Below are 141,333 nucleotides of genomic sequence, written 5' to 3'. Positions count from 1 at the left end.
AAGCTTTAACCCTAGCAGTAAGTCTTCGTCAGTGAAGTGAATTGCATTATGGGCAGCACATCATATGGAATATTCATATGGCCGAAACTTCAAGCCTTCGTCCTCGCTTACTTACACCTCATGGTCATCGGGACTTTCCAAGACCGCTACTAGTGTTTTTTGCATCTTCTTGGGCAATTGTAGTGCTTCCTTGATGCTAAAGTGTGCTAATAAGTTTTCTTTGGCCGTGAGGTCTTCTCTTCCTTGATGGCGATATCTTTGCCCTTTGAGGGCTCTTCTATCTCCACTTCAACCATGTAATAGGAAACAGTAATGCACTGTTGGAAAAATTCATTTGGGAAGTACTCGTGCAAGGAGACAGGAATGCGCAACTCTTGCTCCATAAGTTCCTCTATGTACGTTGGCTTAGTAGCTCTTACGCTCTTGTTAGGCTTCCTATTTTTGAAGCGGCGGTGCTTCCACCTTTGGCCGTGTGGCTTGTGGTCTTAACTTCATTTTCTTTTTATCTGTCACCAGTGTCCACCTTTCTTTATCGTCAGTAGGTGTATTTTGGTCACTTGTCCCCAACGATGGTTATGCAGAAGGTGTCGTGTAGCTTGAGCATGGACTGGAATGGTCAGGCGTCACTTGGAGAGGCACGGGTTGGAAAGATCCAAATGCAATTGTAGTAGTATGTGTTGTGATCATGTCTTCAAGGTCAAACTTGATTTGTCCTTGTTGTGCTAGCTTCTTGATGAGCTTCTTGAGGATGAAGCACTTATCGACAGGATGACGTATGATACGATGGTATTTGCAGTACCTAGGATCATTAATACATCTCTTCGGGGCGCTTGCATTCAGGTAACTTAATCACTTTCTTTTCCAGCAAGTTATCTAGCATTACAGCTACATCAGAGTTAGGAAAGGGGTACGTCTTCTACTCTAGTTCCTTCAAGGTTTTTTGTACCTGTCTTGGGTGCGAGAAGGCTTACCTCTCTTCATCTGCTTCATTTTATTTTTGGTGGAGATCTTGACGAAAGAGGAGGAAGTCTTGATGGGGGTAATATGGATGTCAAAAGCTTCATTGGCAGGCTTTTTCCCAGTCTTGTCTACCTTTGGGGCAAACATCTTATCCTTTTTTAAGTTGAGTTGCCAATTCTTCAAATGTTCTGGGTTTTATGCCTTGGAGGATGTAATGTAACCCTCAGTGCATGCCTTGAACAGACATCTCAATGGCAGAGGTTTTAGAAAGTTGATCTTTGTAATCCGGACTTAATAAACGCCATCTATTGATGTAGTTGATGACAGGTTCATCCTTCCACTTTTTCGAACTCGTTAGCTCCAGCATGTTTACGGTGCGACAAATGATGTAGAAGCAGTTGAGGAATTCCCTTTCAAGCTAGTCCCAGCTGTTGATAAACTCGGGTTCGAGGTCAGTGTACCAGTCAAAGGCTCCAAGTTCACTACCCCTCACTCTTATGGATGGCCTTGATGGGTTTATTGGACTTTCAAGCCCTTTGTGTTTTCAAGTTGTCATACAACTTGAGTTATTGGACTTGACATTCAAATCCCATTGTACCTTGAGCAATGGTGGCTATTTTTACGTTCAGCAACCCCATTTTGTTGTGGGGTATGCGGACATGTTGTTTCATGGAGAATTCCTTGATCACAAAGAAACTCCTACAACTCAAAATTAATATATTCCCCTCCATTATCAGAACATAGAACTTTAATAATCGAAGAATATTACGTCTGAATCATCTTTACAAAGGACCGAAATACTGCACCAACATCACTTTTATTTTTCAACACATGGAGCCATGTCATACGAGTGCAATTGTCAACAAACCTAACAATTTAATTCCAGAAGTGGTAACAACTGGAGAAGGCCCCCAAACATCTGAATGCACAAGATCAAACGGAAAAGGTCTTTTATTCATACTAGGAGGAAACGAAGCACGATGGCTTTTAGCAAGAATACATACTTCACAATGTAAGTCTGATTCATTTATTCCACTAAATAACTAGGCAACATACGCCTTAAATATCCAAAAATGCAGGACCTAATCGGCAATATAATAACCATACTTTTTGTAAATTACTATTATGGAACACTCGAACTGTATTAGCTCTGCTAGGAATGACGTTATCCACGTAGTATAACCCCTCTCTCTTAGTGCTACGCCTAATTATCTCCTTAGTCTGAATATCCTGAAGTAGACAAAAGGACGGATACATTAGAACAACACAATCCAATTTTTCAGTAACATGTGGTATTGATAGTAAATGATGTGATAAAGACGGAACAAGTAAACATCGGTGTAAAGGGAGAGATGTCATGGGATACACAGTGCCAGCACCAACAAGTACACAAGTACCATTGGCAGTCACAATATATTCCCTATGAGACGTCATATATTGAAACACATTCTTATCATATGTCATATGATCCGTTATACCAGAGTCCAGAATCTAACATGTATGATGCTCAGTATCGGAGGCCAAAAGAACATGCCCCACAGTACATGTGTTGGAGGATGAGTCAACAGAGTTTGACTCAGGTCATTGGAGGTAGGCTCGGCCTCCTTAGCTTTTGGTGGAGCAGCAATAAGGGAGGCACGGCTCCATTATTTTCAACACTCCTACACTCCTTGGCACGCAGTTTTTTCTTCAATTCTGGAAACCAATCAGGCACCCCATGCTTAGCAAAACATGTAACTTCAATATGACAGGTTTGACCGCAGAAAGTACACTTCAAATCGTCTTTATTTTCTCGGGTAAAGGGACAAGAATTCAAAGATTGATTTGAAGCAATATTAGGATGGGGAATGCAGATGGCCGAGAGATCATAGCCATGGACGACATCCCTCCTTGATTGTTACTCTCACTCATCATAGTGGCATGTCGTTTTGCTTCCTGCCTAACAACAGAAAAAACCACCTTGACAGATGGTAAGGGTTAAATACGTAAAAGATCACTACACACTTTATCAAAGATGTCATCCAAACCCACTAAAAAAGCATACACACGATCAAGTTGAATTTCTTCACGAAGTGTCTTGAGATCCGTAGCACATTCCATCTTGATTGATCTCCGTTGATCTAACTCTTGCCAAACAGATTTGAGGTTTGCATAATAACAAGATGACCTTCTTGACAAAGTCAAAACGATTTTACTTTCAATTCATAAATTTGAGAAATATCTGAACCATCGTAATACGTTTGAGCCACCTCTTCCCAAACTTCTTTTGCAGTACGCAGGTGAATAAAAAATCTCATGATAGCAGGTTCCATGAATTGATCAGCCATCCTTTTGTTATTGCATTCCATGTCTCCCATGTCTCATACTCAACACTATCCTCAGTAGGTTCCTTGGTGCTCCCTGTCACAAAACCCTTTCTACCACGTCTAGCGATGTGCATCTCTAATACCTTGGACCAAAGAGGATAATTTGATCCATTCAGCATTGGAGGATGCATCATTCTGAATAACGACAGGATTCGACACTGGATTGTTGGTTGCTATACAAGAACCACCCTCCAATTTCAACATTGAGTCATCTCCCACGGAAGTCATTCTGACTTACGCGCACGGCTCTTGATGCAGCAATCCACTTTGCATAGCAAAGTGCACGACACAACACGATCACACACACGGTGCAGCCTAACTTATTGCTGCAAGAAGATGCAAAAATAAGTCGGTCGACCAAGCACAACAGCATAAGGTTACGGTAAACCTAGGCTCAGATGCCAAATAGAATTTTACGGCTTAATTCTCATTGTATTACATTACTAAAATATATACAAAATACAATCCTTATTCCATAAGGAAACAATAATCAATAGAGGACACAAACATATATCCTTCCTAATAAAGGACTCCTAATATTCACTATATATTTACATACCCATTCTAATACTAACTCACGTTTACAGTCATTTGTTATAAAGTATAAGATGAAATACAGTTTAAATTTCAACAACCAATATTGTACTGCTTTATTATGGTATCCTCATTAAGTGAAAATGGAAAAGAACAATGCACAATCTTTGATTATAATCAATGCCTGGTCAAGTTACGGCATGACTACCATTTGTCATATTAGCAGCGCGATTTAAAATGTTCACCATGCCAAGAACACGGTAAGGTCTTTTAGGCATGTTAGTCATTTGGAATCACTAGAAAAGTAAAAGATGAAATCTAGTTTAAATTTCTCCGAAATCTATATGTCAATATATTATGGTATATTAAGTGAAAAGTGAGATTATAATCAACGCATGGTCAAGTTATGGGATGACTATGATTTGTCATCTAGGCAATGTATTTTAAAATGTCCACCATGCCGACACGGCGAAGTCTTTTATGCATGTTAGCCATTTGGAATCATTAGAACAGTAAAAGATGTAATCCAGTTTAAATTTCACTAAAATCAATGCGTCATTAGGTTGCGTTATCTTCATGGAGCTAAAAGTTAGAGGTTGACACAAATTTTGATTATTATCAATCAATGCGTCATTAGGTTAGCGATTTAAATGACCACGATGCCGAGAACACGGAAAATCATTTCGGCATGTTAGTCATTTGCTATCACTACACAAGTAAGAGATGAAACCCAGCTGAAATTTCAACAAAATCAACGTGTCATTAGGTTATCCTAGTTAAGTTGAAAGTGAAAATTTGAGACCATAAGCCTTGATTATAGTCAATGCATGCATGGTTAAGTTGCGGCATGACTACTATTTGTCATATGGGCAGTGCGATTTAAAAAGGAATATAATAAGGAGTTTCATGTATGTTAGTTATTTGTTATCAAAGTAAATGATGAAATTCAATTTAAATTTCAACAAACCCAATGTGTTTCTACTTTATGGTATCCTCATTAAGTGAAAAGTGAAGTAATTAATGACATCAGAAGCTTTATTAGTGGCATGGATAAGTTATGACATAACTATCGTTTGTCATTTGAGTTGCGTAGTGTGATTTTAAAATGCCCACCGTGTCCCTGCAAAGAACATGGAAATGTGAAAGACCATCGTTAGTCATTTGTTATCACTAGAAAAGTAGAAGATGAAATCCAATTCAAATTTTAACAAAATTTATGGATCATTAGGTTTTGGTATCCTTATTAAGTAAAAGTGAAAGACCAATGCCACAATCTTTGATTATAATCAATGCCTAGTCAAGTTACGACATGATTAACATTTGTCATATAAAAACAGTCTGATTTTGCTCACCATGCCAAGAACATGGTAAGGCCTTTAGGCATGCTAGCCATTAGGAATCACTAGAAAAGTGAAAGATGAAGAGTTTAAATTTCCCAAAATTAATGTTTGATTAGATTATAGTAAATTTAGTGAAAAATGATATTATAATAAATGTAACATGACTACCATTTATCATCTAGGCAGTGTATTTTAAAATATTCATCACACGTAAGAATTGAATCTAAAATCTCTTATTATAAATAAAAACAAATATCAATAGATAATAAATGGTAGTGTTAGTTATTTCTCATGTATTAGTAACGAATACGATAGAGTTTGGTCGACAAAAATATATTCTTTGGTTTATGATAATTAAAAATATGAATTTAGTGAAGCCAAAACTCAAAAGTAACCAGCTATAAAACATAAGAATTAAGTCAAGGGGACGAGCTTCATCCACACAAATTCTTTCTCCGTGTATATTTAGGAAAAATCAAGAGAGACAAATTTCAATTAATCTGAGGTGGCTGTTCATTATTGGGTTACATCACCCAGACCCACGTGAGACTCCACAAACCCTAAGTCGCATAGAACAAATCCGGAGTGACTGTGATGTACGGAAACAAGAAAGCCTAATAGCAAGCAGCCAGCTACGAAACTGAAAAGGGTCCCGCACCACAGGAAATGATTCGGCCGTCAGGAATTGTGGAGCTGTGTAGGTGTGAATCTAACTGTCGCTTGTACAGTGGCGTCAGCTATCGGGAAAAGATGGAGTGAGTTGAAACGGAAAGAAATTTTTCAATATGATCGGCATACCAGATGATATATCAGTGTTATTATACAAATAATGAAATATATGTATTAAAATAGGAAATTATTATTAACACTCTAAAAATTTCATTCTACATTTCATAAAAGTGTAGTTTTCTTACTAATTATAAAAAATTTGAAGTGCAAAATGAAAATTTTAAAGTGTAATAACAATTCTCTTAAAATATTAATAATTTAAAAAATAAAATTTCTCATCACTTTACATAAAAATACATATACTAGGGTTTAGGAGCTATGTACTATTAATGTTCTAGTCATAATTAAAAATTTCTTGAACGCAGTTATTAGCAGGTGCAAGAACAGAGAGAGAGAGAGAGAGAGAGAGAGAGAAGGGGTTACGTCAGAAGTGCATGGACGCGTAGCAGCAAATGGTGATTCCCGCCGCTTCACCCAGGAATCCAGACAAGGCTTGTTAGGTCAATTATGGAACCTTCATATTTTATTTTCTTTGTTTTTAGAAAATATTTTGGACTTTTTGTAGTTGAGTTAATTACAATCTAACCAATAGAAATTACAAAAACCTAGTCGGTCCATTCTCTCTCTCTCTCTCTCTCTCTCTACAAATTCTGGAGAAAACAGAGAAAAAAAAAAATCAAAGATAATAACCGTTGCATCTAACATTTATTTCGTAAATTTAGTTGGTTTACACTGTTTTTGCTCGTTTAACGGTGGCATTTTTGCAAACTGAATGCATTTACATGCATCATGCGATTCCTTTCGTAATTAGGGTTTGTTTGCATGCTTTATTTTTGTTCATTTATTGGTATAACCATGGCATAAATATGTAAGAGAAATTAACCCTTTTGAACTGAAAAGAAATGACCTTGCACAACGGTGTGAATTCAAACTTATCCATTGACCTCCTAATCTAACTTCTAATCTAACAAATTTATCGTTTGAATAAATAAAAAAATGGCAATAGTTCTTTAGAGAATTTTAACAATTTTTGCATTAACATTTGTATTTAGATATTTTCACTTTAATAAATATCACGTGTAACCTTTTTGCACCAAAAAACAAACTTTTTAATGTTGGTTAAAATTAGAAATGGAAAATAAAAAATATAATTCTGACTTAATATGTCTTTATTTTTTAGTAAAAAATAATACATGACATTTGTCCGAGTAAATTTTTTTTAAAAATTAGTGCAAATTACTAACATTCTTCTAACTCTTAGTACCAATGGTTAATGTAAGATGGTATGCGTTAATGATGATGAGGGTGAGCAGATGATTAGGTGTGTGATGAGTGTATACCGTAGTTATAGTGATGAGCAAAAATATTCTCTAATAATAATAGTAAGAGAAATACTAAAATGACTTTTCAAAAGTGAAACTTTCTATAAACTCTCCAGTCACCTCATGTTGATGGTGGAGAGTCCATAAAAAAAGTCACTTTAAGAAAACCTCTTTAATTAGCATTCTCTTTCTGTAATGGTAAAAGGCTGAGGCACCGCACTGTGGCACCATTCAGGTGGGAACGTAAGGCGGGTGTCACAATATCCGGAGTCAGGGCTGAGAAAGTAGAGGCACGAGGTTTTGTTTTCTTGTTTCTATAATCCTTCGTCTCTTTACTCTCTCTCTCTCTCTCTCTCTCTCTCTAAAACTGCCTATTCTTCTCTCTCTCTCTCTCTCTAAAACTGCCTACTCTCTCTTACTTAATGCGTCATGTATGTACGTGAATGGATAGTGGGATGAAATTCAGATCAGAACCCCGGGAAAAAACCAATTGAACTTTATCTCCGCAAAACAAAACAAAAAACAAAAACAAAAAATATCAGAAAAGTTGGTGGTGCAAATACATTGAAACTCCCCAGAACATACCAGAACACACATGGGGGTTGTTGAGAGCTTTTCCTGTTCCCCCTCCGTTTAACCATGCGCCTTCTCTCTCTACACAACTGAAGAAGATCGATCACTTCTCACCCCCACTATTCTACTCTCTGTCCACCGCGGCTCCGCCGGGTTCCAGCCGTGCCCGTGAAGAACTAGGGTTTATTGGAGTTGTTTTTCTGTTAATCTGCACAGAATTAGTGTTTGGTGAGTTTTGTGATAATGACGGGATTAAATATGAATAGATTCACGGATTAGAGAGTGGTGACGTCGCTTTCTGCGACTAAAATAGGTTTATATTATTTTAAATAATATTATTTTGTGTGGTTTAGATGTCTTTGCTGTTGTTGATAGACCAGATGCTTTATGTTGCTTCTGTGTAAGGGTTTGATACCAAAAGCGGGCCCTTTCATTCTCTTGCTTCCTTAATCCAATACGGTCTTTCTTCCTCCCCGCTTGCACTTATCCGTACACAGAAGAAGAAGAACAATTAATTCACTCTCCCTTACATCAAAATATCTGATACCAACAGAAAGAAAAAAAATACCCAATATAAACCCCAAAAAGTGTTGATTTTGTTCATTGAGAATCAAAAGTTTCAAGAGATATGAAGGGCGAGCAAGTTCAAGTTCAAGTTCAAGTTCCGATTCATCACCAACATCAAGATCTGCATGCAGGAGATCTGGATACTCTTTGAGTGGACCCCAGAAAGATGTGGCTTGACGATTACCAAGAAACCGCTCTCGATGTGAATGACCCTTCCATCTTCTACAACGACAAGTTCCCTCCTCTCCCAGACTTCCCATGCATGTCCTCCTCTTCCTCTTCATCCTCCACTCCTGCACCGGTCAAGACAGTCACGTGCTCCTCATCCTTGTCCTCGGTTTCCTCGTCCTCCTCCGCGGCCTCTTGGGCCGTTCTCAAGTCGGACGCGAAGCCCGAAGAAGGGGAGAGAAAGCAGCAGCAGCAGCACAACAGTTACCACCACCAGTACTCGCAGATTGATGATCAGACGGTTGATGCGCATGCCTTGTCCTCCACCGCCTCGATGGAGATCTCTCAGCCGTTGGATCTAAGTGGCGGAATAGATTGCATGGATGAGATGGGGACTTTTGGTTACATGGATCTGTTTGAATCCAACGAGTTTTTTGACCCTTCTTCCATTTTCCAAAGTGATAGCCTTTTCATGGAGCAGTTTCAACAAGATCAAGATAATCAGCATTTAGCCATGGCCCACCAATTACAAGACCATCATGAAACCGCTACTACTATTCAGTCTAATCCCCAACAACAAAAACAAGTAGTTGGACAGGATGAGGAGAATACTAATAAGGATCAGAGTAATGATAACAAGGATCCGGATGACATGGCCATGGTGTTCTTGGAGTGGCTGAGGTCCAACAGAGAGACGGTCTCCGCCGAAGACTTGAGAAGTGTGAAGATCAAGAAGTCGACGATCGAGTGCGCCGCCAGGCGCTTGGGCGGAGGAAAAGAGGCCATGAAGCAGTTGCTTAAACTTGTCCTTGAGTGGGTTCAGACCAACCATCTCCAAAAGAGGCGCAGCAATAGCATCACCACCAAAGACTCCAACCTAGTCGCCCAACGACAATACCAAAACCCTTATCAAAACCCTAACCCTAACTCTATCCCTAGAGTACTTGAATCAAACCCTTCTTGTAATTTCACCCAGACACCATGGATGGCGCCTCCACCACATGCAGCCGCCTATGATCCGGCGGCGGGGGGACTACTTGTCCCCATTCCGCCTCCAGCTTCTCCTCCGCCGACGGCTTATCCTTCCATGATGGGGTATATGACGGCTGACCCTTTTGGGAATGGGCCAAGCTCATACCAACCATCTCCAGAGTATCATCATCACATGATTGACTCCGGTCAGCCATCATGGACGTCGTCTCCGTTTGGTATGGTAACGGCCCCTTACGGGTCCTTCCCGGATAATAACATTCACCTAGCCCCTCCCCAACACCATCCCCAGGCTTTTGCCGGGTACAGCAGTCAGTACCAGCCTTATCAATATTTTCCGGGGAATGGTGAGCGTCAATTGATGATGTTAGGGCCTTCGGCTACCAAAGAGGCGAGGAAGAAGCGGATGGCAAGGCAGCGAAGGCTTGTGTCTCACCATAGGCACCACGGCCATCAACAGAATTCTCAGCAACTTAATAATCAAATGCCAGATCATAACCATCTTCAGCAGACAAGTTTTGTTGGGAACACTACTGATCTTAATTGCACTGGTGCTGCGCCGCTGCAGCCAAATCCGGGCAACTGGTTTTACTGGCCCACCGCCACAGCAGCCCTGTCCCCTTCTGCCGTGGCCATGATGCCTAGCATTACGCCAGAAGCCGCACCACTTCCTCCAGTGCAGCAAATGGATCGGCCGGCTAGTACTCAAGCACAGATTTACAATCAGGGCCGTAGTGCTGCACAGGAAAGGCAAGAAAGACAGGAGAGGCGCCAGGTTGGTGCAGTTTTGCTACATTTCTAATTGATTCGGATTATATAAATGTTGAAAATAATGAGTTCCTTGATTTAAGGAATGTTTTATTCCTTGTTTTATTCCATGTTTTACTCCTTGTTTTATTCCTTGTTTTAAGGGGAATGTTTTTTTTTGTTTTTCTTAGTCTTCTTCCTCATATATACCCTAACCATTGTACATTGCAAGGATGAAATAATACATCACAAATTAAAGCTATAATTTCTATATGGTATCAGAGCAGGTTCATTTGTAACCTGTCTCTGCCATTCTTGCTGCTGCGAATTTTTCTTTCTTTCAAGGTCTAAGTCATGACTGAAGAAAGTTCTGTCAACCATGATAAGGAAACCCGGCACAATCTCTCTCCAAACTCCTCAGACGTTGAGGTTAACACCAATCAACGTTTATGTTCAGTTCTCTTGAACGAGTTCAATTATCTTCCTTGGTCTCGAGCTGTTTCCCTAGCTCTCGGAGGCAAAGGGAAGCTAGGGTTTGTAAATGGAAGCGTGGAAGCTCCAGATCGTTCTTCCTCTACATACAATGCATGGCTCTGCAAAGATCAACTTGTCATGTCCTTGCTGCTCAACACCATGGAGAAACATGTTGCTGAAATTTTTAGCTACTCCAATTCCGCCCATGATCTTTGGAAAGCTTTGCAGGATATGTATGGAAATCAAAACAACTATGCACGGGTCTTCCAATTAAAGAAGGACATTGCCAGTGCTCAACAAGAAGGGAAAGCATTTGTTCAACACCTTGGGAGTCTCAAAGCCATGTGGAATGAGTTGGATGTATATCTCCCTCATACCACAGATCCTACCATTCTCCTAAAACGAGCTGAGGAAGACAAAATTTATCAGCTGTTAGGGAGTATGAGTTCTGAGTACGAGGACCTAAGGAGTCACATCTTGATGAGTCAAGACCTGCCTACCTTCAACAATGTTTGTGCAACTATCCAACGAGAAGAAGCAAGGAAGAAGGTTATGAATGTTGATCCCAATCCTAGATTAACGGAGACTCGGGCATATGCATCAAATTACAAGAACTCAGAAGCCAAGGTATACAAGGGAAAAAACACACATCTAAAATGCAAATATTGCAATGGTGTTGGTCATGAGGAAGACAAGTGTTGGGAACTTCATCCTGAACTCAAGCCTAAGTTCAGCAAAGATGGAAGGATGATACCAAGGTCTTCACAACAATTTCAACCTCATTTCAAGGCAAAACTTGCTAATGCTCACGCTCCTACTATTTCACAAGGATCCATGGAGTTCACTGCCAATCCATTGTCATTGATCAATGAATTTGCAGCTTACCTACAAAGTAAGGGACACGGAGGAGGCACACATGGTCAAGGCAATGAAGAGGGTAGTCACACAGCTATGTTGGGACAATTTGCCGGATTTCTTGCTGGAAATGAGAAAGTTCCAAAGGGAGAAGCATCAGGTATACTCAAAGCCTTTACTACTGCCCTATTAACTAGTACTGAAACTGATTGTTGGATAATTGATTCAGGCGCCACAGATCATATGACAAACAAAGTTACAAATTTACATCATTTTAAAAAATTTTCAAGCCCCTCACATGTGTCTGTTGCAAATGGAAAAAATGTCTTAGTTTTGGGAAAAGGAGAAATAAACTTACTCTCTCAAAAAACACCTTCTACTGCCCTCTATGTACCAACTTTTCCCTTCCAACTTTTGTCAATTGGAAAGATCACCAACACCCTAAACTGCCGTGCTATTTTCTCACCAAATAAAGTGATGTTTCAGGATGTTCTCACCATGAAGATGATTGGTGAAGGGATCTTCATAAATGGACTTTACTACCTGTGCAAGAATGCATGTTTCACTCAGGCTCTTCAAGCTCAATCAAAGTCCATAGATGAAAACCAACTTTGGCATAGGAGATTAGCTCACCCCTCTGACCTTGTCTTGTCGAAACTGTTTCCAATTTTTTGTAACCCTTATCCTACTTGTGATACTTGTCAATTTTCTAAGTTTACTAGGCTACCTTTTGGTAATTCAATGTCTAGGACAAGTAAACCTTTTGAAATGGTACACACCGATGTATGGGGACCTGCAACTGAATCAATGGAAGGTTTTAAATATTTTGTTCTATTTGTTGATGATTTCTCTCGAACAAGTTTTCTATATCTTATGAAATCAAAAAGTGAAGTCCCTACCATTTTCAAAGATTTTCACATGCATGTTAAAACGCAATTTCAATCAAACATTAAGGTTTTAAGGTCAGATAATGGCACTGAATTCCTATCCAACAACATGCTTCAATACATAAGTTCTCAGGGTATCATACATCAAACCAGCTGTGTGGGGACTCCCCAACAAAATGGAGTAGCCGAGAGGAAAAATAGAGATCTCTTGGAAAAAACTCGTGCTCTCATGATTCACATGCACGTTCCAAAGAAATTTTGGTCGTTTGCCATCCTTACTGCCACTTATCTCATCAATCGACTTCCAAGTCGTGTGCTAGGGTTTAAATCTCCATATGAAGTTCTTAAGGGGAGGAAAATAGATTTGACACATCTCAAGGTGTTTGGTTGTGTATGTTTTGTTCACATCCAAACCTTGAACCGTGACAAACTAGATGCCAGGGCAACCAAGTGTGTGTTTATGGGATACTCGACTACTCAAAAGGGATACAAGTGCTTCAATCCAGTCACTAAGAAGTGCACAGTTTCAAGAGATGTGAAGTTCGAAGAAGACTATCCCTATTTTACAAGTCAGGGGGAGGATTTAGTTGACATGTTCCCACTCCCTCAAAACTTTAATTATCCGATGTTGGAAAATAGATCAGTCATTGTAAGTCCAGATTGTGAAGAAGTTCAAACTGACCAAATTACTGCCAGTGAGAGTGAAGACGAGTTCTACTCTGATCATTCTCCGCCCTCTACAGAGTCTCAGGTGATTAAAAGAAATCCTCCTCGAATCAGAAAACCTCCAGTTAGGTTGCAGGACTATGTTACATATGCCTCACGACATCCAATCAATGAATGTATCAGCTTTAGTAAGTTCTCAACATCTCATGCTACATTTCTCAGTGAAATTGATAAGCACTATGAACCAAGAAGCTTTCAAGAAGCATTTCTTCTCCCACAATGGAACCAAGCCATGAAAGAAGAGCTTCGTGCACTGGAAGAGAATTGCACCTGGAGCCTAGTTCACCTACCACCAGGAAAGAAGGCTGTTGGAAGTCGTTGGATTTACAAGACTAAATTCAAAGCTGATGGATCTATCGAGAGACACAAGGCTAGACTTGTTGCTCGAGGTTTCACCCAAACCTTTGGTGTAGATTATAAGGAAACATTTGCACCGGTGGCCAAGATGAACTCAGTCAGGGTTTTACTGTCAGTTGCAATCAATTGTGGGTGGTCACTCTACCAAATGGACGTGAAGAATGCTTTCCTTCACGGCGAGCTGCAGGAAGAAGTGTATATGCAACCTCCTCCAGGCTATGATGGTATTAAAGGCAACATGGTTTGTAAATTGCACAAGGCAATATACGGATTGAAACAATCACCAAGAGCTTGGTATGCCAAGCTCAGTTCAGTTCTGGAAAAGGCTGGATTCATGCGAAGTAATGCTGATTCTTCGCTATTTGTAAGAACTGGCACCAGGGGGAAGTTGGTGGTCCTCATCTATGTTGATGATCTTATCATCACTGGAGATAATACCGTGGAGATTGAGGCACTAAAACTCTCACTACATCAAGTTTTCGCTATCAAAGATTTGGGAAGGTTAAAGTATTTTTTGGGGATCGAAATGGCAACATCTTCAAAAGGACTGTTTCTACATCAACGGAAATATGTATTGGACCTCCTTCAAGAAGCAAAAATGCTTGACTGCAAGCCTGCTATCACTCCCGTTGATTGTAAACTGAAGCTCAGCATAGATGGAGAAGCCATGCATGATGTAAGCTACTATCAACGATTAGTAGGCAAGCTCATATACCTTACTATCACTCGTCCAGATATCACATATGCAGTGAGCTTGGCTAGTCAGTTCATGCACTCTCCCACTGTTGATCACCTTAACCTTGTTAAGAGAATCCTTCGTTATCTTAAGGGTTCAATTGGGCAAGGAATTACAATGCATAACAATCAGTCCACTGTCATTAGTGGCTACACAGATGCAGACTGGGCAGGTAATGCAATTGATAGGAAATCAATCACAGGCTATTGTACATTTGTTGGTGGAAACCTTGTCACATGGAAGAGTAAGAAGCAACAGGTAATTGCTCGTTCCAGCGCAGAGGCTGAGTATCGAGCCATGGCAGCCACTGCTTGTGAACTCATTTGGCTTAAAGGGCTTCTTTCAGACTTAGGGTTTCCTAGTTCTACCCCTATGACGCTTATGTGTGATAATCAGGCAGCCATGCACATTGCTGCCAATCCTGTGTTCCATGAAAGAACCAAACATATTGAAGTGGATTGTCATTTCATCAGAGCTCAAGTTCAAACGCAAATCATCCGGACCATGTTCACACGAAGCCATGATCAACTAGCAGATCTTTTTACAAAGGCACTAGCATCATCTCAGTTTCATCGGTTATTGGGCAAGCTTGGCTCAGTGAATCTCCTCGATCCAGCTTGAGGGGGAGTGTTGAAAATAATGAGTTCCTTGATTTAAGGAATGTTTTATTCCTTGTTTTATTCCATGTTTTACTCCTTGTTTTATTCCTTGTTTTAAGGGGAATGTTTTTTTTTGTTTTTCTTAGTCTTCTTCCTCATATATACCCTAACCATTGTACATTGCAAGGATGAAATAATACATCACAAATTAAAGCTATAATTTCTATAATAAACAACATAATTGATTAAGCAATATTTACATGAAATTGTGTACTTTTTTCCAGGGATGGAAATCTGAGAAGAATCTTAAGTTTCTCCTTCAGAAGGTATTGAAGCAGAGTGATGTGGGTAGTCTTGGAAGGATTGTGTTGCCAAAAGTAAGTTATTAATCTTAATTATAATTGAACTTATTTTTCCATTTATTAATTGAAATTGGTTGAAAATATTAACTTTATTGATTGTATGGGAAACAAATTGCATTGATTGGGAATTGTTTGTGTTGTTTTTGGTGTTAATAAATGATTAAACAGAAAGAAGCAGAAACCCATCTTCCTGAATTGGATGCAAGAGACGGAATTTCCATTGCAATGGAAGACATTGGGACTTCTCGTGTGTGGAACATGCGCTATAGGTATTCTACAAAAGTTGGGTCTATTAATGTCCATTTTGCAATTACAAATATTTGGTTTATTAATGTTAATTTCGTTCGTGATCATTGGTTTTAATACATTGAGAAATTTTAAGTAATCTTGTTGTCCCCCTTTCTTCTTTGCATGTGGAGTTTCAGGTACTGGCCCAACAACAAAAGCAGGATGTATCTCCTTGAAAACACAGGTGTGCAAGGATTGCTTATATTTATTAAGCATCAAGCATGTTTTCATTGTCTTTCTAAATTGGGTTCCACTTCGGTGCTATGTAGCATCAAATGCTATGAGCATTGGATGACACTTATTAAAAGCAATAATTCAAACCAATATGGATTATCCAATGCTCGTAGCATTTACTGCACGAAAGAATTTTCCCTAAATTTCCACTGATTTATGTTGTTGAAGGAGATTTTGTGAGAGCCAATGGACTCCAAGAAGGAGACTTCATAGTCATCTATTCCGATGTGAAATGCAACAAATATGTAAGCATCAAGGACCTCACATCCTCTTCTTAATTAGTTATCAATTACACTAATATTTATCTAATTAGACACTTAGTAATTCTTCAAATGTTGTTTTTAGTTAGTATGTCGTGAGTTTAACCAAGTTGGCTATTCTAATACCCTTCACCCTAAATAAAAAATAAAAAATAAAAAATAAAATAAAATAAAAAACACTTTGTTGTTAATTACGTGTTTATTAATGTATATGTATAGATGATACGAGGAGTGAAGGTACGGCAAGCGGGGCCAAAATCGGAGAGCAACAAAAGGCCCGGAAAGACACAAAGGAACCAGCATGCAAGCACTCCAGCTGTCAACAATGGATTGTCACCTTCTTCAGCCACAACCGCACACAAGAAAATAACAGTAAAGTAAGAGACAGAGGAAATGAAAGAGAAGACCAACTGCAACATAGCCACCTCTTCCGTATTTTCTTCTCTCTTCCATGCATGAATCGAATCGAAATGGATGGTGAAGCCTAGGGTTTGTTGAATCTCAGTTGATCGACGACTCTCTGCAAATCATAGCTAGCTAAGCCTCCTTATCTTTAATTGGTCAATTTTTCTCACCGGTCAAAGTTAACGCTACTACTTCATGGATGAGATCATAATGCGTTTAAAAATAGTGAAGCTTTTTACGCAGGTTTTTGGGTAAAATGATCTGATCAGTTAAAACGTACGGGCATTTTCCAAATACTGTTTTGGTTAATTAGAGTGGTTAATATTATGTGATATTATATGTGTTTCGGGTGACGCACCCAATTAAGTTTAGTGTATGTTGTGCTTGTTAATTATTGATATGTATTTTGTAGAAGTAAAGCTCGTAAATGATGTATATATATATGAGAAGGGATATAATGCTCGCTCATTCGTTATGTACTATAAAAAACATGTTTGCATTGCTGCTTGCTAGCTACATGTTGTTACAAGTGGTCTGCTATTTGATCATATTGAATATAAACTGAACTGCAATATAAATGTTCAATCTTCATTGGTGGTTATCAGTGATCCATCTGTCATTTTATATATTTTAATGAATATCATCTCATTATACTAGATCCATGGATCCAGTTATGCAAAAGGTAATTGTTCTTTCAGAACAAGAAATATATGGTCATCATTTTGATTATTCATAGGAAATTGGATTTTATCATACAAGAAAACTTTTAGAAGAGACGACATAAATTTCATGGAGAGTGCTTGAGTTCTTTCATGGAGTGCCTACTTTTTCCTCACTTATGATTAAGGTATATGTTAAAAAAAGGGATAATTTCTTATGGGATAGTTTAGTTGCGGTCTTTGGTCCCTAATTGTTATAGACTCAAACCTTATGCATTTTAAGTTTTTTATTGAAGTGCCTCCCCTACCACATAAATGACATAATAATAAAAGAGATGCAATAATATCAATATAACTCAACCCTTTTTTTCTTTTTTTTTTTTTTTTTTTTTTTGCTTTCATTTACACTACTAATTCAATTATTCAAAATTGCTTATGGGTTTTCATAGATAAAAAAATTTAAAAAAGAATGCTTATGGGTGCATTCTAGGTTATAAAAAAATGGGATTTTATTTTATTTTTATAAAATATGAGTACATTTATATAGGCTACATTTCACAAAAAATGGGTACAATTTGTATATAAAAAATAATGGTACATTCTAGATTAAAAAAATAAATAGATTTTACATTAAAAAATGGATACATTTTACATAAAAATGGTACTTAAAAAAAAGGATACATTTTGCATATAGTAAAGTGGTACATTTGTAACGAAAAATGGGTACATTATAAATAAATTATGAGTACCAAATAAAAAGTTAAAAAAATTCTGAGTACAAATAAAAATTTTAAAAATAAGGGACAAAAAGAAATTAATATATGGGTGTAAATTAAAATTTAAAAGAAAATTGGTACAATTTAAAAAAAGGGTTGCAAATTAAAAATGGGTACAAACTACAAATAAAAATATATTATAAAAAGTTTAGCCATAAATATAAATATGCAAAATGTAACGTTTCTAACACTAAATAAATGACGTTTATTAAAACCCAAAGACCTTGATCAAAAATTAAAAATGAATAACGTGTTAATCAATGGAGTATAAAAAATAAGGATGAGAACCTAATTTCTCACTTCTTATTCAATTGGCGAGTGTTGGTTATAATCTCATATATTTGGCGATTGGTGTTGGTATCCTACCTTTATGGTCTATCATATTTGTATTTAAAACAATAAAATAATTAAGATTGTTTTAGTTTGAAAATGGGAAACTGTTTGCATTTCTCATGCTTGATAAGGCCATGTTTGCTTTGGAAAATTATTGCTGCATTTTCCTTATTCGGTAAGAGGCCATGCTTGGGATTTGGAAATGATTTTTAGGCCCATGCTAAAAAGGAAAAAAACGAAGCCCGTCATGGTGGATAATCATTTTTTTTTGGGTTTTTATCACAAATGATTCTTGAAATTGACCATCATCATCAAGATAGTCTCTTAAATTAAAAATCAATCGATGTAGTCCCTGAAAATAGGTGTCGCAAATCTATATGGTCTTTTTGTCACAATTTTGTTAAAAATTATGTTCAGTGCTAATGTGGCACATAAATGGACTTCATAAGATTTACAGGTTTTTATCACAAATGGTCCCTCAAATTAACCCACACCATCAAGATTTCCCTGAAATTGACCCACACCATTAATATGGTCCCTGAAATTGAAAATCAATCAATGTAATCCTTGAAAATAGGTGTCGCAAATCAATATGATTCTTCCGCCACAATTATGTAAAAAATAAAAAGTAAAAAATAAAAATTTGTTATGTGCCGATGTGGTAATAATTAATTAAAAAATTTGTCTAAATACCTTTTTGCACAGTGGAATTTTTTTTTTCTTATAGTAGGGCCTACTCCAAAGAGAGATCCTTCAAACGCACAAGGCTTAACCAAGGCCCAAGAAGGGGTGTGAAAATAGTTTTCAACCAACAATAGACACACCTCAGTTATAACCTCATTATCTCAAGGCAGACCTCGTCGTTCTTTGCATCACCAAACCACCAGAGAAGTGCCGAACAAGCTCTCCAAGATTAAGGTTGTGAGGATATTGATCGTCCAAATGTTAACGATGATGTATTGATTCAAGTTCAATTCGGTGAAGGGTGTCAAAGTGCGTAAAGATGGGTGTATTAAGATTCTTTTTAGAGAATAGAAAGCGGATGAGGTAAATAAATGTGGGATGGGATCAGAGGTGATTGCAGGACTGGGTTTTTGGCAGACAATAATTTTTTTTTTAAATTTAATTAGACTTGTGTGACCCATTATGTGTCACATCAGCACATAACAAAATTTTTGATAAAATTGTGACGGAATGACTACATTGATTTGAGACACTTACTTGCAGGACTACATTGATCAATTTCAATTTCAAGGACCATTTTGATGTCGTGAGTCAATTTCAATGACCATTTGTGAGAAAAAATGACTTCTGGGCCCATTTATGTGACACATCAGCACTTAACATAATTTTTAACAGAATTGTGACAGAATGACCATATTGATTTGCGACACCTATTTCAAGGACTAAATTGATAAATTTTCAATTTCAAGGACCATCTTCATGGTGATGGTCAATTTCAGGGACCATTTGTGATAAAAACCCTTTTTTTTTTGGTCAAATGTTTACTTTATTTATAACACAACAGATTACATAAGAAAATGTCCAAATACAATAAGCACACAAACAAAAAGATTAGTAACCCAACAGTCCAAAACATAGTTTTGAGCCCTAAACAAAAAAAACCCCAAAGCAAACCCTAGTAGCATCCTACCTCCGCCGCCAACCTGCTTGTCACACCAAAGCAAACCCTAGTAGCATCCTAGCTCTGCCGCCAACCCGTTTGTCGAATGAACATCCCCTGCACCCATTTGAAATCAAAATAATTAGAGCTCCAAAGAGGATGAAGAATGAGCCACAGCAAGACCCCAAAACAGAGCCCCAAACTCTTCCACATAGCACTAGCCGCCACAAATAAAAAAAAGTCAGCAGGAAAAAATCCACTAACAATAGTGCCAACAAAGGCAAACCAAAGGAAGGAGGTGGTGTGAACAACCAAGCTAAAGCTCTACTCACCTTTTGGGAGAAGCGCAATAAATTGCGTTGAAAAAAAGTGGGAGTTGATATGGATTATGGAGTCAAAGAAGGATGAAGCTGATCCGGATTGGGGAAAGTGGGGGGAAAGAGGGGGAAAGGGTGGAAAGAAATAAGGGGAAAATGTGGATAAGGTGGAAAAGGTTGAAGGAAGACGAAAGGAAACAAAGGGGAAAAATGGAAGGAAGGAAGAAACAGGAAAAGTTGGAAAATGGACTGAAGTTAAAGAAAGCAGATGCACAGGGGGTTAAGTGGCAAACAAGCCATTGGGCAAAGGAAAACGGAAGATGAAGGAGAAGGAGAAGGAAAGAAAAGGAAAAAAGAGAAAGGAAAAGAGAAGGACTGCCACCGACCCTGGCCATAGCTAGTGTTAGTGGCTGCGGTAAGAACAAGGCGGAGGACACACTCACACATTGGTGAGAAAATCTCTCACAAGGAAAGGAGATTTTTTCAATCTTTCCAGACGTAGATGTTTTCTTGTTTTAGGGTTTGGTTGCAGAAAGAAAGAGAGGGTGGAGAATCATTTCTTTCACCATGAGAAACCAACGTAAATTAATTAATTTTTTTAATGATCAAACTACTCTAATTGATATTGAAATGTCCATCATATCCCAAAAAGTGATATTATTTCCAAAGCTCTAGGAAAAGATCGAAGAAATTATTCACATGAATTCATCGAACATAGTTTATAAGGATAGGGTTTCTTCTACACACCAAAAGTTCCTATAAGTTTAGGGATGGAGTTTCTTCTAGACACCAAAAGTTTTTCAATCTAAACTTGATTCCATATTGACTTGCTATAAGAGCATCTAAAAGAGGGGGATGTATATGGGGCTGCAAAAATGGTGAATATACCAATATAGCTCATTTTAGAGCCTGAGGAATCTTTGGGACTATAAAAAAGAATCTCTCACTATGGAGGTTGTATACCTTCCGAGTTATGAGAAATGCTAAGTGACTCTCTATGGTCTCTATGACACTTCATGTTTTTGGCACAATGCTTTATAAGCTAGCATGAGAATTGACAATGTTAGATTTCATCACTTATCAACCGTTTAATTAGGTTCTTTTATCTCAAATCTCATATGTTAGTTTATTTCGCTATTGATGCAAGAAATATGAAAGTAAAAAGAGGGAAAAAATGATTGTTGCTATAACAAGTTTGGCAAAAGAAACAAGAATTGAGAAGCTTGTGAACGATACGAATTTTTGAAGAAAAACAAGTGATCAATATGTATAGCAGTATAGGCAAATAGGCTCACCTTTTTTTACTTTTCACACACTCTTCTCAATTTCTGATCGTTGGATCAAATGAATTGAAAAATATCAAAAGACAGAAATTAACAAAGGGTATGTAGGAAGTAAAAAGTTACAATATATCAACAATATTTATATTAATTATAAAAAGGTTAATCATTTATGTAGTACATAAATGCATTTAAAATAAACAAAAGTTAAAAAATATGTCACTGTAGCTGTCACTCTCTTTCTCATATTTTTGTATTTTTTTTATATGTAAATACGGATTTAGACACTGCATTGCAGTTTATGTTATGCAGAATTTTTATATTCAGCCTATTCATTACATTTTTTGCATTACCATAGTCAAATTAAACAACTCTGATATGTAAAGAGTATATTAAACAAAAATTTAACATAAGATGTGACTAATCAAACATATGTTGAAGATCAACACTAGCCTAATGAGCCCATATTTAATCAAGCCCAATCTATATGTGAAGAAGCTCCTACAAAACTCTAGAATAAGAAGTTGGCTAATAAAATAATATTCTAAAGTAATCTAAAATACTTGAGATAGAAAGAGTTTAGAAGAATGGTGAGTGTGAGTGTTTTAGAGTATCTCGAGCTAGTGAGAGTGTCATAGCTTCTAAAGTGTGTCTTTAAAAGTTGTTGTGTAGTAATATTCTGTGAGTTAATACAAGTAATTTGTTTATTTATTTTATCTATCCAACACTTGTGTTAGAGTTGTATACTCTAATTTTTCTCAACAATATACACTGCAATGAATAGTCTGAATCCACCTAAAGACAGAATCACAAAATAGACATTGCAATGTAGTGTCGGAATCCACAACAAAATTTGCAAATTAACCTTTAACCCTTCTTTGCCATGAACTGATCTTGCCAGTGTCCCAACAATCTCACCTTGATCAGTTCCCCAGCTCTCCAGTTTCCTCTCATCATCTTCCAAATTCGATTTCAATTGTTTTGTGTCTCAATTAATTTTGTTCATGCACTGCTTCCGTAATGGCTTCGACTTCGGAGGAGCCGAACGACGAGTCCAAATTCGGCGAGTCGTCATAGCGAGCTTTACCGACGTTGTTTCTGACCAAGACGTGTCAGCTCGTTAACGATCCCTCAATCGACGACGTCATCTCTTGGGACGGCGACGGATCTAACTTCGTCGTCTATAACCCCCACCGTCTTCTAACTAATGTCAAAAGGAATAATTTTCTTTGTTAAATTGTTTGTTAGGTGGCCATTAATGGATGTCAAGTTCTTGCAGGAGGAAATAAGGAAAGGGCAAGGGAAAAAAGTGAAGCGCGGGAGAGAGAGAGAGAGAGAAGGGTAAATGATACAAATAAAAATAAAAAAATAAAAAAGAGAGAAAGAGAAGGGTATGTAAGTCATTCTCTAACCATTTGTACGGGCCTAAAGTTCATATGGCATTTTTCATTGACATGTGTCTAAGTAATACAATTTCTAATTGATTAAGTTCAAAATAAAAATTGATCATTTATATAACGTAATTAGTAAAGTTTTTATTGATTTTTGACTAAATAATTTAAAAATTGGTTATTGATATATGACTAATTAGTAAAATTTATATTAATTTTTGGCTAAATAACCTAATGAAAATATATTATGTGTTAATAAACGCATAGACAATCAGAATTCAGAATAATTAGAAATTTACAACACTCATGTTAGGCAATTAAACATGCAATTAGTTGAGTATATAATGGGATGTGTTATCCACACACCCTATTTTATTTCTTACACACCTCTTAATAATTTATGTCCATTGATCTTCTTCAATTCATCCAATCAGACGATTAAAAATTAAAAAGATGTGTGAACATCACACCCCTATATAATAACCTTTGGTGAAAGGTTGCTTTCACTTTTCACAATCTAAATGGTTCCATGCCACTTGAAATTATGCAACCGAACTTTAAGGATATCGCTATAAAGAAAACTAAAAAGTAAATTTTTGCTACTCCTGGTTGTTAAAAAATTTGTCCCTTTTACACGAGAAAACCTGAGATTTGTAACCAAACTTAAAGCAGAAAACAAATTTCCTAGCTGAAGTCTGAAACAACTTCTTATTTGATGATTAATTATTTGGAACTTTTTCGGACATTAGGAGGAGGAGAAGTGTTTAGCAATGAGGATGCTGAGAAACTTGCGCTGGTACTCGAAGGGTACGAATGTTGCTGCACCGCCATAGCCGATGAGCTTCCTCCACTGCAGGTTATGTTATGTTCTTGTCCCCCATTTTCAGAAGATCCGTTTCGAAGCATGTTAGCTTTCATGCACTCCTCCCTCTCCTGCCTTATTTCTTTGAGCATTGCCGCTACGTCTTTCATGGTTGGTCTGTCATCTGGGTTTGAGTTTATGCAGAGCAACGCCACACCTAGAGTCTGCAGCATTTCTTCAATTTCGGACTCTGGCCGGGCAAGTAGGCTTTGATCGAGGACTTCAACTCCCCCTCTCTTCTGCCTAACCCAATCTACAATGTGCAACCCGTCTGGTATGGTTGGATCAATCGGTTGTTTCCCTGTTAGTACTTCTAACACAACTACACCGTAGCTGTATACGTCACTTTTCTCTGTTATCTTCATCATGTATCCATATTCTGTAAATCACAGGAAAAGGGTACATTTAGCTAAGAATATTGTTTCTTGCTATGAATGAACATTTTTGTGATGGTTTGAAGTTTATATGCCCTGTGCTTTGATGAAAATATAACTTTTTGCAACTGTGTGACTTTGGCTCATGTTCATTCATTTCATGTTTCACGTTGCCCCATTCCCGTCAACCGAGTCAAGAAAATTGTTAACTTAGCTGATGTGGCACAAGGGCGTTTGATTTTTGGTCTGTCATACAGTTAATGATTTTCTAGACATAGTCAATGCAGTTTATAATCACTTTGTTTATATATAGAAATTGAGAATATGCAAGGAGGTTTCTGATTGTGATGAAATAATGTATGATTTGTACTAACCAGGAGCAATGTAGCCATAAGAACCAGCAACTGTGTTGGAGGATCGAGCAAAATCTCCTTCGTCAACAAGCTTGGCAAGCCCGAAATCAGCAATGCAGGGCTCAAAGTCCGGACCAATGAGGATGTTATTGGCCTTGATGTCCCTGTGAACAATCGGAGGAACGCAATCGTGATGCAAGTAGGCCAAGCCTTGTGCCGCTCCCAGCACAATCCGATATCTCAATTCCCATTCCAAGCAGTTACCACTTCTTTCGTGAAGTAAACCGCCCAAGCTCCCATTCGACATGTACTCATACATTAGCAGTCTCGTGTTTCGATTCCAACAGCAACCCAAGAACCTAACAATGTTCTTGTGGCGAATTGAGCCAAGGGTCTTCACCTCAGCTGAAAAGGAATCGCGAACACCTGCATTGATTCCAAACCTGTCACGTTGATAGTCATATCTAGTAGCGATCTTTGTTGGCCAGAGCTTCTTTACTGCAATGTCCTCGTTCTCCATTTCCGCCCGGTAAACAACTCCTGAACATCCCTTTCCTATTACATTGGTTTCCACCAAACATTTTAGTACTTGATCCACCGAAAAATTTACCTTCTGGAAGGGAGTAAACTGCCAAGGCCACGAGTCCCCTCCCATCTCAGAATCGTTTTCGTCTCCCATCATCTTTCGCGTTCGATACACTGCAACAGCCCCGAAAATTGCTAAGGCAATCAACAATCCAATGGCTAACTTAAGCCTCCATGACCTCCTGAAACGGCCGCTATTTGTCATGCTCATTGTGGTCCCATTGCTGATGAAACATTGGTCATGGCCTCTAGAGCACAACCCTTTGTTTCCTGCCAGGTCCGTTGGTGACAACTGTCGAAAGAGCTTTTCATCGGGGAGATAGCCGGTAAAATTGTTATATGAGATGTTCAAGGAAACAAGATTTGCAAGCCCGGATAACACCAGCAAGTCACCTTCAAGCTTGTTGTGTGAAAGGTCTAGTATGGACAGCTTGTTCAGAGCAGAGATCTGCGGTGGGATTACACCGGATAAGGCATTGAAACTCAGGTTTAGAGCAATGTCAAGAGCTTCAATCTCAAACAAGTCCTCGGGGATTGCGCCACTGAGCTTGTTGCTGCTAAGATCAAGTAGCTGAAGGCTTGAACAATGACCAAGGGAAAAGGGGATCAGTCCAGAGAGGGAGTTCCCGCTGAGGATGAGCCGGTTAAGTGAAGCAAGCTTGCCATAACTCTCGGGAATCTGACCCGAAATTTGATTCACAGAGACATCCAGTACCTCAAGCCGTGTGAGGGAAGAGAAAAGGCTAGGCAATGTACCTCCAAGGGTATTGTTACTTAAGTTCAGCAGCTGCAGTGAACTGCATTTTCCAATTTCATCAGGCAGCGGACCAACAAGATTGTTTTCGGACAGATCAAGGAAGCTAAGGTTGTCTAGAAACCCAATTTCTTTTGGGATCTCTCCACTGATTCTGTTGTTTACAAGGCGGAGACGGATAAGAGAGCTGCAATTTCCAATATCAGAAGGTATGGAACCGGAAAGTTCATTAGAAATCAATAGAAGCTTGGTTAAATTTTGGAGCTGAAATAGGCCAGGAGGTAAGCTACCGGTGAGAGCATTGTGTGAGAGATCAAGAGCCTGAAGGCTCTTACAGCTAGCCAATTCGGATGGAATGCTGCCTTCGAGTTTGTTCTGCCAAGCGAAAAACACTGTCAGCTCTGGCAACATTCCAAACTGAGTTGGGATTAAGCCCGAAATCTGATTAGTGTCGAGCTGAAGTTGCAAGAGTTTTGTAGCATTGGAAAGAACTGATGGGATTGAACCAGAAATGTTATTGTTGCTAAGCATAAGCTCTTGGAGATTCGAGAGGTTCCCGAATGATTGTGGTATGCTTCCAGAGACAGAATTCAAAGAGAGATCTATGGTTATCAAGCTTCTGCAGTTACCAATTTCCTCAGGAATTTTACCATCCAGATTGTTTTGCCACAGTAACATCTTCTCCAATTTCTGAAGCTTACCTAACTCTGATGGTAGCGAACCGGACAGATCATTCTCGTACAAAAACAAGTTCACAAGCTCCGAACAGTTGCCAATCTCCGGCGGAATCTCACCCGAAATCATTGTGGTATAAACAGACAGAGTTTGCAGCATGCGTAGTTTACCTAATGAAGCAGGTAAGGAGCCGGAAACTTTAGTATCAGCAAGGCCAAGCACCAGCAAGTTCTTGCAGTTTCCAAGCTCATCGGGGATTTTTCCTGAAATGTCTTTGTTCCCACCGGCACGAATAACTTCCAAGTTTACTAGTTTGCCAAGCTCGGCAGGAATACTCCCGGAGAGATAGTTGTCAAATACGTGGAGATTCTTCAGGCTGGTGCAATCTCCAAGCTCTTTTGGTATCTGCCCAGTGAGTTGGTTAGAATTTAAAATCAAGTCCTGAAGATTTTGCAGCTTTCCAATGGTTGAAGGAATTTCTCCCACAAGACTGTTTGAGCTAACATCAATGACAGTAAGTGCATTGCAGTATCCGATATCGAGTGAGAGTGTCCCGGTGAGGTTAGCACCAGAAATGATGAGCTTTCGGAGAGAGGCAAGGGAGGAGAGATTGGAAGGAAAGGGAAGGGCTAGCTCAAGGGATTGGATATTGATTTCGGTGACAAAGTTTTGAGGAGAACAGGTTATGTAGGACCAGCTACAAGGGTTGGGGTCTTTAGGGTTCCAGTTGGAGAAATCCGATGAGGACGGCGGGGGCAAGGTAGAGGTTTGAAGCCATGAATGTAGTGTGACAACCTCAATGTTTGTAGCTGAAAGCGGTAGAAGTGTGGATAGCAAAAGGAAGACGAGGAGAGGAGAGAGCAAGTGGTGGTGGTGGTGGTGGTGGTAGCAGCGAGTGGTGAGGGATTGCCTCGGCATTTGGTGGTGGTTGTAGGAGAGGAGAGAGGAGTGCATGCTGCTCGGCATTGGCATTGGCAAAGTTTGCCTCAAAACCCTAACCACAACTCTTGGTTTTGCATTGGGTCTCTCTCTTTTCTTGATTCTTTTCCTAAACTCTACTAGTTGCCTAGTGCAATTAGTCTACATTACTATATAATATATGCATGCATCCTTTGCAGTCAAGCAAGAAAAAGGAAGGGGAGAGAGAGAGAGAGATTAAAGAATTGAGGCAGACCAGCTCCACCACCTTCACCTCGGGGTTCTGTTCTTGGCTACATATTTTAAGTGCAATTGAATTGAATAGGCCTCATAGTTAGATTAGTCATGAGCACCTACACCATGTGTGTTGCATTGTTTTCCTCAAAAACTCAGTGAAATGGGCTGTTCTTAGTTTTGATAAAAGAGCCCTCTTATGAAGGCCATTGTCACATTCATCTTTGATTCTCTCGCTTTTTTACTACAAATTAAAGGATTTGGTTTCAAAATTTTAAATAATGTAGCTGTTGGCTAACTAATAGTCTTTGAGCAAACAGGCAGCAATGGCCAGAATTATTATATAAACACAGGAATTCGTGTGGCACTGGTAACAATATAAGCATCACTTAGGACTACTCTTTTAAGTTTTAAGACAAATTCATCTCTGAATGCAAGGTTTATCAATTAGTAATTTAGTACAATCTCTAATTGATTCTCAAAGTTTGCACTGTGCTCTAATAATCCATAATCTCCGGTTCAAATTTTTTAGGGCATGTTTGGTATTGTACTTGAATCCAAGTTTTTATACTCAAAAAATAATTTTCAAGTTTTAAACCTTAAAAACTTATTTGGTAGGACTATTTTTGAAAACTGAACTTAAAACTAACTCAAAAATATAGTTTATTCTCTAAAAGTATAAAAAGTTAGTTTTTAGAGTTTTTAAACTTAAATTCACTCATTTCTTCTCTCCCTCCTCCCCTCTTAGTCTTACTCCAAATCTATCTCTCTCTTTTCTTCTTTCTCTCTCCTCAATTTTTTTTTTTTACCTTTTTCGTCTCTCTTCCAATTCGTTCTTTTCATTCTCTTGGTTCATTCTCTCACTCCTCTTCCTCTCTATCACGTCCGATCCTTTCTCTTCTTTCTCTTTCCTTCAATCATCCCTTACTTTCTTTCCTCTTCTCTCATCTTTCTCCCTCTCCTGCGATTCCCTCTTTTTAAATCTCTTTGTCTAGTTTAAGTTGTAAGATTTAAAATTTTTAAATCGCAAACCAATCAAGTTTTGAGAAATAATAAAAAATTTCAAATAGGATACCAAACAGGCCCTTATTTTTCGGTGGGTCGCAACTCACAAGTTATAATAGCTAAGGTATTGCTAATACAAGATCATCTATAAACTCTTCATCTAGTGATATAGTTGAGTTTATGATGACCTTATGTAGTGGCTATGTGGTTTTTACAAAGTTGATTACCATCTTTATAATTTACTTAGATTTGAAGACATTTGTCAATTCAATTTATGTTTTTGTAATACATATAGTCCAATATCTTAGTGGATATGGTGTTGGGTTTCTAACCATGCATTCATGAAAGATTCTTAGTCTTAATGATGTTCATCCGGACTTTAAATTATTGTAATAGTTTCGAATTCTCTGCCCTTCCCCTCTTAAACATTTCTGATTTGACTAATATTTTGTAAGGATTATCTATGAGGTGCAACTTGAAAAATAGACGGTTCAGATCGTTAAAGTTCGATGTAGTGTGGACCCCACAACTACTCCCCATTTTTATGAAGAAAAAAAAAATGGGGATCCCTTCCCTTATAGATTTCCTATATTTATGGGGTTTTTTTAACTTTAATCCTTCAAGAATATTGAAATTTAAAATAAACCTGGCGTTAGATTATATATTGATTATAGTTCCTTGATGTGTCCTTAATTTAAAATAATTAATGTGCATTTTATTTAATGTCTCCCATTAAATATTTAAATATATTAATATACAAATTTTAATTTATTTTTTGACCAAAAAAAGTTTTTTTTTAATTTATTAATTTTTTTTTACATTCTTCAAACTTGAAAGACTCAATTAATATACATAAATGTATGTATCGAAATGTATTATATTAAACTAATGTATTTAAATGTTAGTACCAAAATGTATGTACTAAAATATATGCACTAAAATGTATTATATTAAATTAATGTATCTAAATATGTGTACCAAAATGTATGCACCAAAATGTATGTACCGAAATGTATTATATTGAATTAATGTACCTAAATGTTTGTATCAAAATGTATGTACCGAAATATGTGTACCTAAATGTATGCACCAAATTGTATTATAATGAATTTAATGTAGCTAAGTGAAGAAGACAAAGTACATCAAAATATATTGAATAAGACAAAGTACATCGAAATATATTGTATAAAAAATAATTAGTTTATCTAATCTGTAGCCGTTAGATCAAATTTCAATGATCCGGATCCATCGATCTTGGGGCTCCGGTTGCACAGATCTAGAGAGGATCTGTGTTCCAGGAAGAGTACCACTTTTGAGAGTCTTCTTAACATTTATCTATTAATTAATTAAAGAGAGACCAAATTTGCAAACTAAATTATGTGTCATGAGTAGAAAATAAGCATGTTAATCAATATTTAAGTAATAATCTAATTATCAACAATCACATCATTTGGTTTACAAAATTTAATTTAAAATTTTGGTCTTCCTATCATTACCATTAATTAAATAAAGAAATCTCAATTTATTTTTAAAGTTAACAATATTACACCATGTCTCGCTGTCACATCCCGGCACGGGGGGACCACTTCCCAGGCCCGCTTCACCACCGTAGCACGATATTGTCCACTTTGGGCTTACCATTCCCTCACGGTTTTGTTTTTGAGAACTCACGAGCAACTTCCCAGTGGGTCACCTATCATGGGATTGCTCTAGCCCCTTTTTCGCTTAACTTCGGAGTTCCGATGGAACCCGAAGCTAGTGAGTTCCCAAAAGGCCTCGTGCTAGGTAGAGATGAGAATATACATATAAGGATCACTCCCCTGGGCGATATGGGATGTCACAATCCACCCCCCTTAGGGGCCCGACGTCCTCGTCGGCACACCATGACCAAGGTTAGGCTCTGATACCAAATTGTCACATCCAGGCACGGGGGGACCACTTCTCGAGCCCGCTCCACCACCGTAGCACAATATTGTCCGCTTTGGGCTTACCGTTCCCTCACGATTTTGTTTTTGGGAACTCACGAGCAACTTCCCAGTAGGTCACCCATCATGGGATTGCTTTAGCCCCCTTTTCGCTTAAATTCGGAGTTCCGATAGAACCCGAAGTCAGTGAGTTCCCAAAAGGCCTCATGCTAGGTAGAGATGAGAATATACATATAAAGATCACTCCCCTGGACAATGTTGGATGTCACACTCGCAATGTACAATGTCTGGTTCGAAATTAATCCTTTTGTCTAGTCTAATAATGCGAATGATGAATGAAAAATAGGCATCTGTGCGGACTACGAGGTCATAAATTTCACTTATTGATCAGCTAGAGAAGAATGAATATTGCTGGTATTTCCTCGTTATTGTAGTTTCCTAGCCAAAAAAAAAAGGAGAATTCTGAATTCTCAGCGAGAAAACAAGAATAGGGTTTTTTTGGTAGAAGGAGAATAGGGTTTGGACTAGATATACTTTCTTCCATTGAAAATTAGGGCAAATTCATACGCAAGAAGGCTGCCACCATAAGTCCTCCTCCTTCCCGAAGAAATTGTACACAAAATCTTCTTGAAGTTGCCCATCAAATCTTTACTGAAATGCACTGCAGTGTGCAAGTCATGGAATTGTATGACCAAAAGCTCTACTTTCGTTCACAAACGAAAAGATGATGTTGAACTCGTTCTAGTATAGGTTTCTGAACCGTTCAAACCCGACGAGAGAAAACGTACATACTTGCAAATTGCGTTGAGGTAATTGATAGGAGCATATTCATGCGACTTAAATGGCTTGTTCTCGTGCATTTACGTTATGTTTCTTTAGTTATTTTAGTACTTTAAGCTATTTTCGTGTGTTTATAGGTCCAAAGGGCTAAAGGAGCAAAAAGATGCATTTTGGAGACTTTTGGAGCACTTTTGGGCTAAGGATGGATAGCTTATGCTTGGAGCCAAAGTGTTGGACGAAATTGAAGACCTAATTGAAGACCAAAGTGTTGGAACCTTGTTCTCTTTAGTTTTAGGACATTTAAAACCTTTCCTAATCCCAATCATGCCATGCATAACACACATCCATTCTAACACATTGTCATTGCACATGCATTTCCTTCATTAGTTAATTCACATGCTCCATACTTATCATCACCACTCATTACTTATCACATATCATCACCACTTATCACTTATCATTCACCACTTATCATATCATACATTCATTTATCACTTATCATAATCATTCACTTATCACTTAACATATCATACACTTATCACTTATCACTCATAATCACCTACAACATCCACCTACTTCACCTACAACATCCACCTACTCACCTACAACATCCACCTACTTCACCTACAACATCCACCTACTTCACCTACAAATGACATAGCCATATGTTCCCTCCACTACTCCTATAAATACCCTTGCATTCATTCATTCAAATACACATCTCATTTCATACACAACACATTACAAACACATTCTCCCTTCCCTAGCCGTGAGCTTCCCATCTCTCCCCTTATAATCCAAACACCATTTTTCCATTCCCCTTCCACTTCTCAACCACTCCTCTTCCATTCCACACTTCCATCCCCCAAACCAATTATCCCTAGACCTTATGCTACAATAAAGAGGAAGATAAGAGGGCCTAAACGTTCATACAATTCAAGTTTGAGTTGTTGGAATGTTTAGGCGTTTCTTTGATTTCAATGTTTAATTTCAATTCTCTTTGTTTTGTATGAGGAACTAAACCCCCCTTGGCTAGGGGGGGATTCGAAATATATGTTTATGCTTGCATTTTGATTTGATTACTTCTAATTGCGTTTCATAAGTTGTGGATTCAATTTGTTTAACCGTTTGATTGATAACTTATTTATGAATGTTTATTAAGAATGCGCGCTTAATTTTCATGCATGAATATGACGCTAGAATATAAGTGAGTTTCACCTAATAGTTACGAACTTATATTCACAAGTAGTGGAGGTTGCTTATAAACAATCGCGTTAAACAAATTCTTGGCATAAGTTTCATGCAATCATAGTAACGAATGCCTCGTCAACACTTATAGTTTTCATGATGCTTAATGATTCTTGCTTGTATCTCTATTATGCAATTCATGTAGGGAACTTGTGAGGAATGCTTTGGGTTGTCGTATGCAATCATCCAATTCATTAACTTAAGGAAAACTTGACGGTTAATTTAAGCGGACCTAATTAACCCGGGGTGTTGAGAATTCATGGTTTATTGAAATACAATTGGAAATCATTTTATTATGCAAGTGTAACATGTATGGAGATGAACCCCCTTAGCTATTCTATCATCCATTCATTCCATTTCATCAATTTCATATTTACATTCTGTCTAGTTTATTTAACTTGTTTCGTTATTTCACTTTTCGTATAAACTTAAATCCCCCTTTACTTTAATGTCAATTTAGTTAGAAATCATTTTAGTTTGTGTTTTTAAAAGCATTTTGAGTCTTTGGTTTGTCTTAGTGTTTTAAAGTTTAGTTTTACATTCTTTGAGTCTAGTTTAGTGTTTTATATTGTGTTTTTACGTTTTTGAGTCAAATCCAAGTGATTAACAATCCCTCCTAATCCCCGGTCCAGAACGATCCCTACTTATACTTATACTACAATTTGACAAAAAGAGGGTTTAATTTGTGTGCGTATAAATCTCGCATCAGTAATGCTGCATTGGACGAGTTTGCAAAGCTTAAGAATCCGTTAAGATGTTATGTATGGAGACATAATAGATTTGGATCGGGATGCGGATGTGATCGGAACTTGTAACGCATAAGCCTTGTTGCTCCTAATTGTTGAATATTTCAAGAATATATATATATATGATTTAGTGCTGCATTGTGTAGCATGTGTGTGGTGTTGTAGCGCATAACAAGTTACAGTCAACAATCTTTACAAAAGGTTGGGTTTCATTCAACCTTTTGTATATCTTGTTGAATGGTTACAATTTTTAGTTAAAAGACATGATGCTTACTCAAATTGTATGAGTAGAAGTAAAAGATGTAATTAGTCAAATTTATTTTCTGAAAATTCTAAATAGAAGACATGTCTTTTGGGTCAACACTATTAAGAAAGGTTGTATATCTTCAACTAAAATGAAAGGACTCGATGAACGGATGCTTTAATGCCTATAAATACCTAATGTGACATAATGTGTCACACACAATTTCATAAATTTGTTTCTACATTCCTTGCTCTCTTCTTTCTCCATCACATTCATACAATTTCTTTCTAGTTATTTCTAAGGGAATATAATTCGGTTTTGCTAATCGAATCCATATTTTGTTGTATCCTGGAAGTGATTTGCCAAGAACCCTTTAGTAAACTCATTCGAGTGGGACCAAATAAAACTTTAAGGAAATGATTCAAGCCGTACCTCAAAGTCATCATTCGGATTACTCTCTATATTTCTACATTTACTCTAACAATCTTAAAGTGTTATTTTCATCATGGAGAACAAATCTGATAACATGGCTTTGAAGATTATCAAACAAGATGTCTACAAGCTAGACAAATTTGATGGATCAAATTTCACCTGATGGAAGGACAAGATGCGTTTCATGCTTACTGTTCTAAATGTCATATATATTGGACCCGAAATTGGAGCCTATTTGTGAACCAAGTGACAAAGACTCGGACAAAATAGTTGTCGATCGAAAGAAGCATGAAAAAGATGAATTGGTATGTCGAGAACACATCTTGGGCACATTATCTGATCACTTATATGACATGTACGCACACATTCAATCTCCAAAGGAAATTTGGGAAGCACTTGAACACAAGTAAACAACGGAGAAAAGAGGTACCGATAAATTTTTAATGTTCAAATATTATGAACTCACTATGTTTGATAACAAACCCATCCTAGACCAAGTTCATGAATTATTGGTCTTGGTCTCAGAGCTTCGTGAACTTAAAATAGTTATTCCGGATCCTATGATAGTTGGGGCTATTATGGCAAAATTACCCAAAACATGGAATAATTATAGAAAGAAACTTCTACACATGGTGGAAGATATTAGTTTGGAGGATTTGAAAAAGGGTATTCAAATTGAAGAGGAAACTCAAAATCGTGATAAGAATTTTGCAAATCAAGATTCCTCTAAAGTTCATATTGTTGAAGGTAACAAATATAATCTTCAAAGTCAAAATTGACAAAGGGAACTTTAAGAAGACCAATTCCAACAACAATCAAAAGAATGCAAATGGTGTCTGATAAAGGTCATTACATTGTAATTGTAGACACAGAAAAACAAGTGAGGAATATGCCAACAAGACCAATAGCCAAATATGGTGGAAAACTTTGGAATTGATAACCTTGTTGCAATGGTATCGATGAGGCATATTGGCATGATTACCGAATTGAATATGGCAGCAGCAATAAAATCCTCTGATTTGTGGCTCGACTCAAGGGCTACTATACATGTGTGCAATGACAAGGCATAATTCAAGACATATGAAGCATCAACGGACAATCAAGAGGTTTTAATGGGGAATCATAATTCCGCCAAAGTTCTAGGAAAAGGAACCGTTGAACTTGAGTTTACTTCTGGGAAGAAATTGACATTGCTTAATGTACTGCATGTTCCAGAAATTAGAAAGAATCTTGTGTTTGCAAATTTATTATGTAAGAACGATATAAAGACTATTCTTGAGTCTGACAAGTTAATAATGTCGAAAAATGGGATGTTTGTTAGGAAGGGGTATTCTTATGATGGGATGTTCAAACTAAGTATTAATAATAAAGTGAATTCTTTTGCTTATATTGTTGAATCTTCCTCTCATTTATGGCATTTACGTTTAGCACATATAAATTTTAGATCTTTAAAATACATGCGCACATTAGGTTTAATTGCTTGCAATGATGATTATAATCATAATTGTGAAAGATGTATTCAAGCAAAAATGACTAAGAAACCTTTTCCAACTGCTGAAAGAAATACAAATTTATTAGACTTAATATATTCTGACATATGTGAATTCAATGGTATTTTAATAAGAGGAGGAAAAAGATATTTTATCACATTTATAGATGATTGTTCTAAGTTAACTTATGTTTATTTATTGTCTAATAAAGATGAAGCTTTTGAGTGTCTTAAGCACTATGAAGCTGAAGTTGAAAACTAAAAAGAAAGGAAAATTAAATGTCTTCATAGTGCTAGAGGTGGTGAATATTTTTCACATGAATTTGATATATATATTTTTTTTTTTGTGAAGAGCATGGTGTTACACATCAAAGAACTACACTCTATACACCACAACAAAATGATTTGGCAGAAAGAAAAAATAGGACACTCACTTAAATAATTAATTCTATGATGATTAATGCTAATACTCCAAAATATTTATAGGGTGAAGCATTGTTTATTGCATGCCATATACACAATAGAATTACATCTACAAAGACACATGTGTCACCATATGAAATTTGGAAGGGAAGAAAACCAAATTTGTCATATCTGAGAGTATGGGGTTGTGTAGCTTTTTATAAGACACTCGATCCTAAGAGATCCAAGTTGAGTCCAAGAGAAATTAAAAGCATATTTGTAGAATATGCAGAAAATTCAAAGGCATATAGATTGCTTAATTTAGACTCAAATACAGTAGTTGAGCCTAAAGATGTCGAATTTATAAAAAATAAATTTTAGAACGACTACTCAATGCCTGGAAAACAGAATGATCAAACACCTTCCTCTAATCCGGCTACTAGTCATTCTCAAGGTGAAAAAAAAAAACAGTCTGAAACTGCTAATGAACCAAGTAAAAGACAAAGGGTAAGAAAAGAAAATACTCTAGGCTCTGATTTTATTTCGTCTCAATCTATTATATTTTTAGTCGAAGGAAATAGAAAGAAGGTTCTAAAAAAAACACCTATATTGTTGAATGTTGAGGATGATCTTAAAAGTCTAAGCGAAGCATTGACTTCAAAAAATGAAGCCTTTTGGAAAGAAGCTATAGATGATCTAATCAAATATGGGTTTTAGTAGAAGGATCAAAAGCAATAGGTTGTAAGTGGGTGTTTTGAAGAAACTACGATACAGACGGGTCTATTCAGACATTTAAAGCCAGGCTGTTGCCAAGGGTTTTAACCAGAAAAAAGGGAATAGACTATTTCGATACATATGCAACAGTAGTTAGGATCACATCGATTAGAATATTGTTTGCATTGGCTTCGTTATATAATTTGCATGTGCATCAAATGGATGTGAAAACGGCATTTTTAAATGGTGATTTAGATGAAGAAGTCTATATGGAACAACCAGAAGGGTTTGTTCTCCCTGGTAATGAAAAGAAAGTTTGTAAATTAGTCAAGTCGTTATATGGATTGAAGCAAGCACCAAAACAATGGCATGAAAAGTTTGATATTGTCATTTTATCATATGGATTTAGACATAATAGTGCTGATAAATGCATATACTCTAAATTCACAAATGATTATGGTGTTGTTATATGTTTATCTGTCGACAACTTGCTAATTTTTGGTACAAACATGAAAGGTGTATCTGAAACAAAAAAAGTATCTAAACTCAAAATTCAAAATGAAGGACTTGAATGAAGTAGATACTATCTTGGAAATTAAAGTAAATAAGCATAATAGGGGTTACGCTTTGTATTTGTCACATTATATAGAAAAAATTGTTTCTTAAGTTTAAGCATCTACAAATAAAAGAAGCAAATACCCCTTATGCAGGTCTGTTGCACATCTTGAGTATGCTAGTGTAATCGAAAGTTTAATGTATATCTTGCATTGTACCAGGCTAGATATCACATTTGCAGTAAACAAACTTTCTAGATACACTAGTTATCCAGGTATTGCCCATTGGAAAGCAATAAATAGAATTTTTGGTTATCTTAAAAGAACTATTAACCTAAGTTTAACTTACTATGAGTTTCCAGAAGTACTTGAAGGATATTCGGATACAAGTTGGATAATATGTTCTAATGATAATAAGTCTACATAAAGGTGGATTTTTACAATTGCCGGAGGAGCAATTTCTTGGGCTTCAAAGAAACAAACATGTATAGCACATTCAACTATGAAATATGAAATTATAGCATTAGCAGCAGCAAGTAAAGAAGCAGAATGGATTAGAAATTTGTTATTGGAAATAGAGTTATGGCCATAACCAATGCCATCCATTTCTTTATAATGTGATAGTGAGGCTATTTTGTGTAGAGCATACAATAAGATATACAAAGGAAAGTCTAGACATATTAGCTTGAGACGTGAATATGTCAAGCAATTAATAACTGATGGAGTTATTAATATTGTTTATGTTAAATCAAGTAATAACTTGGCGGATTTGTTAACGAAAGCACTTTCAAGAACTTTGGTAGTTAGCACATCTAGTGGAATTGGGCTAAAACCCTTTACTAAAAATTAGCCACCAATAATGGTAACCCAACTTTATCTGGAACATCACTAGTTTAAAAGTTTAATGGGTAATAACAAGTTATTAATAAGCGGTTGTGAAAGCACTGAAAATTAATATATAGCTTATTCCAGAATGATTAGTGCAAGACTGCTACGTTTAGGAAGATGAATTTTATCTCTTAATGAGGTTATTTGTAGTTATGTCTGTAGTAGCAGGGACATGGGAAGAAACCTCACCTATATGAACATAAGAAGTGGTGCCGCTTCTACCAAGAGTTGGGTTTTCTCTTGTAAATGTTCATGAAACCAGGATGAAGCACAAGGCCATAATAGTGCTTAATTAGTTCAGAAATTTCTTTAAGGAAATAAAATATAGTCATGTGTGTAGTGGTTCCGGTTTTAATATAAGAATGGTTGGTTTAAACTTAGGTCACCATCGCATTCGTTATAACTTTGAATTACTTACACTAATTAAAAGTTTAATTTGAAAGACACCATTATTGTAAGCATGATTATATCGGTATGCTTGTGATTAATTAAAAAGAGAGAAGTATTGTAATACCATTTATTATATATTCTTAAAATAGGGAAGGATTGTTGAATATTTCAAGAATATATATATATATATATGAATATGATTTGGTGCTGCATTGTGCAGCATGTGTGTGGTGCTACAGAGCGCAACAAGTTACAGTCGGCAACCTTTACAAAATGTTGGGTTTCATTCAACCTTTTGTATATCTTGTTGAATGGTTACAATTTTTAGTTAAAAGACATGATGCTTACTCAAATAGTATGAGTAGAATTAAAAGTTGTAATTAGTCAAATTTATTTTCTGAAAATTCTAAATAGAAGACATGTCTTTTGGGTCAACACTATTAAGAATGATTGTATATCTTCAACTAAAATGAAAGGACTCAATGAACGGATGCTTTAATGCCTATAAATACCTATTGTGGCATAATGTTTCACACACAATTTCAGAAATTTGTTTCTACATTCCTTGCTCTCTTCTTTCTCCATCACATGCATACAATTTCTTTATAGTTATTTCTAAGGGAATATAATTCGGTTTTGCTAATCGAATCCATATTTTGTTGTATCCTGGAAGTGATTTGCCAAGAACCCTTTAGCAAACTCATTCGAGTGAGGGCAAATAACAATTTAAGGAAACTATTTAAGTCGTACCTCAAAGTCATCATTCGGATTATTCTCTATATTTCTACATTTAGTCTAACACTAATAATGTTGACTTCACATGCTTCACCATGGTTATTTGGAACCCTTATATAAGAAAGATTATGGTTTTGCCTAACCCCTAGTGTTACCTCAATTAGGGATCCTCGTGATCATGAAGTAAATAATGCCTTTGCTTATGATGTGTACCAATGACTACAAGATGTTTAGAGGTGTGAGTTATATTCCGAGGCACATAAGATCATGTCGAGTTGAAATTTGTTCATTATCCAGGCCTTTGGAAGAGTCTTAGTGGGATGATGTTCATCCAAGCTTTGGATTATTTTCTTCTTTTTATAGTTCGATTTTTGTCAATAATGCTTGCATTGGGTTCAGTTCTGCTAGAATGGAAATTGCTTCATCCTGTCATTTGATGTGTCTAGTGAACTATTTGGCAAGATCAATGGTATCCGAAGATTTGAGAAAAAATGTTTTTTCTGCAATACTCCTCCAAGTACTTACTCTTATTGAAGTTCAAAAGGATGTAGAGGAATACAATTCTTCACTTCATATATGGGTGAAGAAAGATTATGGTGTGGCATTGTCGTGGGCCAAATTATTTACTCTACCACTTTGACCACTTGAACGTGTACTCAAGCCAGTTGGTTTAGAAAAGAGTGGTGAATTAGTGCTTCGTATAGATGGTAAATGTACAAGGACCAGTTCAAATGGTCAATTGGTTGTTTGGTAATATTGGTCAAAACTCGAAGTTCTACGGCTAGCATGTGTGGATGAAAAATATGGTGACAAAAGTTAATGATTTTAAATTGTTTACTGTGTGCATAGAAAATCTATACATAAAGCCGGCAGGGCTTTTGAACAGTGGTTTTGGGTCACAGGCTTCATCAAAACAAATTAGGCAGAAATGTCCTTCAAACAAAAACCTTCAAAAACAGCTCAAAATAGTGTATCAACTGTGGCAGTGGTATTTTCGTCATATAAACAATGTTTTAATTTTAATATTTACTATTTATTGTACAATAATAAATAGTGTGTTTAATATTTAACTTTTTTATGTGCAATGTTTTTTTTATTATTAGTACCTTACAATGGATTAGTAATAATGTGATTCAATCAATTATTTATTAAATATTATTTTCTCTATTTTTAATGTAACTTCATTAGAATGTAGATTGAAATTGAAAGACTGATTTTATTATGTGGATTCAGCTGCTTTGATTAATTTATGGGGGGTTTCTTCTATTATGGTCTAATATTATTCATTTAAAACGTGTAAGTCGCGTAGAGCACGTAGTGATTCAAAAAATATCTCATGCACACGTGTGAGCGCATGCATGGTATTGATATGCTTTGAAAAAAATTGTTTCTGCTGTGTTGTGAAAATAAGCAGCTATGAAATAAAGCAGCAGAGTGTTTGGTAAACTTTTCTGTAAAAGTGCTTTTGGAAAAAAAAAAAAAAAAAAGTAGTATTATAGTGTTTGGTAAAATTTTATATAAAACAGCTGTGACTGTTTAAAATAACCAAAAATAGTATAATACTATATTATTATTATGATATTTTATTTAATATTACTATTTTTATGTGAGGATTTTATGTGGCCATGGGGCCCACACCCCATTTCCCTTCTCCCCATCTCTTCATTTCCCTCTACACTCCCGAACTCTCTCAAAAACTCTCAGCTCTCTCTCTCTCTGTACTCTCTGCTCCACCAAGATAACTCCATACACAAACCTTCGATCTCAAACCATCTCCCCACTAGATTATCATCATCTCCACCCCTACGAATTTAACCCCAAGTTTGGGTTACGGGAATCATGTTTTGGGTGATGGGGATAAGAAAATATGAGAACTCAAATCCATGAGCTCTTTGGCAAGAATCGGGACAAAATCAGTTAGCCGCCCACTCCCTCTCTCATCCTTCTCTGTTTGTCTCTCTCTCTCCCATCTAGAATTCTAGAGTTATCCTTTTTTCCTAATTTTTTTTTTTCATCTGATTTTCTCCACTCTGAGGACCACATCGTCCAGAAGTTCCTTCTCATCTACCTCAAGATCAACTTTCTGATTCTCATCTACCTCAAGATCAACTTTCTGATTCTCATCTACCTCAAGATCATTGACAAGATTGACTTTCCGAGTGAAATCCATATCAATATTCCCTGTTTTAGGTGTAGTTTGACCTATGGATTTGAATGGTGGCGTTGCATGTAAAGATCAAGTACTCAAAAATGAAGAAAGCCAACCCTTCCCTTTCGGTGAAAAACTCTTCGACGAGTTGACCAGAGGCTCGACAAAATTTGGGTGCTTCAAACTCAATTCAACCTTCATTTAATCTCAAGTACAACTTATGTATCCTGCATATTGAATTTTGGCATGAAATTTTTAGGATTTATGCCCTCTCTGTGTTCATGCCTAGAAATCCGTTGACCTTCATGGTCATTTTTCCGGCGTACTCGAGACTGAATCTACACCAATCGCCAAATCTCAACTCTGGGTAACTCTCTTGACTTTATCTGTGAAGTTTGAGGTTAAATTTGAAGGACTATGGCTAATGCATGCTCTGTATTTTCTGCCCAGAAGCCAACGAAGCATCACCGGTGCCATCACAACTAATCAAAGACCAATTCATTCCTAATCGACGACTGGGTAAATCTTTGAACCTTTGTTTGAAGTTTTAATTGGGATTATCAAGGTCGGGGCATGTCATCTTTCATCTATTCCAACTTTTTTTTTTTTTTTGCAAGCAAGAATATTTTTCTCACTTGGATTATGGATTGGTTCTTGCTCGGATTCTGGGTTAATTCATTCCCACCCGGATTCTGGGATTCGATCCAATCGGCAAATTTTCAAAAATGGTTTCTCAAAAATATTGAATCATGTTCTTATTTGTGTATTTGGAGGATCTGGAAGGAGAATAGGGATGAATGTTGGTGCAATGGTGGTATTTGGTGTTGAACGGGAGTGGGCGAGACGGCTACGATCCTACTCTGATGTGAGGGAAAGGGTGAACGAGTATGAGAGATTCCAGTTTGAGTATTAAGGACATGGTCTGTCATTTTGTAAAAATGACAAGGGTGTTGTTGGACTTTAGAAAGTTTCATTAAAGATGCACTGTAGCTCCTCGTGCTTTGAAAAAAAGCCAATTTTCCAAAGCAACATTTAGCTACTTCGGCTTTTCTGATTATTTCATCTATCAATCACCACAGCTTCCAAAATAATCTCCTTTTTTTTTAGTTTACCAAACACCTTATGAATAGTTTCAACAGAAATGGAAAAGTTGATGAATCAATAGACCTATACCACAAAGGTTAATGATTTTCAAATTAGTGTATGTCACTCCCTCCTACTTTTCAAAAATTGATGTGGCACTTTCATAAATGAGTACTTTTTTTATGGCTTCTCTTCGAAAAACATAAAATCTTAATGGAAAATGCTAACTGGTTAGTGATGATTAAGTTGAAAATATCATCATAATCTATTTCTTTGGTACATCATGTTATATCAATTTACTTTTGCTACGTTTAAATCTGCAAATAAAATAAATAAACAAATTCAAAGGAGTAATAGGAATTCCCTACATAGATCTTTCTGCCATTTTGGGAAATATCTTGGCCTTAACCTCTTTGTCTGGGACTGGTGATACTTGTACCTTCTTTCCAATTTATTTAGACTAAACATGTGTTTCTTTGCAAAATTTGATTCAAATGCTTCAATCAATTGTCAACTCAACATTTTTCTATTTATTTTATATATATCCACTTAATCTAGCTAACAACTAATTTCCTACAATATATGAATTTTAAATTTGTGGCTTATTAAAAATAATTATTTAACTAATCCTTACTATCACTAAAAAAAAAACAAGAGAACTTTTTGTTTCTGTTATTATATTTAGTTAGTCTATTTCTCCATTACATCATTAATCCTTTCATAACAAAACTTCATTGATTTGTCAAAATTTTACATATAGTTGTAAAAAAAATGTATTTAACATTTATGATACATTTGAAAATAAACATACCGACTTTTGGTACATTTAGATTCTAAATGTACCAAGAAACAAATTCTACCAAACATCGAAATATATCATAGGCTTTTTAACCAAAATGGTCCATGAGATTTGCATAACTCTTCACTTTGATCCCTAAGATTTGAAATCAATAGAAGTTGTCCTTGAGATTATCCACCATTAATCATTTTGTTCTTTCTATGACACGCCCCGATCCCGATGTCCTCGAGACATCGGGATGGTTATGTGCTGGCCGACACCCAAAGGGTGACGAAAGCCATTTAATTTATGCAAATGCTGAGAACATGTGAAACTGATAGGAACATATTTTATACGACTTTATTAGCCTATTTCCTTGTATTTACTTAGTTAGTTTCTATTTATTATAGTGATATAAGCTATTTTCATGTGTTTGTAGGTCCAAAGGGCTAATGTAGCAAGAAAGTGCAATTTGGAGCATTTTAGAGCAGTTTTGGGCTTGGAATGGATAACACATGCATGGAGCAAGGTGGATGGACGAAATTGAAGTTCAAGAAGGGCTAGGAATATGCTAAAGAGCTGAAGAAATTAATTCAAGACTTGGAAGACAAGGAATCAGCAAGAAAAAAGGAAACAAGAGCCAAACTACCTTATTTTGACTTAGTCAATCCTAATCCTTCACTACTTAATTTCCAGCTGTTAAGGGGGTCCTAATTAATTTAGGACACTTAAATATATGTTCTAGAAGCCCTAATCCCAGTCCTAAAGGGATGCCGCATCAAATCTGCAAGCAATTCTTCCTTGCTGTGCAAGGAAGTCACATTTCCCTTTCTTTCTTGGCTTACCGCATATCCCTTTCCCTTTTCCTCTTGGGATTCTGATTTGTTACCCTTTTCTTGGAGGATTTGGAGTCTTAAACCTTTTCCAATTTAATTCCCAGTTGTGCCCCTTCCTTCCCATATAAATAAATAGTTTGCCGCAAATCCCTAAAAACCATTCATTCAACCATTCATCCATCCATCACCTTAATACACCATAACCCAATTTCAGCCACAATCACCCTTGTGCCACAACTTTTCAAGGAGAAAAGAGAGAGGATAGCTTGGAGCCATGCTTGCCATTCAAGTTTGGATTGTTGGAGGGTTTCTAAGTGTATTCAATCTATTGTTTTCAATGTTTAATTTAAGTTTTCTTTGTTTAATTGCGAACATGAGGAGCTAAACTCGTTTTAGCTAGAGGAGAATTCAAAGCCATGAACATATTTCCAATATGAATTGATTACTTCCAGTTGTGATTTCATAAATCGTGAATGCAAATTACTTAAACTGCTTGATTAAGAACTTATTCTTGTTTGTTGATTAAGGGTGCACACTTAGTTTGCATGCATGAATTTGATGCTAAAATAAGGGAGTTTCACGTAATCTTTATGAACTTATATTTGCAAGTAGTGGAGGTTGCTAGTCACAATCATGTTAAGTAGATTCCTGGCAAGAGTATCATGTTGTTCATAGTTATTAATGCATTGTCAATGTTTATGATTTTCACAAAGCTTAATGATCTTTGATTGTATCTCTATTATGCTGTTCATGTAGGGAACTATTGAAGAATAATTTGGATGCCGATGTGTATTCCATCCAATTCAATAACTTAAGGAATCTGAAGGTTAATTAGTGTTGTTCACGGTTAATCTGGGGCGTTGAGGTTCATGGTTTATTGGAAAAGCAACTGGAAATCGATTTGTATGCAAGTGTGTCATGTGTGAAGAAGGACCATCTGGCTAGCCACTCACTCGTCAATTCACCCAAATTCGTACCTTTTACTTAGTTTTCTGCAATCTGTTTGTTTAAGTTTTAAATTTGTCAAAAACCCAATCCCCTTTACTTTGTTGTGTCAAATTAGTTAAAATATGTCCAAACTTGTGTTTTTAAGTGTTTTGAGTCAAGTTAAAATCAATTTTCGTCCAAATCACTCTTTAGTGTCTAGTTTGAGTCTATTTGATTATTTTGTGTTGTTTTGAGTCTCTTTAGTTTGTTTTGAGTCCTTTGAGTCTAGTTAAGAGTTTTTAAGCCTAGTTTAGTGTTTTTGAATCAGTTTTAAGTAGATTAGCAATCCTTCCTAATCCCCGGCCTAGAACGATCCCTACATGCATATATACTACAATTGTCAACAAAAGGGTTTAATTTGAGTGCTTAGTTTTATAACACATCAAAAACATGCATATAATTTGGGACTAATCATGCAATAGGGACGAATAACACAATACTAAAGTTCAACTACTAACAATTTAATATTAAGATAATGCATGACATGTTCAGAGCATACGTCTAATACAAAGTACGAGCGAAAATTTAAGATAGACAAAGTGTTATTGCAATAGATGCCGAAGCAGAGAGAATATAGCAAGATATCATTGGTAGGGGAATGCTTCATAGCTCAGATCAAAATCCTTGTTCCTATGTCCTGAAGGGGGCGTAAAATAAGCATTAGTGGACCAAGTTGATATACATATAGTAAAACAGTTATCAATATACTAACTCCCAGGTTTTATGAAAACACATATATCATGATAAAAATAGGTTTACCGAAACCTAGCATGCCCGTGCAATGTCTCAAAACATATCTCGTATAAATAATAATCACTAGTGAATGTCCGATAACCCCCAGGCCCCATGCCAACTCCCCGTCCCTGTGCTAATAGCCAGAGGAAAACCATCTTCAGGCCCTATGCCAACATCATAACCGTCACCCGGGACGGAATCTATCCCTCACCCCGTAGCGGAATAAGGACCATTAGGTAAGTACAAAACCATTAAACACACATTTATTTGAAAGGCAACTTCATAGTATAAAATCATCCATCATCTATATTATAAAGAGGTGTTCTAAACATGTTCTAAATAGTATATTGTCATCCATCAGATATTCTATAAAGAACACGAGTTAGAGGAAAAATAGTAGTAATTCAATCTAGCCTCAGTAAGCATGTTATCTCAAAGCATTTAATAGAACATAATTTTTAAATCATGTTTTTCCATGTATGCATTTCAATTATTAAAACATGCATTTTAGAAGGACACTCACAGTACTTTGCCGTCGAAAAGCCACGCCACCTAGCGGATAAGGAAACGCCACAGATAATTGCCCCTAAGCACATAAATGGAACATTTAGTCAACTCTACTCAAACGACTTAATTTGGGAATACGAACGTCGAAAATGGGTTAAAGACTTCAAAAATAGCCTAGGAGGGGTCCCAGATGAAAACCCGAAAAGTTAACGGTCAAAGTCAACATTGACCGTTGATCGGTCAAAGTCAACGTCAACGCTGACCGTTGACCGGGTCAAAGCCAACGGGCCTGGGATTGGGTCAACTAGGTATGGGCCTTGGTTAGTGGGCTGGTACTTGGCCCAAGGGAAAAGGGTTTAGGGTTAATGGGTTTAAGGAAGTAGGCTTAAGGTTGGGCTGGAAGCCCAAGTTCTATTTGACCCTAAGGCCATAACCCCTGGGTTTTAAACACACGGGCCCAGGCTTAATGCCTGGCCCAGATAGAAGGGTTTTTGGGTATAGCTTAAAAGGCTTAGGGCCTTAACAGATAAGGCCCAAAGGCTTTAGTTTTAGAAAAATAATTAAAAACAAAAAGGAAAAGGTTTTGGGCTTAGTGTCACAACCCTAAGGCCTAAGGTGTTTGAGAAATGGCTTGAAGGCCTGACGGTGAAAGGACACCGAAGCTTTCCCACCTTCGGTCGACGACAAACAAAGACCCTAGGCCCCGATCTAGGTATCAACATGTAGACGAAAGTGAGAAGAGTGATTTGATACCTTTGGTTCACCATAGAACGACTGGTGATGGTCGGATTTCCTCTCGACACCCACAGCTCACTGGAATGGGTTTTGCTTCCCCAGCCGAAACAGTGCTTAAAACCACAATCCATAACTAAATCTAGGTTAGAATTAAGCCACAATGACGAAAATGGAGAGTGTTCAAGGATCCCGAGGCTTACCCGAAATGGAGGGACGAGAAATCTCGCTGAAGAGTTTTTCTTTTTATGGGCTTTGCCACACCTCGCAGCGACGAAAGAGAGGCGACGACAAGGTGTTGATGATGATGATGATGCCGTTAACGTTGGGGAGGGTGTGGATGCTCTTAGATGTGGGTCAAGGGGTGAGAAAGTGAGTGGGTTTCGAGAGGGGGAGAGTGAGTGTAGAGAGAGAATTGAAAGTAAGGTCTCGGGGTGGGGGAAAGAAAAAGAGAAGTGGGGAGAGTTGGGGTGCTGCCACGTGGCAGCTTGAGGGTAGAGAAAATCCGACTTTTAGATCCAGATTGGGTAAAGAACTAGAGACTACATTGATAATTCCATTGAACTTTTGGGAAAATTATGGAATTATACATATAATTGGGGGTGGGGTGTAAGATTCCGTGAAAAAATATGTTAAAATAAGGATCAAAATGACAAAAATACGCTCAATTTAACAAACAATAGGCCAAAATGATTTGACAAAAAATTGAGGGTATTTTTGTTATTTTATTCTTATTTAATGAAGATTTTTCATAGAATGACCAAAGTAATTAATGATAGACAATATTAAGGACCACTTCTATTGGTTTCAAATCTCATGGACTAAAGTGAGTTATGCAAATCTCAGAGACCATTTTGGCTAAAAAGCCTATACCATAAATCAAATGTACCCATATTCAATGTACCAATTAAATTAAACATACCTCTAATAAAATTGTGAAAAAAAAAATATTTAATCAAATTCTTAAAATGAACAGAAGTTTAATCAACGAAATTAAAAAATGAGGCACCTATATCAAAACGTCTCTTGAAAAGACATTTAAAATTGGCCCATGAAAAAGGTTCATGGAAAAATAATAACTCTGTTACATTTCACCATTAGTAGGCCATTTCCAATGCTCTACTTGTGAGGCTGAGAGCAATTTTAGTGTGTAAGGGCTCCCCATGGCAATAGGCAATTGAATCCCCTCCAATGAATAGTAACTACATTTAATGAACAGTAATTGCATTTTACATCTCCACGCCTAAACTAAATAGCCATAGCAATAGGTAATAAAATATTACTATTTTTTTATTTTAAAAAATAATTTTATTTGTAATTTCGGATAGAAATTTTAACCAGTCTCGTCAAGCTACGTGTCATTATCCGAAAGTGCAATTTTTGGTGATAGATTTCGATACAACTTTTTGTGATAGATTTCAATAAGATTTTATCCAATTTCATCACGCCACGTGTTGTTACCTTTTAAAAATCATTGAGGATAGATTTCCAATAAGATTTTTAACCAATCCCGTCGCGCCACATGTCACAATCTGTTTAGAATCTTTGAGGATAGAATTCGTTAAGATTTTTAACAAATCACGGCGTGCCACATGGTATTATCTACAACCTAATCCTTTCTTCTTTTTTTCTCCATATAACCCACCATCCATCCTCAGAAATCACACACTAAAATCAAAATCTCTATCCTTATTCATAGTTTCTCATTCATTCTTACAATGTCTTCTTCAAGGATGTTGGGGGAAATTGATGAACAAGAGAAAGAATTGTTTAAGCATGGGGAAGAAATGTTCAATCTCCAAGAGGGAGAAAATGAGATGGAAGAGGAAGAGGATGATGAGCGTAGAAAAAGAGATGATGAAGCAAGAAGTTAAACAGTCTCACATTCTCGTCGAGTCATCCAAGTTGTGGCTGAGATCTCCAGGCACATGCATTCCACAAACATTGATAGAAGCAGGCAACGACGAGGTAAGAATCTCTGGGATGATTATTTTGATCGTAACAGTGCATTCCCTAATGCGTACTTTAGACGTTGTTTTATAATGCAATGACATTGGTTCAACAAAATCATGAATTTGCAACCATGATTCTTACTTTGTGCAAAAGAATGATGATTTTGGTGTCATGGGTCTCCTTCCTGAGCAAAACATTAATGCTTCCTTGCAGATGCTTGTATATGGAACATTTGCAGACCAAGTGAATGAGACAGCGAAGATGGGAAAAACAACCATTTTGGAGTCCCTAATCAGTTTTGCTCCGCAATCAAATCTACCTACACCAAAAAGTACCTCTGGAAACCCACGACAATGGACTTGCAAAGGCTTATGAAGAATGGTGAGTTGCGAGGTTTCTTTGGTATGATTGGAAGCATCAACGGTATGCACTGGACCTGGAAAAATTATCCAAATGCATGGCAAAGAGCTTATAAGGACATAAAATGAGCCAAAAGTATCATTTTGGAAGCGATGTCATCATTTGATACATGGATTTAGCATGCTTTTTCGGTGTTTCAAGAGCTCAAAATGACCTCAATGTCCTTGCTCAATCCCCCATGTTCAACGATATCCTGCAAGGAAGAGCTCCTCAAGTCACATATACAATCAATGAAACCATACACTCAGGGGCATACTACCTAGCATATAGCATTTACCCAATGTGGATATCATTTTGTCAAAAGAATGTCACGTCCACAAAGTGAAAAGGAAAAACACTTCGTAAGATGTCAAGAAGGGTGTAGGAAGGATGTGGAGTGTTAATTTGGTATCCTCTAAGCTCGTTAGGCGATTGTCAGGGGTGTTGCCAGATTGTTTGATTTAGGGTCGCTTCGATCCATCATGATGACGTGTATCATTCTTCATAACATGATTGTGGAAGATAAGTATGATTATGAGGCCGTAAATGAATTTGAGCCAAACACGATGAACAATTCCAAAACACAGAAATATTGCGCTCATGATGCCACCGAAGAACCCATGCAATACGAGCTATTAAAAAGGGATAGACGTTACAATGTAAGGCTCATTCAACGATATACTTCACTTCAATCCTCATACTATCACAAAGCCCGGCAAAGTGACTTGATAGAACACTTGTGGTCATTGAAACAAGCTCACGAAACTTAAAAACAAGCTTGTGGTGGAAGAAGAATGCTTTTAGTTTGTTTGGTGTGTTTATTAAATTCATTTAGTGCGTTTTTTTTTTATTATTTGGTGTGTTTTTTAAGTTCATTTAGTGTTTTTTTTTTTTTTTTTTTTTTTTTGGTGTGCTTATGTAATTTTATTTGGTGTGTTTATGTTGTTTGAATTAAGATTCTCTTAGTTTAAATAAAGTACCAAATTAAATCAAGATACCCTTAGTTTAAATAAAGTACCAAATTAAATCAAGATACTCTTAGTTTAAATAAAGTACTAAATTAAATAAATACGAAATTACATAAAGTACTAAATTCAATAAATACAGAAATTACATAAAGTACCAAATTAAATAAATACAAAATTACAACCCAAAGTGATTGGAAAATTATGGGCTCCGATTATACAACAAATTCCCTAGTCACTCGTGAATAGAAAATCATCACCTAACCAATTTGTGGTGCTAGGACCATCTCCACTTGCTCCTTCGTCTCTTGTACGCCTCCTTCACACCACGTCCACTTTCTCCAAATTCCAAAAATATTTAGAATTCGGATGCATCGCATTTACAGGCGTATTCATAATGTCATGATCTTGTTGAGCCATTCTTTCTTCTTTAAGCATCTCCCTTTCTTGCCTAAGTATATCTCTTTCTCTTTCATTAGCTTGAAATAATCTCTCAACAGCTACAGCTTTTGCCTTATCTCTAGCCTTATCAGCCTCAAATTTAGCCATTTCCCTCACCAAAGTAATTCACCTTGGCGTGCAAGTTCTTCCATATATTTTGCATAATCATTCTTGGAAGAACTCCCTCTTCTCTTTGAAGCCTTCTTACCTTGAGGCCTGAGTGGATAACGGGTCGACCCCGACACGTGCTCAGAGGTCGCTTCCGACACTTGTTTTGTGTAACTTTCATGAACATACGAGTTGTGATCTGGCGTAAAGTATAGAGGGGTGATATTCATGACAGCTTCTGGACCGACAGTGCTACATCCCACATCGCCCAGGGGAGTGGATCATGTAAGTTTTATATGTATATTCTCATCTCTACCTAGCACGAGGCCTTTTGGGAGCTCACTGGTTTTGGAGTTTATTGGAACTCCCAAGTTAAGCGAGTAACGCGCAAGAGCAATCCCATGATGGGTGACCCATTGGGAAGTTCTCGTGTGAGTTCCTAGAAACAAAAGCGTGAGGGCGTGGTCGGGGCCCAAAGCAGACAATATCTACGGCGGAGTCGAGCCCGGGATGTGACAATTTGGTATTATAGCTAATCCTTGGCCGGAAGTGTGCCGACGAGGACGTCGGGCCCCTAAAGCGGGTGGATTGTTACATCCCACATCGCCTAGGGGAGTGGATCACGTAAGCCTTATATGTATATTCTCATCTCTACCTAGCACGAGGCCTTTTGGGAGTTCACTGGTTTCAGAGTTCATCGGAACTCCAAAGTTAAGCGAGTAGCGTGCGAGAGCAATCCCATGATGGGTGACCCATTGGGAAGTTCTCGTGTGAGTTCCTAGAAACAAAACCGTGAGGGCGTGGTCGGGGCCCAAAGCGGATAATATCGTGCTACGGCGGAGTCGAGCCCAGACTATGGTGAGGGATCGGGCCGGTATATGACAATTTGGTATCAGAGCCAATCCCTGGCCGGAAGTGTGCCGACGAGGACGTCGGGCCCCTAAGGGGGTGAATTGGCCGGAAGTGTGCCGACGAGGACATCAAGCCCCTAAGGAGGGTGGATTGTTACATCCCACATCGTCCAGGAGAGTGGATCCTGTAAGCCTTATATGTATATTCTCATCTTTACCTAGCACGAGGCCTTTTGGGAGCTCACTGGTTTCCGAAGTTAAGCGAGTAGGGGCCAGTGCATTCCTAGGATGGGTGACCCATTGGGAAGTTCTGCTCGCGCGAGTTCCTAGAAATGAAACCGTGAGGACGTGGTCGGGGCCCAAAACGGACAATATCGTGTTACGATGGAGTCGAGCCCGGGATGTGGTGGGGGCCCGGGCTGGGATGTGATAGACAGGCACAACTCTGAATTTGGGACAATCTTTGACAATATTCCAACATTCCTACCGGTTGAATACTTTTTTTTGTTTTTTTGTTTTTGGCATTATACCAAGCTTGTATTTAAAGTGTCTACAAAATGTGGCAGAAGACAAAATTATAATCAAAATAGCTAATGTAAATTTGGGTATAGTACAAACAAATAAATAATATATTGTTACCTGATCCGCGTAATTTTCCCCACTTCGAATATTAGTACTAGATTGTGCCAAGGTGTTTCTCTAATGAGTAAACGATTGGCTGGGTATTCTCCAATGACTTGAGAGCGATTGTTCTGTTCTTTTGCCACCAATTTTCTCAAGAAAAAGGGAATGAATATTACTCCACATTTCTCGCAACTGCATCTCATTACCCGTAATTAGATCATGAGTAACTTCAACCCAGCTAGAACACAATGCAACATCTTCAGTAAGTGTCCAATTTGTACCTGCATTATTGCCTTTTTTTTTTTTTTTTGAAACAAAAGTATATATAAACTTTGAGAGAAAGATTGGAATGTGGTTGAAAGTATTTGAGAAAATATGAATGTGTGGTGTAAGGTGGAAGATAATGATAAGGTATTTATAGAAATAAAATAATTTTTTTCAATTTTTTTTCTGATTTTTTTTTTTAATTTTTATTAACTTAATTAATTTATACCATTGGATTACACAATATTTGAAATCCAACCCTCCAGATTGTGACACGTGGCATAACAGTAACATATCATTTTTTTAAATTTTGAAAGCCGAAAAACTTGGACTATTGATCTGGAATCGAAAAGACCAAATTGTGCCACGTCATCTGTCGTTGGGGGAGTTTTGAAATTTTTATTTACCGTTAAATCGAACGGTCTAGAAAAAATAGTCATTGAAATCCAACGACCGAAAGGGTGCCACGTTGCACCCAGCAACGACTACAAACAGCCTATCCAGCACGGGCCCCATCGCCTACAAATCTTGTCAGTGACTCACCCCCACTCGCACACGCGTCTGACGCAAAATTTTTAATAAGGTAGCTGACGTCAATCCCCCTCAGGCGCTTGGACCTTGGATTTGCGCTTGAGCTCTCCCTCGAGCTCCCCCTCAGCCCAATAACCTGAATGTGCTGGAGCTACTTAGTCTGGCGATTTGAGTTGTTGGAGCAGCCGGTCCCCTTGATGTTTAATCAGATTCTTAAAATGAACAGATATTTAATCAACAAAATTGAAAAATGAGGGCCGATATAAAAAAAAACCTCTTAGAAAGACATATAAAATTGGCCCATGAAAAAAGGCCCACAGAAAAATAATAACTCTGTTCCATTTGGCCATTGTAGACCCTTCCAACGCTCTGCTTGTGAGGCTGAGAGAGAGTCTTAAACTATCTCCTCCTTATCTGTGTAAAACCTCAAATGGCGGTTGAAGCTCTCCCAATTAATCTTCCGTGACATTTTTGCAGAAAGATAACTCAATGGCCGGTTCGGTTATGCTGCAAAGCCTGTGCTGCATAACCCCACAATCCCCAAATTGTTACAAGAATCAAACCCTAGCTTTGTCCAACTCTCAGCTCTTCTCCTCCAGTTCATCTTTTAGATTAAAGAAACAGACTTTACCGTCAGCTATTCGGATTAAGAGGCGGAGGACTCAGAATCATCGCTCTGTGGTTCCTGTTGTGTTTGCTTCACAGTCCAACTTCTTCAAAGGTTAGCTGCATTTCGCTGCTTTTGTTGCTGTTCTACTTTCTCTTTTGATTTTGTACTTGTTGATTGGCATCCCTGAACATTTTTATTTGATGGGTTCTTGTAATTTTCTGTTTTCTGAATTGAGTTTTTTCTGTTTTTGGTTTTTGGTTTCTGGGTTTTGATAAATAATGCTATTGCAGCTGAACGGTAATGGTGAGTAGGAAGTAATGTGCATATGTATGCAGAAAGCATGCTGGTTTTCAGTTAGATTATGGAATTTTGTAGTCTCTAGAGTTAGATATAGTTTAACAATTCACTGCGTTGTCCAAAAACTTTAAAAATTCGGGTGATTTTTGGTTAGTAGAATGTGCCTGGCCCGAAAAACAAATGCGATGATTTCTACATAGAGGCTCTTTTAGTGAAGTTGTAACTAGAATGATAATTTTTGTGAATACTAGAATCTTGTTGCCGTAAGATTAAAGAGGGGAACCCGATTTTAGACTATAGTTGAGGGAACTGGCTAATAATGCATAATCCATGAGAGCCTAATATTTGGCGGGTGCAAGACTAACTGATTACTGATGTGCAATGTGTAGCAAGTGTGATTTTCTTGGGGCAATTTTGGTTATGTGGCATTTTTTTCTTTTACGTTTATAGGTTCATAAGAATAGGTCCCCTTATTAGTTTTTTTTCAGTTTTCGTCAACGGAAAACTTGTATGGAGGATCCACTTCCAATTGCATGAGTCCAAGAAGGTATTTCTATTACGACCTTTAAATGCAGGCTAATTTTGAGTCAAAATTTTTTAAGTGTTAGGATAAGATGTTAGGTTTGTGGTTGAGTTACATTATCACATGGAGGACGTTATTTTGTTCTTAAAACTTAAATTCACATCAAATTCAATGTTGTTAGCATCACATGAACTACTTTTGTTGCTGTCCTGCTCATACAAGAGAGCATATAGTTACTGTTGTTTATTTTTACATGTGTGTTAACTGCTGGTGTAAATTATGTAAATAGTTCTGCAAACCGCATGGAAGGTTGGGAGAGATGGAGTTGAGGCAGGAACCAATCTTGTCCCGGTAAGTTCTATAGGGTCTCCCCTTTCTTGCGACGATTTGCATTTCAGTGCCCGGTGTTTTTCTTTCTTTCTGTACAAATTGGAGATTGTTAATATTTTGTTTTCATTTTGCTTTGGGGATGGTAGAATTCAGTACCGAGACCAGTTGCAAGGGTTTCTGTGACTATAGTTGCATTGACACTTTCACTGTTTGTGCTCAAATCTTTCCTGTCTACAGCTTTCTTTGCGCTGGTATGTTGTCCATTTCTTTCCTCCTCCAAGAACAGTAAATTGCGTATTTTGCTGCCTTACTATAAAGAAATGAGATAATACGTAGACAATTTATCGTCAATAAGAGAAGATTGTTCTTATATAGATATTAGATAGTCCTGTATTTGTAAAGTACATATATGATAAGTAATTGTATTGAAGTAAGCATTGTATGATAACAGGCTACGATGGGACTTGTATACTTTATATTCATTGCTTTGAATAAGGATGAAGGGCCCGGGGGGGGTGGAGGCACCACCTCAACGCCAAAGGAGGACGGGATAGACGACAGTCTAGAAGAAGCCAGAAGAATCATGGAGAAGTACAAGTAACAGACACATGGGTGGACCGTGGAATGGAACAAGGTATCTTCATTGACAGAACAAAAATCTCTCATTTGCTGGTTTAAGCTGTTAGGAAAGGCCTAGCGTAGCGAACCTGACTGTGAGGAGCCGTCCTTTTCGGAAAGTTGACGGGAAGTTAATTAGTTTTAATCTTTGCAAAGCTCATGGAGATCTTATTATACACAAAAGAATGGTCTTTTCTGCAGAAGTTGGCATTGATGGTAGGAAATTGTCACGGTTAATATAGTTATTAGTGGCAGCATGATAAAATGAGACGGAGAGAAAGGCGTGTACGATAAGTTGCAAGACGAGAGGGAGACAGAGAGAAATGAGTACGCTGCGAAGTGATTATCGCACTTCCTTTTATGAGCCGTTAAGATATATGGTTTACAATCTTATTTTCTCAAAAACTAAAGAATTTAATCTTTGAATTATTTTCTCTTTCTTCTTGTTGAACTAGAAATTTCAGAATGCTACTCACCGGGAATCACAACTGGATTGATGAGTAGCACAGAATGAAGAAGATAGTAGAAAATCACGCATATGCAGTAGATACACAAACCAGTACCCTAGTCCTAGACCACTTCTCTCTTCCCTTAGCCATTCCGCGATCGCCGGATTATATTTCGGAACCATTTCATGTTAGAACCAATCGTAGTTCCATCATTAAACAATGACAATGTAACTTGTGAGGCAAGTAAACATACATCATGAACACATTCATAAGCAGACATGAGGGGATTGATGTTGCCGGTGCGCTCTCTGCTACCATCAACCCCACCGTTGGTCATCTCAGCAATAACCTGTTGATTTCAAAGATCAACATATAAGTAGTAATAGACCAGAAGTTACAAAAAAAAATTGGAAACAAGAGCATATAGATTTGCAATGCTGACCCGGGCCTTCCAGATGTGGGCATCAGTGTGACAAAGTGAGGTATATTTGATCTTGATCCTTACTACATTGGCTTGGGGTAGAGCAACCTCCACATTCTCTATTGTCAATGGCTTCCCACACAACCATTGTTATAAGACCTCTCACTTACAAATGAAGAGGGATATCACTAAACTTTAGTACTAAGTGCATATTTTTAGAGAATTAATTTCTTAGATTGATGTGCAAGTGGAGTTCACAATGGAAAAGTAGCTAGCATTCCTTTTCCACGTAACTCAACTCAAACTCTTTCTCCTTCACCAAGTATCTTCATGAAGAAGATTTTTGGTCACTTAGATTTAGGTTTCAAATATTAAATTTCACTCTCATGAACCCCTAAAATTCTGAAACCTTCCTTGTTGTCGGCTCCTTGCTCCAGCTTGGGGTCGACTGCAACCCAGTGCCTGTCCCTCCTTGCCCTCTTCCTTCTTCCCCCTTCTCCCATCCTCTGATTCCTCCCTTTCTCCCCTTCTCTCCTTGTTTTTTCGTCCTCCTCTGTCTTCCCCTTTCTTTAACCTTCTATTACCTCTATATCTTCCCTTTTCTCCCTCTGTTTTCCCCTTACCTCCCCATCCCCCCTTTTTTTTCTCCCGACTCCATCCCGTTTTTCACTCTTCTAAACCACCATGGTTGATGATTTGGATTTACTTTTTATGCATTTAGCTTTCAGCTTTTTTCTCTCTAAGCATTTTGTGTTTGAGATTGCTCTGAGCTTGGTCTCAATTGTCCCTGAGTTTATCTCAGATCTGGCTTTTATGCCTTGCTCCTTTCCAAATATCGCTCCTCAACGTGAAATTACAACCATCTACTCTTGCTGCTCGTTTCATTTGGTGTCTCTTCCTATGATCTCCTCTGGATGTGCGCTTTGGTGGCTCGTAGCATTTAAATTGCATTTTGCACTATTTGGTAGGATTATGGGAGTGTTCAACGCGGGCAGATCTGCGGTAGCGGTGGTTCTGTTTTGGTGGTGGCGTCTGCTTTACATTTTCATGTCTAGGCTTTTCTGGTTGTTTGTTGCTTCGGGCTGCTCACTTTGGGCCCATTTTATTGTTATTTTCTTTTATCGAGTTGGGCTTTTGCTTGGCTTTTATGGACTTTCTTTTTGAGTTGTCCTTACCATATACTAGCTTTCTTTTTTAATAAAATTTACTTACTATTTAGTACTACGGTCTAGTGGTATTCCTCTTCACTTGTAAATAAGAGGTATTAGGTTCGATTCTCGTCAAATGCGAGTTTGAACCACATTATGCTAGCCCATTGTGAAGCGAAGCCCACCCCCTCCCCTTTAGTGTAGATAATATCGTTTATTCCAAAAAATAAAATTTACTTTGATTAACCAAAAAAAAAAAAAAAAAGTCCTTGTTAAAGAAATAATTATCGTCAATAAATGAAATCAAAAATTTAAAAAAAAAAAAAAAACTAATGAAAAGGGCTTGAAAACTTTGAGTTTTAAGGATAAGGACAAAATCAAGCGTAAAGTGAATAGTACCATAATTGACTTTTTAGTGTAAAAATATGATTTTTTGTTAAAGTGAACAGTACTGTAGACTTTTCGTTAAAATTCCCTTTAAAAAAAATCCTTATGGTGCATCATCAGCTAAATAGTTTCTAGCTTCAGCATATTCCTTAAATTTAATATTTTTCTTAATAATTATTGAATCCTAAATAAAATCTGAACCGTCCAGTCGAAAAAATAAAAAATAATCTGAGATGGCAAGCTTCATGATGATACTGTAATACCCATATTCTACGGAGCTGAGCCCAAACTCTTTCTCCGTCACCAAACATTCCCAGCTCCGCCATGACCCCCACCATCTGCAACCCCACAATTCCGCCTCCCTCTCACCCATCTTCCCTCTTCCCACAAATTACATCATGCAAAACCATCAGAGACCTGCACCAAGTCCACGCCCACTTCATCAAAACCCGCCAAATCCATGACCCCCTCGCCGCCGCCGAAATCCTCCGCTTCTACGCCCTCTCAACCCACTGCAGTATCCAATGCGCCCGATCAGTTTTCACCCAAATGGAGAAGTCCAATTGCTTTTCTTGGAACATAATCATCAGAGCTCTCGCAGAGAGCTCTGTTAACGACCACTCGCACGATGCCCTCTTCTTCTTTTCTCAAATTGTTGCTGATGGTTCTGTGGGACCCAATAAGTTCACCTTCCCCTCTGTGCTCAAAGCCTGTGCAAAAATGGGGAATCTTGAGGTGGGTAAGTGTGTTCATGGCATGGCTGTGAAGTTTGGATTGGAAAATGATGGGTTTGTTGTGAGCAATCTTGTGAGGATGTATGTAATGTGTGAGGTTATGAAGGATGCAAATTTGTTGTTTTATAGGAGTGTTGGGATTTTGGTGTTTTGAATGGAAGGAAGCAAGAGGGCAATGTAGTTTTGTGGAATGTGATTGTTGATGGGTGTGTAAGACTTGGGGATTTTAGAGCTGCCAGGGAGCTGTTTGATAAAATTTCTCAGAGAAGTGTGGTGTCGTGGAATGCGATGATATCTGGGTACACACAACACGGGCTTTTTAAGGAGGCTGTGGAAATGTTCCGGGATATGCAGATTGGGAATGTGCGTCCAAATTATGTGACTTTGGTTAGTGTCTTGCCTGCGATATCACGGCTTGGTGCACTTGAACTAGGGAAGTGGATACATTTGTATGCCGGTAAGAATGGAATCGGGATTGATGACGTGCTCAGTTCTGCTTTGGTTGATATGTATTGTAAGTGTGGGAGCATTGAGGACGCTCTTCGAGTTTTTAAGCAACTGTCTAAAAGGAATGTGATTACTTGGAATGTCATAATCAGTGGGCTTGCTATGCATAGTCGAGTTGATGATGCACTGGATTATTTTTCCAAGATGGAACGAGCTGGTGTGGTGCCTAGTGATGTAACATATATTGGTATCTTGAGTGCTTGTAGCCATGCCGGTTTGGTGGAGAAGGGAAGAGCATTCTTCATCCATATGATTAATGTAATTGGCTTAGAACCTAGAGTTGAACATTATGGTTGTATGGTTGATTTATTAGGTCGTGCCGGATTGTTAGAAGAAGCTGAAGAGCTTATATTAAACATGCCAATTCAGCCGGATGATGTCACATGGAAGGCCTTGCTCGGTGCTTGCAAGATGCAAGGGAACATCGAGATGGGCAAACGTGTGGCAGAGATTTTGATGGACTTGGCTCCTCATGATAGCGGATCCTGCGTTGCTCTCTCAAACCTGTATGCCTCTTTAGGAAATTGGGAGGCAGTTGCAAATGTGAGATTGCGGATGAAAGATATGGACATTAGGAAAGATCCTGGAGGTAGCTCGATTGAGCTTGATGGAGCAATTCACGAGTTTGTGGTGGAAGACGAATCCCATCCTAGAGCCGGAGAAATCCATTCAATGTTGGAGGAAATTTCCGAAAAATTGAGCTTGGAAGTCCATAGACCTAACACCACACAAGTGTTGCTCAACATGGATGAAGAAGAAAAACAAAGTGCATTACATTACCATAGCGAAAAGATTGCAACTGCCTTCGGCTTAATCAGTACAGCCCATCGAACCAGTCTTCAAATTTTTAAGAACCTACGCATATGCGAAGATTGTCACTCTTCGATAAAGTTGATCTCGAAAATTTATAAACGCAAGATTGTTGTCAGGGATCGGAAGCGCTTCCACCACTTCGAAAATGGTTTATGCTCTTGCAAGGATTACTGGTAAATGCCTACACATATCAATTCAATTGGATTCTGATTCCTCTTCTAAGCTAACCATTGTGTTATGTGACGAATGTACAATATTGTGATGTTTGACAGAGTTAGGAAGTCTTGTATGCATACTTATTGCCGGGAGCTATTATTTACACTTCAAAATACTAATCATGCACTCTTTCTCGAGTGAAAAAATTGAAGAGGAAGAGTGCATGATAGCTTTTGCTAGTGGTTTAACACTTTTGTTTCCAGAGCTAGACACACATGATTAGCAGAACACGAAAGTCACAATCCCAATATCTTCATGCAGGTCGCATGCAGCCATAGACCAAAAAGGCTTTTTTCATAGGCACTTTGACTTCCAGCCAAAAGCCATAATTATTAAACATAATGATTAAGCAATTCAATTTGGGGGAAAACAAGAAATATTATGGTGGTAATCTGGATTTACTTATGAATAGTCAACATTTAAAATTTAAATTGGAGGAATGCATGATTTATGTTTTTTTGTTTTCAGGGCTAATTATATTTTACATCATTGAGATCTGGGGTGATTTTTAAAAGTGTTAGGAAGTTCTAATTTTCTCATTTACATTATAAAGTATTGAAATTGCATCTTGTATGCCTTTGGCTAGATTGATCGTTTGATCCTTCATTAAATTAATGACATCATGAGCATAAGAACCTTTTATGGGCAGTGTGTAAGCCACATTGATAGAAAAACTTATCAATTTAATCAAGGCTTAAATGTCAAAATGGTCCCTATGTTATAGCCATTTCGCCAATTTAGTATCTGTGTTTTCAATTTGGTCAATGGTTATCGTGTTTTATCTATGTTAGACAATTAGGGCCATTTTATCTAGTTTTTGTTTAAAAAAATAAAAAATAAAAAAAATCATAAATTATTATAAACTTATATATAAGATTCTCTATTTAATTTAAAATTAAATTAAATTAAAAATTAAAAATTAAAAGAAAAGTACTCTCCCCTTTTCTATGTCACAACCTTAACAATTTTTATCAGATTGAAAGTTATATCTTTTATATGTGTTATTTCTCATTGATTTGCATTTTTTTGAAAATTTGAATTTAAATAAATGGCTCTCTCAATTACGGATGTTACTCAATTACACAGTTGGAGAAGAGGTGGTCAGGATTAATTTTCTTAGGACTACGATGATAGGTGGGATCGAAGTGGATCTACAAACACATTCGTCGAGTTGCAAGTGTGTGTTACTAGGATTGGGGTTTCAATTAAAAATATTTTTCTATAATAGCTTGTAATATTTTTATGAATTTTTTAACAAAGATTAGGTGAAAAGTTTTTAATTGGCTCATGAAGATAAACAAGATGACTAATTGGCAAAAAATTGAAAACGTATAAATTAAATTGGTCAAATGACTCTAATACAGATACCATTTTAATATTTATGCGCTTAATGAATGATTAAATATTCAAAGAAATAAAAGGTGCAGGTTAATACAATTTCAAGACTTCAGGGTGTGGTACGAAAAAAATTAAAACCTAGTGATCAGTTTTGGAAACCAACTGTTTTTTTCTTGACTGCAGCATGAGGTGCAAAGCCAAAAGAGGCAATCAGTGTGTCGCCATCATGCTGAACAAGGAAGTGCTTTTAAGTTTCATTAGCTGCTGACCACTTAACAAAAAATAAATAATCTCGATTAATTATCTTAAACAAAACGAAAAAGGAGATTCTTCCAAATAGTAGATGGATCGATGATGAAAATCATGCAATTAAGGGAATGATTAATTTGAAATTGACTGGCGTGAGCATGAACAGAAACCAACTCCATCAAATCTTTATTTCCCTAATCATCAATTTGAACATTATTTCATTTAATTAATCGATACTAAATTTGACTGTGACCCACATGATGGAATGGTGGAACTCACCACATGAGAACATCACCTTTAACACCCTCACGCTAAAATCTTTTGCTTTGTATAATCTGACTCTGACCCGCCTGTCAGCCACAAAGCATGCGGACCCACCGGACGCGGCGTGTGGAACACCATCAAAACCGACGCTCGCTCTCCATCTCCAACTCCAAATCAAAGAAAATCGACACGTGTACGGTTGTATATCAAGGACCACCGCAACTACAGTACAGCCGTGCCTACACTGTCCCTTGAAAAGACAAGACTCGGTGGCTTGCTGCTCAGCCAAAGCTTTCTTCTCAAGAAAAGCAACCGTTGCTGCAACCCTATGAGATTTTAAATAAATAAATAAAACCAATTCGAAAGGTGGGCGTGCACAGCGCAGGCAAAAATTAAAATATCAAAAGCAAACCCCCAATAATTTATTGAACCAAGTGAGGAGTGTTCTGCTAAAATTTTAGTTATTTTTGGTCCGTCAACTTGAGTGTTAGTTTCACTTTGGCCCTCAATTTTTCTTTCTTCTCAAGTTGGTTATAAAATGATACTACATATTATTTCTCCTTCTCCACACATATATTTGTTTCTGACAATTGAATTAAATAAATTAAACATTAATACTGAATTTGTCAGCTAGAAACTCTGTTTGGATCAACATCAAATCAATGTAGCTTCGGAAAGCCCAATTAAATTGAGACACGTTTAAAATCAAATGTGTAGATTATTGTTTTAGCACTCATTAATAAAACAACTAAGAACCACATCAATCAGCTTGGTTTGGTTTGTTTGTATTACTACCCATGGGCATAATTGGTCACATGTAAGTACCTTTTTGTCAAAGTAAATGAATTTTCTAGATGCAATTCAAAAAATCAGACGTTGTTATCTAAACTTTCGTAACAAAAATCATTTCTGTCTTTATTACTTATGTTATAATAAATAGGTGAATCTCAATGAAAGTGAAGTATTCATTATGAACAATAATGTAAAAGGATTCTATGATGTTGTAAGAAGAGAATGCGAAAACTTTCTCAAAGGCGGGACTCTCTAAGAACTTTCTGCCACTTCATATTTTTTACACAATATTTTATAATGTCGATACGAAAATTGATGTTAAACTGTAAGATAACATAAAGTTCTTGAAGAATCTCACTTTGAGAGTCTCCTTAGTATTTTTTTTTTAGTATAACGATATATTTTACACTAAAAAATGAAAAAGTTTGACTAAACTACATAATAGACAACTTAACGGAAGTCTTCTTAGCATTTCTTGTTGTAAGAAATCAAATAGTTAAGTACAGTTATAAATGTTATACGCACATTCAAAAGTCTAGGACCTCTTTTCAAAAAAAAAAAAAAAAAAAAAAAAAAAAAAAAAAAAAAAACAAAGTAGTCTAGGATCAATATGAGACCAAAATAAATGTGAAGGCCGAAAGTGATAAAACCTCAAAAATTTAGGAGCAATTACAAGAAATTAAAACTTTATGCTCCAATCCAACGGTAGATAATTAACATAGTACGGATGTGAAATCAAATCAAAGGCCCCTATACATATACTAGGAGATCACTTGTAGTTAACACTCTTGTCAGCTTTTCCAAAAATAAGAGAGCTTCTTTGAACCGCCCACCACCTACAATACAACCTTTCCTCTCTGCTCCTTCCATGGAGGTTTCGAAACGTTTCTCCCTCTACATTTTCCTCCTCTGCTTCCTCCTACCCTTGAACAGCAAACCCACCGACTCTGTTTCTGCAGATGTCGAGCTCCTCCTGGGAAAAATCAAAGCTTCACTGCAAGGTAACTCTCAGAACTTGCTCTTATCTTCCTGGAACTCCTCTGTGCCTCTCTGCCAATGGAGGGGACTCAAATGGGTTTTCTCCAACGGCTCTATTTTGCTCTGCACCGACCTATCCTCCCCTCAGTGGACCAACTTGTCACTCTCCCGAGACCCAGCTCTCCACCTTTTTTCCCTTCAGCTCCCATCTGCCAATCTCTCTGGTTCTCTTCCCAGAGAGCTGGGGGAGTTCTCTATGCTCCAAAGCTTGTACCTTAACATAAATTTCCTCACTGGGACCGTCCCATTGGAGCTTGGGTACAGCTCTTCCCTCTCTGACATCAATTTGGGAAGCAATTTATTGAATGGGGTTTTACCGCCGTCGATCTGGAACTTGTGTGACAAACTGGTTTCCCTTAGGGTTCATGCGAATTCGCTGTTCGGTTCGGTTCCTGAACCTGCATTGCGAAACTCTAGCTGCAAGAATTTGCAGTTTCTTGATTTTGGTGGGAACAAGTTTTCTGGGAATTTCCCAGAATTTGTAACCCAGTTTGGTGGGCTTATAGAGCTTGATCTTGGAAGTAACATGTTTTCGGGTCTCATTCCTGGGGGTTTAGCGCAGTTAAACCTCGAAAAATTGAACCTTTCGCATAATAATTTTAGTGGGGTGTTGCCTGTTTTTGGTGGATCAAAGTTTGGTGTGGAGGCTTTTGAGGGTAACAGCCCTGGACTTTGTGGGGCGCCTTTGAAAAGTTGCAGTGGAAGCTCTGGGTTGAGTCCCGGTGCAATTGCCGGCATTGTTATTGGTTTGATGACTGCAACTGTGGTTTTGGCTTCATTGTGTATTGGGTATGTGCAAAACAAAAAGAAAAACAGCACAGAAGAGAGTGAAGATGAAATAGAGGAAGAAGAAGATGAGGAAAGTGGGGGCGGAGGCGGTGGCTGTGGTGATCAAGGAAGGCTTATTTTGTTTCAGGGCGGCGAGCATTTGACGTTGGAGGATGTGTTGAATGCAACAGGACAAGTGTTGGAGAAGACCAGCTATGGGACTGTGTACAAGGCAAAGCTCTCAGATGGAGGGACCATCACTTTGAGGCTGTTGAAGGAAGGTAGTTGCAAGGATGCGAGCTCTTGTCTTCCTGTGGTGAAGCAACTGGGGAGGATTCGCCATGAGAATTTGATTCCGTTGAGAGCTTTCTATCAGGGGAAGAGAGGGGAGAAGCTTCTGATATATGACCATCTTCCTCACAGAAGCCTTCATGATCTTTTACATGGTATGCATATATTTCGTGCTTATCTCTGTCTTTTGTTGCTATTCAGTTGTTCTGTGAGATTGAATAGTTTTGTTTGCCTATTAAAAAAATTAGCTTTGAAATACTTTGTTTTGTTATTGATACATCGTATGTCTTTGGCCTCTTGTGATTGTTGAAACATTTCAAATCATCAATGTTCGATGATCGCCCTAGATATTTATCAGTTTCTATTAATAGCTAATTGTAATACTGGAAAATACGATCAAACGAGAGTTTGAACGGTTCACTGCCCTTGGCTTAGTAGGCCTCTGATACCTGAAAGGATTCACTGGCATGAAATGTCTCAGGAGATGGATTGGTTTCACTGTCCGGCATATGATTACAGGTTTACTTTGTACAATTTACATGGATATGAAAGAGTGGAAACTTAGTTACAGGGATCTTGCAGTCAACTGTTATGTAGGAGTCATTTTGAGAATTCATAAAAGCCCTTTGGAAGATTTGGAAACAACAGATTATATTTAGGCTGTCACACGTTAAGCAACTTCAAAGACTCTTGCTTTCCTAATCCTATGTTTCTCAAATTGGAATCAACATATCTTCCACAACCAATGACCTATAGAGTTGTGAAAGCATCTTGAAGAAAATGTACACATCCTCAAAGGGTTCACATATTATATGCTGCCTATTTCTTAACTTATCGACACTCACTGTGGAATTGTTTTAACTATTTTTTCATCTGTTTTTGTTGGATGCAGAAGCCAAAGCAGGGAAACTTGTGTTGAACTGGGCTCGGCGACACAAGATTGCACTGGGAATAGCTCGAGGACTAGCATATCTTCATACTGGTCTTGAAACACCTATCACTCATGGGAGTGTAAAATCTAAGAATGTGCTAGTGGATGAGTTTTCTGTAGCTAGGCTCACAGAATTTGGGCTTGACAAGCTAATGATCCCTACCGTGGCTGATGAAATGGTGGCGGTTGCAAAAATTGACGGTTATAAGGCACCAGAGCTTCAAAAGATGAAGAAATGTAATTCAAGGACAGATGTTTATGCATTTGGAATTATTCTGTTGGAAATTTTGATAGGCAAGAAGCCTGGTAAAACCGGGAGGAGTGGTGAATTTGTGGATTTGCCTTTGATGGTGAAAGTTGCAGTCTTGGAGGAGACGACACTGGAGGTTTTCGACGTGGAGGTACTGAAGGGGGTGAGGAGTGCAATGGAAGAAGGTCTGGTTCAGGCATTGAAACTCGCAATGGGTTGCTGTGCACCGGTTGCTTCGGTTAGACCCTCCATGGATGAAGTTGTGAGGCAGTTGGAGGAGAACAGGCCAAGGAATAGGTCTACTTTGTACAGCCCAACAGAGACAAGGAGTGAGATTGGTACCCCGTTTTGAAGCTTCCATTTCTTAAAAAATGTCCAAAATTATGACTTAATTGAAGGCTTCGCCTGCTCGCGCTCTAACGCGTGCTCTCTTATCGATTAGCCTCGGCATCCTAGCAATTGAAAATGTTGTGTATCTCTGATTCAGTAAAGAATTGTAGGAGTTCATGGTGATAGGATTTCTTCATATGGTGGTTATATTTTTAGGATGAAAAGTTAATTCATGGTCGCTGTGTATTTTATGATGGCATTGCCTCTCTTTTAGTCTTCCTTTTCAAGCAAGTGTGCTGGAATGTGTACCAAAATCTCAAATATATTTATGTTTATGCTGCAAATTTCAATGCAGAAGAACCCAAATGTTTCACTATAAAACAATCCATTAAGACATAAACACACATATTTGTAATAATCAAGAATGTCTAAATTCTTTTTTATTTATTATTTATTTTTGTTTATTATCAATTTAGCTCATGAGAAAAATGTATTTATTAAGACATAAACACACATATTTGTAAGAATCAATAATAATACCACTTATTATTGCGGCAATATTCTAAAGGAGAACTTACTGTTGTGTCTGCAACATTTGATACTTTATTTATTCTATAATAAAAAAAGATTGAAATATTCTCATTTTAAACTAAGCGGGGTTGGTGTTTTTACAAGAAATCTCTAGCCAACCTTTTGCGATTGATATGTTGTGATAATATCAACAACACATCGATATAGGGAAATGGTTTTTGTACCACTTTTTAGTTTATGATGTTTGAACAAGTAAATCAAAGAAAAATTAAGGAGCTGGAACAAAGGGAGAACATTGGAAAGAGAAAACGGAAATTATTATAATTAAAGAGCTGAAAGAAAAAGAGAAAGGGGAAGGAGAAAACGAGAATGACGAAGTCATTTCATATGGATACAATGAGACCATTCGTTACCGTAATAGTGCTATTTGGGAACATTAGCCTAGCCTAGGTTTCTCCTTGCCTAACCACATGGCAAGAACAAAGAGGGTGCCAACTGCGTAGCTTATACATGCAAAATCATAAACAAGCTTAGTTGGATAAAATGTGCCCATGTTTTTTTAGGTCACATGCAAAACAATGTGGCCTTGTCATCAAATATTTCATTGCCTAAAGTGCAATTACAATATTATATGGACCAAAGAAAATAGAAAATTACAAACAAATAAGAAAATGTGACTAGAAAAAAATGTACACTTCTTCAAATACTTGATTGGGGCAAATAGGGTGGAAGGAAGGGATGTAAACTTAATGGCTCCACACCAATAATCAAGGGAAAGAAAGAATGAGTAATAATTTCTTTCTTCCTTCTGTTCTTGTTTCTTTTCTTTTTTTTCTTTTTTTTTTTTTTTTGTTTTTGTTTTTTTTTTTTGGGGGGGGGGGGGGGGGGGTTGGTGGGGGTGAGGGATTGAAATATAATTAACATTGGTAACCCCTCCGGCAGCTGAGGACGCCGGCGCTGGCCGTGATGGAGCCAACCAGTGAAGATGACTTGGCCCCCAAGCTAGAGGCCCTGGCATAGCTTGCTCCAGAACCAGTTCCCGATGCAATGAAATAGGCTCCATTGAGCATCAGGTCTCCTTCTGATCTCCAGTTCCAGTGCGTCCAGTCATTTGGATCAACTCTATGTGTGACCTGCAAATTATCAATTAAACAAATTGCAAATGTTGTCAAATTCCAACCTCATCATCTTAATTAGAGGGACTAAATAGACGGGATTGTAAATTGCGGTTTGTATATAGCTTATTGTTTATTTACCATCTTTCAATTCATTTTTTACTAATAGTTTGTAATAGGTTTTATTTGTGCCTATTTCAATAGCTTTATCAAAATTAGCTTCGTTTTTGTATTCCGAATTTATACCTCCTTTGCAAAAGCATTGTTAGGGGCCAGATATCTGTTGCCCTGGCTGTTAATTGTGGGTTCAGCACTTCCACCAATGGCATACATTTCCCAATGTGTGTAGTCATTGTTCACCACATGGAAATACCCGTGCCTACACCTGCAAAATTAATTCAGTTGGCGACCAATTAATAAATTTAGAATGTGTGACTCTTTATGGTTGCGGAATGTGATCAGCTGGTAGACCGGCAGAATACAGCCGGTCGATCCGCGACTCACAAACTGCAAAGTTTATCAAAGAAACTAATAGTTAATCACTTCAGAAATGTTACCTTGGCATCCTTTGAATAAGTCCCTCACCAAAATGATTGTAAGCAATTGTCACTTGCATAAGCTTGTCCCTTACATAGGAGTCACTGTGACCTAGTAACATAACCTGTTCCAATCAACAACATAAATGTTCGTTAATTTCTTATTGTATTTTTAATAAAAGTGTTTATGAGTATAAATGCTTCTAACGAAAACAACCCAGACGAGCCTAGTTATGTACCTCATTATGATGGGTGAAGTAGTTGTTGGAAATGGTAATTGCAGTAGAGCCCATAATAGCATCAATGAGCCCATCCGCACAATTAGAAAGGGAATTGTGGTCAATCCAAATGTGGCTAGATCCAAAAATGGAAATGCCATCCCCGTCCGCCATCGTCCTCCACCCGTAATGGCTCGGCGAGCTCCGGACCAGGGCATTTCCGGTAGATTTGCAGTCATGGATATGTAGCCCATGGATGATGACATTAGTAATATATTGAATCGTAATGCATGCCCCATATGCAATGTGCACATTGACTCCACGTGCATCAATTGTCTTGAAGCTGTTCATAATTAGCTCTTGCTTTAGTGTGATCACCATGTCACGCTTGAACACAATCCACAACGGCCTGTCCTGGATGACGGCGTGGCGGAGGGTTCCGGGTCTAGGGTTGACGGGATCATCATTGCCGGGGTCGTTCACGACGTAGTATCTCCCGTCGCGGCCACCCACGGCGTTGCGCCCAAACCCTATGCCGCAGTTTGCAAGGCGCTTGCGGTGGAGCTGCCACTGTGGGTCACATCTCCAACAATCATCAATTGGATTCCCCGTCGCACATGAAAAGAATCCCAAATTTCTTCTCTCTGTGCTATTACGAATGGTCCTGAAAATAATTGCAAATAAACAAATAAATCATCAAATTTATATAATATAAATAAATAAATAAATAAATAAGCATGTGAAGCAAATAATATAATGTCACATGCATAAATAATCTTAAGGGGCCTAAGGGCCATGTGAATACATGGTAGGGACATACTATGTTTGGCAATAATAAACACCAGGGATAAGAAGGATACGGTCCATACGGAATTACGCCTTTTTTTATTATTTATAATTATTTTAATGTTTTTCCTAAATTTAGTGACACAAAGTAATAAATGGGGAGGTGCACAATTTGTTTGTTCATATTGCAGTGTCGGTGGATAATTAGGGTTTTATAAAAATTGCATGGAAGTATTTAATGAGGTTGCGGCGGACCCATTGAACGACGTAGTTTCTGTCAGTAGGGTTAGCTGTTATATCAGCTTAAAAATGAAGCAGAATTCTGTTGAGAGAAAGTCTTTTGGTACATAAACCAGATCTGCAATCTCTTCACCAGGCTGGTGATGGGGAGCAAAATTGAAGAAGAATAGACCCCACTAAATTGGGGAGTTAAGATCTTTTTTAAGTGAAAGGAACAGTTAATTGAGTGTTAAAACATAAATTTAGGGGAAAATAATGTAGCTTCTGACTTTTTATATATGGATGAGACAAATTGTTCATATGAGATGGATTGAATGATGAGAGCTTTTGACTCTTGAGTGCATTGTATTCATCACATATGAGGCATTGGATTCTAAGGTGTTGACTATGCTAATTTGGTTCCCATGATTGGCTTATGGAAAGGCAAGAGATCAGTTTGAGTGAAAACTAGGAGATGGTTTTGTATGGTATATAACTAAAGTGTGGTATGTGATTGATATTTAAAGGGTATAGCGATTTTATCACTCTGAATTTAGCTTCTCATACTCCAAATTGAGTACTTCATAGTTTTATAAACTCTAAGGGAAAGTATCAAAAGTTAAACTACGAGTGCTCAATTCGTTGCTATGAATAAAGTATGAATACCATACTTGTTAGACAAATTATTGTGTGGTACTTTAACACTATCACGTATGTATATTATCAGTTCACATATGACAATATATAAGTATGGTTGCCTATTGATATCAAACGATAAACTATGCACCAATGTTCATCCGTACAATACGTGAGCTGGTTACACCACGTAATAGTGTTCCACCATCACGCTAACAATCTTTCCACATGAAGAGGAGGGGCTTTAGACTTTAGTGAGATAGAAAAACAACCCAAAGGTGCACAAACAAATGCATTGGCACATAAAGCTAATGTGAGATAGAATGAGATTTGGATAAGGGGAAGGAGAAAGAAAAAAAGACAAGAAAATAATAATGCGAAAGCGTGAGGAGCGGATCTAGCGACATGGGCATGTGAGGAAAAGAAAGAGAGGTTGCTGCCGCAAGAACATGCCAACAACATGGGTGGTTGATTCCCCAGAAATCTATAAAGTTTAAACACAAATTCCTAAGATAATAATATTAATAACATAATATAATATAAAAGATAGATTATTTAATCATTAAAGACGCAGAGAAAATGGATCTTTGTAGAATATAAGATGACAAAGAATTTGTACCATCAGAAATAGCAGCAGCTTATAATAAAACAATGTAGTTTTGATTCTCAATCAGTTACTTTTTAACCTTGATCTGTACGTTAGGTTAAATTTACAAGAAGTGGTCCTCGGGATCTTTTTCGAACAATATAAGTGTACCAATCCTAACCCAGCATGGTTATTTTTGCTTGGAACTGTTGACCCTTTTTAATTTGACTGGAGTTTTTGGCGGTAAAATCTGAATTGTAATTGACTAGATTTAATCTACATATCGGAAAACAATAGAAGAGACTTGTATGAAACCGGATGCATTCCATTGTATCCTCTCTTCTTTCGTATATGTCTCTCCTTTCGCGTAGCATGATACATAAAAAGAAAGGTAATACATAACAAATTGACGTTTCGTGTAAGTTTTAACCGGAAGAAAGGTATGCGAAATGAACATGTAATAAAACAAGTTGGTTTGTAATTGAAGCAATCATGCATGACGCCATGTAGCACTTCTTTTATATGACCCCATGATATCTTGAAACATATTAATTAGGGTAACATGCAAATCATAAAAGAGAGAAATGAGAGACTTACATGTCAACCATGGAGGCTATTTCATCCGGATTATCTACTGCATGCTCATCCAAAGCTTCATCAGACCTGCAAACACAAAATTATTTCCACCAAATTAGAATTCTTTTTTTAATTGAGAAAGAGTTACTAAAAGTTATTATTAACGTGAATCACCTAATTAAATAAGCACAAAGAGATACTCTCCGCCCGATAAGCGTGGAGAGAGAATTGGATTATGGCAAAAATGACATGATTAATTATGACTTAATTTGATTAGTACAAGTATTCAAGATTGCTATTGGATAACTGTACATGATATGAAAAAGGTAATTTTGGTATGTAAAAAACTAACATTTCTAAAAGAAGGGGAAAACTATGATCACCAAATAAAGGGTCTAGATTTTTCAGATCCAATCTCAGTTAATGCCTTAAATTTGCACTCTTAGCCAATTCGACGATCCAAATCAAAAGTTCTAAAACCAGCCGGGGCAATCCTTGGTTGTCTCCGAAAATATATCTTTATTTTTCTATCTCTCACATTACGTTACCATTTTGTTAAAAATTGTATTATCGAAAAACTAAGAAACTTAGGAAGGAGGATGTATCCCCAGTTGAACGCTAGAACCACCTTAAAGCTGAGAAGTTGAACAAAATAGCAAGTACTACTGAAAAACTGACCTTTCTGCCATTGATGAGTTCTTGGAGCTCAATGACTCCTTTGGTCCCACAAACCTACCACACAAAAAAAGCCCTAATCCAATGAGCACCCAAAACTTAAAGACTCCACAGTGAAATGCAGCTCAAATTAAAAATAAAATGCATACCTAGAATTTACATTCTTGTCAGTCTCTGCAGAGGCATTTGTGCTTGCAACCAGAGCTAGAAGAACCGCCATTGTCGAAAGTAACAAAAACAAGTTCAAAGAGACCACCATTGTTGGTTTAGAGCAAGCTCTCATGCTCTAATTTCTGTATTTATGTTAATAATGGCGCTCGACCGGTGTCAAAAATTGAAGAAGAAGAGGAGGAAAAATGGAAGGCAAATGGAGTCGAAGAAAAGTTGTCATGGCGCTGTGTTTATATAGTGAAAGGGCCGGGCCTAATTACTTTTCTAATCTCACTTAAATTAAACCCTGGTTAAGTTAATCACAAAAGTAAACAATATTTAACATCCTTTATCACCACCCTTAACTGCCACTAACTGATTCTCTCACTCTCTCTTTAAAGGCCGCCACTTGTCAAAGGTGTGTGTCGGTCAGTCACGTGCCGCACCCTTTCTGGTCTCTCTTCACACTTCCTCCAACCCCGAAAGCCCACGTTACCGCATTTATTTTCATTTATTTTTATATATTTTTCTATTTTTTTTAGGGTGGTCTACAAACACATCTTTTTTTATTTTATTTTATTTTTTCCTTCTTTTTTTCATCCCATGCATTTTTTATTGAAGTATGATTATCTCTCATTTTATTCTTATCTTTTTCCCTCGTTTTCTTTTACATATTGTTTTTTATCTTTTTCTGGCTATTAAAAAACTAACACACAATATCGACATGATATAACTGTAACCATTCAAAATGAAGGGAATGAAAGAAGAGGGAAACTACCAGGAGAGAGAAGACATGGCTTAACATTAACCGTTCAAATAGGAGAAAAGGAAAAAAAAAGACTAAAAGGGTGAAAAATCTTACCGTTCTTTTTTAACTTCTTAATTTTTAACTATCAAAATAAATGAATTAAAAATAATAATAACAAAGAAATTAACGAAAAGTGTGCAACGTAAATTGAGTGTATAGCATAATCGCACTACTTTTTTTTTACTGAAGCATATTTCTTCATATAACGTAATCGCGGTGGTTTTTAATCTAGTCTACTCGCTGGCTTTTGGAGCCACGCAGCCACGTGTGAGTACCTGATTTTCCGGTGGCGTATGAGCTAGCTGGAATATAAAAAGAGTTGACGACTGACAGGTGTCCTCGAAATTTCCAAAGAGTACGGTACTTGCGGGCTATTAAAGTTTCAAGATCTGCTAGGTCACCGGTTCTTTGAGTAGTCGTCCGTACTCAGATCCGATTAGGGGTTTTTGACTTGGCTTCTCTGACCTTCTAGTTCTTATATACTTTTATTCTTTTCTATTTGTGCAGTTACGGTTAAATCACGTTAATATTTTATATCACTATTTCTTTTTGTTTTATTATCTCTATAAAAAAAATCAATATAAAATGTTGACGTGGCTTAACCGTGACCTCACAAAATAGGAGGGGATGAGAGTATATGGGAATTAGGAGGGCAGAGAAGCCGGGTCCTTTTCACCTTGGCAATGTTGGCATTGTCGCTTCAGATCAATTTTTATTATTAAAAATTTTGGAAATTTATAGTTTCTTTTTTAGTTGGCATTTTCACCAACAGGATCCTCTACGGATTCTTTTGCTGAGGATTCTGGAGATCTGTGAATTGTGTCCGTTCATCGTGCAGTCAGTTTTTGTCAAGCATTGTTTATGTTTATTTTTAAATAAAAATATTTAAAATGATATCTGACCGCACGATGTACGATGAACGGACACGATACACGGATCCCCGAAATCCTCACAAAGAGGATCCGAACTCTGCATATTCAAGGAAGGAGTGTTTCTTCCCATGCAGCCACCATACTAATATAAATGATTTTATATAACGATATAATTATCCTAAATAGTTGCAGGAATAAATTTCGCAATTTTTGAGTTTCAAAATTAGAGAAATATTACTAGACTTTGTTACTAAGTGACACAAATTAGAGTCATTGGAATACTTTTTTTTTTTTGTTTGATTTTTGCTTTCAAATTAAAAAAAAAATGAATTAAACAAGTTTTCATTTTTCAGTTTTCATAAAGATGAAAACACACAAGAATATTTTCTTTTTTGTTTTGAAACCCAATACTGTCACATCCCGGCCCAGGGCGGATCACTTCCCGGGCCCGCTCCACCACCGTAGCACGATATTGTCCGCTTTGGGCTTACCATTCCCTCACGGTTTTGTTTTTGGGAACTCACGAGCAACTTCCCAGTGGGTCACCCATCATAGGATTGCTCTAGCCCCCTTCTCGCTTAACTTCGGAGTTCCTACGGAACCCGAAGCCAGTGAGCTCCCAAAAGGCCTCGTGCTAGGTAGGGATGGGAATATACATATAAGGATCACTCCCCTGGGCGATGTGGGATGTCACAATCCACCCCCCTTAGGAGCCCGACGTCCTCGTCGGCACACTCGTGACCAGGGTTAGGCTCTGATACCAAATTGTCACATCCCAGCTCGGGGCGGATCACTTCCCGGCCCCGCTCCACCACCGTAGCACAATATTGTCCGCTTTGGGCTTACCATTCCCTCACGGTTTTGTTTTTGGGAACTCACGAGCAACTTCCCAGTGGGTCACCCATCATAGGATCTAGCACCCTTCTCGCTTAACTTCGGAGTTCTTACGGAACCCGAAGCCAGTGAGCTCCCAAAAGGCCTCGTGCTAGGTAGGGATGAGAATATACATATAAGGATCACTCCCCTGGGCGATGTGGGATGTCACAAATACAATTACCAAACAGACCATTAATATTTGTTTATTTCTTAATAAGAAAAAATAGTTGACGCTTCAAAAAAATCATCATATATGCACTCCTTAAAATGTGATTATTCCTTTTCCTAAAATAGGTAGCTTTTGTATAATTTGATATAGTGTTGATTAATTTGAACAAAAATGCTATTCCTATCACAATTTTCACACCACATTTGTATTACATCTCTAATAAAGATGAAACTCATACGCGTTGATGAACCCTACTTCTATTTGAGAGGTGGTACAAATGTCGTATGAAAAATATGATAAGTGCAACATTACTCTAATTTGGATGAACACATCAATGCATGCCATATATTTGTATAGTCTCAAATAATTTTTATATGGTATTATAAATTTGGTGAATTTCAACACCGTAGGCCATATATATATATATATATATATATATATATATTTGTTCTTTGTTGTTTTGTGTTGAGAAATGTTACGTTATTGTAAATGTAAACGGTGCACATAAAACAATATGTTGTAAATGTGGCCTCGTTAAAATCTTCTCCGGTGTTTTCTATCCGATATAAAGAAAGAGAGACGCTGTATGTTTAATGGCGATGAATCAAGTATCAAGTGATGTTGAGCTAGAATGTCATGTTAGCAGGTTTAGAGAAAATCTCATTTGATTGGACATCCAATCCATTGCACTACCCAAAAATCCATAACAGTTAGGAGTCCACCATTAATGCCGCACCAACTCTCCCACCACCACCCTTGGCCCACCATCACCGCCCCTTACCACCGCCTTGATCTGCCACTACTGTCGTCATCACCCCGTCCGCTTCATCCCACTGTTGCCACCATCACCACAACAGTTTTACATAAAATTTTACTAAAAAAGTATATATTGTGACACTGCTTTTCATACGCAAACCACTTTAAAGTATATTTTACTACTCGCTGAACTACTTTACTTTACGATAGAATATTATTCTCAAAACAAGCAGAAGCAACTTTTATTAAAGCTACAACATTACCAAATTTGCCTGTATACCCTCTTTGTATTTGGTTTGATGTTGTTCCTCCGAGTGTAGGGACTTTTTATTTACCTGTTTCACCCTCTAAAAAAGAAAACCAATTCTTGATAATTTTTCAAAGTTCCTAAATAAATATTGGATTGAATTAACTGAAAAAAAAATACTCAAAATTAGGATAGATTGCTTTGGGTTCTAAATTTGTGTTCGTTTTTTATTAAACAACCCGAAAACTTGGTTGTTATTACTCATTAAGCATTCTTGACCACTCAACCAAAAGGCCAAAACATAGGATTCATCAAAAAACTCATGATTGATTAATCATATGTGACGTTTTTTTATGTCTGTGCATGAGAGTATGACTATGGATTTCAAGAATTCAACAAAGACGAAGCTCCTTCCATTTTCATTCAAACAATGCAAATATTATGCAAAATAATTTCATTTGGCTGTAAAGCATAGAAACTTCCAAGGTGAATTAGAGGATGAATAACCTATGCGTAAACAGATGATAACCTAATTAATTATTGAAGATTGCTGAATTGGAGGATGGTGATTGATCTAATCTGATTAATTTGTCAATAAACATGTATCATAGTACCTAACTCAACCGCCTTAATTTATTGTACCTTAGGAACCAAAAAATTGATCATATGATATGCAAGCCTACATGTATCCCACGTTGTTTTAGAATCTTTCACCCTAATTTGTTTTTAAAAAAGGGTGCCGGTTTTATTATATATATATATATATATATATTAATAATTGACACAAATATTAAAGATGAGATTCTAGATAATATTCAAGAGGTCCTTGATTTAAGGAGACTTTAAAAAAAAATATAAAAAGCCAATTTCGTTAAACTAGTTGTCATTGTATTAGTAGATTTGAGAGCAAGACATACCCCATAATAAACAAAGAAATGCTTCTAAGTCTTGAAATCATCTACACCCAAATTCAAAAAACTGAGATGGCCATCCGAAGTCAAAAGAACTGTATTCTTGATGAAAATGTTACACACTTCACGAATTGGGTAATCCTCAACCTTGTAATTGCACGTTAACTTGACCATATCATGGCAATCGTATTCGATATTGATTTTAATCGTTTTAGTGCATGCATGTAAACATTTTTGTGTACGTAATAATAATATATATAATAAAATCAAATACAAATACAACAACCAAACCGTCATCTGTGATTCTATATAATGAGTTGGTACCCACTAACTAAGCCCTCTAATTGATATGTATACGTATACGATTGTTGACAAAAGTCAATGATAATACGGTGCAATATTTTCTATTATTCAGGGAAGATAATGTGATACGAGAGGTGCAATAACCTACTGACATCATGAACTTTTGATGTTTTTCCGGTTTTTCGTATTTCGGGTGTGATAGGTCAAATGCCTCCTCGGCACGTAGGCTTGCAGGTTAAAGGTATGCATGCATGTGCTTGGAAGGAATCTGCCTTTGTCATTGGTTGGTTCAAAACCCTAACTATTTTCACATGGGCAGCTACATTATTATAATTCATATTCAAACACATCCGCTTAACGAGAACCTTGGATTAATGGTTTACTTTTCGGATTATAATCTAAGTCTTTTTATATCAAGAAATCACGAGAATATTCTTCTTTGTATCTGCCAAAAGCTAAATACATATTAAACAAATTAAACGAGTAATATGTAAATTTATTCGAGCAATAGTAGCTAGGTAATTTTGATATTCATTAAGATATACTAATTCTACCAGATCTCCGTGTCGGTACGTACTTGGGGGCATACACATTTTGTTCCAGGACTTTCGTCTGAGTACACATTTTGCTCCATGATTTTCGTCTATGAATGGAAAATAGGGTTAGATCTTCGGTTTACCCGAAGTACAAATAACAACATACACACATATACTTAAAATTATAGTCTCTCTAGCATAAATTAACGATATTATCCTTTTTCCTTTTTATTGCTTAATTTTTGCTAAATAATAAGAATAAGTATGTTCTCTTGATCATGAATGCATGATCACTCATACGTAAATTTTTTTTTTTTTTTTAACAAATGATATTATTTACACTAAAAGGGTAGAGGAAGAGACTAAACCTCTCAATAGGCTAGCAATAATGTGCATGGTTCAAATTTGCCTTTGGTTCTTAAGAACTCTCACTTACAAATGAAGAGGAATACCACTAGACCATAGTACTAAATGACATGATCACTTATACTTAGAAAAAAAAAATTTAATTTTTATGTTTTTAGCATTTTAATCCCTATCCTTAATATAATGTCCAAAAATAAGTGATCATAAATCTTCAATCACCTAATGGCTTAGAAACGAGACTCTGTAGTTATATACGCATCAGTTTTACTTAAGTCCGGCCTTTACCATGAGATAACTTCAATCATTGATACGTATAAATTATTGTCGACATGTTATAGCCAAGAGGTATGTAATTTACAATTGCCTATTTGCCTACATTCATTCATTCATACCACTAAATGATTCATATATTGGATGATTGGAGCGCGGCATTAATGCCATAAACTCATCATCATACTATTCTTTTCCTCCATCTGTTGTTTTGTCTTCTCTCTCTCTCTCCCCCTCGAAAAGAAAAAAAAATTAACTTTCCCTCCTCGTCTTTCTGTATCAACTTTATATATTGTCCTGCATTATTGCTCTAGACACCTGGAAAATGGAAATAACTAATACTTGAGAAGCCAAAACTGCCACCAGATCCAAGTCCCATCTTTGTCCCTCGTTCAAGCCTAACTTTTAACGCTCAAAGTCTCAACCTTCTTAGAGTTTTTTTTACAAGATGTTGTCGCATACCTTGCATTGCACATCTAATAGTAGTTGTCATTCTATATTCTTGAGTTCCGTTTCCCTATATTTTGTAGAAAATTATGTTCATCGTTTGATTTTAATCCAATAATGGAAGAGAAAGTACAATACAATAAAAGATGACCATCTACAGTTGAATTAAGATTGAACAGTCTGTGACAACAATTTTCTTAAAAGACGCAGTCTAAGAGAACAAAACTGCTATACTAAGAGAGAAAGATAAACTCGTCACATCCACGATTTACAAGAGTGCATAATTTTTCTCTAGTAATAGACTCAATCTTAAATCATTTCAAGTCACATAATAAGATAGAAAAACAATAAACTCGAATTTTACATCTAAACTTTTCTACACAGGCCCTTTCAATTTCTCAAGCATAAGCATATGCCTTGACCGAATGATATATATATGCATGTACATACACACATATATATTTGGCGTTGAAAAATCCATATAAAATGACCACAACTAGTCCCTAATTTGGAGGCAGGCAGAGGATCAAATGTGTACGCGTACTAAGTTTGTCCTTTTGAGTTTGCATGAGTCGTTGTTGTTCAATGTCATTATTGGCCCACATGGGTTGTGTTATCCATTTGTGGTGGATCTCATATTCATAGCTTTCTTTGCACCCAGCTTACAACACATGTCATGTTACTATATTGTGTTTGTTCTGCAGACCTGTGTTTATTTTTCCGCTGGCAAATCCAATTTCTTCTTCGAGTAGTAGTGTTTACACCACTCTAAAACTAAAAGTTTTGACAATATTGCATGCATGAATTCTTATGTATTAGGTTCAACAAATAGTAGTCTATAACTGTTTGAGATAAAAGTGAAATTGGGTTTGTTGGTATAGTTTAGCTCGATACATGCTAGAGATTTTGATATGGACATTTGCGTATTATGGGAACGAAAATGGAAAAATTGAAAATTTTCGGTGCAATTTCGAATATGGTTACATAGCCCTTTTTTTTCAAACGATAGATGAAATTTATTAATATTCAAATGCGAATCAATACATTAGCATCATCAGCGAGGGTGTTAAAAAGCCATATTGGTTCCCAATCAACCCACATTGATACACTCCTTTCTCTTTAAAATCATAAGCAGCTACCATTCCACCTCCTCCTTCGCATCCATCTCTACCTCCACCATTTTGAATCTATTATCCACCATGTACCACCTCCGCCTCCGCCATGGTGGAAGACATACAATGAAAACCTTCCACCAACGCTACCTGCTACCTTAAAAATTCCAGGCCATGAACGCAGCACCCAACCCCAGCCCCCAGAGTTTGACTTCGAGCACCCTGCATGTGGGTGCAAAAATTAAGGGCCAAGTAACCAGTCATTTCCCATGCATCCTAAAAATTGGAGAGTGAGGCTAAAATAAAGCAACATGAATCAAGCACTACTAAGGAACATGGAGTGAGATAATGGAACTGGGAGCCCAAGCTTTTTATGCCTATAAGGGCCTAGAATCCCACCAGAACGGGGGGAGGAAAAAGAAAGAAAGATCAGTTGATCATTTTAAACAAAAACTAACTAGAGCGTCGGAGTGTTTTTTTGCAAGTCCCCCTCCTCCTTCATTCATTGATGGCGAGCGGAGATAGTGTTATGAGCTTCTCAACGTGGTTACAAGATTTACTTGTTGGAGATTGGAGGAGCTGAATTTTTCCGCTCCAACAATGTACCATCACAATTAAGCTTTAAGACATTTGAAGCCCAATTAGAAAACCTCAAACACTGAAATCTGAAGCCCAAATTATGACAGGTAGAAAGCCCAAACTGATTTCCATGGGAGTGCATATATATCTGGTACAGATAGGAATCAACTTCCTATTCCTTGTGTGAGAAGAAAAACTTTCTAGGAGTAGGAGAATATTGTTCGTGCAGAAGTTATGATTTTCACTCCTTATAGTTTCAGTTTTTGCTGCACAACCTTGTAGAAATCAATACTACATCAAAATTTTATAGAGACGTGCCAACCCGTGAAGTTAGTTTACTTGCTTCCTTGTAGTAATGTATCAATCTTGTCCTAGGAACTCACAACTAACCGCATCGTTGTTATTATCAGCCAAACTTACAGCTTACCGAATTCACAACACGACATGTGTGGAAGTTTTATGATAACAAACCTTAGTGGAATTAGAAACAAATTGTCAATTTCATGTACATTCAATTGAACTAAAGGCATAATGCGTATATTGGACACTCGTTTTATCACTGGTAAATGTAAGTGTTGATGGGTTGTGCCTTCAGTTCATAGAGTTTCGTACCCCATTCATATAAGTTGGGTTTTTTTTTTTTTTTTTTTTTTTTTTTTTTTGCTCTAAACAACTCAACTATTTTTGTTCTCTATCAACTTTGCACTACTGTTTAAACCGAAATACTTTCACGCTAAATTTCTCCTTATGCACACAGCACATTCATGTTCATTTTGTACTTATCAAATTGGATAAACTAAAGAAGAACTAAAAAATTAAATTAAATTGTAGTGTGTAGAAAATGTGTACAGAAATCATTTCTCTTTCTTTCTTAAAAGTGTCAACTGGTGGCCATGACAACCCATCCTTTCGGAGTCCGAGAAGACTCACAAAGACATTTTAGCCTCCCCTGACCACCATCGTGTGATTCACCAGGAACGGGGAAATTCAAGCTTCAATTGAAGCGAGAGTCAAATTTTGTGGTTAAAATTAAGGTATGCTTTAACAATAAGGTAGGATGGCCATTCTTTTTCATGTAATATATCCCAACTAATCATGTCAAGATAAATTGGCAATTACAATATCTCAAAAATGGAAAGTAAAAGCTAGAGAGATGCTTATTACCAAAAATGCAACTCCACTATCCACCCTCACTATTTCTACAAATGGAGAGAAAGATCAAGCTTTTGCTCTTTACCCTTACTACCACCACCAATCCCGGAGTTGTGATCCCCATTCGCCATTGATGACTGCTGTGATGAACCTCCTCCACTTAATCCATTGTATCTTAAGCTCCTCTGCCAATTCAAGAAACTTTGCTCATCATCCTCACACTGATAACGGTTCACGTTATTGCTCGACGACAGGCCATTCCCGCCATAGTACACAGAATTCTCAAACTTTGGTGCTCCGTTGGATCCGAAACAGTCTGATGAGAACTGGTTAGGATTCGGAAAGTATCGGAGATTGGCTGCATGAGCAGTTATATAGGGATGCAAGAGGCCTAAATGATGGTTTGGAGCAAAAACCATGTGAGGTTGTGTGTTAGGGGATAGTATGGGGAAGTTGATAGACAAAGCGTAGTTAGAAGCGCGTTTAGCTTTCCTCGCAGCCGTTCTTTCCTTCTTGTGAGCGTTTTGGTGGCCTCCCAAGGCTTGAGAACTGTAAAATTTTCTCGAACAGAAGAGGCACGGAAACAATCTTGTGTTCGCATCTCTATCTTCTTCTGCATTGCTCTCTTGGTGATCAACTTCCGTGACGCCTTTCTCTTCTTCGTCTCCCATGTCTGCAACGAAAATCAGAACATGAAGGTGAACGAAAATTCGAAAAGAACGAAAACCCAAGTGGGGAAAATTTAGTAATGTTGAGGAATCAACCTTGAGAAAGAGTAGAAGAGTAGAAGAATTGAAGAAATGGTATGAATTGAGCTGAGAGTGACAGAGAAAGGAAAGGAAAATGTGGGAGAAGTGTCTTGGAGGTTTGGCGTTTGGCTTGTTTTCTGATCAGAAGTGTAAAATAAGAGAGTTCAGAAGCTAACTTGTCAAAGAGTTGGAGTTGGAAAATGTGAAGAGTCTCTGAGTAATACTATTAAATAGAGTGCTTGACACAGAGGGCTGTATGGGCTTGGAAACACAAGAGATAAGAGAGAGAGAGAGAGAGAGAGAGAGAGAGAGAGAGAGAGAGAGTCTGTAGGAACAAGTGGGGAACTGGCTTTAGCTTTTAAGTCACCCAATCCTTCCACATTGGCTTTGGAGATCACGAACCTGATCATGTAAGCTTTAGCTTCCTCTCACAGTCTGACTTCCACTCTCTCTCTCTCTCTCTCTCTCTCTCTCTCTCTCTCTCTCTAAATTAATTAGCCACGACTTTCATTATTCTGGGTTTTCTTTGAATTGTAAACTTGGTTAATTACCAAAAATATTGTCAGACGTAAGCAAGTTGGCTAAAGATAAGCGTGCCTAGGTTTTTTTTCATCTGAATTCGAATTTCTCCCCACATGAAATAGACTAGTTCAGAATATTTCCTTGTCAAAAAATTATGAAATACAATTGTCGACATAAAAAAAAAAAAAAAAAACAAAAAGCAAAGGGTGATATATCATCAATAGAAATGAACACGTTTATCAACGCTTAAGTAATAATTCAATTATCAACTTCTATGTCATTTGTATGCAAATTTAGTATCTAGTATTACCCAATAAAAAACCACTATATGAATCATGTAGAATAAATATACACTTTTTAGTTTCTTACACGTTTATTAAATTATGTTTGTTGATTCAATTTGTTTATCCAATCTCATATCCATAAATTAAGATGAATGTGAGAAACTAAAAAGGAACTTTAACAAAAAGCTCCCGGCACTGTTCACTTTAACGAAAATCCACATTTTTACACTAAAAAGTCAGTCATAGTATTATTCACTTTACCCTTTATTTTGCCCTTAAATAATTACCAAACAAGTTGTCAAGATAAGGAACCACTTCACTTGAGTGGCAGACCAGCACATGTATCCTTTAGGTATTATTGCCCCAATATATCCAGTTAAAAAATGACTATCAAAGAGGTCCTTAACTAGTTTGACACTCTAACTGCCATTGATTCTTCTATCTATCTCCAATTAATCAGCCACTTGACTTTGATTACTCTTTAAGTTTTCTTAAAACTTGTCAACTTGGTTAATTACCAAAAACAGTCGTCAAGATAAGAAACCGCTCCACTCAAAGAGTTGCAGCCTGGAGGGTTTAGCTCTAGCACACTGGTTTTGCATTGAGGCAACAGTGTCTTTCCATATCTGTGGGAGACCTGACTACCCAAAGGGCTGGTTTGGTATTGCTGTGTTTTGAAAAAAAACTGATTCTGCTGTGCTGTGAGAATAAGCGGCTGTGAAATAAAGCAGCAGAGTGTTTGGTAAACTTTTTTGTATAAGTGCTTTTGAAAAAAAAATTAGTATTATAGTGTTTGGTAAACTTTTATGTAAAACAGATGTTAAAAAAAACCGATTTTTCAAAGCTGGGTTTTGCAGCTTCTTGTTTTTGGCTTTTTTCACCCAAAACTGTGAATAAAGCTGAAGCTGAATGTTTACCAAACACAAAAACAGCTCCCAGCTTTTTTTTATACCAGTTTTTTTTAGAATCACCTCAGTACCAAACCAGGTCAAAATGTTTCGAGTCTTCGAGCTTCATTTACTCATCCACTTAATCACCCAACTAACTTAATTAGTGCCCATCAAACCACTAAATTATAGATAACTGGGGAAGAAGTCATTGGTTAACTATAAACAGATGATTAATTAGGGTTGGCAAATGGAATCTCTCTCTCTCTCTCTCTCTCTGTGTGCATGCAAATGGGGAAATGGCTTCTTCTTTTCTTCTGCAGCAGCAGCAGCATTAATCCTCTGCAAATTTCTATAAATGGAGTGATGGGGCTAGCGGCCACTAGTCTACTCTTCCCCCCACTCCCCACCGCCAATCCACTTCTCATATCCCATCCCTTTTTTTTAATATATTATTTGCATGCAAATGCAATGGGATGTGGATTGTCTACCCTCCCATTTCCATATTCTCTCCATGCCCTCCTCTTATAATGTGTGATCACGGTTAAGCCACGTCCACATTTTATATTAATTTTTTATAGAAATAATAATACAAAAAGTAATAAAAATATAAATGTTAACGTGGCTTAACCGTGACCATACAAACAGGAGGGCATAGAAAGAGCATAAAAATGGAAGGGCAGACAATCCACCTCCAATCCAATCCACTTCCCTGCCACATTCCACTTGCCCAATTACAACAATCCAATACTTGCCAATCAGCATGTCTCTGTTTACACGCGGCACCAACCCAGAGGCTCAGAACCCAAACGAAATGATGGCTTTGTAAACTGGAACTGGTGGTTGTAACAGCAAAAACAACAGATTTTCAAGTATGTTATGAGATATTATATACATTTAAGATCTTTGGCCGTTAGATCTTGGTCGTTGGATGCTAGCCTGATGGCCATACCACCCCCGGTGTATGGCAGAATTTCCGCAGAAACAGAAGGCCCCGGTGATTATTTTTAAGGGGAAACAAGATTTCATTTGCAAATTAATGTAAATTTTACTAACTTCAGAACAAATGCCCTTTCTCCGAATGAATGTTGAAAGTGAACAATATAAACTAATTACAAATTTAATTTTCAAGATCGAGAATTATGAACAAGAGTAGAAAGTAGGGACCTGTGCTTTTCTTTTCTTTGTGAGCACATTCAGGGCGTCTCGGCGCAACGCTGCAGGGAAGAAATAAACAGACAGAATGGCATCCAGGATTCATGAACAACCGAAGCATCTGCTTACAGAGAGAAACCCTGACGGCACTGCTTCTGGCTCGGGGTCAGGTTTCCTGCTGGGAAGATGCTTAAAGAAGGCCTTTACTGCTCCTGTGACGCCATCCTCGTTCTCCATATCCTTGGCAAGTTCGACAGCCCGCTCCTTCACCTGGTATCCACCAAGATAATAAACCTTCTCACTATTTCATGAAGATTTCTTATTATAACCAAACAACTGACAAAGTTAAAGTTTGCTTGTGATTTAACTACTACTAAAATTTTGGAAGTTCTTTATATGCACCACTGGAACCTCTAAAATAGAAACACCGATAATGGTATAATATTTTTTCTTTTTAATCTAAACCGTTTCTTAACACAGATAGATCAGGAATTTTTGGCACGCATCCAACAACAAATTCTAGATTTGCAAACTTGCATATCAAATCTCGCCACTCATGTAGCATTTTACATGCCTTCAAATGTATATAGTCAGTTCTAAAACTTCCAACTTTTCTCAGAGAAAAAAAAAAAGATTACCTTGGGATCAAGCATGAAATTTATTGCATCAACCAACTTGGGAAGTGAGAACTGATCAACTGCAATGGGTGCAGGGCCCACTCCTCTGGCATGTACTCGTTCTCCCCAGAAAGGTTGGTCTCCAAAGAACGGAACAATCGTCGTTGGACACTAAAATAGAAACACAATACACATTTAGGCAAATGATAAATCACATGAACTGAAAGTATTCAACCATAAGATAGGTTATAAAACAATTACTGCAGCTTTGAGACCAGCAGCTGTTGTTCCAGCACCTCCGTGATGCACCTGAAGGCAAGCAAAAAACCATAAGAACAGTTTAAAATCTAAAATTACTCTAAAGCATGTCGAGAAAGTTAGAAACAAACACTTGCAGACTGGAAATATTAAGAAATCGTTGAATGAAATTTTAGAAGTAACAAGTAACCATCCTAGTAACTTCACATACACTTGCCCATCAGAAATTATTCTCCTATAGATCACAAAATCAATGGTGATTTTCCTTCTTCATCCGACAAAAATAATTGCCATCCTTATCCAACCACAATAATATACCCGACTACATGGTGGTGTTCCTTGTTTCTGTTTCCCCTTTATCTTTTCAGTTTAAAACTACAAATGAAAGCACAAAACAAGGGTGTTCATTCTCACCACAGCCTTGCATTGTAGAAACAGCCAATCATGAGGGCAGTTGTCCAATAAGTATATGAAGTCCTTTGGTTCGGCCACTGAGGAGGCAAAATCAAGTGAAATAAATCAGTGTATTCCAAAAGGTCAGCTAAATAGGGAAAAAGGAGAATAACAAAGCTCCTAACAACAATGAAATCATACTAAGCTTGTGGGAAATAGAAACTTACAGTCCCCAAGGCCACCCCATCCTTTGTTAATGATGCCCCGCTGCCCCGTCTTTTCCAATGCTTCCACAATTATTTGGGTCATCTTTTGGGGCTCTTGAACAGGCTGACACAAAGCGTTGGACTCTGGTCATGGAAGCTGCATATGTATGCATGCATGCATGCAGGTATGTGTGTAATTGCAAATGCATTTTTGTCAACATGTGTGTATGCACGCATCCATGCATGTACAAATTGTAAGTGTGTCTGACTCTGTGTTAAGCAGTAAAAGGTTGTCTCTGAAGAACACCATTCTTTTATCCATGAGAATGTAAATAACTTTGGTTGTCTAACTAACCAGATCCATTCTTTTAGCTTGCAGTAGACTAACAACAGTAGAAATCTCAATTCTGTACTAAGTGGTTAATCAAAGATCACTTCATGATTATACAACATAACCATAAACTCAAACTGACTGAGAACGGCATTGCATTCTCCATATACAAGATCTAGGTTTTAAAGTGAATAAACGGTGACCTGAGCAAGTCAATCATTCTATCATTGATGATAATTAAGATTGGATAAACCTCAAACAAGTCCCAAGGTTGCTAAAGTATGCTACTATAGAGGAAATCTTGCAGAGATATAAATAGGTATATATTCACGAGTAATGATTGAATAAATAACAAAACTCACCAAGCTACCAAAGCCAATATATATAGGCTTGTCACCAGCTTCAAGCCACTTCACAAGTGCTTCTGGAGGTTCATAATTTGATGCAAGATCAAGGAAGCAAAACCCCACCACATCAATCTTAGGTCCCCAATCTGCAAACCAAGTATTATTAAGTAAGGACTGACATACATTGGCATACTTTACCAAGATTCATGCCTTATTAAGCAAGAATGTTCAGTAATAAAAACATAGAGGTACGCCGGTAAATGGAATCCGATGATACTCTACTAGACAGCACAGTCCACATTATTGGCACTCAGCCTACAGCCACAGTTCTGTTGAACTTACAAGTTTCTCAAAACAATCCTACCTTCACCTGAGGGACTCCAAATGGTTATAAATGGAAGAATCAAAACGTGCAATTAAAATATAACTAAAGTACCTTTTGGTTTAGGAACAAGATGGGGGCTCCATATATATCCATATGGTACATCAGAATCAGAGCCTTGCGAACCACTTAAATATGTGACAGGTCTTAGTTTCAATTTTTTCTTGCGAACATCATTAATCATGTCCCGTATACCAAGCCAGATTAAGGAGTCAACAATTTGGTACGATAGCTGAAAAATTGGCATAGGACAAAAAGTTAGAACTATAAATCAGGAAGTGAAAGATATACAATGTTAAACAAATAAATAAAGGTTAAAATTCAGAGGACTTACCCTATACCCAGTTGTTTGCTTGACACGGGACAAAGGATGTGGAAACTCACTAGTTGGCCTGGTAGGAAAAGGTAAAACATATAAAATGCATGCTTAAAACTTTAAACACTGTCAATCATGACAAAACATTGAAAAAGGCAGAAACCCAAGCTCCAAAACAATTGAAGCAGTATACAATAAGATTCCATTACCCAAACAAGACTTACGTCCATGGCATCGTGAAAAATACATGAATAGGAACTTTTAGTGCCTCTGCCACATGAGTATGCCCTATAAAAGCATTTGTGAGATTAGTAGTAAACAAAGCAATACAAGTGTAAGTGGAAATACTTTTTGCGAAATACGATAATATGCAGTATCTTAGCGAAGTTTAACCACTTCAGAAGAATCAGAACCCACAAACTTTTCAAAGGGGGGGAAAGAACGTTGTTTAATTACAAAGTTATAAAAGTTGGAAAAATTATTTCAACCAAATATCCTACCCTCCATTTCCCAAACGCAGAGAGAACTATTGTCACAAAAAATAAAACCTATATCACCATAAAAATATAAAATTTAAAGTTTCTACTCAAAACCATGAAGTGTTGAGAGCTAACCATATGCTGGGGGATTTGCAATTATTGCATCCACTTTAAAGGGAATACCAGAATCCATATCAGGCTCCTTGCAAGCAGAAAATAAGGAGTATATAATGTCCTTCAACTGATTACGTTGAATAGGAATCTCAGAAGGCCCTGATGGCAGGAAGCCTTTATTCTTAACCATATCTGCTCCAAAGACATGCAAGTAAACTAGTTATACGGAAATTAATGGTGTAATCCATATAAAACTTTTAACAAACATTTTAAATTGATCATTCAAGGTGACTAAACAAATCAGCATATAGTCATTTTGGTACATACAACCAGCAAGGACTTTTGGGTCACCGCCTAAAGGGTAAAACTCCAAACCAGCAGTCAAGACAAACTCTTTGAAATTTGAATGAGTTGCTAGTCTTACGCGATGACCATAATCCTGCAACAAAAATAGTTTCATCAACAGACTTCAACATATGATTTTGACCATCTTTTATTAGCAATAAATTCTATAAAAAAAATCAAATCTTTATTATAAGATCATAAGGAGTTTATAGAATTTAACCATGCTATCAAAATGGTCACCATTTTCGACAATTAATTTCAAAAGGCAGAAAAAACTTATAAGTCTTGAATATGTGAAAAGTCAGAACCTGCAAACGTTTGCCAATTGCAATGAATGGCTGCACATCTCCACGTGTTCCAACAATAAGCATTACTATTTGCATTGGTCGTATGTCTTGAAGATCTTCTGTATCAAGAGTTTCATCATCAGCTCCAGTAGGAGCAGTTCTGCACCTATCTCCAAGATATTGAGGTTCAACATCGGCTGGAACTTCAAATTCTACGGTTCCATCATCTTTCACCGTAGCTATTCTATTTAACAGCTTAAGCTGCAATTGAAACTTTGAGTTATAAAACAAAACCCAGATAGCCTTTTACTGTTTAGTGCATCACCTTTTACACATCAACTTGTTTTTGGTCAATATTTTACACATCATATTTTGAGACCATCCGTGATGCACCTAACATTGGAAAATCTGAAGGCTCCAATAAAATGATACAAGGAACAAAAGAGATATCGTCTTTGCTACCATACCTTCTGGTGCACCGAAATATTGTTGTCGAAAATCTTTGCAGCATCTTTGGACAACCTGTTCTGATGTCTGGTACTGTCAGTTTTTGATCTTTCCAACTTAATCGGAACAGAATTCGATTCTCGTCTCTCAATGTTCGATGATATCTCCGCCGGCGGCAATGTGTTCCCTTTAGACACTCTCCCGCCAGAAATTCCTGAATTGCGAGAAATCCGATTTCATCAATGTAAAATCTTTCTTAATGTGATTGTAAATTGGACTCCAAAATCTCCATTACCTAAATTATAGCATCTCTTGTTTAAGATTAAGTGAACACAAAAAATTCGTACTTGCGTCTGCACTATAGTACCGAGAAGAAACACAATTGAAACACAAATGAATTTTCTTGTATCTTCTCAGCAACCAAACAGATTATAAATTCCGAGTAAAACCGACAAACCTGTAGAGCTACCGCTACCATGGCCTCCGTCCACCGATTTCTCCAATTCTACGCTATTGCCGCTACTTCCCCCGCCAGCTACATCCTCGATTCTCACTGCAACTTCCCCTGAACTCCCGGAAGAGTTCCGGCGCTTCTCCAGCGGCTCCTCCATGACCGCCACCGATTCCGAGGTGCAGTCCAAGCGGCGTGACTCGTTACGATCCAGATCCGACGAAGCTCAGGGGAAAAGTGAGTGTAAAGAGAGTGGCGTAGGGCGAGAAAATTTTAGAAAGATACGGAAGCGAGAATCTTGCGGTAGTGTCGTTCCGGAGGAAGAGAGAAAGGGGGCTGGCGATAAAAGCACGTTCGGGAAAAGTGGTGGGTGGGGGAGGGGGAGGTAGTGCTGGTAGTCGCTGTGTAATTCATTGAGTACGGGACACGTACGCACAACTGTTTGGATGACCTGTAATTTTCACTGCCGCGCTGTTTGTTTCCGACAAACATTGGATTAAACCATTTTTAAACCTCTTTTACTGCTGCTAATTACAGTAAAACTGAAAAGTTACTGACCTAGTTTGATAACTTGTATACCACAACTTACACTTTTTACTGTACAGTTACTCGACGAATGGACTGTTTGGACTAAAAATAGGTTGTCGGTTCTGTCCAAGGCCCAACACACTTAAATATGTCTGTCTTACGTTGATGAACATAATTTGTTCCCTCCCAACTTCAAAATGCCTTATTTCCCCATATTCAGTGAAAAGGACTTCAACATCTCTTCAAGGAATCGCATCCTTAACTTAACTAACCATTGTGTGGCATTTGTAGATAACCCTAATAACAGGTTAAGGCTATTTGGAAATTTTCTGATAGGATTAGCTTCTCAGTGGTACTCATTTTTGCGCCTCCCCCCTCACCCCCTAACTCCATCGCTAACTGGGGCAAATGGAGATGGCATTCCATAAGCAATTTTATAGAGTGGAGCCCGAGGTGACCATTAATGACTTAGTAGAAGTAAAACAATATGAACATGAGTCAACAAAAGACTTCTTGATGAGATTTAATAAGACTAGGATAAGATGTTAGTTCCCTATAAACCATAGGCAACTCATTACAATTGCTCAGAAGGCTTTAAGGTTATCCTTAATAAATAAGTTTATGATGTGTAATTTAATGAGCTACAAGAACTAGTGATTGTTACCACCATGTATGAGAGACTATTTGTTGAATAACAACAACTTAAGCATTCATCAAAGCCTCCCTCATTCTTCAAAACAAATTGCTGATCCATCATGTGGAGTTTGAAGACATAAAGCAAGAAGATGGCTTGGAAAGCTTAGGAGAGGAGAAGAGATGTGTGTCGTTCAAATCGTTGGTAGTTAAGGAATTGATTAAACCAGTCAAAGATCAAAAAGTAGCGATGAATGATGGGGATTTTGTGCCTATGAAACCACGAAAATTTCAATCATAGTCATTTGAGCTTACCAAAGATGCAGATATCTATAGAGAACTGGTGAAAGCTAGGGTGGTCTTGCTTGATTCTACAAAGAAATTCCCTAAGTCTGAATAAATCAAAAGCAATAAGTATTGCAAGAATCACTACACCTTCAACCACTCTATCACCAACTTTGTATAGTTTAGAGACTGGATTCAGGACACGGCTGCCAAGAGGATATTGTTGCTAGAAAAGCCACAAACAATAATGATGATTGATGTTGACCTTTTTCCTGAGGCTCAATCAACATGATGAACTTCAATTGGTCTGAGAGAGGCAAGAGGAAGTTCACCTTGAACATAAGGGAAGAAAAGAAAGGGGGAACAGAAAGAAGTAAAGGCAACGAGAGGTTGCCCAATCGACCTAAGGGTGTAATAATTAAAGGAGTTGTCATTTGTAATAAGTGCCGGTGTGAGTGTGAGCTGGAGATCCCAGCTCCTGGAGCCATAATTGACCATGAGTTGGTAAAAAATGATGATAAGCTAATGAATGATGCCTTGAAGCCTCCTGCCAAAGCGTTTGGGCCCCACAACCCAAGAGAGAAAAGAATAACATATTGATATTGTTAGGAGTTAATCATGGCTTGTGGAAGTCCTAAAGATTAGAAATCACTAATGACACGCCCCGATCCCGATATTTCCTAAATACCAGGATAAGCATGTGCTGGCCGACACTCGACGGTGACGAAAGCTATTTATTGAGTGCAAATGCTAAAAACAAGGGATAGATAAGACTAATAAATAAAAAAGAATAATGAATATGAATTTAAGGAACGTGTTCAGAGCACACATCTAATCTAAAATGCTAAAGGAAAATAATATAAAATTGAATAAATAAAAGAATGGGTCCTACACGTAGAGGACTCGAAAATGCCGATACGGAAGTGCCTTGACGTCGGGATTGTATGCCTCGATTCTAAATCCTGAAGGGGGCACAAAACAAACATGAGTGGACCAAGTTGATATATATATATATATATATATATATATATATAAAATAAAATAGTTATCAACGTACTAACCCCCAAGTTTTATGAAAAGACATGTATATCATGATATACATAGGTTTTCCGAAACCTAGCATGTTGTGTAATGTCTCAAATCATAACTTGTATATATAATAATCACTACTGAATGTCCGATAACCCCCAGGCCCCATGATGGCCCCCTGTCTCTGAGCAGACAGCTAGAGGAAAATACACTCCAGGCCCTATGCTGGCTCCCCGTCCTTGTGCTAATAGCCAGAGGAAACACACTCCAGGCCCTATGCCAACACCAAAAGTTGCCCATGACGAACCAGAATCTATCCCTACGTCCTGTAGCGGAATAGGTACCACTACGTAAGTACAAAACCATTGAATATACATATATTGAAAAGTAACTTCATAGTATAAAGTCATCCATCATCTATACTATAAAGAGGTGTTCTAAACATGTTCTAAATATCATATCGTCATCCATCAGATATTCTATAAAACCACGGGTTATAGGAAAAATAGTAATAATTCAAAGTAGTCTCAGTAAGCATGTTATCTCATAAAACGTTTCATAAAACATAGTCATCAAATCATGTTTTTCATGTATGCATTTCTACTATCAAAACATGCATTTTTAGAAGGGGTCCACTCACAGTACTTAGCTGCCGAAGAGCCACGCAACTAGGGAAGACGAAAACACCACAATTAATTGCCCATAACCACATAAATGGTACATTTAGTCAAACTCTACTCAAACGATTGAATTTGGGAAAACAGACATTGGAAACGGGTTCAGGACGTCGAAATTAGCCTATGAGGGGTCCCATATGAAAACCCAAAAAGTCAACGGTCAAAGTCAACGTTGACCTGCCCGGGGTCCACCACCACCCCGGCCCGCTCCACCACCATAGCATGATATTGTTCGCTTTGGGCCCCAACTACGCCCTCACGGTTTTGTTTCTGGGAACTCACACGAGAACTTCCTAGTGGGTCATCCATCGTAGGAGTGCTCTCAAACGCTACTCGCTTAACTTCGGAGTTCCCATGAGACCCAAAGTCAGTGAGCTCCCAAAAGGCCTCGTGCTAGGTAGGGAGCGGGTCCGGGATGTGGTGGACCCTGGGCTGGGATGTGACAACTAATCTTCATTTAAAGGGAGAACTAAAAGATAGTTTCAATTCACAATAGATAAGTAAGAGTTCTAATTGCTCATTACCTCGCTAATTAGAAACTAATGGATCATACACTATGTGAGGTAGAGATTGAAAAATATAACGGGGTTGAGTAAGAACAATTAAATAGTTTAATTGCTATGGCTATAATTAATTAATAAGTTAATTAATCAAACGAATAAGTTAGTTTAAGTTTTGTGACCTAATGGGCTTTGAACTGTCAAGCCCATTAATAAGCTGTATGACAACTTAAAACTTAAAGGACCCAAAGGCCCAATGAAACTACAAGGCCAGCTATAGGGCCCAGTGAGTTTTTCTCTCTTAAATCACTTAAAGGGTGACTGCAAAAGGGGAGTTAGAAGCCTCAGCCTTATTAGGATTTTCATGAAGGAAAACAACTCTCTATTTTCTCTCTAGAAGGTCAGCGACCATAAGAGGAAAACTAGCATCTTCATCTCCCTTGATCACTCATCTCTTCCTCACATCTCTCCTTGGTGTGGAGACTTAGAGGCTCCCTCTTTTGAAAAATTTGGGGATTCCTATTCTACCATCCAAATTCAAGAAGCCAAAGATCCAAATGAGCCAAATAGACCAAAGGAATGAAGACCCTCACTTTGAGTGAACAACCTTTGCAAATGCAAAAGGATCTACAAAGGTATAGTGAATTCTCAACCCTCTCTTGGGAATTTGAGTTAAGTATTGGTTCACCATACTACTAGGTTTTTCATGAGTAATATATTTTTTTTTATTATGAGTGCATATGAGTTAGCTTCCACTTTTAAATTGTTAATTGCTCTATGTATGTTGATCAAGTAATCTTAGTTTAGCCAAAATTTTCATTTAGTTCACCATAATTTTTGAAACAAACATGACATATCTTTTTTACTAGCCAAAATTTATGGGTTCATACCAAAGAGAAGTACAGAACTTGTGAAAACAATGTCAAAAGTTCAAAACCAATTTATTCTCCCTAGTGTACATATACTTATGTATAAAATAATAAATAAATAAACTTGTGAAAAAAGGAGGTCAAAATTCTAAAATAACCTTGAACACAAACTTATTTTGGATGGAAACTTAACGGAGTTAAGGTGAGATGACAAATTAATTCAGAAATTTGATATGGCAAACCGCTTAAAATTTTAATTCATATGACAAATTGAAAAATGTCTATAAGTTCATATGACATTTCAAAAACTTTTGGGAAATGACTACATGCTCATTTTTTTTTTCTTTCTAACGCACACCCTTGTTTATTTATGCCGATTGATTCACCTTTAATTTTTTCAATTCATAAGCAAAAAAATAAATAGAGGTGTATAAAAAAAATAGCAAATAGGTGTTCGAAATTAACTTCCATCTACAATTAGTCATTGGGGAAAGTTGCTTGAGAAAGTCTTCTAATAAGATTAAGGATAGAAGGGTGTTCTTGGTATGAAAGGAAAAGGTGAAGTGATTTGGGCAACATCTTGCACTCAAGAAGACTTTTTATCACTAATCCCATATACCATATTCTGCTCTCTAATTTCAAGTTTTATTCCAAAAAATAGCATTTATGAATATATTCTTGTTGGCGTAGTTTGGTACAATGCAGGTTGAATGAATGAAATGCATGATCTTACATAGGAGAAGTACACAATAATCTAGCTACAATTTAAAATAGGCGTCAACATATCTATTGCATTAAGACTTTTTAAGATAAAACTCCACACATGGGGTCCATTAACGTAATCTCATCCATAGTATCAAAGTTGAACGTGGTGTGTGGACTTCATCTTTCATGCAAAAAAGGTTAAGCATGATAGGGAGCCAAAAGAACTGTCCAAAGTAGTGTGTGGACTTCATCTTTCATGCCAAAGGAAAATTCTAGAGGTTCCACTAAAATAACATATATCATAAACCAATAATTCCAATTTGATGGGGCATGGAGTTGACATAGTAAGTGATCATCATTCTCGGTATTGTTAGTGCTTATTACCAATATTTTGACTTGTGGTTGGTGGGATTTACATGCCTTAAAATGTTCATGATCCAATTGCTTACTTAGCTTTAACTTAGTCATATGCAAGTAACTCGGAGTAATTAGCCATTATTTAAAGAGAATGTTTTTGCTTTCCACCTTTAAGTGATGGTGATGCTCACTACCTTACTTATCACCAATTGATGAGTTTAAATTTCGAGATCTGTGTAGTGCATATACACAAATCTCAAAATTTAAACTCATCCAATAATAATAAGTAGGGTGGTGAGCACTACCACCACTTGAGGATGGTGAGAAAAATGCACCCATTATTTGATTGCCAAATGCATGTTCTTAGTCAATCATGATGTCACATTTGTGCACTCAAATATGATCAATCTTCAGCAAAAATCAAAGCTCCAAACTTTATAGGGTACCACCAAGACTCCCCAGACTCCAAGTAGATGACTATAACTAGTGGCGAATCTTATGAAGGCCATAGAGGCATGTGCCCTCTCTCAAATTTTTTGTTATGGACAAAAAATTTACTTGGTTTTAATTAATTTGAGAAAATTGCCCCAAAATATCTCTTCTTCTATTTTTTTTTTTTAATTCCGTGAAATGGACAAGTTTAGTAAAAGTCAAACAACATCGACACCTCTTCATGCAACTCATCACTCAATTCTTGTCTAAGATCACTGGGAGGTAGATATCATAGTAGCTTATGGCAGCTCACGAAGAAGAACATAGGAAAAACTTATATGTTGTTAGATAAATGACACCATTTTTTTAGAATTGTTTGAAATCACCCAACGTTTTGTAAAGTAATAAAAGGTCCACTAACTCCCTCATCCCAATTATCTTATAAATTGAAGCTCTTGGCCCTATACTTATATGATTTAACTCTTAGTTTTATTGGCTATAACAATATTGATCGAAATACGCAATTAAAAGAGCACTAAAGAGCGGGGATGTACGCTAAGCACGAAATGATAAAGGTTAGTCAAGTGCTCAACGAAATGACTTATCGAAAAAACTGAACATATTTTTTTTGACACTGCATGTGCTATTGTTGAGATGCAACGAGAATAGAGTTCTACATTCATCACGACTTAATTGTACCTCCCGTGAACTCACTTTCTAATTTTTTTTTTCATGAATCCAACTGCAACAATACTCGTTAGCTAATAACACAATTAACATAATTTTATTAATTCACAATGACATGATAATAGTGCACACGATTGGTATAAGCCATTCTCATGCTTGACAAGACAACATCTAATTGGCTAACAGTCAAGTCAACACAATATATTCTCAAAGTTAGCAAAGTCAAACTTTGAGGAAAAAAAAAAAACAAGTCGGTGTTGGAATGTTGACACCTTTGACTTGGGTGGAGCCACTAACTATCTTGCCAGCCAAAAAGCCATCGACAACCTAACTAATCAATCAAAATCATTCTTAGTGTGAATCACATTGAAACAAATATTTCTACAAAAAAATGAATTAAAAATAAGATTATTCAGTTAATTTATTGTAACAAATATATAGATGCTTCGTAATACTTTTACCAATTCCGTTCATTTGTTTTTCACAATTAGATGACTAAACGATCTTAGTTTTAATTGATTTTTGCATAGATGGTCTTTAGAGTGATTTGTAATATGAACGGTTCCGATTATAAACAAGATGTTCTATAAATCGGTAATGAATAGTTTTGAGTAGCAACTCCTATTTATCTTTCGACTAGCCATATATTGTTCTTAAACACATACTTAAACAACAAACGGATACAACCCCCAACAGGCATATATTGGTTTGTTATTTTATAGGGTGATTTTGGATGCGATCCCTATTTATCAACGTTCTTTGATTGAAACCTTGTTGGTTTTTGGTTTTTGATTGAAGTCCCTGAAATTAATGCAATAATGCATTTCTGTGTAGGTTATTATAATTTTTAAATTAAAATTTGATATTTGTAGTTATTTATATTAATGAGATTTTAAATAAAATCCATAATTTGTTAAAAATATTTTAAAAAAATATACTTAAATAAAACCCTTGATTTGTAATTATTTGTATTAATGACATTTTACATACAAAAAATTGGTAATTTTTATACAATACATTTTACATACAAAAAGTAGGTACATTTTATACAAAAAAAACAGTGATACGTTTTATATAATGGGTACATTTCATATATATAAACAATTGGTACATTTTACACAAAAGAGATGGTACTTAGAAAAAAAAAAAGGGGCACATTTTACATATAACAAAGTGGTACATTTTTAAAGACAAATGGATACATTATTAATAAATTATGGGTACAAATAAAAGGTCAAAAAAATATGAGTAAAAGTAAAAGTTTGAAAAATATGGTCACAAAAATAAATTAATATATGGGTGCAAACTAAAATTGAATAGAAAATTGGCACAATTTTAAAAAAGGGTTGCAAATTAAAATGGATACAAACTAAAAATAAAAATATATGATTTACTGAGATTGAATTTAAGTGGGATCTTCAATAGTGGTACCGAGGGTGTCTTTAGAGTATACCGAATTAGTATAGCTATCCTTCTTCTCTTCTGACACAGCAACGAAATTTCAATCAGTATAGAAAAGAAGTGATACAAAATTTAGCCATAAATATAAATATATCAAATGTAACGTTTCTAACACTAAATGAATAATTTAGAAATAAAATTTAATTTAATTATCTTGATATGAAAAATATTTTATTACTAAAATAATTAGTGATGTTTATTAAAACCAAAGGACTTTGATTAAAAATTGAAAAGGAATAATGTTTTAATCAATGGAGTTTGAAAAAGAGGGATGAAAACCTAATTTCTCCTATTTTATATCTTTGTCAATGTTGCCATGCATGCAGGCGTGCTACTACTACAAATTAACATTCAAAACCACGTATTTGTTCATGTTTCAATTTCATGTCTAAATTAATCTACGACAATAAAAGAGTAGTTAGTATCAGTCAAACTGTAAATGTAGTCGTTTTATTTCGATAAGTTGCAAGTCTATTTTGCACTAAAGTTCAAATCTCTTCCATACATTACACTTGTTTAAAATATATAGCGTTTTGTAAAAAATAAAAATAAAAAAAACAAGAATTCCATGTAAGATTAAAGCGAACATTCAAAATAAAATAAATGAATAAATGAAATAACAATACATATGTTTTATTATTTTATAATACATCAATATTTTTACACTAAGGACATGGAGTTCGGATAAGCCACACAATAGGCAGCCTAATTTGGTATCGAATTTGCCATCAACGAGTTTTGAACATAAGAACTCTCATTTCCAAGTGAAGATGAATACTACCAGACTGTAGTATTTAGTGGCAACAATATATATGTTAAGTGACTTGTAACTCACTTAATAAAGAACCTTTGCATTCAAGGTCTTATGTTCGAATTCATCTTCCGCAATTTTTAATATTTTAACGTAAATTATCTTATCGCTAGTAAAATAAACATTACATGTATTGTTATTGATATAGTTAAAAGGCAATATCTTGGATAGGAGAGATTTTTCAATATGATTGTCATACGAGATGATACATCACGTATTTTTATATAAATGGTAAATTATGTGTGTTAAAAAAATAATAACTTAAAAATTAAACTTTTTCACCATTTACGTAAAAACATAAAATATACGATGTAGCATCCGTACTCATGATAATGTAAAAATTTCTCCTCGGGTGGGTCGATACCGCTTCGTACTCGGCAATGTCACTTTCCGACGCCCGAAATTGGACCTGTAGGGCGTAAGCCACGGTCCCCTTTCATCTCTCCAAAATCCAATTCCCTCAAATTTCCCGAATTCCACCAATTTTCTCTTCCTCCTTCCCTCCCCTCACACAAATGACAGCTTTCCAGCTCCCAAAACCCAACTGCAACACACAGGTACCGTAAAATGTCAAATTTTCCCTGCAATTCTAGATTTCTTTCGATTTTTTTTGGAATTTAATCGGTACCTATCTCAGTTGTAAGCATGCCCACTTGGAATTTGTTCTTGATTTTGTGCTGTTTTTGGTATGCTTAGCTTTACTTTCAACATGTTATCTGTAATTTGAATGATGTGTGATTGTTTTAAATGATCGGTTCTTAGGGAAATTGTGTTTTGGATCTGTGACTGTGCAGGAAATCATAGATTCTTAGGAGAAGTTGGGTTCTTGGACTTTGAATTGTTCTTATTGGCTGGTTTCAGCTTCTTCTAGTCCAGTATGTGAATGATAATTATTTTGTCATTATACACGGTGAAATTGAATAAAACATATATAGATAGCTGGGGTTTCGCAGTGTCAGTTTGGTGATTTGATCATAGAGATACTATATTACTTCTTGATTATGAAAGTATAGGGTGATAATGTACAAGGTTTCTGAAATTGATTGTGGTCTGCCGAAAATTTTGTTGTAATGGAAAAAGACATTTATTTGATCAGTATGTGAAAGAGAAGTGTTCGGGTTGAACTTTTGTGATATGAAGAGTGATTTGTATGCCTGGTCTTAAGTTTCCAATTTTAAGGAGAGGGTATCAGGTAGTTGAGTGACTGTTCTTATGCAGCTAAGTAGGTCCGAGCACTTGTTTGATACCATGACCAATGAGGTGCCTGGCCCATCAGGTCAATGGATCCAGAGAGAGGCGAAGTTTGTTGTCCCAAAAACAGTAAAGAATATACATAAGAATGTCTCTGTACAGACAGGTGAGGAATTTTCCATGGAGTTTCTTCAGGATCGTTCTGCTGCAGGAAGAGTTCCTGCTGTGTCTGATATGGTTGAAAATCGTGAAAATGGGGTTGTGTTGAATTATAATAAGAATAAGCAGCTGGGATATCAGGATTGTACTGGTCTTCTGGGGTTGAGAAGACTGGATTATGAGTGTGCATCTGATACGTCTGAGTTTGTCTCGGCAAAAGGGTTGTGTAAAGATATTGAAAGCGAGGCTTGTGTTGACAAGTTAGGCAGATGCAACAGGGAGGAGGTTGATAGCGGACAAGGATCAAGGAAGGCTATTGGAGAACTGAATGTTGACAGAGTTGGTTTTGGACCAACTTCCTTACCTATATTTATGTCTGAATCCCCTCATTCCAACACTGTCAATGGGTCAGGAGCGGTGGATGGTTCTCAATCTGGGAAGATGAAGTTTCTTTGCAGTTTTGGTGGAAAAATCTTGCCCAGGCCTAGCGATGGAAAACTCAGATATGTTGGGGGAGAGACGCGCATTATTTCCTTCAGGAAAAGTATTTCATGGGAAGAGCTTGTGAAGAAAACTACCAGTTTTTGCAACCAGCCTCATACAATCAAGTACCAGCTCCCAAGTGAGGATCTTGATTCTCTTATATCCATGTCTTCAGATGAAGATCTTCAAAATATGATGGAGGAGTACCATGGACTCGAAAGGCATGAGGGTTCTCAGAGACCTCGAATCTTTTTGATTCCTTTAGGTGAATCTGAAAACACATCTTCCTTTGAGGTGGATAGCATACAGCAATGTAACCCTGATTACCAGTATGTTGCTGCTGTAAATGGCATGATAGGTCCTAGTCCTAGGAAAAACAGTGGAGGGCAGAATTCAACTACTGAAGCAAGTCAACAGGGAACCAAGACTGTCCTATTCCCAATGGAGATTAAGAGTGACCTTAAAGCTTTGCATCCCAATCAAATTTTAAGTGAACCCCAGAATATTACTCGATCTGCCATTCAATCTCCCTTTTCTCTAATTCTGAATCAGCGAGGAGGTTCCAAGGGTGTTCATTTACAATCACATGGTCTAAACTCTTGCCAGGGTAGTAATGAGAGTAGCAGTTCTTTTATAAGTGCTCAACCACCACAAGAGAACTCCAGCAATAGCACGGAAGGTTATAAAATTCATCCACAGGGGGCAGTAACTGTTATGGACTATCACCACCCTTATAAGCAAGCTGATGATGCTCAACCGGGCCAATACCATGGAGGACATAGTCTCAACCACAATCCCGGCAAAGATCCCATGTCTACTTTAGCTGGCGGTCAAAAGGTTGGTGATTTTGATGGATTCTCCCGTGAGAGGCCAGTGCATGAGGAAAGAATATGTCCTCCTGAGCCTATCTCACTCCAAGAAGATTCAAAGATTATGTTGTCAGAATCTAATGATTATGTTGATTGTCATCGTGGCATGCATCATGCGTATTCAGATTCAAAACTGCATGAGAATGGAGGGAGGTCTGTATACTGTTCACAAGAAGGAATAAGCTCGTTGTCCCCCTTAAGTTTTGCAAAGGCTCAATCGTCATTGCTGCTGAACTCAGGTATTTCACAAGAAAAGCGGACCCTACTGCATGACAATATTGAATCTTTGAATCCTCGGTTACACAACCAGTTACATGGTATGGAGTTGATAGGATTGCAGAGCAGACTGGATTTGCCGAATTCATCTCCATGTTTAGAATCACTGGGCAAGAATGAACATACTCCCAAATGTAATGGTGGTTTTCATGAAAAATACCGGACAGCTAAAAAGAAAGATTCTCTGACTTTGGAGCTGACAAAGAAGGTCAATCAAAAGGATCCCTTCTTACATCAAGATGAAACCCTTTATGGGACAAGATCACCTGCCACTGGAGTTGATTATCGGAATGGATTTCCTAATATTATTCCCAACCCATCATCTACTTTTGCCTCTGGGGTTGTTGTTCCTGAAGCAATTAATTTGAAACCGTTGGTAAACAACAAGGTGGAGGATTCACAAAGCTTCCAGTGCGACAAAACCCCTGCTGATCTTCTTGTCATGAGTCAAAGAACTGCCAATGATCAGGACTGTGCTTTGGCAGAGATGCCTAGTGGTGAACAAGGACATGATGTTTCAGGGGCTAGGAATTCTGAAGTTGGAGGCATATTTCCAAGCACTAAACAGCATTCTCGTGGTGAAAATTCTTTGGCTAATCTCATCTCAGGGTTGTCCAATGGCTCAGTTTCCAATGAGCCTGCACAACCACAACTTGTTGCAAGTCAAAAAGATATGGGTTTCCAAGAACCCCTGCTTATAAACTCTGCAAATATGCATCCAATGACAGTTCTTCACGATCCTGTGCTGGAAAAGAGTGACCACATGGTGTTGCCTAATCCAGCCCAAGATGCTGTGTTTAAAAGACAGGTCTCTCTCCTCGATGATGACTTTGTAAATTACCCTGACAAGAATGTTGAGAAGTTGAGCTCACATGTCGAAGATGTTAGTTTGGCACAAACAAAACCCCCAACAATGAGGAATGATAAAAATAAGTTGGAGTCGGTGATAAATGTGGAAGACATAACTAATGGTGTTACTTCTGGCAACCAGTCTTCATCACCAGGTTCCCCATATGCTTTCGACGAACCCATTGGTGATCTCATATCTCCTACTGCAACAGAGGTGGAGAGCGTCAATCAAGAGTCTGAGTATGAGGTAAAATTGATGAAGTTTGTTTAGAGTATCAGATTTCAAAGTTATGTATGTACTTGGAGGTTTGAACTTTGGATTGCTGTTTGTTTTATTTGTAGGATGATAAGGCTGGTGAAGACAACAAAAATGAAACATTTAGTGATGCAATGATCGCTGAAATGGAAGCCAGCATCTATGGCTTGCAGGTATCCCGCTGATGTCTTGAGTTTCTTCTTGATTAGAACATGTTTTTGTTTATCATAGTACACAAGATCACATCTGCTGACTGGAGCCTCTTCTGCTGCCAGCATATGTTGAAACATTCTATATAACAAATTTCTTGAAGAGGTTTCTTGGGGTTGTTGAATGTTGAGGAGAGTTCATTATTTTTTTAATTCTCTTGAAAAACTATAGCATCTGATGATTACATATGATGGGATTGTCTCTTGGTAAATGCAACGATTCCCGTTTGAATTTCTCATGTCTCCTAAATCCCTAAGATTGTATTTTTGCCTGATGAGAAGAGATGGTTCATACTCCTCTTGCCTCTAAACACTCAATTTGGAGTACACAGTTTTGACTCCTGTTATATTCTCATGAGGGAATAGGGATACAAAGCGCAATACTTTCGAATGATAAAAGTTTTTGTCAAGATTCTGACTTGATATATGTGCATAGATATGTAGTCTATAGAGAGAGTTATATTCACTGATAACAAATGGATGTGTGGGGACGTATGAGACAACAATCACTCATTCTTGTGTAAATGTCTCGTATTATCTTTGACTGCTTTTGGAGGTAATTATGTCGATTCTTGAGATAATAGTATGACTGAAATGCTCTCTGATTTGTGAATAGATCATTTTTGCAGCATTTTTCCTTTGTGGGTATTTATAAAAGTTTAATTTGTTCATGCAACTGAATCTTCTAAATGTGATCCAGATTATAAAAAATGCTGATCTTGAAGAATTACGGGAATTAGGATCTGGTACATATGGAACTGTTTATCACGGAAAATGGCGGGGAACAGATGTTGCCATAAAGCGAATAAAAAAGAGCTGTTTTGCAGGAAGATCATCAGAGCAAGACCGACTGGTGGGTTTCCTGAACAAATTTGTTTTGTTATTTTTTCCCATCACCTGCACAGTTGGTGTTGAGGAAAGTTAACATCTTTAGTTGTTTAATGACAATAATCCGTGACATTAAATGTTAGAGTAATATGATTTTCTTTGGCTTTTAGCATCTATCATGACATACACCGTCTGCCTTAAAACAAAGGTGTCATTTTTATCTGGAATATCTTGGTACCTTATGGACAATCTTTAAATTTCTTGCTAAAATTTGTAATTTTCATTTGACATGCATGTGAAGTTGATTGTTCATTTGACTGTATCAGACAAAAGACTTCTGGAGAGAGGCGCAGATCCTTTCAGCTCTCCATCATCCAAATGTGGTTGCATTATATGGGGTAGTACCTGATGGAGCTGGAGGAACATTGGCAACTGTAACTGAGTACATGGTGAACGGATCACTTAGGCATGCCCTACTTAAAAAGAATAGGCAATTTTTCTATCATTTCTTTTCTTTTTTGCGTCTTAACTGTTTTTTTATGCATATCATAGAACGTGGCATTCCTTATGCAGATCACTTGACCGTCGTAGAAAGCTTATAATTGCCATGGATGCTGCTTTTGGCATGGAATACTTGCATTCAAAGAATATTGTTCATTTTGATTTGAAGTGTGACAATCTGCTAGTGAACTTGAGGGATCCTCAACGACCTATATGCAAGGTAAGTTAGTCTGGAACCAAGTTACATGTTCAGGGATCGATGTAAAAGCACATTATTAGAAAGCATTTTCCTTTGTAGTCTTTAATGCAGAATTGGAAAATTTGTTAAAACTAGGTACACTATTACAGTGCCAAAAGTTTCCCGGCTGATCGAATTGGGTAGATCCAATGGGAATTTTCTCTTATATGGAGGGTAGAAGTCAGAATGTGATGTTTGTAAAGGAACCTTTTATGTGAAATTTTAGCCCCGTATCAAAATGTTTCTTTCTTTATTTGATTTTTTTTCCCTGGGGACTTGGATGAAAGATTTTTTTTTTTTTTTAATTTTTTTTTTTTTTAAATACTGGTGATTGGGGATTGATCTTTTAGGTTGGAGATTTTGGTTTATCGAGAATCAAACGCAATACTTTGGTATCTGGTGGTGTGCGAGGGACTCTTCCTTGGATGGCACCAGAACTGTTAAATGGCAGCAGCAGCCGGGTTTCCGAGAAGGTAAGTATGACTTTATATATATGTGAGCAATGTAAGGAATTGTTTGTTTAGTAATTAACGTTATTGAATTAGAATTGTTTGTTTAGTAATTAACGTTATTGAATTAACTTTGACAGGTTGATGTTTTCTCATTTGGAATTTCACTATGGGAGATCTTGACCGGGGAGGAACCATATGCCAATATGCATTGCGGTGCCATCATTGGTAAGTTTATGTCATGGACCTAGTTATCATCCGTACTGATTGCGAATGAAAGTCCACCTATGTGATGATTGAAGGGGAAATAAAATGTTTCTTTTATAAAAGAAATTTTGCTGACGAAAAATATCTTTGTATCTGTTTTGAGCATCTTTCCCTTGCTTTGAATTAGGATTAGTATGGGACACTTTGTATCTTTATATCATTTTTTCTACTGATTTGGAAACTTGTGAACGAAGGTGGGATTGTGAAGAACATTCTTCGACCTCCAATTCCGGAACGCTGTGATTCCGAGTGGAAGAACCTGATGGAGCAGTGCTGGTCACCTGATCCTGACATCCGTCCATCATTCACCGAGATTACTAATAGGTTGCGAGCTATGTCCAGCGCACTTCAGGTGAAGGTACCTAGCAATCAGACGAGACAGATGAAGGCCAAGGTTTGACATTTTTGTCAGGTACCATAATTATATAACATCACCAGTGGAAACCCTTCCGGTTGAGGATCAAAACTTTGACGCCGAGCAGTTCATCCCCACAATTCGACGGTCTATTGATTTTCTTCTATTGATGAAAAGGCTACATAATTTTTTTGATTCTTTTGTAAGACAAGCCCGGGTCATCCTAGCATGCGAGCAAGAGACGATCTACAGTTTTTCCGCTAAGTTTGGTGTCCATGTATTTTTGCGGAAGAAACGATTCTCCACATGTATATATACACAGAAATCATAGAGCTTTGTTTGGTTTACCTTGTCCTTTGTTTGGTTTACCTTGCCCCTTTTCTTTTCTTGATCTGTAAAATGTGCGTTCACCAACCTTTGATGATGGTGGCTCTTCGTCTAGGATGTGTACAAATAAAACCGTGCTATATATGAATTGTCGTCTATTACTAGTTTCGATTTTTATCAAAAGCGTGTAATCAGTTATACATATGTGAGAATGCTAAGGAGACTTTTAGAAGTGTGATTCTCTATGAACTCTCTGTTACCTCATGTTTTAGTAGACATGGCATTTTGGACCCGATCCGTTAACCCGACTCGTTAATATTAGTATTTGGGTGGATGCTTAACGGGTTGGATCGTTAACGGGTGAACCTGTTAACAACCCGTTAACTAATGGATCACTTTAGGTCAACCCGTTATACCTGTTAGCACCTGTTAGTTGAGGATGTTTTAGTAATTTCAGTCAAGTCTTAACAACCAAAAATTAACTCTATGCAAAAAAAAAGAAAAAATAATAATAATAATAATTGTTAACAGGTTGGGTTCGGATGATCCGTTAACTTAGCTGTCGGATTGAACTCAACCCAAACCCAATAAATCCGACCCGTTTACAGGTCTATGTTTTAGTACAATATTTTATAATATTAAAGTCGAGTCTCCTTAATATTTTTCTACATACATCTATATTTTTTGTAAATAAAAAAGTATGGAAAACGAAATTGCACCGCAGCCATCAATCAATGATTTTGGTCTCTGTCAAGCCCATAGTAAAATGATTCACACCTACCAAATGTTTTTTCAAAATTGGCCTCAAGTGGGAATTCATAATGGTTTCCAAATTGAGTTTTGGTAAAACACAAAAAAAGTAGTCACTTAGTATTACGATCGAATGATATTTTTTTCATTTGTAAGTGAGAGGTTTTAGATCTGATTCTCGCAAAGGTAAATTTAAATAATATTATTGATAACCCTCGGTCCAAACCTTCCTCATTAATGTATATAACATCATTTGTTCAAAATAAAAAAAACATAAAAAGTAGTTGGGGAGAGCGAGTTTCAACTGAGTTGTATTGTAGAAAGTAATTTTCATACGCTTATTTTTTTTTTTCTTTGCAAACTCATGTTTGATTTTAGCATATGAATTGAATAAACCAAAATAAAATAAAAAAATGCGTGTAAATCATTTTCGAAAAGAACAATAATAGGTTTCAGTGAAAAACGTGGGAGTTGGCTCCTTGTATTTTCCGAAAAGAGATCCAACAAAAATAAATATTTATTATAAAATTGTGATTGGTTCTTCTGCTGGTCTTCAGCGATGGAGTATAACATATTAATATCAGTGCCTTTATTTCACAACTTGACTAAGTGGGTTGGTCTCTTTTTGTCCTATAAATTTCAGAGGTCGACGTCATTAATCATAATTCCTATAAAATCCCACAAACCATTGCATATGTTTTTTCTGCTCCACAAATTTTAATTGATCGAAGAGGTTTCTGCAAATTCCATTTTCTAGAGAGAGAGAGAGAGAGAGAGATGGATAAAGCAATGAACAGACAGAGGGTTCTGCTGCAGCATTTGAGACCCAATTCTTCTGTTTCTTCTTCCAATTATGAATCTGATCCTCTTTCTGTAAGTTTATATCCACTTTCTTTTCTGTTGACTTCTTCATTTTTGTAAATATTTTTGTTTTTAGATTTTAATTTATTTTCTTCTGAATTGTTTTGTTAGGCTTCGATATGTGCAGCTGGAGATGGTGCTGCCTACCATAGAACAGCTGCTTTTGGAGACGATGTAGTGATTGTGGCGTGAGTGATTTAAACTGACTGATAAAGTTACTTAATTTTTACTACTTTTTGTGTCTTTGTATAAAATTTATAGCCAAGTTTGTAACTTTATAGCTTTTCTGTATGAAATCTTGCTGCGAAAATCATGTTAAATAGAGCGTATCGGACTGCCATTTGCAAGGCAAAGCGAGGCGGTTTTAAGGACACTCTACCTGATGATTTACTGGCACCTGTTTTAAAGGTTTGATACAATTCCTGAATTCCCAACTCAATTCCGGAGGAATGAATGTGTTTCTTCAAATTATGAATGTATCTGCCCCTATGAAGCCGAGTTTAAAGTAGAATATCGCATTTAGAAAAAAAAAGGATAAGATATTGACCTATGGTGTACTTTTATGCAGGAAGTAATAGAGAGAACAAATTTGAACCCAAGCGAGGTGGGGGATATAGTTGTTGGTACAGTTCTGGCACCTGGCTCACTTAGAGCCACTGAGTGCAGGATGGCAGCATTTTACGCTGGCTTCCCGGGTAAGTTTTCAACCATATTTGATGTTTGGAGGCCTTTTTTTTGTATTAATTTTAGCTTATAGTGTTGTGGTTTGTCGGTTTTGTCCAGATACGGTTCCCATCAGAACTGTCAACAGGCAATGTTCATCTGGCCTTCAGGCAGTTGCTGATGTAGCTGCTTCTATAAAAGCAGGATATTATGACATCGGTGAGAAAATACTCTTGATTATCCATCTATTCTAGACACCAGGTGAGAAAATACACTAGATCTTTGTTTTGAATACAGGCATTGCTGCTGGATTGGAGTCATTGACAGTTGATAAACTTGGCAGATCCCGTAAAATTAACCCTAAAGTATTTTCCAACTCTCTTTGTTTACCAGATATATTGCTTAACATAAAGAAAGGAATGTTCTTTTGAACTGATATATGTTGTCAATAGGTGGATATCTTTGCACAAGCCCGCGACTGCCTTCTTCCGATGGGTATTACTTCTGAAAATGTTGCACAACGTTATGGTGTGACTCGGGAGGAGCAAGACAGAGCTGCTGTGAGTTTTTTTTTATATCTGTTATAACATCTATTAACCGTTAGATAGACTGGTAATGCTGAAGCTGTAATTTAATGAATTTATGTGAATAGGTTGAATCACATAGGCGTGCTGCTGTAGCCACAGCATCTGGTAAATTCAAAGATGAAATTGTCCCTGTATCAACTAAGGTAAATATAAAAAAGTTCTCCGTTCAGTTCGCAAAATGCCTTAGCATAAGTACAATTGTATTTTGTTTTCTTGTGATTGGTTATTTGTATCATCAGATTGTGGACCCAAAAACCGGAGAGGAGAGGCCTGTTACAATTTCTGTGGATGATGGTATCCGACCAAATACAAACATGAACGATTTGGCAAAGCTAAAGCCTGCATTTAAACCAGATGGTTCTACAACTGCAGGTATTTTCTCACTCGATTTTTATAAGGCATTCTGCCTGCTACACATGACAGTTTCTTCGTTTAATTTTATACAACTCTTTCTTTATGTAAGAACTTTTTTTTTTAATTTATATTTTCATCATTGTATTAAAAGGCCGAGTTGTGGGCGAGCCGTCCGAGGGATAGCCCCGCCTAGACGTGAGACAAAGCCTCATGGGACCTAAATTTTTTAATATACACACTGAACGTACACATATATTATAAATATATATACACACATATATATACATATTATATATATATAAATATATATATATATATATATATATATATATATAATAGAGGATGAAAAGCACAATGAGCACACATATAACAATGCATGCAGACAGCACACACATCCATTATATATAAAAAAAAATAAAAATTAGAAAAAAAGGCTGAGAGAAGATAGTGCAAGGAAGAGGTATAAGGCAGTTAAAACCCTACCCAAAATTTGGGTTTGGGAGTTAAAAAAAAAGCAGCCAAACAGAGACGCCTAGATGCCCTGAGGCGCGCCTCCGCCGTGTAGGCAGCTCCAGCGAAGCCTTCCGCCCACTCCTTCAAAATGGAGACGGCAACCCTCATGCCTAGCCTCAGAGGGCACCTAGGTGCGCCCTGAGGCGAGCTTTTTAAAACATTGATTTTTGTACGTCTTGTTTCAATCATTGTGAATCAGTTCATTACTTTTGTCTTTCAGGAAATGCTAGCCAGGTGAGTGATGGTGCGGGAGCAGTCCTCCTCATGAAAAGAAGTTTAGCTATGCAGAAGGGATTTCCTATTCTTGGTGTTTTCAGGTATGATGTTGATTAACTCTGTTCAATCTAATTGCTTCAAGTAGAAAAAATATGAGGGCTCTCGAGTTGACTCTGCAATACTGTTATGTTATATTAATTCTTAATAATTCTTTTCGTTGCTATTGTTAATTTCCATGAGATGGATATGTTGAAGAACTAACTACAGCTTGCTTTGTACTTTCGATGCAACTTCATGATCTCTGTGCAGGAGTTTTGCTGCCGTTGGTGTGGATCCCGCTGTCATGGGAGTAGGTCCAGCTGCTGCAATTCCAGTAGCCGTGAAATCTGCTGGTCTTGAGCTTGATGATATTGATCTGTTTGAGATAAATGAGGTAGTCCATTGCTAATGAAAACTGTAACATTCACGATAAATGTAGTTTAGTTTGGAAGAATGTTCGGCTGAGCAGTTTAATTGGTTTTCTGTAGGCATTTGCATCTCAATATGTTTATTGTTGCAAGAAATTGGGGCTTGATCCTGAAAAAGTCAATGTTAATGGAGGCGCTATTGCTCTAGGCCATCCTTTAGGGGCTACAGGTATATGAAGTGAAGCTGAAGCTGATGTGTGATGACATAAACATGAGTGCACTGTGTCTAATGTCCTATTATTTGGTTTATTTCCTGGTCTTACTGAACAATGAGGAAGTGAGGGTCTGTGTGATTTAACGTGAATACTGTATCTGTTCTTGTGTTAGGTGCTCGTTGTGTAGCAACTCTCCTGAATGAAATGAAGCGTCGTGGCAGGGATCACCGCTTTGGTGTTATTTCCATGTGCATAGGTATCGTTTTGCACCCCTTCAACTTGATTTGTTTATGAAGGAAGGCAGAATATTGAGAGCTTGATATGAGAATATGAAACGCAACTAAGCGTGTGTCCTTGTTGCAGGCTCAGGTATGGGGGCTGCTGCAGTTTTTGAAAGAGGGGATTCAGTTGATGAGCTATGCAACGCTAGAACTGTATAAAGCAACAATCTTGTGTCAAACGATGCTAAATAAACACTTGTTTAAAGCAACAACCTTGCAGGTTTCTTCTGTTGGAGAGTTGACCTTTGTAATTAGCTTAGGTTTCTTCTGTTGCAGGTTTCTTGCTGTTATGCTTTTTATATTATGGACTTTTTCCGTTAATTGTCCTTGCCACTTGTTTTATAATTACTTTGATTTTTAAAGACTTCTTGTCCGATAATTTTCCAAAACAAAATGTCGTTCAAGCGTTCATTGTGCTGGTATCATATAGGTGATAGCTGTTAGCACAAGCTATCAAAACCACACTTGTTTTGACTAATTGAATGCCGATGGATCTGTGCGGAGAGCAAACACAATACAATCTCAGTGTACGAGCGACATTGCCTTACTTCCATCGCTGTTGGTGCTTTATCCTTATGCAGATGGCTGGGATGTCGCGGCCTACCGCAACACTAATGGAGCCTTCCAACAAGATATTTGCGGTCTGGACTCAAAGCGAACTAGAATATACATGCTTCACCTTCCAAACTAGAATCCTGAGTTTTTTTTTGTTTCTTCTCTCTCTTTTTATTATTTTGATCTAGCTAGGTCTGGTTCGTTCATCTTGAAATCCACTCTTTCCTCTGCATGCATGCTATCTTTAGTATTTTTCATTGGCATTTGGGAATATCTCTCCTGACGCGAATATCGATCGACATTGCCGTTCATATGCCTCCGATGAAGTTTCAGGTACATGCAAATTTCATTTAAATTTTACTACTATCTGATTGCAAGAAAGTAAAGTGAGAAGAAGATGAAGAAGACGACCTCCAAATCCAATGAGTCAATGACTTGTAAAGTGGCACCAACCAAACAATGTGAGATAATTTCCTTGTCATTTCTCAAGCTCACTGCTCATGCAAGCTCACATATGGAAATCTCACTTCCTTTATGTTGATAAAGAAGTTTCAAGAAGGAAGCTTCCTCAGCTACCTCTTTCGTCAAAAAGAATTTTTCTAATTCAATTCGACGTACGTTGTCAATAAGATTCTTAAAGCTTTGATTAGATATGGCTGATGCTTCCAAAGCTATTATTATCAATCAAATTAAAGATACTTTATAAATAAAGAAGACGGTATAAAATGTCAATGTTCAATCTAACTCGATTGTTTATAATAATCTCAAAAACCAACTTTCAAAATTATCATGTGTAATAAGAATAGTGATTGTGAACCATTCATCTTTCAAATTGTTCCTACTTTTACTTCATAGTTTCTATTTTTTTACCCTCTTTTCACGTTCTTCAAACTTTATCTAGTGTCATGTTTCAAGCTCATGCATGTATATTTATATTTAAGATTGACAGCTGCTTATAACAAAGAGCAAAAAAAAAAGGTTAACGTTTTCTGTTTACAACTTAATCTTGTTGGTTTACCATTTTACGTTCATTTAACAAATATTTTTCTAGTAGGATTTAAGAATCAAAATACAAGTTTTTTTATTTTTTTATTTTAAAATTATATATATATATATATATATATATAGTAAAATACAAGGAATCAAGTATCAATTTGTGTTGGCAAAGTTTCTCTAAAAAGCTAAGCATGTCTGGTGAATAAGAACACAAGGAATCAGGTGATTTGAGTTTGAGAAAAAAAGTAGATATAATTCCCTTTGTTCTTATTTAGAATTGAATATACTACTCAATCTTTCCAAAACTAAAATGGGACAAGTATTAACGCGCTAACTCTCAAAAGATTAAGGCAAGCGGTGTTCCCCACCAATGGACATCCGCCCCGTAGCTATATTCTCTTTAAATTGCGCACTTGCTCTTTGATATCGTGGTCATCGTGTTCTTTTTCATTATTTATACCCCGCAGAGGAAGCGAGGCGACCCACAAACACAAATGCAAAAACATCTCTCTCTCTCACACGCACACACACACACACGAGAGAGAGAGATGGCAGTAAGGGAATATGTTGAAGGAGCTGCAGAAAAGGGGCTGAAGCAGCAGAAGAACCCAGATGTGAATGACCGGAAAGAATCAGAGAAAGCTATGAAGATGAAGCTGAACTCAACAGAAGAGGAGATGATGAAGAACTGCTCATGCTTCAAGCCAAAAGCTGGAAGTGTGTTTCCCGCCAAGAGAAAATCCGTGAAACGCATGATGTTTGATCGTTTTGTGCTCAAGCAGTCTGGCTCCTCTGCTGTGAGCGTGTGGCCTCCCAGTCCCCACAAACCCTAATAAAATGTATAGCTATCTTCTCTCTCACTTCTCATCACAACACATGAAACACCACCAAATTGCACACCAAGACAGAAGATAGAATTCACCTCATACCCATTACCCCCAACAAACCCGCATGTATAATTATCATTCAGTACCTTACTCTTTGCAGAAGCTCTTGATTTATGATGTGTACTTGGCTTTTTAATATTATGTTGATCTCTGGTTAATTTTACTTTTTAAGGGTATATTACATTTTGCACCATCATGTTTGAATGCAATTGCAACCTTATATAATATTTTTAAAACATTTCAATCTCATACTTTACTTATCATTTTATTTCAATACCATACATCCGTTAAAAAATCCATCAAATTAACTGTTAAGTGATGACATGACAAATACAAAATCCTCATTTTCACTGATGTGGTTGCTAACTTGTCGCCATATGGATTAAACAAAATTAAAAATAAAAAAATAAAAAATAAAAAAAAATATATATATATATTTTTTTTTTAATAAATAAGAACTTAAAAAATATTTTTTAAAAAAGGGATTCCATCATCATCGGCACCTCTATCCTTTTCTAGTGCTCCTCCACATTCTCTCTCTGTCCCCGGAGCCTCGCCGCCGCGCAAAGGCATCCCTCCACCCCAATTACGGCCTCGCACCATGGGCCCCCAACTTCTCTTTCGGCGAAATCCCATCTCCGACGCCGAGAAGAACCAGATCAAGGGCCTTACGCACTCCGCGACCCAGGACCCAAACTCTCCCTCCCTCCTCCTTTCTCTCTCATCTCTCTCACTGCAATTTTTTTTATCTGCATATCTCACCAATTTGTCTGAAGGTACCAATTTTAATTAGCAATCAGTTAAGGTTTAATTCAAATGGATTTGTGGGTTTTCGCTTAGAGGAAGAAGAGCATAGAGTTAAGGAGGTTTGGAGAGAGAGAGATTCCGGAATGTTGGGATTATTTTGCTTCAGAGGGAGATTTCAAATCGGTCAACGTTCAGGTTAAAGTTCGAACACAATAAACTCCAGCCTAAAGTTTAAAGATGTAAATCAATATTTTGCACACCTGAAACCTAAAGAAAAACAAATGAAAAAGATTTGAAAACTTTGAGTTTTAACGTTAAAGATAAAATAAAAGGTAAAGTAAATAATACCAAGTTTGATTTTTTAATATAAAAATGTGATTTTTCTTTAAAATGAACAGTACCGTGAATTTTTCGTTAAAATCTTCTTAACCTAATACTCTAAGAAGATTTAGAAGATAGGTCAAGGTCCCTAGGCAAGAAGTTGTGCAGTTTGTTAATTAGATCCTGATGTATGTTTTCTATGTGTTTTTCATACCTACTTTTAAATACAAAATCTGCAGAAATTGACCCATATATAAGAACATGTGCCTTTTTCTACCGGTGGGGTGTCACTTTTCAGGCAAATCAACCCCTTGAAATGTGACGAAAATTCACCAATAACCTAGTGGCCTTACTATTCAAATTGAAGTACGTGTTCATGTCCCAATCCTTTGCGGCCTGCGTATTAATTAATTTGATTATTTTTATTCTCTTCTTATCGTTTGTGGGCTAAACAACAAAGCTGTTATTAGTCACAATCCGAATGAGATGGCATCAACAAATAGAAAAAAAGATTCTAGGCTTTCTAGCTATGGGAGAGACGACCACCTTTTCTCCGAAGCTACAATCTTTTTCCTACTTTTACTCATAATTTTGTATTAAATCTTCAAATTGGAATATGCACTGATGTGTTTTTCTAGCATAGATTCAACCGATTAGTTACAAATTAAGCAAACTAAGCAAGTCCTTGGTCAATTAGAATTATTAAATTCACTTATGAAATGCAGAAGCGGCATTTCATGGGCATTATGGACATATAATTGATGATACTAGGACGCTTTTGCAGGACTTCAATCAATGGTAAATCATCTTTGGACGACGAGAAACAAATAGGGTGGCCCACTACCTTGCACGGTTTAGTCTCACTGTTAATCATTCGGTTTTTTTGTTTGAAGAACATCCTGATGTAATTTCTAATTTATTATTAGAGGATAGTACTAGTTGTTAATTTGGTGTGGATGCTCTTTTTCCTTTTGATTGTGTTGAAAGCCCCGGCAAGGTTTTAATCAAGACCTATTGTAAGCATCATATCCTCAATTTGTACGTATTTCAGTCTTCAATGAATATCGTACTCCTTTCAAAAAAAAAAAAAAAAAAAAAAAGAAAGTAAAGTGCCGATAACATCTAAAGAGAGATTATAAATTAGGGGAGGAGGAGGATCACAACCCACTTTGTCAAAACCACCATACATCCACCTCAGCATTTACTCATCCTCAATATTTTTTATTTTCAGAAGATTAAAACTAAGAAATTGAAGTGGTCAGTTTTGACTTGTACGTTTGTTGTGTATATTATAGTTTACTTGTTAATAATAAGTAAAATTTTATTCGGATTACAAATACTAAAACATTGTTCGATGAACAAATTTGGCGATCGAAATTTAGTGTTGGTTTATCATTACTCTTGTTGCAAGCAAAAGCAGGTGAAACAAGTTGATTAGATTTGGGTTTTTATATATGTCCGAGATGTGTGGTGATCATGAGTCTAATGACGTAGAACCCTTTTACTGAAGATTTTGCATGCTTGTTATCAACAAGTACGGCAAGGAATAATATAGCAACCTAATGAACCAAACTTGTTGGAATTTGTTTGTATATAATAATTTACACACGCACACAATATCTTATAATGTTTAATTAAACAATCTCGTCAACAAGTGGAATTAAAACACAAATAACTAGAGCATCCCATTTTCTAAATGTTGACATATTGTGCTTGTGAAGCTATTCACACTTGAATATCTTGAACGAATATATTGGGTTTGACGATGCTGATGATACCATTTCATGTTGAGCAATGTTTCGTCTACCTTCATGGTAGAATATGGATTCCTCACAATGAAACATGTTTATTCCAATCTCTACAAACTATCCGTACGTGTACGTTTGTATACAATTCATATCGTTTCATGTTATGCATGGTAAACTATCCAACTTTCAGTTGGTTTCTATTTTTAATCATCTCGTCTTCTCTGTGTGTTTTTTTTTCTCTTTTTTTTTTAATTTTTTAATTTTCAAATTCTTCAAGTACTTTTATATCGATTCTAATTATGATGAACTTTACAAAAGAGATTACAGAGAGGATCTTTACGGATCTTTAAACACCACATATCAAAGTTTACCTTGGGTACAATTTCTTTAAAAAAAATTATAGAACCAAATAAAAGCGTGGTGATCGTATCTATGTCCTATGTTTGTTAGCCAATCTGTTGACATGTTTGCTTATTTTTATGTATTTCAAATTGTACGTCAAAAATTTATCTCAATCAATAGATCAAATGTTTTGGATAATAGAGTGGATTTGCCCAAAAAAACCTTGAGATACTATTGTAGAATGGATTAAATCTTAGAATTTTCTTTAGTGATAATGATTTATAATCACTTTGATATATATAGCTTTAATTATGTTACATTTTCCTCAAACTCGAGCACTTTCTTCCGTATATTCTTTATAACATGTTTTTCAAGTTGTTGGTTGGTTTGAAAATTCTAATCAATCTTCCCAACATAAAACGTTACTGCTGCAAGTGTTTTCCAAAAAAAAAATAACAAACGTTACTGCAAGTGGGCAGTGCCAGACAATTTTATGAAAATATGGGCAATGGGCCACCAAAACCACGTGTTTGTGTCGCTGATTCGGATTTGGGAAATAAAATGTGCATAAAAAATCTGAGAGACATTCTTCTTAAAAAAATATCTAAGATATTCACAGGGTCCATATACACAACATAAAGAAAAAAATATGAGGAAATGAGAAAAGTTCTGATATATTAGAACTAAGGGCTGGTTTGGTATTGCTGTGCTTTGAAAAAAAGCTGATTCTGCTATGCTGTGAGAATAAGCGGCTGTGAAATAAAGCAGCAAAGTGTTTGGTAAACTTTTTTGTAAAAGTGCTTTTGAAAAAAAAAAAAAACAGTATTATAGTGTTTGGTAAACTTTTATGTAAAACAGATGTGAAAAAAAGCCGATTTTTCAAAGCTAGGTTTTGCAGCTTCTTGTTTTTGGCTTTTTTTCACCCAAAACTGTGAAAAAAAGCTGAAGCTGAATGTTTACCAAACACAAAAACAACTCACAGCTTTTTTTTATACCAGCTTTTTTCAGAATCACCTCAGTACCAAACCAGGTCTAAAACAACCCAGAAACCCGAGTTCGGAAAAACCATGAATTTTGTAAAATTTATCATGTTTAGGTCCAGAAAAACATTAAAAAAGACAAATAAATAAGGAGTTTGATCTTTATATGAATTCTGAATTGCCAAATGCTAGACCTACTTCATCAGTTGGATTTTTATGCTAGATGTTGATCAAAGTCTAATTACTACAGCTAAATAAGGTGACATGTCTACCTTTCTTAAAATTAGACAGTCTGCCTTGTTTGCTACCGCTCGACAGTTGACACTCATGCACGGGCCCTTCAACATACATATACAGTATAATTAGCTATTACTGTCAAGATTTAGAAATATAACCGCCGGAGGCCTCCTCGGACAATGCTCGAACTCACTTTGATCGGGTTTGAATCCCCTTCGCGTGGATAAATTCTAAAAATTTGATCACTGGTCTAAAAACCTACTTTGTGCCCACAATTTGACTACTTTTCAAAATTTCCCATGTCACCATATACAAATATATCATTATACTAGGTATGGTTATTGCCTCAAATTGTTTTTACTCAAGGATTGTCTTTTCCATTAAAGTTCCCAAGAAAGGGAAAATTAATGAAAATGATTTCAAAACTTTGAGTATTAACGAAAAAGACAAAATAAGAGATAAAGTGAATAGTACCAGAATTGACTTTTTAGTGTAAAAATGTGGTTTTTCGTTAAAATAAACAGTATTGGGAGTTTTTCGTTAAAGTTCCCTAAAAGAAATTGTATCGTGAAATTGCTTAGTCACTTTCATTTGCGTATGCAATTGAGTTGTAGGGCCTTGTCAATTTGTTCCCTTCTAATTTTGTGTGGTTTACTTGCTGTTGTTTTAATCTAATGGTTTCATGTTCCCACTGTGAACGTTGTGTAATTTTCTTACAAACACTCTTGACTCTTGACTGTGGTCCAATTCCGTGTGAACAATTTGGGCTTTCGCTCTCATGGGGCTTTTTTTATACGTTACATGCACACACTATTTCAAAGTCCGTTTATCTTTCTTTTTCTTCATCCTCCTTCTCCTATTTTTGTAGTATATTAATATTTTTACATTAAAGAGAAGAGGAGTTCGGCTAAATTCCACAATAAGCAGCCTAATTTGATATCGAATTTGCCATCCATGATATCTGAACCTAAGTCCTCTCCCTCTCCTCTTTGTCTATCGCATTTGCATCTTAGTTAGTATCCATTTAGATTGGTAAAATTAGATAATACTTCTTTTGTTAAACATATTAATCTAATTTATCGAAGGACTACCAACTTGTGCACGTCTTAATTTGTAGAAAGATAGTTTGAAACGATTGTTTTTGGACTTATCTGTGACTTGTACACACACACACACACACACATATATATATATATATATATGTACACACACTTCCTTTAACTTGACCATTTGTTGCAAGTTTAGTCCTTTCCGTCACTTTCATAATTCAATCTTAGGGCAAGTTAGGCAACTCACCTCACATTTTAAAAATAAAAGGATATTTTGGAGCAATAGTCCATGAAATTACCCATGCTTTACATGCATGTAACTCCTCGCAACTCATTATTTGTTCATGCAAGTTCATCTTCAAACAAAGGATCCCAATAACACCGTGTATGACGAATGTGTGATGAGGTATGAAAGTGTCGTGACACCAATAGTTGAGGTAGTTTTTTGTACTTTACCCTTTTTTTTTTTTTTATAATAAGCAGCCGCTTTTTTTTTTTTTTTTTGTCCTTTTTTTCTCACTCTTTTGTCAAACATCAACTTTTTCTTTTTTTCTTTTCATTTTTTTTCACCATTTTTTTTTCTTTTCTATTATAATATTTAGGCCCCAACACCTTCTCTCGTCTTAAAGAATTACTCTACGAGATCCTTAGACGGGTAGGAAATTTTTTACAAGGCTAGGTAGGGAAAATATAGGTTAAAGAAATAAAAAAAAGACTCACACATAAACGCTCATGGTTGATTAGGGAAAATAATTATAAGGGCTGGCTAGAAAGGCTCAAACGAAAAGAAAAAAAAAATGCCTATGTCATTTCCAATATTTTGCATGAATGATGAATGTAACGAGAGGTATAAAGTAAGTCCTAGAGATGCATGTAAAAATGAGATCATGCACACAAGAATAAATGAGATTGATGCACAATGATTCAATCTATTTTAGGCTCAAAAGCTCACAAAGGGTCATATAAAGTCACTAGATTCACATATGAAGTGTTAAATCATGCTCTAGTTTCACATCAACAAGGCTATATGCATTTGGTTTTCCAAGTTGCGGCCATCAAAATATGGTTAAAACAAAGATAATGTAAAGAACCTAATTTCAAGCTTAAATTTCTTGAAAGTTAAGAGAAAATAAAGACTGAATTTCATACTGAATTTGGAAGTAGCCAATAAAACAAGCCTCCAAGAAAAATAAAATATTTTTGAACTTTTCAAAATTTTATATTTTTTTCTGTATTTATTTTTTTAAAACTAAAATGAAGAAGACTACAAAATGAAGATAAGAATAATAAAGATAGACAACAAAGGTACAGAAAAAGAAAAATAAATGAATACAACTCTTGGACAAAGAAATTGTCACATCCAGGCCCGGGGCCCCACCACATCCCGGCCTTGACTCCACTGTAGCATGATATTGTCCGCTTTGGGTCCTGACCACGCCCTCACGGTTTTGTTTCTAGGAACTCACATGAGAACTTCCCAGTGGATCACCTATCATGGAATTGCTCTTGCGCGATCTCGTTTAACTTTGGAGTTCCGATAAACTCTGAAGCCAGTGAACTCCCAAAATAAGGCTTACATGATCCACTCCCCTTGGCGATGTGGGATCTTACAATTCACCCCTTTACGGACCCAACGTCCTCGTTGGCACACACGCGGCCAGGGATTAGCTTTGATACCAAATTGTCACATCCCGGGCTCGACTCTACCGTAGCACGATATTGTCCGCTTTGGGCCCCGTCCACGCCCTCAGGGTTTTGTTTCTGGGAACTCACACGAGAACTTCCACGCCCTCACGATTTTGTTTTTGGGAACTCACACAAGAACTTCCCAATAGGTCATCCATCATGGGATTGCTCTTCCACGATCTTGCTTAACTTTGGAGTTCCAATGAACTCCGAAGCCAGTGAGCTTCCAAAAGGCCTCGTGCTAGGTAGAGATGGGAATATACATATAAGGCTTACAGGTTCCACTCCCTTGGGCGATGTGGGATCTTACAATCCACCCCTCTTAAGGGCCCGACGTCCTTGTCGACACACATGCAGCCAAAGATTGGCTCTGATACCAAATTGTCACATCCCGACCTGGGTCCCACCACATCCCGGGCTCGACTCCACCGTAGCACGATATTGTCTGCTTTGAGCCTCGACTACGCCCTCACGGTTTTGTTTCTGGGAACTCACACGAGAACTTCCTAGTGAGTCACCCATCATGGTATTGCTCTCGCACGGTCTTGCTTAACTTTGGAGTTCCGATGAACTCCGAAGCCAGTGAGCTCCCAAAAGGGCTCGTGCTAGGCAGAGATGGGAATATACATATAAGGCTTACAACATCCACTCCTTTGGGTGATGTGGGATCTTACAAAAACTTTTTGGATTTAAAGGAGATGGGCAAGCAAAGATGTAGATGGAATCCACCCCCAAACTTGAATTTTTGTATTGGCAACACGATTAAGTGGCTCCACTTTTCTGCAAAAATACAAAACAATGGGTAAGCTAACAAGAGACTTAAGAAAATAATTTATTATTGAAAAAAAAAAAAAACTAACAATTAACATTAAAGCTAAACCAACTAAAACAATTTAACAATCCAATTAGTAAGTAATAGAATCAAATTTGATCCCAGGCAACGGTGCCAGAAACTTATTGCGAAAATTAGATAACCATAATTAACCTCATTAAGTCTCAAATTTTAGTGCTCGCAAGTATATGAATCATATGTGACACACCCCGACCGAGATCAGGGCGTGCTGGCCATCACACGAAGGTGACATAGCCATGCGCACGTGCGGAAGCTAATAAGATAGTAATATAAAGTACGAATAATTAAAAACTAACTAGCATACAAGGTACTAATACAAGTGCTAGGGTGTGAATCACAAATTCAGAGCAAGTCTACAGCAGTCCAAAAGAAAATATGCGACAATAGTACACCCGAAGGTGACCCTACAAAGATGGGTGTTTGTCAGAAGTGCCGGAAAAGCCCTCTGGGAAAACCACCAGAACTGCTACTCAACTAGAACCTGGAGGGGCGCAAAACAAAAGCGTGAGTGGGCAAAAACAAAGCTTTCAAAAACCATTTATAAAATACTTTCTAACCCCTCGCCGTAAAACCTGTATACTTCCCAGATAATATATATACGCATAATACATGTGCTAAACATGCTCAAATATATGCCATGTACTCAATAATATGCCATGCCGAGATATCAAAATGATATGCAAGTGCCCAGGTATAATCATATCAATATCATGTAATCTGGCAGCCGGAGTCACCTAACGTGACCTGTACGACTGCATATAGAGCTCAAATCTCAATCTCAATATCTGAACCTGCCCACGAGTCGGAACCACCTAAAGTGGTCTGTACGACAGGCCTGGGTGTAACATATATATACGCTCCAGTGCTACGATCACGTGAAGGCTGTGCGAATAATCGCGGGTCACCTACGAGTCTGAACCACCTAAAGTGGTCTGTACGACAGGACTGTGCACCTAACTTGGATCCAAGCTGAGCGTGTGGTGCGGGAGGTGAACATCACGTGAAGGACTGTGCCCTACTCTGGGCGGGAGCACTAACACCGGGGGTGCAGGTTATGAGCTCTCTAAGCATCTCGAATCACTACTGAATGTAAACATGAATAACACTTACCTGGCACTTACCTGTGCGTCCACAGCACCAATGCATACACATATAAATGCGACTAACCAATCATAATCAACGACAATATAAAATGCATGGCATATAAACTAATTAATATTTCAATCAATTTCTGGGAAAATATATGTATATAGGTATATACGGAAAACCAAAAGCCCACTCACTGGTATGTGGAAGGGTCGTAGCCCCCCTGCCTCGCGTGTGCACGCTCGTCCTCGGGGTACGTGTCACCTATATGCGAAAAAACTATAAAAACGTTAACTCTAAAGCACATAACCAATTTCTCGTAATAACTTCTCATACATTGCTCGAATTGGACAAATGAATATACCAATGTGCTCTACACAACCTCAGGATCACAACCATATTTTTAAAAAAAATTTCCTCCGCCGCACGCGCCCCCACGCGCCGGCCAAGGCACGGCCACGCGTAGGCACGTGCGGTGCACACGGACAGCGTCAACTGACGCCGTTAGGAATATTCCGTCAGTTTTGACAGATTCCGTTAACGGCGTCAGGAATATTCCGTCAGACTTGACGGAATATTCCGTCACCTTCTCCGGCGAACCTCCGGCGAGGCTCCGGCGCCGGAAAACTGGAAAAACTTCCAACCGTGTTTTCTCACTCGTTTTTCAACCATTTTTCGTGATTTTTGCACCAAATTGAAGCCTAGGACTAGTAGAACACATTCAAACTACTTTTAAAGGCCAAAAACCACACGATTTTACTTGTGCAAACTGTCCAAAACCAGCCAACTTTGAACATAACGATCCCGACGTCCAAACTCGTCCAACGAAGCACTTCGAGGCTCCTTGGGACCTCACTAAGCCACCTACGAGCTTCAAAATCCCAAAAACATGCTAGATTAATCTTGCATGAATAGTACTCAAGTCGGACCACTTCGAATCAACGTGAAAATGGTAGTTTTCTTACCTGAAAATGGTATGATCGAGTTCCCCTCAACCTCACGAGCTCGACAGTGCCCTCAGATTCCTCGATCTGCAATGATTGGTGCAGTTGTGTGTGTGTCCGTACAGGTTCAAGGGAAGGGAAAGGGAGCACAGGGAGGAGATAGGGAGAAAGACAGAGAGAGAGAGATAGGGACAGTGTGTGTGTGTGTGTGTGTGTGGCCCAACACATGCCAACACCACACAAACAACCAAACAGCACAACGAAAACAAACCAGGGGCAAAATGGTCATTTCGCACGTACGTTTTAATAATCTCGGGACGGGATGTCACAATATGACAGTATAGCATATAAGGACGGATATTATGCCACATAGATCAAATTGATTCTAAAGTCTTACTAATTAAATTGAAACAAATTATAATTGAGAAGTTTTAACGAGAAAGATATATATGATTTGAATTAAATTGAAATGACATACAACTTAAAAATAAAATGCATAAAATAATAAGATTATCGTCTCCTTCAAGCTCATAGTAAAAGGAAAGGGATCCTCTTCGGATTTTTTCTTCCTAATCCATCAAATTAGAGGATTCGTGTTGTTAAAATTTGATTTAACGGCTGAAGTTATTATAATTTTTAAAGTAAGCCCTTGTTTATAGCTGTTAAATTAAACTTCAACAGTACAAATTCTTTACATACGTTTATATTTTTTGAAAATAAAAAAGTATGGAAAACGAAATTGCACAGCGGCCATCAACCAATGATTTTGATCTCCTTCAAGCCCATGGTAAAATGATTCACACCTACCAAATGTTTTTTAAAATTGGCTTTAGTGATATTTTTTTTCATTGATAAGTGAGAAGTTTTTTGTTCGATTTTCATCAAAAACGAATTTAAACTATATTATTGTTAGGCAATTATGAGACTAATTTCACACACTTCTCTTTACTATAAATAATATCATTTTATTCAAAAGAAAAAATAAAAACAAAAAACAAAAAACAAAATAAAAAAGTAGTTGTTGGGGGACAGCTCGGTGTGGATAATATCAACTGTTCCCACAAACCATTGCATATGTTTTTGCTGCTCCACAAATTTTAATTGATCAAAGAGCTTTCTGCAAATTCCATTTTATAGAGAGAGAGAGAGAGAGAGAGAGAGAGAGAGAGATGGTTAAAGCAATGAACAGACAGAGGGTTCTGCTGCAGCATTTGAGACCCAATTCTTCTGTTTCTTCTTCCAATTATGAATCTGCTCCTCTTTCCGTAAGTTTATATCCACTTTCATTTCTGTTGACTTCTTCATTTTTGTACATATTTTTGTTTTATATTATTTTGTTTTTTTTAGATTTTAATTTATTTTCTTCTGAATTGTTTTGTTAGGCTTCAATATGTGCAGATGGAGATATAGTGCTGCTGCCTACCATAGAACAGCTTCTTTTGGAAACCATGTAGTGATTGTGGCGTGAGTGATTTAAACTGACCGATAAAGTTACCTAATTTTTACTACTTTAAAGTCTTTGTAGAAAATTTATAGCAAAGTTTGTAACCTTATAGCTTTTCTGTATTAAATCTTGCTGCGAAAATCATGTTAAATAGAGCGTATCGGACTGCCATTTGCAAGGCAAAGCGAGGCGGTTTTAAGGACACTCTACCTGATGATTTACTGGCACCTGTTTTAAAGGTTTGATACAATTCCTGAATTCCCAACTCAATTCCGGAGGAATGAATGTGTTTCTTCAAATTATGAATGTATCTGCACTGCCCCTATGAAGCCGAGTTTGAATCTTTGTCCGCGCAGTTTATATTAATTTAAAGTAGAATATTGCATTTAGAAAAAAAAAGGATAAGATATTGACCTATGGGGTACTTCTATGCAGGAAGTAATAGAGAGAACAAATTTGAAACCAAGTGAGATGGGGGATATGGTTGTTGGTACAGTTATGGCACCTGGCTCACTTAGAGCCACTGAGTGCAGGATGCAGCATTTTACGCTGGCTTCCCGGGTAAGTTTTCAACCATATTTGATGTTTGGAGGCCTTTTTTTTTTTGTATTAATTTTAGCTTAGTGTAATGGTTTGTCGGGTAAGTTTCAAGGAAGCTTCCTAATTCAACCTACGTACGTTGTCAATAAGATTCTTAAACCTTTGATTAGATACCGTTGATGTTTCCAAAGCCACATTAGATACTGTTGATGTTTCCAAAACCAACTTACAAGGTTATCCTCTTTTCACGTTTTTTAAACTTCACCTATTGTCTTGCTTCAAGTTCATGCACATATAATTATATTTAAGATTGACAGTTGCTTATAACTCTGAACAAGAAAAACAATAACGTTTTGTGTTTACAACTTAATCTCCTTGGTTTACCTTTTTACCTTCGTTTAACAAATATTTTACTAGTAGGATTCTAAGAATCAAAGTACAGGTTTTTTTTTTTTTTTTTTTTTTTTTTTTAAAGTAAAATACAAGTTAGTTAGACAGGACCAATCTGTATCAATATGTCTTGGCAAAGTTTCTCTAAAAGGCTAAGCATGTCTATGGTGAATAAGAACACAAGGAATCTAGTGATTGAGTTTGAGAAAAAAAACGTACATATACATGCTACAATTAGACCGTAACCATTTCAATCACTAATGCCCTTTGTTCTTATTTAGATTTGAATATATACTAATGAATATTTCCAAAACTAAAATAACGCGCTAACCCTCAAAAGGCCGTGGGGTCACATTCCGGTCTCAATGTGTTCGCTTTTCATTATTTAAGCCCCACACAGAAAGCGAGGCGAGCCACAAACACACACACACACGAGAGAGAGAGAGAGAGAGAGAGAGAGAGAGACGGCAACGATGGAAAATATTGGAGGAGCTGCAGAAAAGGGGCTGAAGCAGCAGAAGAACTCAGATGTGAATGAGGGGAAAGAAGCAGAGAAAGCTATGAAGATGAAGCCGAACTCAACAGAAGAGGAGATGATGAAGATCATGGTTCCGAGGGAGACAAACGGCTCATGCTTCAAGCCAAAAGCTGGAAGTGTGTTTCCCGCCAAGAGAAAATCCGTGAAACGCATGATGTTTGATCGTTTTGTGCTCAAGCACCTTGGCTCCTCTGCTGTGAGCGTGTGGCCTCCCAATCCCCACAAACCCTAATAAAGTGTATAGCTATCTTCTCTCTCACTTCTCATCACAACACATGAAACACCCCCAAATTACACACCAAGACAGAAGATAGAATTCACCCCATACCCGCTATCCCCAACAAACCCGCATGTGTAATTATCATTCAGCACCTTACTCTTTGCAGAAGCACTTGGTTCATCATGTGTGGCTTTTTAATGTTATATGTTGATCTCTGGTTAATTTTAATTCAATGCATAAAAACTTCTTTATTATGTGTTTTTGTCCGTACATATGGATGTTCGTAGTTCCATCACTCACATCAGCAAGACCCTCACAAACAAAGTAGACCATCATTTATTCTTTTTTATCCAGGGACCCATTTTTCTTTTCTTTTTTGGACAGGTCAACTTGTCCGAACGTGATTGGACGAAATTAAAACAATAATTAAATGGGAAAGTTTGAGGGTGGTCGTGAGAACGAAAGGATGAGAGAGAAACTCATTTTCTCATCTTCTTCCTCCTTTCGTCTTCGCAAGAACACAACCTGCAAACTTAGAAATTTCAGAACACACTGCACTCATCCTTTCTCAAGTTTGAAAGTAGAAAAAAAATTGAAATTCCAGACCGCCTAGTACGCCCAAGGTCGCCCAAGCCGCCTTGGCGCCCGCCTAATTCCTTCACCGATTTTTCTTCCGATTAAGAGTTAATCCCTGCGGCTGGCCACCACCAGCGCCTAGGCGCCGCCTAGACGGATTTTTAGAACTCTGTTATTCATACCATGTTTTTATGCCATATTTTTATATCAACTTAGATGACATCTGATGTATACATGCGCTTCATTTGAGTTAAAAATCTGATTAATTTAAATGATATGTTGTCCACGTATGCGTATGAAAATGTGGTACAATGACGACTGACCGTCTTCCTCCGTCTCTGCTTCGATCCTAACGACGTTGTCTTGGTCTCGTCGTGATTCGCCAAGCCAAAACGCTGTGTTCTGCCGGATTTACTTCGCCTCGGTCTTTATATGTGAGAAAAAAAACAGAGAGAAAGAGAGAGGGGAATTGAACGTCTAAACGCCGGCTTATCGGGATTTGGGGGTTTCTATGGGGCTGGGCAGCGATGAAGAGGTTGTGGTTGAAGAAAGCGATGGTGTTGGCGGTGGCGGTGGTTGTGGAGGCAAATCGTACGGAGGTTCTGTTTCCTGCTCGATTTGCCTTGAAGTCGTGGCCGATAATGGGGATAGATCTTGGGCCAAGCTGCAATGCGGCCATGAATTTCATCTAGGTGAGTCAAAATTGAATCTAATTTGGGTTTGAAGTTTCAATTTTTCCCGACTGCAATTTCAAAGGTACGGGTTCAAATTTGGTTTCTGATTTCGCAATTCTGTTGGATTTTGATTTTCCGGTGATGGGTTGTTTGATTGGTCGAGACAATTATAAGAAAGATAAGAAATTGAAGAAATATAAATTACGAAATTTAAACTGAATTATGCTTCATTGAATTAAAGCTTTGGTTTTGTTGGGCTGTCATTGTTCTAGAATTACATATACATATATATACATATATGGTTCTTTCATAATCTGTTGGTTATGCAAGATATGATGATTAGATCTTTCATGTAGTTGTATTTCTACATTTCGCTTTGTTGTAGTTGTTTTGATTCAATAGATCATTCTTCAGATTACTTTGATAAAATTTGTCGTCAGTATATTTTTTCGAATATAGTATTATTTGATATTTAAATCATCTCATATCAGTAAATGGCGTTGCATGTTTACTGAGGCGTAGTTATATGGTTCTTATAAGGACATAAGTTTAGTTATGCCTTTTCACTAAAGATGATACCGAGCTTTCATGTTCCTTTATTTTTTTTGTTTTCATTCTTTCAGATTGCATTGGTTCAGCCTTCAATATAAAAGGGGCAATGCAATGCCCTAATTGTCGGAAAATCGAGAAAGGTCAATGACTTTATTCTAATGGATGCCGTTCATTTCCGGAATTGAACATGGAAGACTGGACACATGATGAGGATGTCTATAATTTAAGTTATTCTGAAATGGTATATAGTTTAGATACTTGTTGAATTTTAACTTGTATTTTTCAGTTCCTTTTTCTGAATATTCAAGTTTTGTAGTCAAAACTCTGGTTAATGGTTTTCTAGAATTAACAGTGTTTTAAGCAATTTTCTCTTTTAGTATATATATAATATAATATAATTTGCTTCCTCAAACCCGAATCTCCGATTGCATCCATTGTCATTTCGATGTGGGAGAGGGTGGTTGTTGCTCTTGCTTTCTCTCCGCTCCCCATACCTCTCCCCCGGTAAAGCCCACAAACCAAGTAGTGAGCGGTCATGCTCGGTTCGGGGGTTAGGTTTCTGAGGGGATGGGTTTTAGTGACAGGGAGATAGCGATTCGAAGGAGTGAAAGAGAGTTGTGCTCGATTTGGGTGGGGGTGTAGGGTTAGGAGAATGGGCTGCGTGTTGGTTGCACGGAGAGAGAGAGGGAGAATTCTATCGGCAACCCATGGATGATATTTCGGTCAAACTCGCAGATCCATGTTCGATCCTCCAATTTCTCAGCAAAACATTCATCCAGTTCCCAGATCCACAAGAAGCATATTTTTTTGCACCCCAACTTTGAATGCCTCGGTTTGTGCCTCAAAAAATATACTCTCTTCTCTGTTGTGTGCTTGAATGCCTCGGATCTGTGACTCTGGATTGCTGAAAATTAGGTTCTTTGCACCCCAACTTTGAATTTTAGCATTTTTTTTTTCTACGGATTAATGCAATCACAAGATTAGTTTGTTGATTTTTATACATACGTTTGTGGATGAAGGGTTTAGGTGCTCTTGAAGATGCCCACCCTGATTTTTTTACACCAAGTGGAGATGGCGACCCAGGCATTCCAACCGGCGCAGGTCCTTCAATCTTTTCAGTTTTTGGTAATTTTTTATTGCTGTTTGGTTGCTGAGAAAGAGAGGGAAAATAAGAGAAAGTATCAAAGTTGATACATATCAATTGTTTTTAGTCACATTGATTTTTATTGTTTATAATTACCTGGGGACCTGAATAGTATTATCTAAGGCTCTCTCACTACTCAGATGTATCCATATGGTAAGAAATTACTGTGTAGGTGAACTACAAACCTCAAATTCCCTCCTTCTGTATATTTGCGGTTGCTTTTCCGTATAAAGCTTCTCTTGCAAAGAAATTCAAAGGCCTCTAATTGTATTCATGGACTATAACTGTAATTATACAATGTACATTATTATTTAAATGTAAAAAGGTATAATTTATATATAAAGTCAATTTAAACTCATTAAAATATACGATCTTTAAATACAAAAGTAAATTTGAAAGAAGTTTAAGTAATATATGAATGCCATATATTTTATTATGTTCAAAATTGAAATTAGAATCGTGCTATTCTTTGATATGAATGAAGTACATGGTGTTCTCCTTCAAAATTGAAATTAGATTTCTCCATCCCCTTAATTAAATGAAATATCAGAAAATTACTTTCCCCTTGCTTTGTTTGCCAAATATTATGCTTATATCTCTTTAATTTCATTTTCTATCAGCAAAAGAACTGTGATACCAATCTACTAATGAGTATTGTTTCAATTTCCCAGGGAAATACTGCATTTAAGGAAAAGCCTGAAATAATGTTGTCAAGTGCTATACTGAAGCTATCGGATTGAACATGATGTGTGCAACTTATGATTGCAACCGTGCAACTGCTTACTTGGAGGTAATAGTCATTCTATTGCATGCATATCTTTAGAATCTTTGTTTTTATAACTATTCGTGAAAGCACTGCAGATCAAATCATGTTATATATGCTTATTGTAAACAGTTCTGTTTGTAAAAGGACAGTTGGGTGGTTTGGCGTTAGTTGCTGTTATCCAGATTTTGTATCTTTATGTGGAAATGAGTCGTAGCTGGTAAATGAGAAGCAGAGTAAGCAAATTATGGAGATACCTCCGGAAGAGTACAAAATGCCACTGGTATGGATTGACTTGGAAATGATTGGTGTGGGTAAAATAATGTATGTTCCCTTTACCCTTTTGTTATTTGTGGATAAAATAATGTAGGTTCCTATCATGGTTTCTTTTTATTCTCCAAAAATAGATTTTTAATATGCAGTTTACTGAAATTTCAGTCCTTGGAGTGAAGCTCCTTATAAGGATGCTGCAGAGAGAACGGCATCTGGGTATTTACCTCTTAATGCATTTTTGTCTGAGGTATCTTCGTTTTCATTGCTACCCTGTTTAAATTAGCTTACATTTGCTCTTCGTGAATTTTTTTTCCATTTATTTTGGATGATATACATGTTTCCCCTTTTTCTTTGTTTAAAGAATCTCCTTAAGCCAATTGTAAATTGTAACTGTATCTTTGTTTTTTTTGTGATTCCATTGGGCCCTCATGACACTGTTAAATCCAAACCAAAGTTTGGAGAGTTTGATATATGTTGGATACAATGGCAGTCCTGCTTCAGCCATCCATTTTACTAGAAGAAGATCAGTAGATCGTAAAAGGCAAAAAACGGAAAGAAATGTTAGCTGCTTCGTTTTTGGTCCTAAAAATGCAGGAAAATCCCCTCTTTTAAATTCATTCATAGGAAGGTATGGCTTTCCCCCTTCACTGTACTCAACATAGTTAATTAGTTCCATATATTATGAATGTGAAGAGAAAGGGTACCACCATGCCTAATCCCATTTTCTGAATCTTTGGTATAACAAAATTTATTGGGTGATAACTTCCTAGCTCTCAGATGCTGTTATAGTTTCTACACAAATGAACTATTTTGCTCCTGAAACTACCTAATCTTCTTTTCTTTTTTCTTTTCAAACTGAGACAAAGCTCACCGTGCCTGCTATCCCTTTCCTGTTTGACTCTGGTCTATCTTCCATCTTAAAAAAGTATAGCATCTGATGATTACATATGATGGGATTGTCTCTTGGTAAATGCAACGATTCCCGTTTTAATTTCTCATGTCTCCTAAATCCCTAAGATTGTATTTTTGCCTGATGAGAAGAGAAGGTTCATACTCCTCTTGCCTCTAAACACTTAATTTGGAGTATGCAGTTTTGACTCCTGTTATATTCTCATTAGGGAAGAGGGATACAAAGCTCAATACTTTCGAATGATAAAAGTTTTTGTCAAGATTCTGACTTGATATATGTGCGTAGATATGTAGCCTATAGAGAGAGCTATATTCACTGATAACAAATGGATGTGTAGGAACGTATGAGACAACAATCACTCATTCTTGTGTAAACTTCTCATATTGTCTTTGATTGCTTTAGGTGGTAATTATGTTGCTCCTTGAGATAATAATAGTATGACTGAAATGCTCTCTGATTTGTGAATAGATCATTTTTGCAGCATTTTTCCTTTGTGGGTATTTATAAAAGTTTAATTTTGTTCATGCAACTGAATCTTCTAAATGTGGTCCAGATTATAAAAAATGCTGATCTTGAAGAATTACGGGAATTAGGATCTGGTACATATGGAACTGTTTATCACGGAAAATGGCGGGGAACAGATGTTGCTATAAAGCGAATAAAAAACAGCTGTTTTGCAGGAAGATCATCAGAGCAAGACCGACTGGTGGGTTTCCTGAACAAATTTGTTTTGTCATTTTTTCCCATCACCTGCACAGTTGGTGTTGAGGAAAGTTAACATCTTTAGTTGTTTTATGACAATAATCCGTGACATTAAATGTTAGAGTAATATGATTTTCTTTGGCTTCTGGCACCTATCATGACATACACCATCTGCCTTAAAACAAAGGTGTCATTTTTATCTGGAATATCTTGGTACCTTATGGACAATCTTTAAATTTCTTGCAAAAATTTGTAATTTTCATTTGACATGCATGTGAAGTTGATTGTTCATTTGGCTGTATCAGACAAAAGACTTCTGGAGAGAGGCTTAAATCCTTTCAGCCCTCCATCATCCAAAAGTGGTTGCATTATATGGGGTAGTACCTGATGGAGGTGGAGGAACGTTGGCAACTCTAAATGAGTACATGGATGCTGCTTTTGGCATGGAATACTCGCATTCAAAGAATATTGTTCATTTTGATTTGAAGTGTGACAATCTGCTAGTGAACTTGAGGGATCCTCAACGACCTATATGCAAGGTAAGTTAGTCTGGAACCAAGTTACATGTTCAGTGATCGACGTAAAAGCACATTATTAGAAAGCATTTTCCTTTGTTGTCTTTAATGCAGAATTGGAAAATTTGTTAAAACTAGGTACACTATTACTGTGCCAAAAGTTTCCCGGCTGATCGAATTGGGTAGATCCAATGGGAATTTTCTCTTATATGGAGGGTAGAAGTCAGAATGTGATGTTTGTAAAGGAAACTTTTATGTGAAATTTTAGCCCCATATCAAAATGTTTCTTTATTTGATTTTTTTCCATGGGGACTTGGATGAAAGATGTTTTTTTTTTTTTTTTTTTTTTTTTTAAATACTGGTAATTGGGGATTGATCTTTTAGGTTGGAGATTTTGGTTTATCGAGAATCAAACGCAATACTTTGGTATCTGGTGGTGTGCGAGGAACTCTTCCTTGGATGGCACCAGAACTTTTAAATGGTAGCAGCAGCCGGGTTTCCGAGAAGGTAAGTATGACTTTATATATATGTGAGCAATGTAAGGTATTGTTTGTTTAGTAATTAACGTTATTGAATTAGAATTGTTTGTTTATTAATTAACGTTATTGAATTAACTTTGACAGGTTGATGTTTTCTCATTTGGAATTTCACTATGGGAGATCTTGACCGGGGAGGAACCATATGCCAATATGCATTGCGGTGCCATCATTGGTAAGTTTATGTCATGGACCTAGTTATCATCAGTACTGATTGCGAATGAAAGTCCACCTATGTGATGATTGAAAGGGAAATAAAATGATTCTTTTATAAAAGAAATTTTGCTGACGAAAAATATCTTTGTATCTGTTTTGAGCCTCTTTCCCTTGCTTTGAATTAGGATTAGTATGGGACACTTTGTATCTGTATATCATTTTTGCTACTGATTTGGAAACTTGTGAACGAAGGTGGGATTGTGAAGAACATTCTTTGACCTCCTATTCCTGAACGGTGTGATTCCGGGTGGAAGAACCTGATGGAGCAGTGCTGGTCACCTGATCCTGACATCCGTCCATCATTCTCCGAGACAACTAAGAGGTTGCGTGCAAGAGACGATCTACAGTTTTTCTGCTAAGTTTGGTGTCCATGTATTTTTGCGGAAGAAACGATTCTCCATATGTATATAAACACAGAAATCATAGAGCTTTGTTTGGTTTACCTTGCCCCTTTTCTTTTCTTGATCTGTAAAATGTGCATTCACCAGCCTTTGATGATGATGGCTCTTCGTAGAAATAAAACCAACACTGAATAGACGATAGATGAGTACTTAACCGTGCTCTATATGACTCCTCGTCTATTTATTGTGCCCTAGTTTTGATTTTTGATTAAAAGTGTGTAATCAGTTATACGTATGTAACAAATGCTAAGGAGATTTTCTCATAAGTCGAACTCTCTATGAATTATGTCATCTTATGTTTTAGTATAATATTTTATAATATTAAAGTCGTGTCTCCTTAGCATTTTTTTAATTACATTTATATTTTTTGTAAGTAAAAAAGTATCGAAAACGAAATTGCACCGCAGCCATCAATCAATGATTTTGGTCTCCTTCAAGCCCCTGGTAAAATGATTCACAACTACCCAATGCTTTTTAAAATTGGCCTCAAGTGGGAATTCATATTGGTTTCCAAATTGAGTTTTGGTAAAACACAAAAAAAAGTAGCCGTATTACGGTTTGGTGATATTTTTTTTTACTGGTAAGTAAGAGGTTTTTGGTTCGATTCTTGCCAAAGGCGAATTTTAACTATATTATTGATAGCTAATTGTGAGACTAAATCCACACTCTCCTCCTTAGTGTAAATAACATCATTTTATTAAAAAAAAAAAAATTAAATAAAAAAACAAAAAATAGTTGTTGGGGGACAGCTGAGTGTGGATAACATCAACTGTTCCCACAAACCATTGCATATGTTTTTTGCTGCTCCAAAAATTTTAATTGATCAAAGAGCTTTCTGCAAATTCCATTTTCTAGAGAGAGAGAGAGAGACAGAGAGAGAGAGAGATGGATGTAGCAATGAACAGACAGAGGGTTCTGCTGCAGCATTTGAGACCCAATTCTTCTGTTTCTTCTTCCAATTATGAATCTGCTCCTCTTTCTGTAAGTTTATATCCACTTTCTTTTCGGTTGACTTCTTCATTTTTGTAAATATTTTTGTTTTATATTATTATTATTATTATATTTTTTTAGATTTTAATTTATTTTCTTCTGAATTGTTTTGTTACGCTTCAATATGTGCAGCTGGAGATAGTGCTGCTGCCTACCATAGAACAGCTGCTTTTGGAGACGATGTAGTGATTGTGGCCTGAGTGATTTAAACTGACTGATAAAGTTCCTTAATTTTTGTGTCTTCGTATAAAATTTATAGCAAAGTTTGTAACTTTATTTGCAAGGCAAAGCGAGGCGCTTTTAAGGACACTCTACCTGATGATTTACTGGCACCTGTTTTAAAGGTTTGATACAGTTCCTGAATTCCCAACTCAATTCCGGAGGAATGAATGTGTTTTCTTCAAATTCTCCGCACAGTTTATATTAGTTTAAAGTAGAATATCGCATTTAGAAAAAAAAGGATAAGATATTGACCTATGGTGTACTTTCATGCAGGCAGTAGTAGAGAGAACGAATTTGAACCCAACTGAGGTGGGGGATATAGGTTGTTGGTACAGTTATGGCACCTGGCTCACTTAGAGCCACTGAATGCAGGATGGCAGTGTTTTACGCTGGCTTCCCGGGTAAGTTTTCAACCATATTTGATGTTTGGAGGCTTTTTTTTTTTTGTATTAATTTTACCTTAGTGTTATGGCTTGTTGGTTTTGTCCAGATACGGTTCCCATCAGAACTGTCAACAGGCAATGTTCATCTGGATATTATGACGTCGGTGAGAAATACTCTTGATTATGCATCTATTCTAGACACCAGGTGTTCTCCACCACTGGACTTGATCCTTGTTTTGAATACAGGCATTGCTGCTGGACTGGAGTCATTGACAGTTGATAAAGAAAAGGAATGTTTTTTTCGAACTGATATATGTTGTCAATAGCTGGATATCTTTGCACAAGCCCGCGACTGCCTTCTTCCTATGGGTATTACTTCTGAAAATGTTGCACAACGTTATGGTGTGACTCGGGAGGAGCAAGACTGCTGTGAGTTTTTTTAATCTGTTATAACATCTATTAACCGTTAGATAAACTGGTAATGCTGAAGCTGTAATTTAATGAATTTATGTAAATGGGTTGAATCACATAGGCATGCTGCTGTAGCCCCAGCATCTGGTAAATTCAAAGATAAAATTGTCCCTGTATCAACTAAGGTAAATTTCAGTTCGCAAAATGCCTTAGCATAAGTACAATTATATTTTATTTTCTTGTAATTGGTTGTTTGTATCATCAGATTGTGGACCCAAAAACCAGAGAGGAGAGGCCTGTTACAATTTCTGTGGATGATGGTATCCGACCAAATACAAACATGAACGATTTGGCAAAACTAAAGCCTGCATTTAAACGAGATGGATCTACAACTGCAGATCTTTTATCGCTCGATTTTTATAAAGCATTCTGCCTGCTACACATGACAGTTTCTTCATTTAATTTTATACAACTCTTTCTTTACGTATGAAGGGTTTTTTTTTTGTTGTATAACTTGTTTGAATCATTGTGAATCAGTTCATTACTTTTGTCTTTCAGGAAATGCTAGCCAGGTGAGTGATGGTGCTGGAGCAGTCCTTCTCATGAAAAGAAGTTTAGCTATGCAGAAGGGACTTCCTGTTCTTGATGTTTTCAGGTATAATGTTGATTAACCCTGTTCAATCTAATTGCTTCAAGTAGAAAAAATATGAGGGCTCTCGAGTTGACTCTGTAATGCTGCTATGTTATATTAATTCTTAATAATTCTTTTCATTGCTAATTGTTGTTAATTTCCATGAGATGGATATGTTCAAGAACTAACTACAGTTTGCTTTGTACTTTCGATACAACTTTATGATCTCTGTGCAGGAGTTTTGCTGCCAGTGGTGTGGATCCCGCTGTCATGGGAGTAGGTCCAGCTTCTGCAATTCCAGTAGCAGTGAAATCTGCTGGTCTTGAGCTTGATGATATTGATCTGTTTGAGATAATTGAGGTAGTCCATTGCTAATGAAAACTGTAACATTCACGATAAATGTAGTTTAGTTTGGAAGACTGTTCGGCTGAGCAGTTTAATTGGTTTTCTGTAGGCATTTGCATCTCAATATGTTTATTGTTGCAAGAAATTGGAGCTTGATCCTGAAAAAGTCAATGCTAATGGAAGCGCTATTGCTCTAGGCCATCCTTTAGGCGCTACAGGTATATGAAGTGTAGCTGAAGCTGATGTGTGATGACATAAACATGCGTGCACGTGTGTCTAATGTGCTATTATTTGGTTTATTTCCTGGTCTTACTGAACAACGAGGAAGTGGGGGTCTGTGTGATTTAACGTGAATACTGTATCTGTTCTTGTGTTAGGTGCTTGTTGCGTAGCAACTCTCCTGAATGAAATGAAGCGTCGTGGCACGGATCACCGCTTTGGTGTTATCTCCATGTGCATAGGTATGGTTTTGCACCCCTTCAACTTGATTTGTTTATGAAGGAAGGCAGAATATTGAGAGCTTGATATGAGAATATGAAACTCAACTAAGCATGTGTCCTTGTTGCAGGCTCAGGTATGGGGGCTTCTGCAGTTTTTGAAAGAGGGGATTCAGTTGATGAGCTATGCAACGCTAGAAATGTATATAGCAACAATCTTGTGTCAAACGATGCTAAATAAACACTTGTTTAAAGCAACAATCTTGCAGGTTTCTTCCTGTTATGCTTTTTATATTATGGACTTTGTCCGTTAGTTGTCCTTGCGACACGTTTTATAATTACTTTGATTTTTAAGGACTTCTTGTCCGATAATTTTCCAAAACAAAACGTCGTTCAAGCATTCATTGTACTGGAAGTTAGCACAATGAATGCTTCTTTTGACTAATTGAATGCCAATGGATCGGTGCAGAGAGCAAACACAATACAATCTCAGTGTACGAGCGACATTGCCTTGCTTCCATCTGTGTTGGTGCTTTATCCTTTTGCAGAAGGCTGGGATGTTGCGGCCTACTGCAGCACTAATGGAGCCTTCCAACAAGATATTTGCAGTCTGGACTTAAAACGAACTAGAATATACATGCTTCACCTTCCAAACTAGAATCCTGAGTTTTTTTTTTCTGTCTCTCTTTTTATTATTTTGATCCAGCTAGGTCTGGTTCGTTCATCTTGAAATCCACTATTTCCTCTACACGCATGCTATCTTTAGTATTTTTCATTGGCATTTGGGAATGTCTCTCCTGACTCGAATATCGATCGACATTGCTGTTCATATACCTTCTATGAAGCTTCAGGTACATGAAAATTTCATTTAAATTTTAATACTATCCGATCGCAAGAAAGTAAGAAGAAGATGAAGAAGACGATCTCCAAATCCAATGAGGCGATGACTTGTAAAATGGCACAAACCAAACAATGTGAGATAATTTCCTTGTCATTTCTCAAGCTCACTGCTCAACTGGTCATGCAAGTTGGGTGTCATGCAACTTGTAAAATGGTAAGTTGAAAGTTTTGAATTTATTTTGAAAATGCTATTCATCTTTCATTTATATAAGGAAATATCACTTCCTTTATGTTCGTTAAGAAGTTTCAAGGAAGCTTGACGCTTCCTCATTTCCCTCTTTTGGTCAAAGGAACGTTTTTAATTCCATTCAACCTACGTCATCAATAAGATTCTTAAACCTTTGATTAGATATTGTTGATGTTTCGAAAGCCAACTTGCAAAATTAATTATCATGTGCAATAAGAATAGTGATCGGGAACCATTCATCTTTCAAGTTTTCCCACTTTTACTTCATACTTTTTTTTTATTTTTTTTTATCCTCTTTTCATGTTTTTCAAACTTCACTTAGTGTCTTGCCTTAAGTTCATGCACACATATTTATATTTAAAATTGACAGCTACTTAAAACTTTGAGCGAGAAAAACATTAACATTTTGTGTTTACAATTTAACTCCTTGGTTTACCATTTTACCTTCGTTTAACAAATATTTTGCTCGTAGGATTTTAAGAATCAAAGTATAGGGTTTTTTTTTTTTTTTTTTTTTTTTTTTTTTTTAAAAAATAGTAAAATACAAGTTAGTTAGACATGACCAATCTGTATCAGTATCTCCTGGCAAAGTTTCTATAAAAAGCTAAGCATGTCTCTGGTGAATAATAACACAATTGGAATCAAGTGATTGAGTTTGAGAAAAAAGTACATATACATGCTACAAGTTAGACCATATACTTTATGGTACCATTTCAATCACTAATTCCCTTTGTTCTTTTTTAGATTTGAAATGTATACTAATGAATATTTCCAAAACTAAAATGGAACGAGTGGTAACGCGCTAACTCTCAAAAGATTAAGGCAAGTGGGGTCACCAAAACCATTTTTCCGTCTCAACATCTTTGTATCGTTTGCTGTTCCTTCATATCCTGGTCATCGTGTTCTTTTTCATTATTTATACCCCACACAGAGAAAGCGAGGCGACCCACAAACACAAAAACATCACACACACACACACACACACACACACACACACACGAGAGAGAGAGAGAGAGAGAGAGAGAGAGAGAGAGAGAGATGGCAGTGAGGGAAAATATTGGAGGAGCTGCAGAAAAGGGGCTGAAGCAGCAGAAGAACCCAGATGTGAATGACGGGAAAGAAGCAGAGAAAGCTATGAAGATGAAGCCGAACTCAACAGAAGAGGAGATGATGAAGATCATGGTTCCGAGGGAGACAAACGGCTCATGCTTCAAGCCAAAAGCTGGAAGTGTGTTTCCTGCCAAGAGAAAATCCGTGAAACGCATGATGTTTGATCGTTTTGTGCTCAAGCAGTTTGGCTCCTCTGCTGTGAGCGTGTGGCCTCCCAGTCCCCACAAACCCTAATAAAATGTATAGCTATCTTCTGTCTCACTTCTCATCACAACACATGAAACACCACCAAATTGCACACCAAGACAGAAGATAGAATTCACCTCATACCCATTACCCCCAACAAACCCGCATGTATAATTATCATTCAGCACCTTACTCTTTGCAGAAGCACTTGATTTATGATGTGTACTTGGCTTTTTAATGTTATATGTTGATCTCTGGTTAATTTTAATTCAATGCATAAACACTTAATTTATTATGTGTTTATATTCCATACATATGGATGTTTAAACAATTTCCGTTTTGAATGATTTTTTGTAAGAATGAGCTTTAAATGAAGATTAAACAATTAAACGGTTTCGATTATGAAATTTATATGTTTATGATACGTTATCTGCAAATGGTGAAATTCCTTTTGGAATGTAAGTATTTTCTCGTTGTTGTAGATTTGTTTTTCTCGTATGAAATTGGCTAGTCATTTTGATATGCACGATTGAAGACTTGTTGCCCAAGCTTTTGAACGGCATGATTAAAGGATGACATGCACTCAAATTTTGATATCCTCGAATTTCCAGTTTTCGAACTTTATGCGGTCTTAATTACTGTTAATTCCAATTTAATTAATTCCGTGTTAACACGTGTGTGGCTGTGGTTTTGTCATATGTCTTGCTTGTTAGTCTGGACTCTTTGACTGTGGACTGTGGTCTAATTCCTGTGTGAACACTTATGATTTTGTTCTCAAGAGCATTTTAATGATACGTTGCAGGCGCGTTTCAAGTCTTCCCACGTGATATAGGGTTATTACGAAGGATTATACATTGCTTCACATTATCTTTCATACTTTATTCACCTTCACATATAGTGCGCAAAGAAAATGTGAAAAAAAGAACTATTTGAATACAAAAAACCCCAGCCTAAAGTTTAAAGATGTATGTTAAGCAATATTTTGCACAACCGAAGATTAACCTAATACTCTAGCTAAGAAGATTTAGAAGATAGGTCAAGGTCCCTCGGAAAGAAGTTGTGCAGTTTGTTAATTAGATCCTGATGTATGTTTTCTATATGTTTTTTTCATTCCTACTTTTAAATTCTAAAATCTGCAGAAATTGACCCTATATGTAAGAACATGTGCCTTTTTCTACTGGCGGGTTGTAACTTTGAAGGCTTATCAACCCCT

The 141,333-nt window shown here is 37.1% G+C and overlaps 13 protein-coding genes across 35 annotated transcripts; 9 read left to right on the top strand and 4 right to left on the bottom strand.

The window, feature by feature from the left end:
• The first annotated feature begins 7,791 nt into the window (after positions 1-7,791).
• On the top strand, positions 7,792-17,078 carry LOC137727468 (B3 domain-containing transcription factor ABI3-like). Of its 2 annotated transcripts, none has more exons than XM_088678540.1 (6): positions 7,792-10,324; positions 15,215-15,307; positions 15,461-15,561; positions 15,718-15,764; positions 15,983-16,059; positions 16,294-17,078. In XM_088678540.1, the coding sequence occupies exons 1-6, from the start codon at positions 8,558-8,560 to the stop codon at positions 16,453-16,455; spliced, it is 2,247 nt and encodes a 748-aa protein (XP_088534666.1). In that variant the 5' UTR covers positions 7,792-8,557; the 3' UTR covers positions 16,456-17,078. The 2 variants fall into 2 exon arrangements, with proteins under 2 accessions (XP_088534666.1, XP_068322425.2); XM_068466324.2 differs by having other exon boundaries at positions 8,178-10,324; positions 15,712-15,764.
• A 6,355-nt stretch (positions 17,079-23,433) lies between these two features.
• Positions 23,434-27,564, bottom strand: LOC137727625 (uncharacterized). Its single transcript, XM_068466449.2, has 2 exons — positions 24,470-27,564; positions 23,434-24,100 (listed from the first exon to the last, which is right to left on the bottom strand). The coding sequence occupies exons 1-2, from the start codon at positions 27,432-27,434 to the stop codon at positions 23,583-23,585; spliced, it is 3,483 nt and encodes a 1,160-aa protein (XP_068322550.2). The 5' UTR covers positions 27,435-27,564; the 3' UTR covers positions 23,434-23,582.
• Positions 27,565-53,408: 25,844 nt separating this feature from the next.
• LOC137729301 (uncharacterized) lies at positions 53,409-55,916 on the top strand. The gene is made up of 4 exons (XM_068468201.2): positions 53,409-53,830; positions 54,829-54,890; positions 55,016-55,120; positions 55,321-55,916. Exons 1-4 carry the CDS (start codon positions 53,599-53,601, stop codon positions 55,468-55,470), a joined length of 549 nt encoding a protein of 182 aa, XP_068324302.2. The 5' UTR covers positions 53,409-53,598; the 3' UTR covers positions 55,471-55,916.
• A 2,072-nt stretch (positions 55,917-57,988) lies between these two features.
• LOC137730211 (pentatricopeptide repeat-containing protein At5g48910-like) lies at positions 57,989-60,370 on the top strand. Its single transcript, XM_088677236.1, is given in 2 exon segments — positions 57,989-58,766; positions 58,769-60,370. Coding segments are annotated over 2 exon segments (1,905 nt in total). The 5' UTR covers positions 57,989-58,216; the 3' UTR covers positions 60,124-60,370.
• A 3,222-nt stretch (positions 60,371-63,592) lies between these two features.
• Positions 63,593-66,773, top strand: LOC137729500 (putative kinase-like protein TMKL1). The gene is made up of 2 exons (XM_068468461.2): positions 63,593-65,057; positions 65,795-66,773. The coding sequence occupies exons 1-2, from the start codon at positions 63,674-63,676 to the stop codon at positions 66,433-66,435; spliced, it is 2,025 nt and encodes a 674-aa protein (XP_068324562.2). The 5' UTR covers positions 63,593-63,673; the 3' UTR covers positions 66,436-66,773.
• A 752-nt stretch (positions 66,774-67,525) lies between these two features.
• On the bottom strand, positions 67,526-72,808 carry LOC137729440 (putative pectate lyase 8). Its single transcript, XM_068468386.2, has 7 exons — positions 72,441-72,808; positions 72,295-72,348; positions 71,638-71,703; positions 68,835-69,477; positions 68,617-68,720; positions 68,306-68,444; positions 67,526-68,077 (listed from the first exon to the last, which is right to left on the bottom strand). The coding sequence occupies exons 1-7, from the start codon at positions 72,572-72,574 to the stop codon at positions 67,862-67,864; spliced, it is 1,356 nt and encodes a 451-aa protein (XP_068324487.2). The 5' UTR covers positions 72,575-72,808; the 3' UTR covers positions 67,526-67,861.
• An 8,952-nt stretch (positions 72,809-81,760) lies between these two features.
• LOC137727412 (uncharacterized) lies at positions 81,761-83,095 on the bottom strand. Its single transcript, XM_088677433.1, has 2 exons — positions 82,610-83,095; positions 81,761-82,518 (listed from the first exon to the last, which is right to left on the bottom strand). Exon 2 carries the CDS (start codon positions 82,514-82,516, stop codon positions 81,893-81,895), a length of 624 nt encoding a protein of 207 aa, XP_088533559.1. The 5' UTR covers positions 82,517-82,518; positions 82,610-83,095; the 3' UTR covers positions 81,761-81,892.
• Positions 83,096-85,310: 2,215 nt separating this feature from the next.
• Positions 85,311-90,959, bottom strand: LOC137728668 (sterol 3-beta-glucosyltransferase UGT80A2). Its single transcript, XM_068467397.2, has 14 exons — positions 90,422-90,959; positions 89,985-90,178; positions 89,539-89,778; positions 89,213-89,324; positions 88,907-89,077; positions 88,517-88,580; positions 88,311-88,368; positions 88,031-88,208; positions 87,610-87,740; positions 86,938-87,040; positions 86,732-86,808; positions 86,321-86,368; positions 86,081-86,230; positions 85,311-85,712 (listed from the first exon to the last, which is right to left on the bottom strand). Exons 1-14 carry the CDS (start codon positions 90,573-90,575, stop codon positions 85,545-85,547), a joined length of 1,848 nt encoding a protein of 615 aa, XP_068323498.2. The 5' UTR covers positions 90,576-90,959; the 3' UTR covers positions 85,311-85,544.
• An 8,774-nt stretch (positions 90,960-99,733) lies between these two features.
• On the top strand, positions 99,734-106,829 carry LOC137727911 (RAF-like serine/threonine-protein kinase 20). Its single transcript, XM_068466776.2, has 9 exons — positions 99,734-99,946; positions 100,184-103,463; positions 103,559-103,645; positions 104,382-104,534; positions 104,836-104,999; positions 105,083-105,230; positions 105,599-105,721; positions 105,838-105,925; positions 106,159-106,829. The coding sequence occupies exons 2-9, from the start codon at positions 100,602-100,604 to the stop codon at positions 106,362-106,364; spliced, it is 3,831 nt and encodes a 1,276-aa protein (XP_068322877.2). The 5' UTR covers positions 99,734-99,946; positions 100,184-100,601; the 3' UTR covers positions 106,365-106,829.
• A 1,140-nt stretch (positions 106,830-107,969) lies between these two features.
• LOC137727907 (3-ketoacyl CoA thiolase 1, peroxisomal) lies at positions 107,970-138,485 on the top strand. 5 transcript variants are annotated; one of them, XR_015951971.1, is made up of 16 exons: positions 108,006-108,269; positions 108,369-108,445; positions 108,581-108,665; positions 108,826-108,952; positions 109,041-109,139; positions 109,218-109,285; positions 109,373-109,480; positions 109,573-109,650; positions 109,747-109,879; positions 110,595-110,691; positions 110,900-111,023; positions 111,118-111,226; positions 111,385-111,468; positions 111,576-111,672; positions 137,976-138,006; positions 138,207-138,485. XR_015951971.1 is itself a non-coding variant. In XM_088677346.1 (15 exons), exons 1-14 carry the CDS (start codon positions 108,174-108,176, stop codon positions 111,650-111,652), a joined length of 1,362 nt encoding a protein of 453 aa, XP_088533472.1. In that variant the 5' UTR covers positions 108,006-108,173; the 3' UTR covers positions 111,653-111,672; positions 137,976-138,050. The 5 variants fall into 5 exon arrangements, 1 of the variants encoding a protein (XP_088533472.1); XR_015951972.1 differs by having other exon boundaries at positions 138,158-138,485; XR_015951973.1 differs by lacking the exons at positions 137,976-138,006; positions 138,207-138,485 and adding an exon at positions 111,770-111,899 and having other exon boundaries at positions 107,970-108,269; positions 111,576-111,713.
• LOC137727909 (RAF-like serine/threonine-protein kinase 20) lies at positions 124,987-134,584 on the top strand. Of its 17 annotated transcripts, none has more exons than XM_088677355.1 (14): positions 124,987-125,189; positions 125,323-125,388; positions 125,523-125,607; positions 125,804-125,929; positions 129,878-129,959; positions 130,674-130,792; positions 130,918-131,089; positions 131,204-131,285; positions 131,493-131,666; positions 132,502-132,654; positions 132,956-133,189; positions 133,550-133,672; positions 133,789-133,876; positions 134,110-134,584. In XM_088677355.1, the coding sequence occupies exons 1-6, from the start codon at positions 125,170-125,172 to the stop codon at positions 130,688-130,690; spliced, it is 396 nt and encodes a 131-aa protein (XP_088533481.1). In that variant the 5' UTR covers positions 124,987-125,169; the 3' UTR covers positions 130,691-130,792; positions 130,918-131,089; positions 131,204-131,285; positions 131,493-131,666; positions 132,502-132,654; positions 132,956-133,189; positions 133,550-133,672; positions 133,789-133,876; positions 134,110-134,584. The 17 variants fall into 17 exon arrangements, with proteins under 17 accessions (XP_088533481.1, XP_088533483.1, XP_088533482.1 ...); XM_088677357.1 differs by having other exon boundaries at positions 130,913-131,089; XM_088677356.1 differs by having other exon boundaries at positions 130,898-131,089.
• LOC148693713 (3-ketoacyl-CoA thiolase 2, peroxisomal-like) lies at positions 135,117-136,160 on the top strand. Its single transcript, XM_088677366.1, has 5 exons — positions 135,117-135,300; positions 135,426-135,490; positions 135,593-135,652; positions 135,804-135,931; positions 136,021-136,160. The coding sequence occupies exons 1-4, from the start codon at positions 135,204-135,206 to the stop codon at positions 135,885-135,887; spliced, it is 306 nt and encodes a 101-aa protein (XP_088533492.1). The 5' UTR covers positions 135,117-135,203; the 3' UTR covers positions 135,888-135,931; positions 136,021-136,160.
• LOC137727908 (3-ketoacyl CoA thiolase 1, peroxisomal) lies at positions 136,430-138,485 on the top strand. Of its 2 annotated transcripts, XM_088677348.1 has the most exons (7): positions 136,430-136,509; positions 136,590-136,719; positions 136,880-136,979; positions 137,192-137,315; positions 137,410-137,518; positions 137,678-137,761; positions 137,869-138,050. In XM_088677348.1, exons 2-7 carry the CDS (start codon positions 136,665-136,667, stop codon positions 137,976-137,978), a joined length of 582 nt encoding a protein of 193 aa, XP_088533474.1. In that variant the 5' UTR covers positions 136,430-136,509; positions 136,590-136,664; the 3' UTR covers positions 137,979-138,050. The 2 variants fall into 2 exon arrangements, with proteins under 2 accessions (XP_088533474.1, XP_088533473.1); XM_088677347.1 differs by lacking the exons at positions 136,430-136,509; positions 136,590-136,719 and adding an exon at positions 138,207-138,485 and having other exon boundaries at positions 136,776-136,979; positions 137,869-138,006.
• Positions 138,486-141,333: the final 2,848 nt, after the last annotated feature.

Source organism: Pyrus communis, chromosome 10 (assembly GCF_041283825.1).
Source record: "Pyrus communis isolate YQ-2024b chromosome 10, ASM4128382v1, whole genome shotgun sequence".
NCBI lineage: Eukaryota > Viridiplantae > Streptophyta > Magnoliopsida > Rosales > Rosaceae > Pyrus > Pyrus communis.
This window is presented reverse-complemented; position numbering and strand designations above follow the sequence as displayed.

Excerpts from the sequence above, each read along its gene's own strand:
- LOC137727468 (XM_068466324.2), top strand. The coding sequence starts at position 8,558 with ATGTGGCTTGACGATTACCAAGAAACCGCTCTCGATGTGAATGACCCT. Across the intron at positions 10,325-15,214 it reads AAAGACAGGAGAGGCGCCAG|GGATGGAAATCTGAGAAGAA; the intron begins GTTGGTGCAGTT and ends ACTTTTTTCCAG. Across the intron at positions 15,765-15,982 it reads GTATCTCCTTGAAAACACAG|GAGATTTTGTGAGAGCCAAT; the intron begins GTGTGCAAGGAT and ends ATGTTGTTGAAG.
- LOC137727625 (XM_068466449.2), bottom strand. The coding sequence starts at position 27,434 with ATGCCAATGCCGAGCAGCATGCACTCCTCTCTCCTCTCCTACAACCAC. Across the intron at positions 24,101-24,469 it reads TTATGGCTACATTGCTCCTG|AATATGGATACATGATGAAG; the intron begins GTTAGTACAAAT and ends TGTGATTTACAG.
- LOC137729301 (XM_068468201.2), top strand. The coding sequence starts at position 53,599 with ATGGCCGGTTCGGTTATGCTGCAAAGCCTGTGCTGCATAACCCCACAA. Across the intron at positions 53,831-54,828 it reads ACAGTCCAACTTCTTCAAAG|TTCTGCAAACCGCATGGAAG; the intron begins GTTAGCTGCATT and ends TTATGTAAATAG. Across the intron at positions 54,891-55,015 it reads CAGGAACCAATCTTGTCCCG|AATTCAGTACCGAGACCAGT; the intron begins GTAAGTTCTATA and ends TGGGGATGGTAG.
- LOC137729500 (XM_068468461.2), top strand. The coding sequence starts at position 63,674 with ATGGAGGTTTCGAAACGTTTCTCCCTCTACATTTTCCTCCTCTGCTTC. Across the intron at positions 65,058-65,794 it reads CCTTCATGATCTTTTACATG|AAGCCAAAGCAGGGAAACTT; the intron begins GTATGCATATAT and ends TGTTGGATGCAG.
- LOC137729440 (XM_068468386.2), bottom strand. The coding sequence starts at position 72,574 with ATGAGAGCTTGCTCTAAACCAACAATGGTGGTCTCTTTGAACTTGTTT. Across the intron at positions 72,349-72,440 it reads GACAAGAATGTAAATTCTAG|GTTTGTGGGACCAAAGGAGT; the intron begins GTATGCATTTTA and ends TTTGTGTGGTAG. Across the intron at positions 68,078-68,305 it reads ACAATGCTTTTGCAAAGGAG|GTCACACATAGAGTTGATCC; the intron begins GTATAAATTCGG and ends GATAATTTGCAG.
- LOC137727412 (XM_088677433.1), bottom strand. The coding sequence starts at position 82,516 with ATGGGAGACGAAGAAGAGAAAGGCGTCACGGAAGTTGATCACCAAGAG.
- LOC137728668 (XM_068467397.2), bottom strand. The coding sequence starts at position 90,575 with ATGGAGGAGCCGCTGGAGAAGCGCCGGAACTCTTCCGGGAGTTCAGGG. Across the intron at positions 89,325-89,538 it reads CAATTGGCAAACGTTTGCAG|GATTATGGTCATCGCGTAAG; the intron begins GTTCTGACTTTT and ends TTTTTGTTGCAG. Across the intron at positions 89,078-89,212 it reads CCCAAAAGTCCTTGCTGGTT|ATATGGTTAAGAATAAAGGC; the intron begins GTATGTACCAAA and ends TCTTTGGAGCAG.
- LOC137727911 (XM_068466776.2), top strand. The coding sequence starts at position 100,602 with ATGCAGCTAAGTAGGTCCGAGCACTTGTTTGATACCATGACCAATGAG. Across the intron at positions 105,722-105,837 it reads GCAGCCGGGTTTCCGAGAAG|GTTGATGTTTTCTCATTTGG; the intron begins GTAAGTATGACT and ends TAACTTTGACAG. Across the intron at positions 105,926-106,158 it reads GCATTGCGGTGCCATCATTG|GTGGGATTGTGAAGAACATT; the intron begins GTAAGTTTATGT and ends TTGTGAACGAAG.
- LOC137727907 (XM_088677346.1), top strand. The coding sequence starts at position 108,174 with ATGGATAAAGCAATGAACAGACAGAGGGTTCTGCTGCAGCATTTGAGA. Across the intron at positions 108,270-108,368 it reads ATGAATCTGATCCTCTTTCT|GCTTCGATATGTGCAGCTGG; the intron begins GTAAGTTTATAT and ends TTGTTTTGTTAG. Across the intron at positions 109,140-109,217 it reads AGCAGGATATTATGACATCG|GCATTGCTGCTGGATTGGAG; the intron begins GTGAGAAAATAC and ends TTTTGAATACAG.
- LOC137727909 (XM_088677351.1), top strand. The coding sequence starts at position 125,170 with ATGAATCTGCTCCTCTTTCC. Across the intron at positions 125,190-125,322 it reads ATGAATCTGCTCCTCTTTCC|ATGGAGATATAGTGCTGCTG; the intron begins GTAAGTTTATAT and ends CAATATGTGCAG. Across the intron at positions 125,608-125,803 it reads TACTGGCACCTGTTTTAAAG|GAAGTAATAGAGAGAACAAA; the intron begins GTTTGATACAAT and ends ACTTCTATGCAG.
- LOC148693713 (XM_088677366.1), top strand. The coding sequence starts at position 135,204 with ATGGATGTAGCAATGAACAGACAGAGGGTTCTGCTGCAGCATTTGAGA. Across the intron at positions 135,491-135,592 it reads CAGCTGCTTTTGGAGACGAT|GCAAAGCGAGGCGCTTTTAA; the intron begins GTAGTGATTGTG and ends TTTATTTGCAAG. Across the intron at positions 135,653-135,803 it reads TACTGGCACCTGTTTTAAAG|GCAGTAGTAGAGAGAACGAA; the intron begins GTTTGATACAGT and ends ACTTTCATGCAG.
- LOC137727908 (XM_088677348.1), top strand. The coding sequence starts at position 136,665 with ATGAACGATTTGGCAAAACTAAAGCCTGCATTTAAACGAGATGGATCT. Across the intron at positions 136,720-136,879 it reads ACGAGATGGATCTACAACTG|CAGGAAATGCTAGCCAGGTG; the intron begins CAGATCTTTTAT and ends ACTTTTGTCTTT. Across the intron at positions 137,519-137,677 it reads CCATCCTTTAGGCGCTACAG|GTGCTTGTTGCGTAGCAACT; the intron begins GTATATGAAGTG and ends TTCTTGTGTTAG.